The sequence below is a fragment of the Nelumbo nucifera genome, chromosome 5 (assembly GCF_055504915.1).
Source record: "Nelumbo nucifera cultivar China Antique chromosome 5, China Antique-T2T, whole genome shotgun sequence".
Lineage (NCBI taxonomy): Eukaryota > Viridiplantae > Streptophyta > Magnoliopsida > Proteales > Nelumbonaceae > Nelumbo > Nelumbo nucifera.
Window position 1 is genome coordinate 56,928,606 of NC_142653.1, and position 114,042 is coordinate 57,042,647.

A 114,042-nucleotide genomic window follows, 5' to 3' on the forward strand; every position below is an offset into this window, starting at 1 on the left:
TTTTTTACTTTTCGGAATTTATTCATTTACTCTGAAATTTGATATATGAAAATGCAATAATTATATTAAGAGATATATTGATATTGGTGAACTTACTTTCATTTGAAATCTGAATGTAAAGAATGTCGTTCCGATTTTTGAAAATTATGAAATATTCATTTTGACTCGTTTTTGTTTATTTTTTGAGAATATCATTGAAAAACAAAAAGTTATATACTTACACCCTTACAAAGAGATAAGAAGAAACTAAAAACCATTTTTCCAAATTAAAAGATTTATCTTAAAAAAATAATAATCAAGAACAAACGATCAGACCCACGTTTATCAAACACTACCTAATTTAATGCTTTTTTCAGTTGTAAAAAAATGATATTATATTTGTTGCAATTTTAGGTTTTAGTAGATATTTTTTTTTTTAAATTTTAATTCTAATTTTCATTTTATAGAAGTTACTAAATGGATATTTTGGTAAGTTAAAACGAAGAGAGGGCCTTTATGGGAATCTGAACGTTCACTGATTTTTTTGTCGCAAATGAAAATTCGGTGAAGGGTCCAAAATATGTCCGTGGCATTCACGGCCCGTGGTGATGGCATATACTTGCGAGAGGAAGAGGATAGGCACGACCGAGTGTAAACGCGTAGTTGGCAAATGAGATAGTTGTTCACAGTATCTGTTCCTCTTGGTTTTTTCCACTCCACTCGAGCCCACACGCGCAGCTCTCCACCTCCACTATTAGAGCCCAATACTCCTCGTCCTGTTCGACTTCTGTTTAGAATAAAATTCGAAGAAGAAGCATGGAAGCTGATGTTTTGATTGATAGAGGAATCTGGCAGAGAAACTCCTTTTTATTGTTAATAATCTTGATATCCTTTATCTTTCGTGGTTTCGATTAGTTGATTTCATCAGGTATGTTTCCCACTTTGTTCTTCTTTTTGTATTTGTTTCTGGGTTTTTCGTATATTTTTATTTGGTGGTGTTTGGTGTGTGTTTTGATTCAACTTTCTACAATTTCCTGCAGGGATTGGAGGGTTTTGAGAATTGAGTGAGCTGATTTTTGGGTTTGGATTTTGGGGTTTTTTTATTGGTTTTGAATTTTTGGTTCTTTATTTGCGTCATGGTATCGATCGAGATGGGTTTTGGAGGTTTTAGGAAGGAAGAGTATGTAGGGGAACTGCTGTCTTTTCTTGTGGTATTGTACATTATTCCTTGGTTACTGGCTTCCACGGCGACGGCGAATGTGGTGTTGGTTGCAAACAATTTAACTATGTCCTTTGAAGACATTGAAGCTAACTTCGGTAAGTTGAATTGCCTTGCTTTTGTTTTATTGCGATTTGATGTTGTCTCTTGATTGAGATTTCTTCATTTGCTTCAATTGGATGTGGAGTATGTATATTTGTTGATGCAAGATAGGTAGAAGTTATGAAATCCTTTGTTTGTTCCAGGAGGAGAACTTTGATGCTTGTAGAATATAGTAGATTAATTGTTTTCAATGTAGTTGGGATTTAAAAGTTTTTTGTAGTGTGTGTTTATCTTTTTTAAACAATTTCAGCTCCGGCGATTAAAGGATCAGGCGAGTGTGGAAAATTATATGTGGCAGATCCTATTGATGCATGCTTGCCCTTGACAAATGAAATGGATACAGAAGAAGGTGCAAGGCCGCCATTCGTGTTGATCATCAGGGGTGGATGTACCTTCGAGGACAAAGTTAGAAGGGCACAAAATGCAGGGTTCAAAGCAGCTATTGTATATGACAATGAAGATAATGGTGCCTTGATTGCAAGTAATGTTTTCATCCTTGAGATCATTTTTCTTTTTTTTTTTTGTTTCAGATATTCATGTAAATATTCCTTGATGTAGGCTTTTTTCTCTGTTAAAAAGCAATAGTGCAATAAATATTGTAGAATTTGGTTGGGAATATTAGATTGCACTAATGTTGTCTGATTTATTTTTATTGCTGTTATCTCTATGCTAATTGGTTAGCGTAGTGGACAAAATGCTATTCAAGTTATTTTTTTTAATTGATATATAGATGCAATTATTTGGTAATATAGTATTTATTTTTATTGGTTTCTTTTAGCATCACTTGTTTTGCTAGAAGTTCTAGAACTCCATTTCTTTATTGGTGCATCTGAAATATGAGAATCCTTTGTTTATAACTCTGATCTTTATTACCAAATGAAAGGTACTGCCTCTTGTACAGAGTGAAAATTTTGTGCACATATTGCTAAGTTAGGCTTGGAGTCTCCCCACTGTAACATAGCTCATTCATGGTCCTCACAGTCACAGGCCTTTTAAAGCACAAAATGACAAGGCAACACCCCATAATCTCCTGTATGTACATGCCATTAGAGAGGTGGGTGCTCTAACCATCACAATGGACATATTGTTCAGAAGGATTAGAAGATCAGTTAATTATGTAGCTAATTGACCAGCTAGGTGTGAGATACACATGAATTCTTTCTATTGGGAGTCCACAAGGGTAGACTCTAGAGCTTATTTGTAGGTGTTTTATACTTTGGTTCCCTCCTTCAAAGAGGCTATGTATGACTGCTATTCCTTCTTTGGATTTCATTAACAAAGCTTGATCTGTTACCAAGAAAAAGTTGGTAGATGATGGAGTTTGTCAGCTTTATGGTTGGTGTTGGTAGATGATGGAGTCTGTAATTTCCTTTTCATACTTTTTTTGAGAGAAGCTAGCTGATTTCATTAAAGAGTAAGGGGGGGGGGGTACAAAGGCCTTGATTACAAAAAAAATACAGAACCAAAGTCCATAAATACTTGGCATTGTTTTTGGAACTATACAAACATTCCCTTCCCAACCCAGATTTTGCTAAATAATCTGTCGCTTGATTTAACTCTCTGGGTAGCCATCTGAAGCTACATTGCAAACAGGAGGATACCTCACAAATTTCTAACAAGTGGGAGAGCTTCCAGGGTCTAGAGGCATGTCCAGATGTCCATTTTATTGAATTTCTTGAGTTGCCTTCCATTGCTAGGGGCCCAAACTGCTGCTTTTCGGTGATTCTGGGACCTTCAAGGAGAGCTCGAATCTCTGATTCAGCTGCATCTTCTGCCTTGGAAGGGCCACTATACACCCAAACCAAGACACCATTAGATCTGTGCAAAAAGACCCCAATTGCAGCTTTGAGAGAACATCATGAGCCTTTCCGAGATTTCCATTGAAGTTTAGATATACTTACTATCCTGTCTCGGGGTGATAGTAATTGGGGAAGATGGCATATTCTGGAGGTGAATTGGGGAAGTCAGCATTAATTCTGACCAATTTCTCTGCAAGTCATCCAGGTTGAAGCAGGCAAAGATTTAACTGGTCACCATCCAGCTATTAAGTTGAGCTTGTACTCGACCTCTTAGAGTCTCCAAGGAAGAGTAGCTCTCTTCCCCTCCAGAATATTGGGTGGTTTTTAGGAATTCAAATGGACATATTATTGCTTTATACTCAGGGGTCCTGCGGGACTAGGGGCAACCAAGAAATTTAAGTGGCTGACCGCTGACCTCAAATATAGTTGTAAGTATTCAATGGGAAAGGAGATTGGTAAATGGGACTGGCAAATTCTTTGGCTAAGTAAGGAATAACTAGAGATCATTTGTATTAGGCTCAATCATAATTTGTTTCATGTAGTTCAAGTGGGAGATAAAAAGAGAATATCATGTGTGTGTGTGTGATGAGAAACAATTATTCTCATCAGCAGACTCTACTGCCCATCCAACTACATTTCAAATGGGAGAGAATGGAAAAAGGGAGGACAGTTTCAGATGGTGATTAGATGGAAAAAGGGAGGACAGTTAAATGTAAGAGGTATAAACCTCCTGAGAACAAGGAGGCACAAGCCTCTTAAAGAGGAGGAGGAGGAAGAAGAAGAACAAGAGGAAGGGGATCTCATTTTGTTTTTTGGTTTCATTGTTATGAATTATCTTTTCCATTAAGAAGATTGAAGATGCATAACACTTTTGTTCTCTCATTGCTTCTATCCTTACTATTCTCTTTTTGATAGTTCCTCCTCCAAGGACTGAAGGTACTTTAAGAATACTGCTCAACCTGAAGGGTTGATCCTGTTGTAATACCCTCTGCAATAGGGTCTGGGTCCTTGCTCAAATCAGATCTTAATCTTAAGGTCTCTGAATTCTAGGTTTGCTTCCCTTTTGATAACTTTAAGAATACTGCTCAACCTGAAGGGTTGATCCTGTTGTAATACCCTCTGCAATAGGGTCTGGGTCCTTGCTCAAATCAGATCTTAATCTTAAGGTCTCTGAATTCTAGGTTTGCTTCCCTTTTGATAACTTTCAACTTCTCATGTGCTCCTAATATTGAATCCCCTTCTTTTACTTCAACTTCATTGAGACAATGGACACGATTTCTTGTCTAAATTTTGTTTTTCTTAGAAATGCTTGGCAAGTCGGATATAAGAATAACAAACATCTTCTGCAAATATTGTTTTCTTCAAAAAGATGATTGGAAAGTTGGATATAAGAATAACAAACATCACTTGTAGAGTGAGGTGAATCTCTTTGCATGAAACGTTACCTTATTGAGGAAGATTTTATGGAGGTTTCTGCCCTTCACAATTTGTTGGATTGTTTAGAGTGAATTCCACTCAAACATCCTTGAAGAGTCTTCAAGAGAATAGTTTGTTCTCGTTAGAGGTTTCACCCCACTCAACTTCAGGGCAACCAAAGTACCTTAATGCTGTAGTTGGCCGCGACAAAGAATGCAGCTACGCATGGTCAAATCTTGGTATCTCACTACAGCTGTCTGAGGATGAATCCTCTTCATTGGAACCCGAACCAGGAGGGCAAAATCATGCCACCTATCCGGGATTCCTTTGACTGTGTTTCAAGACACCCATCCTGAATTCGAGCTTGAGGACAAGCTCGTAGTCTAGGAGGGGAGTAATGATGTGGGCATCGGCAGCAGCAACAATAATTTAGTGTTCTCAGCAGCAGCAATTTAGTGTTCTCATCCTATCTTATCTATTCAGTTTTCTTACCTTATCAGTTCAGTAGTATGGATTAGTAGGGAGTCTTATCTTATCTTATCAGTTCAGTAGGATAGATTAAGGGAGTCTTATCTTATCTTATCTTAATAGTTCAGTAGGATAGATTAGTAGGGAGTCTTCCTAATTAGCAAGGAGTCTTCCTAAAAGTAGGACTCTTATCTCTTGTAATCTCCTATTTAAGGAGCTAAGAATATTGAATAAGGGCATCGAAAATTTCAGTCAAGAAAGAGAGCAATGAGAGTTAGGTGATCTCTTGGACAAATCACCATTAGGGTGCCAAGATAGGTTCATCAAGCAGGGAGGAACAAGGGAAAACAGGAGGTTTTCCCCGTGACCGACCCATGACGAGATCCTATTCTCGGGCCCATAACAAAGTGTTCCCAAACAGGGGCTAAATATTTACAGAAAAGTAATTTTACCCTATTTTTAATCAATATCTACCATATATGTACCTAAAACAATAGAATTTACCACTTGTACACTGGAAGTCCATGATGATAATAATCAAGTTTAATTATAAAAAAATCAAGTTTGATTTGAAAATCAAATAATCCACATATAATGGCTATTTATCCTATATATAATGAAAAATAAACTCAATATATTGTCTTAAGTAGTGTAAATAAATCAATTTCTAGTAAAGTCTTCAAAACCAAGTCACCCCTGACAAAACTAAATATAAACCAAAAAAAACAAAGTGAACTAATTCTTAATTGAATTGATTAAAAAAGATTCAAACAAAAGATTCGAATAAAAGCCCTTGGGTTTCATGATTTAAATCATGAATTGTATCATAAATCGTAAGATTTTGTAAACAGTGGAGAACTAATTCTTAAATTGTATGTCTTTCATGTAACTATTGTCATCCTCCTTGTTATAACATTTGAATAAATATCTAATTGGAAGAAGGAAAATTGAAATCAGTTTGACTTTCATGCATACTGGAAAAAAAAACATATCGGATTAGAAACCCAGTTAGTAATATGGATATACATAATGCAAACATAAATTGATGTACAATGAAAGGGGGAAAAGAAAATTAGGATAACTACAAACAGAAGTTAGAGGATTAAACTAATTATGGTAAATATACTGTTTGTTGAAGGAACTAAGTGTCTTTATCTTGTTATAAATATGGTTGGGTTGTTGAGTCCTAGTGTTGCATGTAAGGTTCAAAATATCGAGGGGTGTATCAATACTTTGAACCTTGTATATTTTTAATTTTTTACTTTTTTTTTTGAAAATTTCAGAGGAGCCCTATTTTTCAGTCTTTTAATTATTAAAAAAAAGTTTCTGAAAATACCTTAAAATAGGTGTACCATCTAGTAAAAGATATAATATGATTAGGGCTGCAACTTGGGTTGGCTTGAGTTAGCATTGTACACTGTTTTGTGCTCGGGTCTATGGGCTGGGCCCATTCAAATTTGAAAAAATCCCAACTTGAGCCCATCCAAGTTGCACTCCTAGATACGAAACACCTGATATGGGTCATATCCATTGTTCATAGAATTGGACTGGTCATAGAACTGGAGAAGGGAGAGGTTCACGGGTCAGAGGTTCAACCGGGGGCGAACTGTGATGATGTGGCATTTATGTATATATATTATGGGCCATATATTCATCAAAAAAATTATGGGTCATATAAATGCTATATATAATATATTTTACAACTTTTAATATACTTAAATATGGTAAATGGATGGAAAATTCCTTAATTTTTAAAGCAAATGACCAAGGTTCAAGTCTCTTAATTTACATTTTCTTTAAAATATGTGTAATAAAGTAATATATACAATAAAGTCATTAAATAGCACAAATAAAGAGGTGGTTTAGTGGTAATTAAGCAATATATAAAAATAAGAGGTCATGGGTTCAAATCTTGTCACACTCAATTTAGAATTTTAATTACTTAGTGACCTAGGCAGTTTCATGAAACCAGGACCCATTCAACGGTTTTCTGGTTAAATCAGATGGTTAGCCAATTTTCACCAGGTTTTTAGACATTATGGTTCTTGGGGTGTGATCGAACCGGCCAGCCCCCGGGTCACGGTCAACCAATCCAACCGGCCGGTCTGGTCCGGTTTTCTAAACACTGGTCATATCATATTGAAAATTTGAACCTTGGCTTGTATAAGTTCTCTTTAATGAGCAATGTGTCATGCCAGACATGCATCCAAGTCCGATGCTCAATGGATTCTTGAGGGTACTTGCACATTTCCTTTTTATCTCCTTGCTTATTTGACAATGAATAACTAATATATACAAGATGAATCCATTTTTTGTAGGTGTATAATGTTAGAATTCGTTTATCAAATATATATATATATATATGTGTGTGTGTGTGTGTGTGTGTGTGTATAGGTGTGTCTGGGAATCCATGTGTTCTCATCTTGCCAAGTCAGACTCTTGGGCACACATCAGATTCTGACTACTGTGTCTGTCTATGCACACTGTTGTTAACATCTTGTTACTCTAATATTATGTCTACAATAAAAAGACTGTTCTTTAAGAGGATTGTTTGAAACTTAGCATATTCCTATTACAAAATTTGTTTGATCTTTTAGGAAATATCTTGGCAAATCTACAATCTGGTATTATGTTCTAATCTGACTTCCTACTATTTTAGGTCCAATTCTACTTTTACATTTGTTAGAAACCTGTACAGTGATGGTCATGTTTTTGAAGGCAATTATTAGAGCATATTATGTATGCTGTTAGGTCTGGAAATTTACACATCCACTAGGTTAGATGATGTAAGCTGCAAATTCTGTTATTTATACTTGGTATATATTTAAAATAATAACTTAAGCCATTGGAACCCCCTTTCCCCACAAAAAAGATGGCATTCCTTGCAAATTTAGAAGCACCTTGACATTAATCTTTTTCACTATACCATATTTTGGTACCTTTCTTAGAGCAGTTTAAGTTCTATTAAAGGATGGCTATATCATACATTCTTATGTTGTGGAATCTTTACTATTTCTAATCCATGATTCTGTTGAAATTGCAGTGGCAGGAAGTGCAGTAGGTATTAAAATACATTCTATATTTATCTCCAAAGCTGCGGGTGATATACTAAAGCAGTATGTTGGCTGTCCTAATATGTTGTGGAATCTTTACTTATTTCTAATCCATGATTCTGATGAAATTGCAGTGGCAGGAAGTTCAGTAGGTATTAAAATACATTCTATATTCATCTCCAAAGCTGCGGGTGATATACTAAAGCAGTATGTTGGCTGTCCTAACATGGAGCTGTGGATTCTTCCAACATTTGAAAATTCTGCCTGGTCTATCATGGTCATCTCATTTGTTTCTCTACTGGCCCTGTCTATTGTGCTGGGTACTTGTTTCTACATTCGCAGACACCATCTGAGACGAGAACATCCTCAAACTCCTCATGTTAGGGAGTTCCATGGCATGAGCAGTCGTTTAGTGAAAGCAATGCCAAGCCTCATATTCACAACAGTTTTAGAAGATAACTGTACTTCAAGTACTTGTGCCATATGCCTTGAAGACTACACAGTGGGCGAGAAACTCAGAGTGCTACCATGCCGTCATAGTACGTACCTCTGACTGTACCAAACATGGTACTTTTTTATAAATATTAAGTTTCATCAGGAAAAATATGGTAGGGGAGAATACAAGAAATGCTGTCAATAGGTTGGGTTTGGTCCAGATTAAGGTAGACCTGGTCTTGAATTGACTAATATATATGTTAAGAAACCTAGAACTGACCCAATCATTAATCAAGATCAAAAGAGCTGTCTTAGTAAGACCCGATTATAATTGACAGTTCTTTTTTTAACCTGTAATTTGACAATAAACTTGCTCATTTATTAAGTTGACACATTTGAGTATGATAATATGAAACTATTATAAGTGTACCATGAGGGGTATCTTTGTACTATAAAGTTGGTTTGGGTATTAATCAGTTCAGGACATAATATTTGCATAGTATGTCCTGAACAGGACATAATATTAAAACCCATAACTGATCCGATTATAATTGAAGAAATAGTTGGTTAGTCACGAGTGTGGGGTTCTATACCCACACTCAGGCTCTAGTGTGTGTGGTTTCATACCCACACCTAGTTGTTTCTAATTTCTTTTATTAGTGGTTTCTAATTTCTTTAGTTTCTAATTTCTGTTATTAGAGGTTTCTAATTTCTGTTAAGTTGGGCTGGATGGCCTTATTGTTTCTATTTTTTGTTTATTTCCTATTCTTGTAAGGATCCTAAAAGCTATAAATAAAGGAGTGTATGGGGCAGCAGATTATTCACCACTGAACCCCTTCTTTCTTTTCTCCTCTCTTAACTCTCTCTCTCTCTCTTTCTCTCTTTTCTTCTCTTCAAACCTGTAATACAGTAAACAATTCTTCTTCTTCTTTCAAGTTGGTATCAAAGCCTTAGATCTAGGGTTTCTCATGTGGATTTAATTTAGCCAACCACATGAGAATTGTTTAGGGATGAAAGTTCAGAAAGATCCTTATTTCGGCTGATTCTTGGAGGTTGCAAGAAGGCTTTAGCAGCTGTCCTAAGATTGGAGAGAGTTTCTTGTAATCAGGAAGAATTAGGCAGGAATTGAGTGATCAAGATCGATTCTTGATCAAGATTGGAGGTGCCAATCAGTTTTTTTTTTTTTTTCTCGTTTCTTTGATCAAGATTCAAGGTGCTGACAGTAATCAATTGATCAACTCTTAACTCTCTCTCTCTCTCTCTTTTTCTCTTTTCTTCTCTTCAAACCTGTAATACCGTAAACAATTCTTCTTCTTCTTTCAAGTTGGTATCAAAGCCTTAGATCTAGGGTTTCTCATGTGGATTTAATTTAGCCAACCACATGAGAATTGTTTAGGGATGAAAGTTCAGAAAGATCCTTATTTTGGCTGATTCTTGGAGGTTGCAAGAAGGCTTTAGCAGCTGTCCTAAGATTGGAGAGAGTTTCTTGTAATCAGGAAGAATTAGGCAGGAATTGAGTGATCAAGATCGATTCTTGATCAAGATTGGAGGTGCCAATCAGTTTTTTTTTCTTGGTTCTTTGATCAAGATTCAAGGTGCTGACAGTAATCAATTGATCAAGTTTGAAGACTGAAGGTAGCAATCAGTTTTCTGGGCTTTTGTCTTCATAAAATAAGTACATTTTCTTGAGATTGATATTCAAAAGGACTTTGTTATTCATTAAGAGAGGTACGGATAGAAAATCTCAGGACTGATATCAATCCCAGGATAATAGTTGACTGTTATCTAATGCAAAATCATTGTCCTAGGTTGGCTGTTATCAACCTTAAAATATAGTTTTTTCTTTTCACAGTAGTTTAAAGCCTCTTCTTAACTTAGAATGGAGTACAAGAACCAAGGGGAAGGTGCTTTTGGGACTGGTTGTTCAGGTAACATGACTGAAAACACCTTTCAGATTACAATTGTTAAGTTTGATGGATCAAACTTCTTGCTAGGGGATGTGAAGGAACCCTCCAAGGAGGACCCTACTTATGCTAGTTGGGTCCAAGAAAAGTTTTTGGTGATGACATGGCTATGCAACTCTATGTAGCCACACATTAGCCGAAACTACTTGTGGGCCAAAACAACTAAGGAAATATGGGATGTTATGAAGGAAATTTACTCTCAGCCTCTTAATGTTGTTAGGGCTTATGAGCTAAAATGTAAGGTTAAAAATCTGAGGCAAGGAGAGAAGCAGGTCTTTGTTTACTTTTTAACCTTAAAATCCTTGTGACATGAAATTGACCATCTTGAAACAACTGAGTGGGAGAGTCAAAAAGATGCACAAACATATAGGAAGCAGGTTGAAACTAATAGAGTTTTTGAGTTCCTAACTGGTTTGAACTCTGAATATGACATTGTGAGACAACAGTTGTTGACAAGAGATAGTGTGACTTTATCACAAGTCTATTCCCTAGTGCATAGTGAAGAAACTAGGAGAAAGGTTATGTTGTAGCAACAGCCCTCCGAATCAGCCTTGATAGCAGTAAGGCCTAAATCTTGGGGGGGGGGATAAGGAGAAGAAGGAAGCTAAGAAGCACTTAGTATATAAACACTGCAAGAAACCTAAGCATACTAAGGACACCTGTTGGAAGTTGCACCCTCATCTAGTTCCAGCAAAGCTCAGAAATAAGAAAGGGAATGCTAATATGGCTGTCAACACTGATAGTACAACTTCATCAGGCACAAGAGGCACTCCTCTAGATACCCTAGCTGCAGTCCGAGCTGCTCTGACTCAGCTAGAAAATGAATTTAGTAATTCAGCTCAGCCTACATCAGCTCAACAACTTACTTCAGCCCTTGCTCATACAATGTATTTTTCAGGATCTAGAAACGAAGAAGGTGATTGGGATTGGCCATGAGATGAATGGAGTCTACCTGTTGGAACATTCACAGGGAGAGTAGAGTGAAGCAAGGAAATTGTTTGTTTCTGAGTCTTGTAGTAAGATTATGCTTTGGCACAATCACTTGGGTCATTTATCTTTTAGGTCTTTAAAGAGTCTTTTTCCAAACTTGTTCGAGTCAGTAGAAGTGTCTGGGTTAAAATGTGAAAGTTGTGAACTTGCAAAACATAGTAGATCATCTTATCCTTTAAGTAATAAAAGAAGCAGCCTTCCTTTTGAGATTGTGCATACCGATATTTGGGGGCCCTACCATACTCCCACCATGGGGGGGTACAAATATTTCTTATTATTTGTTGATGACTACTCTAACAATACAGTCTCTTTGGTTTGATTGTAATGGTCTATCTGACCATCCACAGTCCTAAATACAAGGGAAGCCTACTGCTCTAAATGTTATCCTATTGGAAAAAAGAGTTACCAAAGCTGGAGTAGATGAGCATCTGTACCTCCAACACAGATCATTGCACTGTCTTAAGTCTTTGTGCAGTGAATGCACCAACACGTTTGTTGACCTTTTTTTGGTTGAACATGCTTGCTGACCTGGGGTATGAGATAATGTGTAGTGATTCAATACAAGGGGTACGATTCCTTTTAAGGAATCTTGTTCGCTTCCAATTACCATCCTACTAATGTTGAGGAGATTTCAAACTTGGGACTATGCGCCAAGAACGTCATCAATACCAGAGAGACCACAGTTCCCCAATTACATATAGAGATTAATGGGCAAATATTACATATGTATCAATGGGCCATCAGTACATCATGTTTGGGGATTCTGATGGATGAAATTTGTATAAAAGTATCTTGGTATTCCAGTTCTCCCAAGTTCCTGCAATATAGCTAAGGAGCATCTATAGTCAATTAATAATCATTTTGTTTGTTTCTAGACTTTTTTTGTTTTTCTCTTCTGTAGTCCAGACTATATTTTTATGTTAGATAAAGAAGAATGTTATCTCCTGTTAGCATTTTTAAATAAACTGTTCTATTCTGTGCACGTTTCCACTGATCCATTATGTTTGGATTGTTTCTATCGGGGCACCTGTTGATAATGGGGGGCCTTGGGTGAAATGTTACATTGATTTAATGTTACTTATGTATCAATATGTATGACTATTCCCCTTTATTCACCAAATCCTTGATGTTTTAAACTTCGAATTTCACAGTAGAAGATAAAGGAACAAGTGTTGAGTGTTGACTATTCACCACTAGTTGAATGTTGTGTGGTGTTTAATATCTCGGTTAATATGATCCTGCTTGGCATCCTTGTCTGTATTACCTCTGGCAGTCTAGGTACCCAAACTGATTTATCATGGTTTTGTTTTTGCCTCGTATTTGAAGATACAAGACTTCAGGAGGTTAAAATACAAGGAATTATTTTGGATAGGGTAGGAGATATTCTAGAAGTTGCTGTTATTTGTCTAGGTTTGGAGTTATAATAAGATAACACAGTGACTATCCAAGTGACATTTCTATTTGTGAATTGCTACGCTACCCCATGCTTCATGCCAAACTGACAACATTTGGGATTTCAGTTCAGGGTTCACTTATATCCACTACAGTTTCTGGAAAAAACCAAGTTTTTTTGCTTTATATTTAATATTACTCGTATGTCTAATAAACTATACATTCTTGGTATTTCAACAGAGTTCCATGCCTTCTGTGTTGATGCTTGGCTTACCACATGGAGAACGTTTTGCCCAGTTTGCAAGAGAGATGCTAGGACAAGCTCTGGTGATCCTCCAGCTTCTGAGTGCACTCCATTGCTTCCATCAAGGTCAGGTTCTGTTGCATCCTCTTCTGGATTGTCATCTGCCAGATCGTCATTCGCAGCATCATCAGCCATAAGAATAGCTCCATCATCATCACGACCGCCATCTTCCAGATCGTCGTTCACAACATCTTCAGCCATACGAATAGCTCCACCATCATCACGATCACCATCTGTCTCTCGTACTCATACCCTCTCCACCACTCCCTATGTACAACAGTCTTTTAGATCTTATAGCAACTCTCCCTCTCCTGCCCTCTATTTAAGCAGCTCAAGAGACCTCAGGAATGCGTCTTCTCAAAGATCTCATGCCTCCCACCTAGTTTCACCACACTCCTTGGGCTACCCTTCTTTATCACCTCTTAACTCGAGATACATATCACCCTATATTCCAAGTTCAAGCAATGCCTCACCAAGTTATATTGGGTCATCCAGCCACCAACAGTATCTGCGGCGTTGTAGTGAGTCAGCAGCAAGCTTTTCTCCTTTTGCATCTGCTCAATCTCTTCCGGGTTGTTGAATCCATGGCATCATGAAGAGTAGTGGGTGGATATGGCAAATACTTTATGAAGAGTCATTGCTAATGTTTTAAGCAGATTGACGAGTTGCGGATGCTACCCAGATCCCTTCAACTTCTACCAGAAACCTTTGGGGCGAAACGTCATGTGTGTGCTCTGATTTGACTGGTTGATGACTTTGCGGTAAACTTTCTTGTTCATTGGGTGATTGCTGATTGGTGGCTTTCTGATGCAGCAATAGGGCTACACCATATGTACACTGTAACATAAGATCAGGTTTTCTGGTATTCTGCGGGTATTCTAGTCCCAAGTGACTGCTCTCGAATTCTTACTGATCTTAAGCTATTTTGTTCATGCCTATTGTTCTTACATTGATTCTTCTTTTTTCCCGACTTCCTGTGAAATGATGGTGCGATTTCATACCAACCTTCAGTTGTGCTATGTTAGTCTTTTGTATATGTTGGTACAATATCAGACTCATGATACAGATTTCGACATCTACAGGATAAAAGTGTTCTGTAGTCTTTTTTGGTTTAATTGTGTGAATATGAATCATTGAAGTTAGTGAACAGCGTAACCTGGCATTGGCCTAGATGCTAAGCAAAAATCCGGTTGGTTGTGCAATTTAACTTGGGCAAGGGGTGGTGAAGTTTTAGATTGGGACTTGTGGAGCATAATATCTTGTAGCATTGGCTTCAACATTTTCAACTGTGATTACAAGGTTAGACTTTCTGCTCTAATTGCAGTCCCCAAACAAACGCAAATGGTGTTCCTATTAGCATCTTTAAATACTCCAATCCATGAATTTTACAGATTTCTGAAAGAGCAAATTTCTTTTGAATGAGGTTGACTTTGCATTTAAATATCAATTCTCCTATATACATTATCCACTGAAATATCAGCAAATTCTCCTATATACATTATCCACTATCAGCAAATTCTTATCTTTAAACCTTGATCGGGTCATGAATTACACTGGCAGTTGGATCGTTCAGCCCGTGAAAAGTATTAAATAACTGGGACCCAAAAAGCTTGCCATAATATCATCAGCTCTCAAGTCTACACTGATCAAGTCCTCAAGCTTTAAATATACTGATTCACATAGTTAATTGCACATTTAAATTGAATAAATGATTATTTTGTCATGACAATTTAGTTTAAATCAATGTTTTAAAAATTGACCTGGAACTGAACCATTCTGGCCATCAATTTCTGGGTTGATGGTTCAACCATCTGGTTTAAACAGATGGCCCCGTTCTGAGGAAAAAATAAAAAAAATAAAATAAAAGGCCAAAAACCATTGAATGGGCTTAACAGGTTTACAGTTCAACCACCCAGGTCAATGGGTTGACTAATTCAACAGTTTTTGCCCAGGGACTGGGGTTGTGGCAAAACAGAACCGGTTGCTTGGACAATTCCCAGGCCGAATAGACTACCATCTCGGTCAACAGTTCAACTGCCCAGGTTTGAAGTAAAATGGAACCAGTTGCATAGACAGTTCCTGGGTCAAATGGTTTAACCATCAAGGTCAATGGCGGTTCAAAAACATTGGTTTAAATATACTAGTTTTCTTGTGAAGGAGTAGGACAACCATTTGGGGACAACCGGGCAACACTTTTTGGTCAGCCGATTAAATTTAGCTTACAGGAGTTTGGGGCATTAACGGGAGTTCCAGCATTTGCAGATATGCCACAAATAATTTACTTTTCCAGTCATGTGCAACACGCAACATAAACAATCAAGAGTGATCAGATCCATACACATGGGATTTATCCAGTAATTCATACATAACAATTATTGGCATGTTTACTTTTGATTGGTTATCTAGCCCATTGTACACACCTTGTTTGTAGCATATCCTAGCCCTATACAACACAACAATCCTCATTTGCAGAGTCCAAGAGTCCAATATCTATAAAACTCATTTCTTTTCTTCATGGTTTGCCTTGTCTCTTGAACTACTGTTTCAAAACATTTACGGTAAATATAATGATATAGGGGCCTACGAGTTTGGATCCACTGACCACAAAACACTGGCCACATGCTGATTACAAGACCCTACAGCCACACATCAGGAGTATCTCCTTAAGAATAGCAGCATAGAGTATGAGAGATTTCCCATGTGGGGCTATAGGGCTAGTGGACAACGTTTTGTGATCAGCAGATCCAGACTCTGGCCCTGCTCTAGTCACATCTGTTAATGGACATATATATAGGGATGCAAACAGATCAGATCGGATTCAAATCAGAGTATATCTGAATCCGATCCGACATTGTTCATGATGGATCCAATCTGATCCAAAGATCTGATTGGATCTGATAGGCAATGATCTGAATTCAAATCTTCGGATCTGATCTGATCCTATCCAATTTATTTCTTTAAAAATTAATAAATTATTAAAAAAATAAAATATACCAATTTAAATAAAGAAAAACAAAAAATATAAATATTTTTTAATTATTTTCATCATATATATATATACATATTTTTATAAAAAAATAAATACTATAACAAATTTAAAAAATTACAATATAAATAATATATTAGATCGGATAGGGGTGATAGGAATTTGACCAAATAGGATCGAATCTCGATCCATTTGCTCCCCTACGTTTATATCATATGGAATCCTTTACACTCTTACCCGCTTTGTGGGTTAACCATGTATGATTTCTTGATACATAGGATGTAGAAATTATTATGAGTAAATATTATCTTGAAAAGACTTTAGATATTCAGATTTTACTTTAAATAGGATAGTCGATGTAGAATGACAAGGAAACAGCACCATTTCTTTGCATTGCTAGGTGAACATGTAATGCAGGGAAAGCCATGTTAATTGATTAGTATTAAAAGTTATAATAGAGATATAGATGGTATTTGTGTAACCTATGAGCAGCCTTAGGCTGTGTTTGGTTTGAAAGAAAAGGAAAGGAAACCTCTTCCTTAATTGACTTAATTTCTCTTCCTTTTCTTTCAAACCAAATTACAGCCTTAATGGCCAAATGGCATACTGGGTTGATTACCATGTCCACAAAATTTACTATAACACTATTTTACCATGCGTTGGTCATAATTCCATTGTCCCACAAGATGTAATCCTGGATTAAGGTGGACAGGGATAGTGCAAGTTGCTGCCTGGAAGAGTTTCTCACCTTTTCTCAAATCACCTGAAGCTGTCCTTCGCAAGTTAACATTGTAGTTTTTCTGGTTGGACTTGGAACTTGCTGATGAGGGAGAATACATGAGGAAAAACATCTTGGACTCTAGGCTTTCTACAGACACCTTTACATTGGAATCTTCTATTCCTGTTTATGGGGTTAAAGTTTTGACTACAAAGTGTCCATACATCATCCTATCAAACCAGAGATTAAAATCGAAAAGCCCCAGTCCAACGGTTTTAGTTCAAGGGGGATTTCTCTCCTCTCTTTGTCCACCCATATAGGATTCCATTGCAGGTGCCAACAGAAGCCAGTTATTCGATGTGGAGAATGGAATCATTTCTCTAATCTGGGTTCAGCCTCTTCTACAATAGACTAAGTTATACGTTAAGATTTTACTAACACATTCGATAAATTGTAAATAAATTAACTGACCTATACACTTCCCGACGTTGCCTCATCCCCCCATTTTCTAAAGAAAAAGGAAAAAAGAATCAAACACTTGCTCCTGCTGGGACGTAAAAGCTTGAAATATGCACCATATCTACCTTACTGAACCAGCTGGTTCAAACAGTATGCTAATGAACAATCGCATTTATTGCTCCAGCTTGGCACGTTTTGAATGTGTTTGCCTCATCCAATCAAGACATTCCTCTGCAGTGCCATATGGATGGGCAAGCTGCCATTCAAGCAATCTTTGTTGCTGCAAAAGAAAAATCGGTCATTTATTATGTAATTAGCTCCAAAGTGCAGGCATAAAGGGTTACCTACCCATTCCTTGACTTGAGGCCCTCCAGTCTTGAGCTGCAAAACGTTCATGATGTCCTTTCCATTGACCAATGGTTTCAGTTCCCATACATTTTCAAGACCTGCATTAGATTAAAAAAAAAAATCTAAAGATTACATCTTTTTAGGATACCGAAAGAATTGGTATACATTAACAGTTATTGACTGTTGGAGAACCAATTGATCAACTTCAGTCTATTATCTAGCCTTAGAAAACTTCCCATCACTCAATGGCTAAAACTTCAATGATGGTACAAATATCCAGGTTCTTCAGAGGGGAGGAATGAATACGGGTCTTTCATAATTTTCTTGAACAAACTGCCCACTGCTAGTCACCCATGTCCTTGAACTCATCAGCTTGAGAATTTACCACTACATCAAGCAAGACCCCCTAGCCTCTTCTCTCAATGGGTGCCAACAAAATTAACAATTTTGTAACTACAATTCTATATACTGCAGCTGAACTAAGAATGAGTTTATGAATACTGAACGAGTATCACAGTGAGATGGTCAGAAACAGAAATAGCAATGATAGGACCCATCAAAAGGGGTAAACACTGATGAAGTTGCTGCTTTACAGGATTGGCTGGCAGTGGACTCATCTAGTATCATGAAGGAAGCTTCATTGCAAGCTCTTCCAAGCATCTCAGGAGAGTTCTCATTGACACTTACGGAGTTTGGATCAATTAAGATGCAAAATGTAATCCAACACACCTCAGTCATGGATCCAGAACATCAAAGTCAAATATGACAGAATCATTCAACTATGTCAAGCTTAAACTAGAGTCCACGACATGGTTCCAAGCTACTCCTTCAAAGATACACTTCCTATGTTAATACATACTTCAAGTTCTTTCAGTTATATATGCACATGCATCTGTGTATGTGTTATCAAGGTGACACTTAGATGAGGACATTTTTTGGGGTTACCTTATGCCTCACTTTAGTATGCTAGTATTTGAGGTGTATTAGGGCTGCAAACGTACTAAATCGAATTTGGATAGGGGTATATCCAAATTCAATCTGATAAGAAAAATATATGATTTGAATTCTATTCGAATCCGACAGATATTCAGTGACCCCTATTCAAATTCGACTCACTTGTATTATCAGATATCCGAATTCGTATTTGATTCGATTCAGCCTGCAACATTGCAAGAAGATCAAGGATAAAGACTGATGACTGATAGCAGAAGAGGATAAAGAAGAATGCAGATATTGATATCATGATCTACATATTCTGGTCTCCCAATCCTATTCCCATTATTCCCATCCATGCTGATAATGTAAAGACAATCAAGATAGCCTCTATTCTTGTGTTCCATGAACACACAAAGCTTTGTGAGGTTGATTGCAAATTCACTAGAAATTAGATTCTTAACATTTTTATTGAAATTTTTTTATTTAGATTATAAACATCTTACCTCCATAGATGAAATAGAGACCAAGGGTCATGCATTGGTGCGATCATCCCACTTATGACCACCTAAGCATCGCCACAATCTTAAGCTTATTCAGTCCCAAGGTATATCATACTCTCAGCATCTGTGACAATGCCATTATATCTGTTGCACTCATCTAATTGCCTTAAAATGGGCCCTAAATAAGCATCTATCCCTCATCCAACATCTGAAATCTCCTCCGACTCCTAATGGGCCCAGATTGATCAAATAGTAATCATCACAAGTCCCAAAACTAATAGTGCAACTGATATGTAGCAAGAGCCCATAAAGAACGGGAGCAATAATAATAAAATATATCAAACAGAAGGGAAAGACTGATGTCATGCCATATTTATTGATAAATGTGCAGATAACAGAAAAAAATTAAATATAGGAAATTTTTTAACTAAAGCCATCAATTTAAGTCAACTAGAAGAAAAGGTGTCAGTGATCATACCTAGATCAACAATCTTATTCTCAACTCTCTTGAACAATTCTCGACTCTTTTCCAATTCAAAATGTCTGTCCAGGAGTTCTTCATTTTGTTTAGGATTTATGGGATATAACAATGTTGACATCAGTAAGGCCACTCGCCAAAAACCTTTAATCTCTCTTAGAAGCAATCCTGGGCAAGGAAATGAAAGAAGTTATCTGGTATGAAAGGTTTATACCTTGTAAAATATCATAATCCTTTTATAAATAAATACAGCTTTTGGACTAGTTGATTACAATGCCTGAGAAGGCAATAGTCCCCATGCGTGGAAATTTTGACAGTAAATGATTGAAGAACCCCAACTTCTGTAAACAACATAGGCATCTATACACAAGATCACTAAACAGGGAAGCAATCTATTAACTGTCAAAGACCTAGGTTTTGACAGTTTAATGTGTATCTAGTGTTTCTATGCCTGGAGACTTAGGCAGTAAATGATTGATTTACCTCAAGTTCCTTGTGATAAAGAATTCAACAAGGAAGCAACTCATTTTTTACTAGTCATTTATTAGAAAAAGGAACTCAAAATCAACATACAAATGTCAATAAATGATGGTACATGTGCAGTATTGAATTCTCATAAAAAACAAATGGGCAATAGAGCTGGATTGGGTAGCCCTGATGGGCAATAAATGATGGTACTTGTACACCCTTAATGGGTAGTAGAATTGCAATTAGTGCCAGTTTGGGAGGGCTTTCATTTCACATAGTGGCTTCTGTCTTTGTAATGTTTGTCCCACATGGAAAGTCTAGAAGCTATATTTGGTGAAAAATCCAGAGAGCCCCAATATGCTTTCATTAAGCCAAGAAATCAACTTTCTATGAAGCTAGCATAGTTGTCAAGGCGACTAGGCAATTTTTAGAAGTCGCCTCGCCCAACGCCAAAGGTTTTTCGTATTAGGCCACACATGTACACATTATATCATTTTTTGAATGCCTCTATATATACTGTATCATTTTATTGGTTGGTTCTATTTTATTAGAATACAACCTGTTGCATGTTACAACTTTTTTTATAAAGATCAAAAGGTATTGATATCTCCAAACCTGCCAATATCCGTCTTCTTGAATCAACTGGTACATCAATCTCTTCTCTTCCCAGATCAACTTCAATTTTTCCTTCCTCATTTAATGCTATTAAAGGAATCAAGGATATAAATCTTTCTGATGCATTATGTAAGCTTATAACCTAGCAATGAGAAATTATATTCAATATCATGGATAAATTTATAAATGATTAAGTAAAAACAGAGTTCTAACAAACATGAAAACATGGGGACAATGCAAGAAAATGAATGTCTGAACTGACCATCTCTGCATCACTGGCTTTAAGCTTGAGAGAATTCCGAAAGACATGGTTGACCAGGGGAATCTGTAAAGAAAGCAACTTAGACTTGAATTTGAACACATGTAAACAAAGTAATGAAAAGCGACAGCAGCATATAGCATGATGGCTGAAGATTATACATAACCATCAAACATGACAATTAAAATCAACAAATTACCCAGTAAAAGCCAGGACATATAAGGAGGTAAGAAAGGAAGCTCAGGTCGTATATGAGTTAATTGGACAGAAACAAAACTGAATTGGCAAAGAAAAATGTAACTAAAATCAGCCCATTAAGTTCTGGGAAAGTGAAAAAAATGTACTCCAAAAAAGAATGTAGAAATTAAAAATGCATTTATAAAACTCAATGAACAACCAAAACAATAGCAAGATGAACAATAATTTTGTGTGTGCATGGAATAATATGCACATCAATATGCTGCAAATTTGTAATCAATTGTTAATGCACCCAATCAGGTTGGCTAACTCGTTAGCCAGTTATCTTCATAGATTAGGTGTAGCAAGGAGATATTTTGCATTGTGTTTTTTATTTATTAATTTATTTTTGAACAGCTAAAGTATATGTATTGTATTAATATCTGATAGAAATAATTCTTCAATTGCACATGTACACTAAGGATCTGTACGCTGGGACAAACATTGTTCAACTACACACGAGGTCTTTCAATTACAAGACTAGTGTAGTATAATCAAAAGGAGCAAAGAAGATTCCATGAAATTCTAATTGATATGTAGCCATGTTTTTAGTGTGTCCCAAACCTTCCTAACAATCTCCTCAGTGCTACCAGCATATGCAACAAGGAATCATAGACCATAGAGTCTTCCTCTTTTAAGTCCATTTGTTTGCCAACCTTGAATAAGCTCTTTAAGGGTGTTGGGCATGCACTATTGTATTCTGAACAAATGGAGAAATTCATCCCAGCGTAGTCCTGCCAGAGGACACTGAAGAAAAATATGGTTTTCTGATTTCAAGAAGAATTCATCCCAGCGTAGTCCTGCCAGGGGACAGTGAAGAAAAATCGTCCTTGGGGAGCTTCATTTTATAATAACTGAGAAAGAAGGTGTTCATATAACAACTTAGATTTCCTCCATTCAAAACCAAAGTTCAATCTCCAAAAAACATAGTCAATAAAAATCCAATTAGCTTGGTCCTATGTCTCTTCTAAGGCCATACAACCATGACATTCTTATACCCATCTAGCATGGTTTGAATCAGTGGTGTTTGGTTCCTTCAATGCACCAGCCAAATAACCCAATTTACCACAACCTCTAAATTGCATCGGCACATATTGAGACCATAATAAATAAACGGTCCCATCTAGCTTTACTGTAGATATTAACCAAGGTTCTCTACACCCCCAGTACCACAACTTTAAAAGGCACCCACACATATTGAGGCCATCATAATTAATTAGTCCCATCCCAACCTTAATCTCTCCAATTGGGTCTATTCTCTACAAAAGAACCCTTTAAGGGCTCTTTTGTAATTCTTTATTTTTTCTTCCTTAGCCCTTCAAGGACTCCTTTGTAATTATACATAATTAATATACATTTTGACTCGTTTGGGCTGGGGGTTGATTCGTTCTGTTAGACACCCCTGAAACCTTTGGTGCTCCCACAAACTGGAAGATTGACATGGTATCAAAGTGGGTCGTGTCCACCAGCTGCTGATTCGATTAACTTGGATGATTAGAGGATTGTTTGAGGAGTATTTTTAATACTATCGAACTCTGGTTGAAGGTTATTGGAGCACTGTTTTAATCAGCCGAAGTTGATAGTTTTTTTTCTTTTTTTTTCTTGAAAAGACGCCCAGCAGGTCAGTTTTTTCTTGTTTTCTCTGAATTGGCTGATTCAATCAGCCTATAGTTGGTGTCACCCAGGTCTCCTTTAACTGGTTATTAATCCACTTTGAAGATTGGTTCGGTTTTGATAGGGTTTTGATCCCATCTTGTAGTCGACAGTCCTGAAACCTTCCATTTTGGGATTGACATCAATATAACCCTATTGTTCTGAGATTTCTACAGCATAATCTCAGTTTATTTGGTGAAGTATTACTTCAGTATTGCTCTTGAACTGTTACCAATTTATGTTGGGTAGTTAATCTCCGGTTCTTCCTTCTGTTAGCTTTCTTTTGAGCTCTGTTAACCTGTTTTGGACTGTGGTTGTGATTCAGAATATCTGAGAAGGATGATATCATTCCCGTAAAATTTGATGGAACTAACTACAACATGTGGAAGTTCCATTTTGATTTCTATGTTGAAGGAAAAGGCCTGGAGGGATATTTGAATGGGAAGGTTACTAAGCTAGATGAAAGTTGGATAATGGGAAAATAATTTCTTGGATAGTCAACTCAATTGTTTCTCATATTACAGTACCCATGAAAAGAATGTATACTTCGATGTATGCATACTTGAAGGTGTACCATCAACCCAACATGTCTAGACAGTATAAGATTTAATCTGAGATTTTTGCTAATTGCTAGGGAGATAAGAAGATTCACGAATATTATGCTGGTTTCATTGACTTGTGGGCAAAATATGAGCTTGCCCATATAGACCCTTCAGACCCTGTAGAATGTGTCGAGTATCTCCAGCAACACTTTGAGAAGAGAAAGGTGAATCAATTCCTTATGAGACTTAGACCTGAATATGAGATAATTAGGTCTAACATTGGAGTAGAGGAACTCTTCCATATTTGGATTCTGTTAAAATAATTTAGTTGTTGGTGTTAGGGTCTGTTTGACTAGTTAAAGTGTTTTTTTTATTTCGTTTTTTCACTTCTGTTATGTTTGTTATTGTAGTCAGGGGCACAAGGGTCTTTTCCCTTGTTATTTCTGCCGCCCTATATATATTATAATAAAGGCTGGCGCCGCCAGCACTGTTACATTGCAAATCCCTTCTCTTCTACTCTCTCTTCTCTCTTCTTCTTCTCTTCTCTTCTCTTCCTCTTATTTCTGGCCGGCCATACTATCAAGATGGTATCAGAGCAGGAATACTGACCTAAGAGAGCAGATCGAACAACCTTTACTGAGAGAACAGATCGAATAGACCTGCTGAACCTGGGCGGAACAGAGATCTGAATCTGGACTGAGGAAAACAGCTCTACAACTGGTACAGTTCTTCCGTTTTCTCTTCTTTACCCTTCTTGGTCGTGTACCAAGTGAAAACCAAATGAATCTGGTTTACCCTTCTTGGTCGTGTACCCTTCTTTACCCTTTTTTGGATCGTTGATCCTGTTCATGTGTTAAGACGACTGTAGGTCAAGGATGACCTGTCATCTCAATAATTTGACTTGATTACAAGTGATAAGGATCTCTCCTGCTGATTAATGGCTTTAGACATTCTGGAAGGCTGGTAGGTTGGGACTGTTAAAACCGTACAGGTCTGAAATCTGCCGAATATTACCTCTGTTTTGTCCTGAATTTGGTACTATTTGTGCTCAGCCTGTTTTTAAACCCAAGTGTGTGGGTGTGGACTGAGTGGAGCATTGTTTTGTGGAGTAAGGAGGGGTCCTAAGTCCAGTGTTTGGGACTGATTATCTGTTTTGACCATGTCGTCTGAGAATTCTGCTACTTCAGAGATTTCAGGGAGCCACAATGGAGTGAGTGGGGGAATGGATATGAGTTTTCCCATGGCTGTTATTCCCTTTGATGGTCTGAACTACCTTGAGTGGTCTAGGGGAATAAAACTCTACATCACTGCTAGGAGGAAAATAGGATACATCAATGGGAGAGTGAAGGAACCGAAGTATGGAAGTGCTGAATATGATAGGTGGAACCAAGAGAATAGTAATGGTGATGTCTTGGCTCTTGGTTTCCATGCTGCCACAAGTAAGGAAGACTTTTATGTGGGCTGAAACTGCTTGTGAGATATGGGAACAAGCAAAGTCCACCTATTTAGAGCAGAGACACTATGCCAAGATATATCAAATGCAAGCTGAATCCTCTACTTGCAAGCAGGGGGAGAGGAGTCTCTCGATGTACTATTCTGATTTGACATCGATATGGAAAGAACTTGATCACTATCAGAATATGAATTGGAAGTGTGATGAAGATGCAAAGGCATATAAGTCACTTGTACCTCAGCAACGAGTTTTTGCCTTCCTCTAGGGCTGAATCCTTCGTATCAGTCCATCAGGTTGCAGATCGTGGGTAGTAAAGACTTGCCATCAGTTCAGGAGGTGTATGCCTTGGTGCAGTCAGAAGAGAGTAGAAGAAGTGTGATGAATGGTGTAGAAGGGGGGTCGGTTGCCCTAGCTGTCCGGGGAAACTCAGACACAAATGTTGGAGGTGGTTTTAAAAAAGGTGACTCTCAGAAAAAAACAAATGATAAGAACAAATTTTGGTGCACTCACTGCCAGAAGACACGACACATGAGAGATACATGTTGGGATCTCCATGGAAAACCTAAATGGGCACAGGGTTTGGGTAAGAAGTCAACACCTGATCAGGGAAAGAAACCAGGCCAACAAAATCAAAAAAGGTATAACTCAGCTAATATGACGTCGACAAAGATTAGTCCTTTGGTAACTTAGGAGAGGCATCCCAGTTCTGATCCTAAGGAAGACATTATCAACTCCTTTTGTGAACATTTGGAATTGTATGGTAGGACTCTCCGCCAGATGGATTCTAGTCCTACTCCCTCTACCTCGTTTGCGTCTACATCAGGTAATGCTGCCACAGCCTTCCATGTGTCATCTCATACCAATGATTCTCCTTGGATTATTGACTCTGGAGCCTCAAACCACATGACCGGTAAGTCAAATTTGTTTTAGACATATAACCTTCTCTCTGGGAGAGATAAGGTAAGACTAACTGATGGTTCTTTTTCTACCATAGCTGGCCGAGGTACCATACCTCTCCCACTTGGTCTTACCCTTCCTAATGTACTGCATGTTCCGAAATTAACTATTAATTTGTTGTCCATTAGTAGTCTAACTCACTCCTTGAATTGCTCAGTCACTTTTTTTCAGTCTTCATGTGTGTTTCAGGATTTGGCCTCGGGGAAGACGATTGGTAGAGGAAGCATGGTAGATGGTCTCTACGTGTTGGAGAATAATGCTGGTCTTGTAGCTATAGAGTCCATGAGTTCGTCAAGTGAGAGTCAAGCCTATTTATGGCATAGTCGTCTGGGTCATCTTTCTTTTGAGTCATTAAAAGTTATGTTTCCAAAGTTGTTTGAGTCCTTGTCAGTGAGTCAGTTACAGTGTCAGACTTGTCAAATGAGTAAGCATTGTAGAAGTTCTTTACCTTTGCGAAATAAAAGATCTGAATTTCCATTTCATATTGTTTATTCTGATGTTTGGGACCCTGTTACTCTACCTACTGAGGCTGGCTATAAGTACTTCATTACCTTGATTGATGATTATTCTAGATACACTTGGGTTTATCCTATGCGTTAAGAAGTGCCAAAAATTGTGAAAGATTTTCAACGCATGGTGCTCACTCGGTTCCAAACGGAAATCCATATCTTCCAGTCGGACAATGCGAAGGAATATTTCCATAGTGATCTCACGGAGTTTTTTGCTTCGAGTGGCTCACTTCAGCGAAGCTCTTATGCCAGGACACCCCAACAAAATGGTGTCTGAATGGAAGAACCGCCACCTTCTCAAAGTAGCTCGTGGCTTATTAATTCATATGAATGTGCTAAAACGGTTTTGGATGGATGCAGTCATGTGTGCTACATATATCATCAATCGCATGCCCTCTCGGCTACTAGAGTATAAGGCCCCACATCAGCTTTTGTTCCCTACAGCCCCATTGTCCACCATCCCGATGCGTGTTTTTGGGTGTCGTTGCATTGTCCATAACCTGTCCCCTACTCGCGGTAAGCTTGATCCTCGGGCTATTCCTTGTGTTTTTCTTGGTTACCCTCTATATCAAAAGGGGTATCGCTGCTATGATCCCACCTCTTGCAAGTACTATGTCTCCATTGATGTATCCTTCTTTGAGAATCAACCTTTTTTCTCGGTTTCTCCTCAAGGGGAGAGTAGGGTTGAGGAGAAACAGGCGACTCAAACTCAACTACCTCCTTTACTCGATCCTCCTCCATTCCGAGTTTTTCATCGTCGCCATAAAAGCCAGCAGAGTTCAAGAGCCGTGGAACCTGACACTATGCAACCAACATCATCAGATTCACCCGAGGCAGATCCGTCTCATCAGTCAGGTACACTTGCTCCTGTTGATATGTCTGTTCCTCTATATGTTGATTCACCTGTCATCAATGATCTTAATATTCCTATTGCTAAGAGAAAAGGGTGTTAGGTCTTGTACCACTAATCATCCTATCTCTAATTTTGAGTCCTATGATCATGTTTCACCTTCATACCATGCCTTTCTCTCTTCTGTGGGCAGTGTCCCCGTTCCTAAGAATGTGGCAGAAGCTTTGTCTAAACCTGAACGGACAGATGCAATGCAGGAAGAAATTGATGCTTTACACAAAAATGGCACTTGGGAGTTGGTAGAGCTTCCTGAAGGGAAGGAACCAATGGGTGTTCACAATAAAACACAAGGCTGATGGAACTGTTGAAAGGTACAAGACTAGATTGGTAGCAAGAGGCTTTACACAAGTATATGGAGTGGACTATGCAGAGACTTTTGCTCTAGCAGCCAAGATGAACTCTATCAGGATTCTTCTTTCATTGGCAGCAAATCTTGACTGGGAACTTCACCAATTGGACATCAAAAATGCTTTCTTTAATGGTGACTTGGAAGAGGAAGTGTACATGACCCAACCACTAGGGTTCTGTGCCAAAGGCAGTAAACAAAAGGTGTGCAGGTTAAAAAAATCTTTATATGGGTTGAAACAATCACCTCGGGCTTGGTTTAGTAAGTTCCATTTAGTAGTTCAACAGATGGGGTTCAAACAATGCCAGTCAGATCATACTCTGTTTGTGAAAAGAGGTGAAAGTAAAATTGCAGCTCTTATTGTGTATGTGGATGACATAGTGATCACAGGAGATTGGGAGGCTGAAATACGGAGACTAAAAAAATTCTTAGCCACTCAATTTGAGGTGAAAGATCTAGGCCCCTTACGTTACTTCCTTGGAATTGAAGTTGCCCACTCTCACAAGGGCATCTTTATTTCCCAACGGAAATATGTACTAGCTCTTATTGTGTATGTGGATGACATAGTGATCACAGGAGATTGGGAGGCTGAAATACGGAGACTAAAAAAATTCTTAGCCACTCAATTTGAGGTGAAAGATCTAGGCCCCTTACGTTACTTCCTTGGAATTGAAGTTGCCCACTCTCACAAGGGCATCTTTATTTCCCAACGGAAATATGTACTAGATCTACTAGAAGATATAGGCAAGTTGGGGGCAAAACCAATTGATTCACCAATTGAATCTAATCATCATCTGGGAGACAGTCAGGGAGAGTTTTTGAAAGAGGTGAAGAAGTTCTAGAGACTCGTGGGGAGACTTTTGTATTTGTCTATGACTAGGCCTGATATTGCCTATGCAGTGGGTGTCCTTAGTCAATTCATGCACAACCCTAGGACAACTCACTTTGAAGCTGCAGAGAGGATCTTGAGATACCTCAAGAAGTTTCCCGGAGCTGGTTTGTTGTTCCAGAAACATGGTCACTTAAAGGTGGAAGTATATACTTATGCATATTGGGCAGGAGCAGTCAATGACCGAAAGTCTACCAGTGGGTATTGTGCCTTTGTAGGAGGAAACCTGGTCACATGGAGAAGTAAAAAAACAAAGTGTGGTGGCTAGATCTAGTGCTGAAGCAGAGTATAGAGCGATGGCTCATGGGGTTGCTGAAATCATGTGGATAAGAAATCTATTAGGTGAACTAGGTTTCGCAGTGAGCAATCCTATGTCGCTCTACTGTGACAATAAAGCTGCCATCAATATTGCTGCTAATCCAGTCCTGCATGATAGGACGAAACACATTGAAGTGGACAAGCATTTTATCAGAGAGAAACTTGAAAATGGAGAAGTGTGTACACCATATGTTAGCTTAGAAGAACAACTTGCAGATATCATCACCAAAGGTCTTCATCATGTGCGGCACAAAGATTTGTGTGACAAGTTGGGCATGATTGACATCTACACTCCAACTTGAGGGGGAGTGTTAAAATAATTTAGTTGTTGGTGCTAGGGTCTGTTTGACTAGTTAAAGTGTTTTTTTTTATTTCGTTTTTTCACTTTTGTTATGTCTGTTATTGTACTCAGGGGCACAAGGGTCTTTTCCCTTGTTATTTCTGCCGCCCTATATATATTATAATAAAGGCTGGTGCTACCGGCACTTTTACATTGCAAATCCCTTCTCTTCTGCTCTCTCTTCTCTCTTCTTCTTCTCTTCTCTTCTCTTCCTCTTATTTCTGGCCAGCCATACTGTCAAGAGATTCAATTATGGGCAAACTATTGAGGGAGGAGACTAGACTTTTAACTGTTGCAAGTATTGATGGGAAATTAATTGACTCGAGGCTAAATAGATTTTGTTGTTCAAAGAAACAAGAAATCTAGTGCTAAGGATGACTCCAAAATTCAATGTTATGAATGCAAAGGGTTTGGTCACATTACTTCCCATTGTAAGAAGAAGAATGCCTGCACTTATTGTAAGCATCATTGTCACATCATTTCAAACTTCCGGTTAGGCCATCTAATGGTGTCTAGAAGAACCAGCCACATGCACATCAAGTGAATGAGGGACAAACCACAAATATCTCCTTTTCTTCATCTATGGATAAAGAGAAAATTTGGAAACTGTTAAAATTTGCTATTTCCTTTGCATTTTGTTATTGGCCTGTCTGGTGAGTTTTCTAGTTATTGTTCTTCTCAATCTCATATTTGGGTCATTGATTCCGAAGCAACTAATCATATGAACAGGGGCTTACCTTGAACCCCCAGATAGTATTTCTAAAACCCATCATAGACATATCATTACTACCAATGGTGAAAAAGCTGAATATTGTTCTTCTCAATCTCATATTTGTATCATTGATTCTGGAGCAACTAATCATATGACATGGGCTTTACCCTGAACCCCCAGATAGTTTTTCTAAAACCCATCATAGACATATCATTACTACCAATGGTGAAAAGCTGAATATCATTGCTAGTAATAACCTGTCCCTTAAGCGGTCATCTATTGCCTCCTTTCCTCTTACCAAAAACTTTTTCGTTCCTAACCTTACTACTTAGTCTGATTTCTGTTGGCCAACTTGTTGATGAAGGATATACACTTACATTTTCTCATGATGCTTGTTTGGTTCAGGACCGATGGGAAGATGAAAGGGAAGGGGCGTAGGTTGAGCCGTTTATTTGCATAGGAGTTCGAGAATTCTCAAGCACCAACATCATCAACATACTTTAGTTCATCCACTTCTAGATCTTTTGTTGGGCAAAGAAATAAGGTTTGGGATTTATGGCATAAATGTTTAGGACATCCACATTTTGAAAAATTGAAATTTTTGTTTGACTCTGGTTCTATTAAAAATAAAATTCCATCTTTAAATACTTTTGATGCCTCATGTGTTTCTTGTTGTTTGAGTAAAAGCCTGCACTCTACCCTTTCCTCACACATTTGAGCATGCCAACTCACCATTTGGAATCATAAGATGTTTGGACCTAATCTGTTATTTCTCGATTTGGATATACTTTGTCTTGTTCATTGATGATGGCACCAAGTACACATGGATTTACTTTTTGAGACAAACCAGAAGTATATCTTACATTTCAGCATTTTCATGCTATGATATTGTTAGTATTCAGCCGAACTAAGAAGAGAGAAAGAAGAGAGAGAAGAAGAAGGAAGAAGAAGAATAGTGTTGAACTGAGAAGACAAAAAGTCTAACCCAGTCGACCATATATTTAAAATTGACAAACAAGTATACAAAGACAGAAATGCCCTTGTCTATGTAGGAGGCATATAACTAACACATTCCTTAGATGAAAAAGACTAAAATACTCCTATTTAATCAACTCTAACACTCCCCAACAAGCTGGAGAGTATATACAATATAATCCCAACTTGTTACATATATAGCCGACTCTTCCCGAACTCAACCCTTTTGTGAACAGATCTGCCCATTGATCACCTCTTCTCACATGCTTTGTCCTTATCACACCATTGATGACCTTTTCCCTTACAAAGTGGCAACCTACCTCTATATGTTTAGTTCTCTCGTGAAAAACTGGGTTGGATGAGATGTGAATTGCAGCCTGGTTGTCATAGTATAGTTTCATGGGTTTGCTTATTGAGAACCCAATTTCCTGCAATAGATTCTTCAACCACACTAGTTCACATGTAGTGTGTGCCATGGCCCTGTATTCTGCTTTTGCACTGCTCCTTGCTACCACAATCTGTTTCTTGCTCTTCCATGTCACAAGGTTTCCTCCAAGAAAGGTGCAATAACCTGTAGTGGATCTTCTGTTTGATACAGAGCCAGCCCAGTCTGTGTCGGTGTATTCAACTATTTCAAGATCACCTCCTGGCTTGTACAGTACCCACGACCTGGAGCCCCCTTCAAATACCGCACAATCCTAAGAACTGCATCCCAACGAGGTAGCTGAGGACTCTACATAAACTGACTTACCACACTGACAGCAAATGAGATATCAGGCCTAGTGACAGTTAGATAATTTAGTTTTCCCACTAGCCTTCTTATTCCTTCCAGGATTATCAAACAATTCACCTGTGTCACTTCCCAACTTCACAATCAGTTCCATGAGAATTTCAACTGGTTTAGCACCTAGTAACCTTGTTTCTTCCAACAGGTCAAGGACATATTTCCGTTGACAGGGTTTATGCCTTGCTTTGATCTAGCAACTTCTATACCCAGGAAATACTTCAACTTCCCAAGATCTTATGTCTAAAAGTGATCTTGTAGGAAAGTCTTCAATCTATCAATCCCAACTCTATCACTGTCAGTTATGACTATGCCATCCACATAAACTGCTAGCAAGATCTTCCTAGCCACAGAGTCATAGCTAAATACTGAGTGGTCAACCTGACATTGTCTCATTCCAAACTCCTTTAGCACTTCACTAAATTTGTTAAGCCAAGCACGGGGGGACTGTTTGAGCCCATAGATCGCCTTCTTGAGCTTACACACCTTACCATCCTCCCCATGAGCAACAAACCCTGGTGGTTGCTCCATGTACACTTCCTCTAGAAGATCACCATGGAGGAAGGCATTTTTAATATCAAGTTGAAATAGAGGCCAATCATGCACGACAACTAAGGAAATCAACACACGGACTGAGCCAATCTTTGCAACTGGAGAAAAGGTTTTGACATAGTCTACACCATAAAGTTGAGAGTACCCTTTTGATGAGTTCCCATGTATGATTTTGATGAAGAGCAGAGAGTTCCTCTTCCATAGCTTTTCGCCACCCTGGCGAGGTAAGAGCCTCCTGAACATCCTTAGGTATGGATACAGAGGACAACAAGGTAATAAACTTACGATGGGAAGCAGAAAGGTGAGATATAGAAACATAATTGGATATGGGGTGTAGAGTGCAACTATGTTTACCTTTCACAATGCAATAGGAAGGTCAAGATCAGAAGGAAATTCGGTTGTGGAAGGAGCTGGATCTGCTGCCAGAGTAGAAGGTGGTGGGGGTGCTAGTCTCTATCGATGAGTATACACTTGACGGATTGGTGGTCTTTCAGTACGCTCCTGCATTGGGAAAAGTGGAGACTCAGGCATAATGGGAACCACCAAAATGGAATCATCAACCGGAAGAGGAAGAGGAACCTCTATAGGTGAAGGAGAGATATCACAACCAAAGAAGTATGGCACCGATTAAAGCAATGTAACATCAGGACAAACAAATGATTTCCGAGTAATAGAATTGTAGCATTTATACCCTTTCTAGGTCCTAGAGTAGCCAAGGAAGATACACTTAATGGAGCAAGCATCCAACTTGTCTAAACCAAGCCAAGATTCTGAACAAAGCACACACATCCGAAGATCTTGAGAGTTAGGGGATATGGAGACAAAGTGGGAAATAAGATAGAGAATGGAGAACAACCATCAAGAACGAACGTGGGCATGCGATTAATGAGAAAATAAGTAGTAAGTACTGCATCACTCCGGAAACATTTAGGAGTATTCATATGACGAAGAAGAGACCAAGTTGTTTCAAGTAGATGTCGGTTCTTCCTCTCAGCCACCCCATTTTGCTGAGTGTGGGCACAAGATGTCTGATGAATAATACCATGCTGTTCCAAGTATTGCTGAAACGGAGAAAGAAAACACTCTCTGCATTGTCAGAACGAAGAATTTTAAGTGAAACACCAAATTGTGTACGTACTTCAACATGAAATTTTTGGAAAATGAAAAATAATTCACTTCTTTCTTTCATTAAATAAAGTCATGTCATTCTTGAATAGTCATCAACAAAGATAACAAAATATTTGTAACCATTGTACAACTTAATTCTAATTGGACCCCAAACATATGATTGAACTAAGTCATAAGTAGGGGTGTCAATTGGACCGGATTTGGTCCAATCCGATCCAATCCAATGTGAGTCCATTATAAATGTACGAGGTCCAATCCAATCCAATGAATGCTTTGGACCAATTTGGACCGGTCCAATTCAATGTATGGATCATCCAATCTATTCAAATTCATTTTGATTTAGATTGGTTTCAACCCAAACCCGGTTCGTTGACACATATTCTTATCTTATATCAATGGACCAAATATTGGCTTAATCCAACCTAATCCAATATAACTTTGTTACGAACGGACCAAGTCCAATCCAATCTAATAAATATTTTGGACCAGATTGGTCCAATCGAATGTCATATTAGTTCGTCCAATCTGTCCAAATTGATTTTGGACTGAACGGAGTCCAATCCAAAACCGGTCCATTGACACCCTTAGTCACAAGGACTTAACATATGACTATCAACTCTAGGACTGAAGGAAATCCAATGGTGTTTCCCATACTAATATGACTCACTGCAAAGAGGACAGACGACTCAATGACGGAACAAGAAGTTTGAAAGCTTTAAGAGATGGATGGCCGAGTCTATAATGTCACTGAAGAGGAGTCAAGGAGGTTTGAAGTGCAACTGTAGAGCCACCATTGTCAGGATAATACAATCCACTAGTTTCATGCCCTCCACCAATCTTCTTCCCCGTCGTTAGATCCTGAAAAACACAAGAGGAAGGGTAAAATGTGATAGAGCAATTGAGGGATTTGGTTAGTTTACTAACAAACATAAGACTAAAAGAAAACTTAGGAACATATAAAACAAAAGACAAAGAAAGAGATGTTGTGGTAACATTACCAACACCGTAAATGGGGGAAGTAGATCCATTGGCAAGGGTAAAATTATTTGATGTAGAGGTTGGAGAAAGGGAGGAAAACACACCTGGAGTGACCAAAGGCTCTAGAATCAATTATCCAGGGTGAAGGTTTGGATCCTAGGCAAGCTATACCTAAATGAGCAAGGGTGGCGGTGTTCTGATGTGAAGTGGCCTGAAGAAATCTCTCATACTCCTCTCTTGGAATACTCATCATCTCCTTCCCAGTAGTAGTGACTGTAGAAGATGCTGGATCTGGTTGAGTATCACTAACTTCACTACCACCAACAGCTGTATGATTAGCCCATGTGGATTGTGGGCCATGCAAATCATAGCAGAAGTTAACTGTGTCCTCACCCACAATGTGTGCGCTTCCTCTGCCACAGCCTCCCCGTGTCACAACCTCCTCCACTTCTACGACTACCAACAGGGTTACCACGGCCTCCCTTAACTGTATGACCACCTCCTCTGTGCCCATAAGAAACACCTCGAGTGTCAACAAGTGCTGATCTGTCGGAAATCATGTTACTCTCTGTGGGGCTAAGAGATATCCTGCAGAGACAAGCAAACACTTCTTCTAGAGTAGGGAGAGCAGATCCTCCCAATATCTATACTCTGATAGGTTCATACTCTACTCCCAGTCCCACCAAGAACCATGTAACATCTAGTTATTCCCTTTGTTGCTGCTGAATTTTGACGTTCGGAGTTAAGGGATGATAGACATTAAGTTCATTCTGAAGATTTTTCATACTGGCATAATATTCTTCAAGAGTCTGATTTCCCTACTACAAATTGAAGTATTCCTGATAAAGTTGATAGCCCTTGTAGTGTTTGTTGTCTTGTCCAGAATAGTTTCTTGGCATGTTCCCATATATCCCTTGCTGTATCTAAAAACATGAAATTAACACTGATTTTAGGCTCCATACTGTTCCACAACCACGTCATGATCTAAGCATCCTCTTGCTCTCAATCACTAAAACCCAGGGATTCAGCACTCGGTTTCTCCTCCTGTACATGTTTCACTTTCTTCTTAGCCTTCAGAAACACTTCCAACAACTTGGCCCACGGAACATAGTTTTCACCATTGAGTTTGATGGACGTCATCTGGACACTTAAAAACTCAAAGGAAATCATCACACTCGATTTCTAGTCACTACTCGCATCACCCATCGACACCATTTCAATCTATGAAGCTAGTTCTGCCCGTCACACACAAAAAGGAGAGGTTCCAACCACTACACTACTGTTCTTCAACTACCACACCAGCACACTAATAATCACCACGAGTTTGCCCTAGCATGCATTCGACCACTTTGAACACCATTGTACTGCGAACAAGCAGATTTAAACACAGGGAATCCCTCTTGAAACTGCTCATTAGAGGGTTCAGACCACTGCTACTACACCTACTCAACCACCACAGCTGTTACACATGGTGACAACAGTCCACATGAAAAAAGTTTTTCTTTCTCTGTTCACTCGAACTGTTGCACTCATCCACTGTCACCAGAAGTCAATCCACCGAAACCCTGGAGGTTGCCACAGAAAAAGAAGAACGGAGAAAGAAGGCTGCAATCGACTTTTACTAGTGGCACTCTCGTACCATGTTAGTATTCAGCCGAACTGAGAAGAGAGAAAGAAGAAGAATAGTGTCGAACTGAGAAGACAAAAAGTTTAACCTAGTTGAACATATATTTAAAATTGACAAACAAGTATACAAAGATAGTAATGCCCCTGTCTATGTAGGAGGTATATAACTAACACATTACTTAGATGATAAAGACTAAAATACCCCTGTTTAATCGACTAACAAATACAAATTCGGTTTCATTCTCATACGTATTTTCTGTTCAGATTCAGGGGGAGAATATACTGATGGAGACTTCTTATCCTATCTAACAAGTCATAGGATACAAGTTTAACGAAGCTGTCCAGACAAACCTCAACAGAATGGAGTGGCTAAGCATAAGAATGGTCATGTGCTCAGTGTTGTGAGAACCCTGATGCAAGAATCTCATGCTCCTTTGTTTTGGGTAGAGGCTGCTAGTATTGTTGTGATAATATGTCTCCTTTCTTGATTAATTGTGTTTCCTCTTTTGTTCTTGCTAATATGTCTCCTTTCCAGAAACTGTTCGGTCATCCTCCAGATTTATCTAGTCTCCATGTTTTTGGGCGCCTTTGCTTTATTCATTTTCTGTCTTGTGAATGTTCCAAGTTATCTGCTTAGTCTGTTATGTGTGTCCTTGTGGGATATAGTCTAGATAACAAAGGATTTCTTTGTTATGATCCCTCTGCTTGTCGCATTTGTGTTTCTCAAAAGTTGTTTTCCTTAAGCCTATCTCCTTTTTTATTATTGTTGCTAGGCTATCTATTCCATCTGTTACTGTTTTGCAGAATTTTGCTCATAGGATGTTTCTCCTCCTACTAGTGTGAAAGACCTTCTCGCCTTCTCTCGCAAAGGTAATGTGCTCCAGATCCTATGCCTACAACCTCACTTACTCCTAGTTCGGATCATCTCTCCACTAATGCTCCTGTAAGTGATGTTACTTCATATTCTATTTCTATTCCTACCACATCTCTTCGTCATTCCTCTCATATTTCTAGACCTCCTGACCGCTATGGTTTCCCTTCAAACCATAGTTCTTTGTTTGTTGTGTTATCTGTCATATATATCCCCTGCTCATATCAACAAGCCATTACTGGTCCTCATTGGAGAAAAGCCATTGGTGCAGAAATTTATGCCTTATAAGAGAATGGCACTTGAATTTGGTGGTTCCTCCCTTTAGATGCTTTAGTCATTGGAAGTTGTTGGGTTTACACTGTGAAATTGAAGTCTGATGGTTCATTGGAACTATACAAAGCTTGTCTTGTTGCTCAGGGATACACCTAAGAGTATGGCATCGACTATAAGGAGACATTTGCTCCTGTTGCCAAGATTACTACAATTCGTATCCTCCTAGCTCTCTATGTTGTGCATTCGTATCCTCCTAGTACACATGAAGCCTCCTAGATACAGTGGTGATCTCGCCCTTGTTTAGCGGCTAAAGAAATCCTTATATGGCCTCAAACAAGCTCCTCAGGCCTGGTTTGAGAAGTTTCGAGATGTTGTTGTTGCTATTGGATATCATCAGAGATGTTGTATGTAGAAAATGTGGTGTTGACTAGGGATGACCAGGATGGAATACAGAAACTCAAGTCTCTTCTCCACAGTTCCATTCATATGAAAGACTTGGGCTCTCTTATTTATATCTTGGGGCTGGAAGTACACCGTAGTGACCGAGGTTACTTTGTTTGTCGACACAAATATGCATTTGATCTTGTAAAGCTTGTTGGTCTTACGGGCACCAAACAGGTTGGTACACCTCTAGGACTCAATGTTAAATTGTCTAAATCTATGGGACCTTGCTTCTTGATGCTACAGTACACTATATTGACAACTGGTTGGGTCCCTCATCTATCTCACCATGACTCATCTGGACATCTCTCGTGTGGTTTAGGTAGTTAGTCAGTTTGTTCAACCCCACATGACCACTATCCACAAGATTATTCATTATGTTCGTGGCATTTTATCTCGGGGACTATTCTTTTCCTCCTTTCCTATTCAGTTGAGGGCTTATGCTGATGTAGATTGGACAGGCTGCCTTGACACTAGATGGTCTACTACAGGGTAGTGTGTCTTTTTGGGTGACTCCCTCGTCTCCTGGAAATGTAGGAAACAACAGTTTCTAGGTCATATACATAAGCCGAATATAGAGCTATGTCATCTGTGTGTAGTGAGATTGTTTGGCTTCAATCTCTCCTTGTTGATATTAGTGTTTACCTCCTTCCACCTATTCCTCTCTATGTTGATAACACTAGCACAATCAAGATTGCATCTAATCCAGTGTTCCATGAGAGAACCAAGCACATTGAGGTGGACTGACTTTATCAAGGATCTTTTTCTTGCTAGATCCATCTCTCTTCCACATATAGCTTCTAATTTGTAAATTGTTGACATACTTATGAAGCCTATGACGAGATCTATACATCTATATCTTGTGTGCAAACTGATACTTATGTCTCAACATTAGTTTGAAGGGGAGTATGGAGACACTTGATGTACTATAGTTCTATGGTCCCTGTTGTACTATAGTCTTAGTCTCTTATTTTCTTCCTTTTTATCTTTTAGCTCTCTTAAGGGCTCTTTTGTAATTCTTTATTTTTTCTTCTTTAGCCCTTCAAGGGTTCCTTTGTAATTATACATAATTAATATATATTTTGACTCATTTGGGGTGGGGATCCATTCATTCTGTTAGACACCCCTGAAAGCTTTGGTGTTCTCCCAAACTGGAAGATTGACAGAAAACGCTCGTGGCACACTGGGAGATATGGAAGAACACCTAGCCACTCACTGTATCTCCAATAATCCATAAGCACAACTGCCCCATGTATTTGGTAGAAATAAACCCCCAAAAAATGGAGCATTACCTCAATAAATCAATACAAGAACTTCTACAGAAACCAGGTATTATTACATAACTACCCCCAGTTAGGCGGCAGCAATAGAAAAGAAAAATAAAATAGCCATGAAGGCCCATTAATACTAAAAGCTCAATATAGACAAAGCAACCCAAATAAATGAAAAGAAGATGAGATGCATAAACAACTAGATGATCCATATTTCAACACATCATTGAGGATTTCATCTTTCCTGTCAGATATCCTACCTTCCCATTCCCTTCTATATACATCTTAATAGATAGAGACCTTCCTAGTAAGTTTGTGCTATCAAACCTGATAACAATTTTTTATCAGCATCAAATATGATAACCTGATAACATTTTGTTATCAGTTGATGATGCCAATGTAGACCCAGTTCCAGAGATCCCTGCAATGTCTTTTTAATCACCAAATATCTTCTCAGTCAACATGGTTCATGAACTGATCTTCACAGGATGGATGAATTTAAAAGACCACTCCCACAGGCCCACAAGGCTCACAGACCCATACAAAACTTCTTTCTTGTACTCAGCTAGGATAGAAGAGTACACAATCACCTTCAATCATTCAAATAAGTCACAGACATCATCAACAGTCCAATACATACACACTTAGAGAGGTATTTCTGCTTTTATTTAAGCAGAAAAAAGCAAGTTTCAGTTACTTTCAGTTACAAGCAGTAGATATGGAAGTGAAAAAAATTTTACAAAATTCAGAAAATCCACCAAAATTACAAAATCTCCTCTATCACATTAACCCTATTGAAGATAACTTTCTCATGAATTAACAGAAATATTGAAACTCAGATCTGAAATTTTACGATTTTCTCAATGTACATAAAAGTCTTAAATGCATTCAAGTGACATCAGAAACATCATTAAAATTGCCTTAAATCCACCTCTATCAAATTTTACGCTTTTTTCCTCCAGTAACTTCACAAACTATAACAGGACTTTGTCCTTGGATACCAACTTGAACAATGAGAATTGAGAAACAGTAGAAGAAATAAGGTGGAAAGAAGAATTTGTCAGAGAAAACGCTACTGAACTCTAATTCCCACTGTTCTATAAATGGAATGACAAAAACACTACTTAAAACCATAGAAAGACAAAACTATCCTTTCAATGGATTCCTAAAAGGAAAGATTATTGTAGTCTGGACTAGGATACTGGACCAGCTTCTGCCAGCTCTCTCAAAAGATGGTAACCATAATCTTCTAATTAACAAAATAAACTTAAGCTGATGGATTACTCACATTTAATATTGTGGAATAAACTAACTGCACATACAAACTTTCAAAAAAAATCTAAAATATGCAGGATTTCTGATGTACAAGAGAGTAGTTACCTTTTTGCCTTTGTTGTCTCTATACACAGATTTTCTAAGTGGAAGAAATAATGCTCCAAATAGGTAAAGCCTGATTTGTTCATCCTAAAATTCGCATATAACAAATAAATAAAGTTCAAATATTAATACAAGAACAAGTCAAGCATAGAACCAAATGCAACTGACCAAATATAAAAAATAATTTGAACCTACACAAAGAAAGATAGGATAAGTTTAGTAAGAAGAAATGATAAATTTGTGAAATTAATATTTGCTTAACTATGTTCATAAAGGAGATCAACCGGGAATCCATGACACCTTGCATTCCCTTATTTTCCTGAATATCTACTTGACACAGACAGATTAATCCAATCACTGAGTTTATGGCAGTTATGATTTTTAGAAACCAAAGAAGAATGAAGATTGAGAATGTGAGAAGGATATAAGAAAAAAGAAGAGAAGAGATCATATGCTTTCGAAAGAATCACATTGAGTGTGTCTCATCCAGTGATCTAATTGCATTATATACTGAAGTAAAGACTACAAAAACGCCAAAGTAGTAGCATGAAAAAAAAAACTATATTTCTATCACTCTCTTTCAGCCACTTGACCTAGATTTTTGTAGAGTTGTTGATTAAAGACTCAGCTTCCCACTTGAAAACCTTCAGCACTTCTCACCTTTTGATGGTCCCCAAAAAAGATCATGGTTCCACTTTTTTCAATACAGCCATCAACCTTTGAAGTTTTAAGAGTACTCTTTGAATGCATCACCATCCACAGGTAAAACCCAATTCCTTTTAACAACATTTTTGAAATACTCATACAAAGTCCACCTCTGTAGACTTCAAAACACAATTAATAAATGCTTCCTATATATGTGTTTCAAAGCCTTAATAAGCAAATAGACATTCCAAGCATAGTACACTTCTCTTCTTGCACCAAGTACATTTAATGACTTCAAAACCATCATCAACTAAATTTAGAGTATGCACCCACTCGTGAAAATCAATCATCATCACCATCATCCAAGCCTTATCCCAACCATATGGGACTACATGAATCTGGTTTTACCATTCCACTCTATTTAACGTCATATCCATTGTTAAGTTATTGGCATTTAAATCATTTCTTACTACTTCTACCAACGTTCCCTTTGGTCTATCCCTATCCCTTCCATACTTTTTAAGGCACCAAGGTGAGGCTAGGCGACAGGGGGGCGCCTTGTTGCCTAGGCAGGCACCTAGGCGACACCTAGGCGACGGATTCTTTTTTTAAGTAAAACCATATATCCTAGGGTAGTTCCCTAGGTTCTATAACCATCTTTCCTTAATAATTATCCATAATTTTCAAAAAATGAAGGGGCTGAGGCACTACTTTTGTTGTAGGAAAAGAAGAAAAGAAAAGGTGGAAGAAGATCTGTAAAAAGAAAATGTGTTGATTAGACAAAATTTTAATTTCTTCCCTTGCTTATTGGTTCAGGTTCTGAAATCTTTGAGGATTCAATCAAGGATCAAAACATCGATACGATACGCCCCGTATCGGGTGTATTGTATTGTATCTTTGGCGCCCCAATACACATGTTTACAGGTGGTTTTGAGAACCCATTTTTTAAAACAATATATATATATATATATAAATGAAATTGAAAACCAAAGAAATAAAAAAATAGGGGGAGAATCGTTATAAGTACTGATACACCGCTGCCGATACATAGAGGTGTATCGATACTTTGAACCATGGGTTCAATACAGCAGTTAGCAATGTTTGTGTTGATTAAACCCTAACAAATAAGAAAATAATAAAAATAAATTAGTACATAAACACATAAAATGAGTATTCTAGATTAATAATGCCTATTTTATAATTATAATGTCAAAAAATTAAAAATATAAAAGTATTTTATAACATAGTGCACAAAACTACGAGCCTCCAAGGGCACCTTGTCGCCTAGGTGCCCGCCTAGGTGTCGCCTTGACAACTATGATCCCTTCTAGCCCCTTCAACTTGCAATAGATCACTTCTTCTTTCAAGTATAGTTGATGGTCTACTTTCTCTCATTTTATCATCCATTTGAGTTATTCCTAGATTCCTTCAAATGACTTCATTTATGATCCCATCCTTTGTAGTTTTCCACTCATCCATCTCAACATATGCATTTCTACCACGCTGATTTTTTGGGCATGTTGTTTCTTGACTGCCCAACATCCTGCTCCATACAGTTTAGCTCTTTTTAGTCTAAACAGTATTCACCTATCACATAAAACCCTGGACGCACGCCTCCATTTTGTCCATCCTGCTCTAATTCCATAGGTGACATCCTCAGTCTCTCTCTTATTATATTATCAAACCATGATACTAGAAAAGGTCACATTGTATTATTTCTCAATCTCCAATCGTAAGTGTACACTAACTTGCACTACTACTACAATTATTATTAAATTACATACCATATTATTCTGTTTTAGTCCTACTTATTTTAAAACCTCTTGTTTCTAAGGCAATTGTCCATAAGCTTAGTTTTGTATTAATCCTTCATTAGTTTCATCAATTAAAACAACATCATCAATAAACAACATGCATCATGAACTTTGGTGAAGACCCATGGAACCTAAATCCAGCTTCCTACCTCTAATCTTTATAAAATTGCATTGAAATCCATAACAATCATCCAAGATTCCACCAAATTCTCCCATAAAAGAAATGCCTGATACCAGCATCAACATTAAGAAGCAAATGTTGTTCGCCATCCCCTATCACCTCAAAGCAAATGCTGTTCTCCAAAAAAGCCAAATTTTATTAGAAAACACCTGGTTGTGAAACCCATTCATTCCTATTCTTGAAACAATAAGACATGTTCAACAATAGCATAAGTACAAACATCTTGAAATTTAATGTTCCAAAAAAGACCAACCATCAAAGAAATAGGGAAGAAGCATTACCATGGATCTGTGATCTAGGCTTTATTTGGATAAGCTTTTGCACTTTGAGTTGTGGAAAACAAAATTAGGCTAAAAGTGATTTGAACGTTTGGTTAGAATTGCTTTCAAAGTGTTATAATATGAGTCTAAAATACTTTTACACCCCAAAACAAAATGCCTAAAATTGGTTCTTTTGGGATTTGAAAGCAAAAATCCTAAAGCTTATCCAAAAGCAACCCCAGTTATACATTGAGTGTTCTCATTATTATTCATGAGCACATCACTATTCTCTTCTTGCACCATGTCTGCTTTTCCTGATCGATCTCTAGAGCACTTCACTGTAGTAAGCCCTCCATCAAACCCATTATCCACATTAGCATGCATGTTTACACCACCATTCTCATCATCTAACAAAAGGTCCAACGAAATTTCGAAACACAAGGACTAAACTTCTCTTACAACTATAAAAATTTGGATACTTTTCAATCAAGGGAAGACTTCACACTACTAATAAGCTCAGTTTAGTCGGTATTCTAAACTCTTTCTTGCTATCATTCATCATAGTCTTCAAAGCAATACTCTTTGGGGGATGCACTGTATCCTTTTCCAATCAAACATTACCGTTCTTCATATTATCCCTTTTTATCTTCTTCTAGCATTCACTTCAACATGTCCCTATGTATTAGTAGACATGTCAATCCACAACCACTTGTTATGATCTTTTAGTCGTCCAAGTATAGGAAACATGTTTGAAATGTTAGAAATATCGTATGGAAATATTGTAAAAATTATAGACATGGTGGAAACATTGAAAAAATATGCAAAAATATAGAATGATATTTTATAAAATGATAAAAGAAGCACAGGCACACCTTTTTAAATTATTGTGTTGTTCAAAATCATTAAACAAAGCTAAGAAATCAAGGTCATAGACAAAAGAATACATTCTAAAGTTGTCCTATAAACCTCAAGATTTAGAGCTTCATGATAGAATGAGTTTAAAGCATGTTTAACTCATTCTAAAGAATGAGTTAAAATTGTTCCAATAGATCAACCAAATAATCTATTACACAAAAAATAATAATAATTTAACTTCATGTTTGAAATGAATATTGAGCTAGCTCAAAGTGGTATCATGTAAATTAGGCGGGCAATCCGTACGATATTGTCACCAACTAATGTTATAATGCCATCTCTTGTACTCCTTATAGTGCTGGTAGTGTTCACTAAGATATATATATTTGTTCGAGTAAGATTTCATACCCATGAAAGTGGAAATGGAAATATGTTGTGGCAATTGGAAACTATCTCTTGTACTCCACATAGTGCTGGTAGCGTTCATTGGGGAATATGTTTGATTCTAGTAAAATTTCATGTCGCTACACATGGAAATGGAAATATGTTGTGCAAACATTAGCGAATTTAGGGACATTTGAAACCATGTTTTAAATACTGCTCTTTCTCAAATCAAATCATGATATGCTTGGGAGTAATAGTGGTAATCGCAATATTCCTTTCAATGGAAACATACCTATGAGGAAATTTTTGATATCTTGAATAGCAGGTCCCCCATAGGCACATTTGCTAGCTAGGGAAAATGATAAAGGTTGTAAAGAACACACAATCTCTTCTTTTGAAAAACAATATGGCCAGATCTCCCCATACAACAAGAGAGTTTGCATCTGATCTCAATCATTGTGGGTGAAAGAGGGGGAAAAACCAATTTAAATTTGACTATCAATGCAAAAGAGGGTGGGGATTGGGGAGGATCTGCAGAGGAACTCACATAATAAAAGCACATATTGACCAGTTTAAAAGCACATACGGGCCTATTTATAACCCATTTAGATCCTTTACTTAAATAGGGAAGGGACCACTCCCACTTAAGTAACTAACATGCCACCACTCTATGAAAATAAGCATGTTGTCATGTAAGGGAGTGGGAAATGTATATAAACACCCTTCCCTTCATCTATGAAAAGAAAATTCCTATTAGGCAATTTTGGAGAATAAACAACTGAAAGTAGAAAGAGCGGAAGAAAGGAAGGAGAAAAAATAAAGAAGAGAGGAAAATAGCCCCATAATTGGGACTAAGGTATACAAGGATGAAAAATTCCTCTCTCTTTGCATCTACCTACCTTACAACTCCTATTATGATTGCTACTCCGTTATTCTCTACTTTATTCTAGCAAGACAGATTTTTTTTTCTTTTTTCTCCTCCACTTCATTCTTACAAGGCAAAAATTCTTTCAACATGTTGTCAACTTCTCTATAAGACAGCAGAAAGTTTTCTGCTCCTCTACTTCATCCTACAGGGCAGAAACTTCTTTCTGCATGCAGTCTTCTTCTCTACAAAAGGACAAAACTTTTGTCTTCATATATACTTCTCTATTAAATATGGAACACAAAAAATGAAGGAAAATCTGGAAGGAAAAACTGCAAACAGCCTTGTAAAATGACTTCGCTGATTGTATCTTTCTAGATATAAAAGAGAGAAAAAAGAAATAAATATATGATATAGGAAAATTAAACTGCCTGCAGCCTTATAAAATGACTTGGCTGATTGTAGTCCCCTGCTAAGTGATAAACGGAAAAATATGTAGGCGGAACAACCCACCTAGGATGAAGGTGGGTGGGGAGATCAGCAAATACTTTGTCAGATGTGTTAGCTAAGCAAGGGGTAAATAGGGAAGAATTGTTTTGGGCTCAGTTGTGATTCTTGCTTTTCTTTCCTAGTTTACTTGTAAGATTCAGGGAGGGGCTGCAGCTCACGCCTCTCCCTGGGATGTTGTATGAACTCACTCTAAATCTGCTTCTGAAATAATAAATTTATTATCATTCATCAAAAAACAACCCACCTAGAAACTTGTCAAATGACTTATTGTGCTCACCTAGAAAAAGTAAATGAAATTTATGTAGGAGGATTAAACTGCCTACAGCCTTGTCAAATGAATCAGGTGAAATGGAATGAAGTAAATGGAGTTTATGTTAAAGGAACAAACTGCATACAGCCTTGTCAAATTACTTCGTTGATTGCTATCCCCTAAAAAGTGGTGAATTGAAGAAACAAAGTAAATGTAGGACAAATAATAAGAACAAAGAGCAAAGTGTGCATAAGTTCAACCTTTTGCAACTAACAGGTCAATAAGAATGATACATGAAGAATGAAAGAGTGAAACACTTCAAATGATAGAACATCACCACCATTTATGGTCTAAGGTTTGAAAAGCTTACAGTAATTGTCGGGCATTCAATTTGTTGCAAAAGGTTGAAAGCAGCATCCATGTGAGCAATACAAGTCCTGGTTGGCAGAGGATGTATAGGTAAGGATTAAGTTCTAAAGCACAATAAGAAGTAACCATAAAATGTGATCTGAAGTGGAATGAATGATTTAAAGATTCATAATTTGGAAGTAACATTGCACTTGATAGAGCACAATGGCAGGATAGGATTCATGTAGTCAACCCCAAATAATTGAGTTGAGTAGTGTATGGAACAAGCATTAAAATATAAGTTGATCAAATATACTTTTAGGGTAGAACAAATGTCTCTTACCCCAGCAATGCCAATGTAGTCAAAGTATCATATAGGTAAACCACCTAGATATTTGAAGAAGCTACTGCCCAGGAGGCAGATTACTCAACTCAAACGAGCTTTATCCCAACCATAAAGAGTCAGTTGCATGGATCATTTTTAATTATTCCATTCTATTAAGGGCCACATCCATTGTTAAACTGTGAACCCTAAAGTCATTTACACTAGAACAATGTCCTTTTTGATCCAACCCAAACATTCTTCCCCTTCTCTTTCCTTCTCTTTCCTTCTCTTTCCTTTTTTTCTTAGTTTTAGAAAAATAAAAATATTTTGTATCATATATAATAGAAGTTCACAAGCATGGATTCGACAAGAAGAGCAAGTTCACACTAAGTTTACTGAGGTTTCTGAGTCAAACTTCAGAGGTATTTCTCATGCACCCTCTTCAAATAAATCTAAAATACACCTGGCCATCCTTGGTAAAAAATTACAGCAATATCTACATTTCTCGTAAGAAAATTATATGAAAAAAAATCCTGGTTTGATTTTTCTATACCATTAGCTATATGATTCACGTAGCCCTAAAATCTAAATTTCCCCCAAACCAGGGAGACAGTCATTAAAATCTAAATTTGATCCCTCATTGTTCTTTTTCTAGATATTGCTTTATCTTACCACATCAAAAGGACTAAGCTACAACAGGCTAACTTAACTACACTAGGTCAAACTACAGTGTGGAAATTAAAATCCATTAGAAGATATTGAATACTGCTAACCAATCCTAATCATGGTCTACCAGAACTGGAGTATGGTAAATCATGTAAAGACATCTTTGGACCATAGTTCTAAAATCAACCAGACAAACTTCAGATTAAAATCTCATATCGGGATAATGTTAAAATTGTTTATTCTAGTCTCCTTAGGCATGTCCATCTTGGACTCAGAAAAGATGATTCTACTCAATCGGTATCACAGATGGCTTCAACCCAAACATTCTAGTCTCCGTAAGTAGACCTAAGATATAATTCTTAGGGAAATGAAGATCCCTCTATGGCTCTCGTCACTTCAATCCTAATTAAGTATCTTAGGTTCCCTGAGTCTTTGATTTTAAACTCCTTATAAAGGACTTCACCTGCTGAATTTCACTACCATTGTCAAAATGTCATCAACATAGACAATAACTGCCATTGTACCTCTAGAACCTCTACTTGATAAAGAGTGACTCTGATTATAGCCTATCTTCTTCATAGCAGCAGTGAACCTCTCAAAACATGCTCAAGAAGACAGTTTCAATCCATGCAGTGCTTTCTTCAATCTACATCCATCCCTTTAGCATTAGGGTAATCAAATCCTGGTGGAATCTTCATTTTTATTTGCTCTCCCTAATGAATTTATCACATCAAATTAGTAGGACGTCCAAGATTTATTTACTGCAATAAAGAGAAGACACCAATAGAATTAATCTTAGAAACTAGAGCAAACATTTCTTGATAATCATTGATGTAAGTGTACATGAATGAACCCATTGGAAACCAGTCTCATTTTATACCTCTTTATTGAGCCATCTAATTTATAATTTTATACTTTATTGTATAAACCCATTTACACCCTATCAAGCAATTTTGAAGGGCCAAGTCAACCAACTCCAGATACTATAGTTTTAGAACTCCCGTCTATTCATATATGTCATTTCCCGATTTAGATTCCGATAGTGCATCTTAAACATTAAAAGGCAAAGTAATGGAAGAAGTAGAGACAAGAAAACTACGACAAGGAAAAAAATATGATAAGAGCATAATCAAAGATGAAAAATGTTGAGTACAAGTTTGCTTTCCTTTCTGAAGATCAATGAGTAAGCCAATATCTGAAGGATAAGCAACAATAAAATAGATACTGAAACAACAAGACTAGAAGTTAAACTAGGAGAACTAGCAGAAATAGAAACTGAATCTAAATAAGGATCTTGGGGAAGTTACTCATCTAGTTGGCCCTTTATCCTTCTAGGTACAACTGTAATTCTTTGTTGATTGCCTTGACATCTCCCTTAAAGCAAGTACATGCTAGAGTCAATGATTGGTGGATAAACAAAAACAAGTAAAGGGAGGATATCAGCCCCTATTCCATGTAATAGTAGTCTTCTACCCTTGAAAAGATTGCACCCGAGAAGTAAACAAAAGGGATGGATTCAAAGAAGGAGACATCCATGAAAATGATCTTCCAATAAGACATATGGTAACATTTATATCTCTTCTGTATGGTATAGAACCCCCAGAAAATACACTTGAGAGTACAAGGGTTCAAGTTTGGACCAGAAGTAGAATGGAAAATGAACATAACAAACACATGAAAATACTTCTTGAGGAATATTAAATAAAGAGCATATTATCAAAGAAAATATTAAAAAATGAGCAATTTGGAAGGAGAAGCTCAACCTGACATTTAAAATTAAGAACACATAAGGGTAAACAATTAATGAGGAAAAAAAACAGTAAGAATAGCTTCAAACCAAAAATCGTATGGACATTCAGACCAAACATGAAAGCACAATGTCATGAAGTGAAAATGTTAAGAGAAAGCATATCCCGAAACAGACAAGGGCTTATGGGACGATTTTAATCAAACACTCTAGATAAATCTAGAGGCCCCAAGACAATTCCAAGATACACTTGAATATTGTGGATATTTGTACAGTATTCTAGAATATTCTTGTAAATATTTGTAGAATAACATGGAAGAATTCCAGAATGTTCTTAACCTTTGGATGTATGACAAATGAATTGATCTCGACTGTTGATTGTACACCCCATGTGATATAAGGAATAGGCCTTCATTTGCTGGGGCATCCAGAGTTGTTATTCATTTCTTGAGTGATCAAAGTGATTTTTTGTTTCTTTTTAACCACTTCTGTGCTTATACAATTCCTACTTGCCTGTGTGTTTCCAAGTGTGTGATGTAAATCAACTTGGTGTTAACTTGTTCCTAAGAGCTAGGAGTGTGATCTAAGTTGGAAGGTTGACTTATGGGGTGACAAACTACTAGCACAAATGCCACACAGACATGCTAGGGAGATTCGAGGTCTATGACAATGAGCTACGTCCAGAAGATTGTCATTTTTCCTTTTAGTCACTCCATTTTGTTGAGGTGTACCTGCACGAATAGTTGCCTTCCCAATTGAGTACAAAACATCTTATGACAATTCTTATGACAAACTCAGGTATACTCATACTGAATAGGACATGACAATAAGGATACAACTTCTTTTAAGTAAGAAAATGACACATGATATGAGGTTAAAGAGATAAGGTAGGTCATCTAGATTCTACGACAAAACCAAGGAGTTTGAGTTAGACCTTTTGTGCTGATAAAGGGAGCAATGAAAGTTCAGCACATGTGGAGGGTTCAACCATTAGAGAGGATAGATGAGGTATTGCAATATCAGTGATGGTAACTTAACCAAAGCCACCAGTGTGTTATGTCCCCATAACTTAAATGGGTTAGGGGAAGTTAATGATGTCTCTAGAGGTGAGACAATGGGAGATGGAGATGTCGAAGGGGGGAAAGGAGAGAGCGTATAGCTCAAGCTTGGAATCACCAAGGGGTAGTGATCCGAAAGAGAAGGAAAAGGGGTTTGGGATTGGGAAGGAGAAGGAGAAGGAATTGTTTGGTATTCATGGTGATTGAATGTTGAACAACGAGTCAAGAATGATTTTGATAAAATTGAAGAACAAGAAGAAGAGGTATCTGAGCATTGGCGACATGTAGATAAAGAGGATGAAGGGGGGTTTAGTTGAGAGAAATGAAAGAGTTTATAGTAGGAATGCAATTTGGGTGGACCTAACCCGAGTCAAGACCGACCGAGCCCGAAAATTTACACCAGTCGTGCTTGGATTTTCAGTCTTCAGGCTAGGCTCGGGCCCAAGAATTCGGTCTTTTTATTTTTTGGGCTGGGCCTTGGCCAGCCCTTAGGTAGCCCGAACCCAACCCATGCCCAGCCTAACCATGTCCCAACTTGAGCCCAACCCGATATACACATTCATATAGATATGTATTCACATATATACATACATATTTGCATACATATTTACATTATATACATACATATACGTATACATATTTGCGTAAATGCATACATACATGTATGATTTTAGAGTAGGTTCACTGACCAACCTAAGCCCAGCTTGGGCCCGAGCCCAACTCGAGTGCATCAAATTATAATGTGGGCTGGGATCAAGTTGGGAAGATCAGGCTTGACCTCAGGCCCTGGCCTTAGGCCCAAATGTTAGGATTGGGTCTTGGTTGACCATAAACCAGGCCCAACCCGCCCAACTTGTACCCCTAGTTTACAGGAGAAAGAAGAATTGTAGAACTAGACCTCTACAAGAAAGTACATTCCTGAAGTGGATAACAAAGAAAATGTTGAAATCAGATTTAAGTGATGAAGAGGTTCAATCAGATGAGACTCATTGAAATATCAACTGATTTGAAAAAGTAGTGAATACAGAAATGGAAGTGAGCAAGTCATTGGGGTTGTTTCTCTTAGGAGGGGAGGAGTTTGCTAGGAGAACCAAGAATTGGAAGAGAAATATAGGATGCCAACAAATAAGTGTGGTTTAGGTTATGATGATAAAAGTGAAAAATAAATAGGAAAGTGATCAAGGTAGTTTGAGACCTTAGAGGAACAAGGGCTGCTGATAAAGAAGTTGGGATATGGGTTTTTTTTTTTTATAAATGAATGGTATTTTATTCAAAGAAACAAAGTGATGTTACAGTACAGACTGCCCGAGGAGAGGCACGAGTTGGTACCTCTCCTCAACAACAACAAAGTACTACATCAGGCTCGGAAATGAAAGTTTACAGAGATGCCCAGAATAAATGTTCCCTTGATACCCCTTGCTTAGCTAACCCATCTGCTATGGCATTAGCTGTTCTACCCACCCACTGAGAATTAACAGTCATGTTCCTTGAAAACCAATTAACTTTCCTCATAATGTCCCTGTAGCACCAAATAACTGAATCTGGATTTTTTAACCAACTCACAACAACTTGGGAATCTCCTTCAATAAGAAAATTCTGAACTCCTAACTGATCTGCAATCTGAATACCTTGTCCTGCCACTAAAAGTTCAGCTCTAATGGAGTTTCCTATACCCACGGAGACTGAGAATAAAGCTAAGATATTGCTGTCTTTATCTCTCAGCACCCCTCCTATCCCTTAAGGGCCTGGATTTCCTTGGCTGCTACTATCAAAATGTCCAACCTTCAGAAGGAGACACCCACACAGCTGGTACCCTGCTCTTCCTAGTACTGCTACTATCCAATTCCTCCATATGTCATCAAAGGAGTATATTTTAAAGGATTCCAATGATTTGAGCCAATGGATTGCCCTAATCAAAATGCAATCCTTTACGTTCTGAATATTTCTCTCATTCTCTTGGAAAATCCTCGCATTTCTTTCTTCCCAAATTGTCCACAGAGCAGCAGCTCTAATGCATCTCCACATTGTTTTACTAATTTTTGTGAGCCACACAAAGAAGGAAGGATCAAAGAGCTGATCTACAGTTGTAGTCAAATTCCACCTGCACCCAAGCAAGGCAAAGATCCATCTCCAAATAGCATCAGAAAAGGAACAGGTTAAAAGTAAGTGAGAGCAATCCTCACCATTAACCCTGCAAAGTACACACCAGTTACGAGACAAACACATGGAAGGCCTTCTCTTCTGCAATAGGTCTGAAGTGTTGATTTTCCTATAGAACACCTCCCAGCAGAAAATAATAATTTTAGGAGGTACAGGTCTAGACCAGATCTCCTTAGCTAGAAAACCCAACTGTCCCAAGGAAGAGCAAAGGGACTTAAAGAAAGAGGCACACGTGAAATACACTTCCAAGTAGGGGACCAAAGTCTTACATCAGATCTGAGAGGGTCCAGAAAGACACTTCCAAGTAGTGACAAAAGGTCTGAAACACAAAAGAGCTCATGATCCCTCAAGCCCCGACGAAACCCAGAGTCCCAATTCAGAGAGGAAGGAGAAACAGATGTTGGAAGAAAGTGTGAGATTGCTTTATTCTTGTAACAAGAAAGGGAATAAAGAGAAGGGAAACTGTCATTAAGGGCAAAATTGCCCCCCGAATGTCTTCCCAAAATAAAACAGAAGTACCAGAATTGATGTCATACCTGATAAAGTTGAGGAAAAAAGGGAGGTTACTCTGAATTGCTTTCCAAGGAGTTGCCAACATGGCTCGCCACGATATACCAGCATCCCATCCATTTCCCGAACTACCATGTATACTCTCTATCACCTCATGCCACAGCCTCTCCTGTTCTAAGGGCCACCTCCACAACCATTTACCTAAGAGAGCTTTATTCCTCAAAACTAAGTTCCCTAATCCTAGACCACCCTCCTCTTTCCTCCTACATACTATTCCTTAGTTTATTAAATGATCATTTTTTTCCTCCCCTAGCTCCCAAAGAAAATTTCTTATTAATCTCTCCAACTTCTTCGCCTCCCTAACGGGAATCCTGAACGCAGAGAAGTAATATATCGGCAGATTTGCTAAGGAAGCTTTCAGTAAAGTTACTCTACCTCCTAACGAAATATAGTTCCTTTTCCACAATGCTAACCTTTTCTCAAACTTTTCCAAAATTGGGGCCCAAAAGGTGCTCTCCTTAGGGTTGGCTCCTAGAGGTAGACCTAAATATTGTAAGGGCCAGGAGGAAATGGGACAACCTAGACACTCAGCCACAGACTCGATAGCCCTCTCATCCAAATTCACACCCACCATGCAACTCTTATCCATGTTTATTTTCAGATTTGATACTCTCTCAAAGTGTTTTATCAGAGACTTAAGGTTCCTTACTGTTCTCCTATCACCCCCTTCACAAAAGATTATTAGGTCATCATCAAACTGTAAGTGGGTCACCTTGATTCCATTCCTTCCTATCTTCCGAGGTTGGGATATGGTTTCCAATCAAGTTTTCAAGAAGAATGGTCTTAGAGTTGGAAAAGATCAATGACAAGTTTTAAGGATCAGCAGATGCTTGAGAGGATTCCTAATGCAGTTAGACATTTTAGAAATAAAAAGGCTCATAGACCTGTTCATGTTTAGAAAGTCTTCACTAGATTAAAAGGGGGTTTAGTCGATGTTGGGCCTAACAAGAAGGTGAAGCAGCAGATATGCAAAAGTTGAATGGAATTCCATTGGAGTCTGGTGTTTTGCTATTTTGTTGGTTTTTTCTAGTTGTTGGGGGAGTGAAATCTTATGTTATAGGTTCGTCAGTGTAGGCTAGTTTTGGTTTGTTGAGCTCTTAGGTGTGGTTCTTTTTTGACTTTCTGTTTTGGTTTGGGTCTAATTTTAACTTTCTGTTTTGGTTTGACAGTGGTTGTTTTCTTTTTGTCGGTGATATCTTATCACCTTTTTGTGTCCTCTTTTTCTTAATAAAATTATTCTTTTCATTTATTTACCAAAAAAAAGAAAATGAGACATGACCAAGAAACCAATGCCAACAAATTAATTGATCATTTGATCCTTATTCCTATGTCCTACTAATACTACTAATGAATCCTTGGATTAGTGAGATATCAATGATGTTGATGCAAATTCAAGGAGATTGGAACACCATATTTATGACCACTCCCAATCACTCTCCTGCAATAAGACATAAAATACAAAAATGAAGGTCTTTGTAATTTTACTAATGGATAGCAAATTTATGGTCAGGTTAGGAACATGTAAGATAGATGAAGGAGAGAAATACTGATGGACAAAATTATTTTTTTTCCAGCAATGGAAGAAAGAGATCCATCAGCAACTCTTTTATCTTTACTAGGACAAATAGAAAAACTGAAAAGAAATTGATGATATTCCCATCATGTGATTTGGAGCACCATAATAAAAAACCCATAACAACGTATAAATGGAACCAAGGTTCAAAATTTCATCACATATCAGCCCATATTGGTGGGTCACCAATATGACAAATAATAGAGGTTTGAGGTTTTGACATATTTCAGGGGTAGACAGGCCTAAGAGTGTATCGATACACCCCTTCCACCATATCAGAGTGTATCGATATTTTGAAGCTTGAGTGGACAAGTAGAAGAATGAAATGCAAGTGCATATATATCTGTATGAGCAAATGCCACGGAGCTAGAGAGAAATACCTTTTGTCATAACATCTCCAACTCATCCTCAGGAATAATAACTAACCTCTTAGAACTACCAAACAGAAGTGTACAAGGAGGTACACTTTGTAATGTAACAACAACTGTTGAAGTAGATGACTGAATAAACCCATTAGTAGTTGAATTCTTCTCTTTCTTACAAACCTAGTAGGTTGACCATAAAACATCGACCACCGCTATTTATCATGTCATTACTTACCACAGTAGGAAAACTCTAGCTTCTCTTTATCCACCTTCTCAGACTTCCCTTCAGTATAGCAGCAAGGGGAGATCTCTATAAAGTGGTTCTCCATACTGTTTCATTACGACCCTTTGCTTTATTCACTTTAGACTTATACTTGGTTCAATGTAGGGAGTTCATCTCTTCTAAGATTTTTACTCTAAGATCAAATTCAGCATTTAATCTTGCCAAGATCTCAAACATAAGAGTCCTCTTCATCCAACTCTTATATGCCATTACATCTACCCTGCACATCAAAGTGTAAGAACCATGATAGTCCAGCTCTTCCCACATGCACCTCAACAATGCATAATAATTTGGAAGAGGTTTCTCCTCTTGCCGATGATGGAAGATCTCTTGACTCAACCAATAAGTTCAAGCAAAATTCTTAACTTGTATGCTTCTGTTATAGCATCCCAAATTTCCTTGCTTGTTTTCAAGAAGAAGAAGCCACTATTAATGTCTACCTGCATTGGATTAGATGTAAAGACATAACCATCAAGTTTCCAGCCTCCCTATTATCATATATTGGATCATCTTCATCAGGCTTGCAATCTTCCTTGTGAGATATCCAAGTTTAGCTTTTCAACCAATAAACATTTTAACCAACCGTTACCACTACACATAATTTGTTCCATCAAGCTTCACACTAATAAACTGAATCCCAATATTCACCAATTTTGATGATAAAATGTTAACACTTGTAAAAACATTTTCGGAACTCTTACTTTGAACCATGGTAAAAAAACATAAATCAACTGAGTACAGCCACAGAAACTAATTAAAAAACAGACAATCATAAATCCTACCAAAACAATTCTAAGCAATCAACCAATTAGCTGATCAATAGAACCAACATCAACAAACCATGAACATATAAGATATCTTAAAAAAACTGACATAGTAAAGGCAAATGTGGAACATCCTTCTGTTAATTACCTAAAATATGTCATCACTATGTAAACAGCAATTGTCGTGACTTGTTAATTACCTAAAATATGTTATCACTATGGCGTGAAAAGAGACACAAACCTTTCACATCCTTCTGCAATTATAGGCTCATATTTATCAGGAAGACTGAAGATAACCCAAAATAACTGCAAGTCACATATGTGTGTCATTGCTTTAACTGGTTGGTTGCCAGAGATCATGAGATCAATCTGCACAGAGGAAAAACAAAAAATTGGTTGGTTTCAGCATGCATACTGAACAGGGAAACTTAGATCCCCTAAAGGTGATAGATATACATTATCTCAAACAAGTTCAATTATGTGTCACCATTCAATAGCAAAAATATACTAGATAGGAAACATACTTCATGACCAATGCGCTCTCTGCTAACTTTATCTGCAATAGCAGCTTTTACTTTATCACAAGAAGCAGCTTCCTTTAACTCTTCATCAATTACAAATCCAAACCTTGCACCTAAGATTTTATTCAGGTCTCATTGAGTAAAGCCATACAGGATAGCAAAAAAAAAAGGTTGAACTAACAAAAAAAAAAAAAGAGCAAACATTCTGGAGAACCCTTCTTTGTATTATTTTATTTTTCCCTTTTTATGTTGATGGACTATTGGGAACTGAAAGACCCCATTTCCCTTATATCAGGTCATGGGTCCTAATACTCTTTCCATTTCTCCTTTAATAAATCTTTCTTTATTAATAAAGAAACCAAAAGAAAAATAAAGTTAATGAGAAGAAATGCATACAAGTTTTTCATGTAATATAAGCAACAACACGAAAACTTTGGCATCTTAACATATTGAAAGACAAATACGCACTTATGTGTGTTTGGAGAAAAAGCCAAATAAGTGCTTATTCCTGAAAATAAGCAATCATTTACTTTCTGGCCCGTCTTGCCCTGCCACATCATTTTGAAAATACCTATACTACCCCTATTTTATATGAGTGTTTTTTCACCAAACAAGCATGAGTGCTCATTTTCAATCCGAAGTAAATAGGCATGTATTTTTTCCACAGCCCCCTGCCAACCTATGCTCTTCTTTCCTTCTGGGATACAGATCATTTCTTTCTTGCCTTCCCCAAAGAACTTTGTAACTGTAATATACCACCCTTTTCTATTCCACTTCAACTCAACTTCATATCTCTTCCTCTCTACCACCAGATAAGTTTGCCACCCATTCCATTTCACTGAGTGGATTGCTCCATCAATAAACCCCTGCATCCATAGTGTTGCATCTCCAATTAGGAATACTGTAGCCTTTTTATCTTCCCTTACCTTCAGAGGCCATCGACCTTTGTTTCTACATTCCTCGAATAAGAACTTCTTCAGTTACTGTCTCCAAACCCTGACTGACTTGAAACCTTCGTCTCTTCCCATCTTCGTCTGGATGTTTCGTTTTTTCTTTTAACAATCATCAAGGATTTGTGAAAAAAAGAATGAACACTTAATAACATTTAAAAGTGGATCAAACATAAGTCAAATAGGTGTTTCCCTTACTAGGAAAACAAAACAAATGATGTCTAAAGATTGCAAAGTTATTTTGGGAGAAAGCTCAACAACACAACATAAATTAGTGGTGGTAGATATATGCATTAGGAAATAGAAAATAAATGGGGAAGAAAATAGGTGTTCAAGTATTAGGTGGGAAAACCTAGAAGCAGAAAAGCTAGTTTAATTTAGAAACAAGTTTACAATATAAGGGCCCGTTTGGCGCGTCTTTTTGAGAAGATCTTCTTGTAGCTCTGGCGGTCAAAAGATGCATTGAGCTTTTGACATAAGATCTGGGCAGCCCGAAGACAATTTAGCAAATGTGCGTCTACCAGCGTCTTTCCGCACGAGATTAAAGCGCAAAAGACGCAGGAAGCTTCATTTGAAGCTTATCAGCCCGAAATGGGCTTCTCGCATCTTTTCGGTGCACCGTCTTTTGGCGGCTAGATCTTCCACGAGTCAAACGAAAATAGACCGAAAATCGGTCTTCCCAGCTTGTAAACAACCAAAAGACTGCGCGGAAAGACGTGCCAAACGGGCCCTAAGTTAATTGGAATTTAGATGGAAAGATTAATGATATTTGGCATAAAATGGCAAACAACATAAAGAAAGTAGTAAAGGTCTAAGGAGAATTTAAAGGGAAAGGGATAAGTACTAAAGAAACTTGGTGGTGGAATGGAGAGGTTCAAAATATAATCATATTAAAATGAGCATGTTGCAAAAAAATGGCAAAAAGCTAAAAATGCAAAAAAAAGGAAAATTTATAAAACCATAATAAAGGAAGTTAAAAAGAAAGTGAATGGAGATAAATGTAGGGCTTATAATGAGCTTTACCATAAATTAGGCATTAATGGTCTATATGATTGTCGAGAATGGATGGGATGAGAAAGGTTGGAGTGAGAGGAAAATTTATTTTCTAATTCCTAGTGCCTTGTGTTTGGTTGTTGAGACCAAAAAATAACAGGGGTTTAGATCTACAGTGATAATAACAGGGGTGTTTGTGTTGTTCAGCCGAACTGAGAAAAGAGAAAGAAAGAAGAGGACAAGAAGAAGAGAGGAGGGAGAAGAGGAAGAATGGTTTCAACTGAGAAGACTATTTGTCTAACTCAGTCGACCATACGCTTAAACATTACAAAAAATAATATTACAAAGACTGAAATGCCCCTACATACGAGGAGACATACAACTAACACTTTACTTAGGGGAAAGGACCAAAATAACCCTCTTTAGTCGACTCTAACACTCCCCCTTAAGCTGGAGAGTATATATCATATAATCCCATCTTGTTACATATATAGCTCACTCTACCCAAACTCAACCCTTTTTTTAACAGATCTGCCCATTGATCACCTGTTCTCACATGCTCAATACTTATCTCACCATTGATGACCTTTTCCCTTACAAAGTGGCAATCTACCTCTACGTGTTTAGTTCTCTCATGAAAAATTAGGTTGGATGAGATGTGAATGCAGCCTAGTTGTCATAGTATAGCTTTATTGAAAACCCGATTTCCTGCAATTGATTCTTCAACCATACTAGTTCACATGTAGTATGTGCCATGGCCCAGAAAGGTGCAATAACCTATAGTGGATCTCCTATCAGATACAGAGCCAGCCCAATTTGCGTCGGTGTATCCAACTACTTCAAAATCACCTCCTGGCTTGTATAGTAACCCACGACTTGAGGCCCCCTTCAAATACCGCACAATTCTAAGGATTGCATCCCAGTGAGGCACCCTAGGATTCTTCATAAACTGGTTTACCACACTAACAGCAAAAGAGATGTCAGGCCTAGTGATAGTTAGATAATTCAGTTTTCCCACTAGCCTTCTATACCTTCCAGGATTATCAAACAATTCACGTGTCACTTCCTAACTTCACATTCAGTTCCATGGGAGTTTCAGCTGGTTTAGCACCTAGAAACCCTATTTCTTCCAACAAGTCGAACATATTTCTGCCGATAGAGGTTGATGCCTTCCTTTAGCAACTTCTACACCCAGAAAATACTTCAACTTCCCAAGATCTTTTGTCTGAAAGTGATTTTGTAGGAACGTCTTCAATCTATCAATCCCAACTCTATCACTGCCAGTTATGACTATGTCATCCACATACACTACTAGGAAGATCTTCCCGGCCATAGAGTCATAGCTAAATACTGAATGGTCAACTTGACATTGTCTCATTCCAAACTCCTTCACCACTTCACTGAATTTTCCAAACCAAGCACGGGGAGACTGTTTGAGCTCATAGATCGCCTTCTTGAGCTTACACACCTTACCATCCTCCCCCTGAGCAACGAACCCTGGTGGTTGCTCCAAGTACACTTCCTCTAGAAGATCACCATGGAGAAAAGCATTTTTAATATCAAGCTGAAAGAGAGGCCAACCATGCAATGCAGTTAGGGAAATCAGCACACGTATTGAGCCAATCTTTGCAACTGGAGAAAAGGTTTCAACATAGTCTGCACCATAAATTTGAGAGTACCCTTTTGCAACTAAACGGGCTTTCAGCCGTTCCACTCTCCCATTTGGTAGATACTTAATAGTATACACCCACTTACAACCAACAACATGTTTACCTGGGGGAAGATTGGTGAGTTCCAATTTATTATTGTGATGAAGAGCAGAGAGTTCTTTTTCCATAGCTTTTCGCCACCCTAGTGAGGTAAGAGCCTCCTGAACATCCTTAGGTGTGGATACAAAGGACAACAGGGTAATAAACTCATGAAGGGATGCAGAAAGGTAATAATACAAAAACACAATTGGATATAGGATGTAGCGTGCAACTATGTTTACCTTTCCGCACAGCAATAGGAAGGTCAAGATCAGAAGGTAATTCAGTTGTGGAAAGAGTTGGATCAGCTGCCGAAGTAGAAGGTGGTGGCCACATTATTTCCTTTTCGTGTTCAAAATTACCCATTTATTTCCTTTCCGTGTTCAAAATTCTAGTGAAGAATTCTAGTAGGTTGGAGAGGTTGACGAGAGATTTCCTTTGGGAGCCGGGAGAGGAGAAGAGGGACCATAGAGTTAGCTGGAAGGTGGTGAACAGGAGTAAAACTTATGGTGATTTGGGGCTTGGGAACATCAAGAAAAGGAATTTGGCCCTTTTGGGGAAGTGGTTGTGGAGGTTTTCTCTGGAGCAAGAGAAGCTATGGGCTAGAATAATGGCAAGCATACATGGGATGGAGCAAAATGGATGGGATGTTGGAATAAGAATAAGGACCACAAGCACTTCACCTTGGAAATCCATTCATGATCTGCTTCCAGTTTTCTCCCCTCTTGTCAGGTATGATTTGAATTCAGGTAATTCCATAAAACTCTGGGAACAAACTTGGGTGGGGAATGTTCCTCTTAAGGACCAGTTTCCTTCTTTGTATGCTCTCTCTGATTTTAAAAATGAGCCAATTTCTTCTTTCATCACCCCTTCCTCTTCCAGTTCTAGGTTTGGGTGGAACCTAGGTCTGAGGAGGGCTATGAGGAACTCAGACCTCGACAGTATTTTGAGCCTCCTTGATCTTTTTGATAATGTTTTCTTAGACCCCTATAAGGTGGACTCTAGAATTTGGACCCCTACCCCCATGGGCTCTTTTTCTTATGCTTCCTTCTTCAAAGTCCTATGCCAGTCCACAATCCTGCAACCTCCCCTTTCCAGGTTAGTGAGGTTTTGTCCAGACCAATTCCTCCTAGGGTTGGTAGTTTTTGTTGGGAAGCCTATCTAGAAAGATTCAACACTAGTGAATTGCTCCAAAAGAAGAGACCCAATACTTGCTTGTCACCTCATTGGTGTGTTCTTTGCAAAGCAAATGGGGAGACTGGTTTTCACTTACTGGTGTCTCGCCAATTTGCAAAGTCAATTTGGGAGTGGACTTTTTCTCTCTTTGCGTGTAGGTGGCACCCTCCATCAGACTTGCAGAGTCTCTTTTCCCCTTCTTTTTTCAAGTGGCGCAATAAAAGGGGAATGACTATGTGGAGAGGACTGAGGGCTGCAGTGTACTGGTCATTATGGGAAGAAAGAAATTTTAGGATCTTCTTAGAAGATGAGAGAGGGACTGAAGAGTTGAAGGTTGTGATCCATATGTACGGTGGCTGAAATCTTTAGAGCTATTCACAGACTACACAGTGGATGACATGTTGAGGAAGTGGGGTGAGATTGCAAACTGCACACAGACCAAACCAGTAATAAGGGTGTCTTGGACGCCCCCACCTACTGGTTTCTTAAAATTAAACTTTGATGGGAGTTATAGGGGAAATCTTGGACAATTAGGGATTAGGAGTATTTTTAGGGATGAGAACGGGATCATTTCTGCCCTGTTCTCAGGCCCAATTGGAGTGGGGGACTCCCTTCGAGCTGAGATCTTGGCAGTTATGGAAGGAGTCCAGAAAGCTAAGGAGAGGAATGTCAGAAAACTCATAATTGAAGGGGACTCGGAGGTGGTGATAGGGTGGTTGATTAAAGACAATTGTGGCTTATGGAACTATAGCAATGAGAGGAGGAAATTCAAGTGGCTGGTGCAGGAGATGGAACTCAGGATGAGTTGGGTTAAAAGATCAGCTAATTCTATAGCTGATGGATTAGCTAAACAAGGGATAGAAAGGGAAGCAATGTTTTGGGCCAAGTTGTAACTTAATTGTTTCTTCTTTTCCTTTTCTTTTCTTTTTTTGAGGATTTAAGTTGTATTTGGAAGATAAGAATATTTGTCTGTCTTGCTGTAATTATTCTTATGTTGTTTCAATGAATTTAATGAACTTGTTATTGATCAAAATAAAAATGTAATAGAACAATTAAGGGATTTGGTTAGTTTACTAATAAACATAAAATTGAAAGGAAACTTGGGAATGTATAAAATAGAAGTCAAAGAAAGAGATGTTGTGTTAACATTACCAACACCATAGATGGGGGAAGTAGATCCATTGGCAAGGGTAACATTATTTGACGTAGAGGTTGGAGAAAGGGAGGAAAACACACCTGGAGTGCCGGTCATGTGATCAGAGGCTCCAGAGTCAATTATCTAGGGTGAAGGTTTGGATGCTAGGCAAGCTATACCTGAATGAGCAAGGGTGGCAGTATTCTAATGTGAGGTGGCCGGGAGAAATCTCTCATACTCCTCTCTTTGAATACTCATCATCTCCTTCCCAGAAGTAGTTGTGACAATAGAGGATCATGGATCAACTAGTTGAATACCATTGACTTCACTACCACCAACAACTGCATAATTAGCCCATGTTGATGGTGGGCCATGCAAATCATAGCAGAAGTTAACTGTGTGTCCTTCTCTCCCACAATGTGTGCATTTTCTAGTAGTGCCCCCCCTTCCTCTGCCACGACCTCCCCCTGAATCACAACCTCATCCACTGCCACGACCACCCATAGGGTTACAACGGCCTCCCTTAACTATACGACCACCTCCTCTGTGTCCATAAGAACCACCTCGAGTGCCAACAAGTGCTGATCTGTCAGAAGGTATTTTACACTATGGGGGTGAGAGATATCCTACAGAGATGGGCAAACACTTCTTCTAGGGTAGGGAGAGCAGACCCTCCCAATATCTATGCTCTGACAGGTTCATATTCTGCCTTCAGTCCCACCAAGAACCGAGTAACATCTAGTTATTCCCCTTGTTGCTCCTGAACTTTGACGTCCGGAGTCAAGGGATGATAGACATTAAGTTCATTTCGAAGATTCTTCATACTTGCGTAATATTCTTCAAGAATCTGATTTCCGTGCTGCAAACTGAAGTATTCCTGATAAAGCTGATAAACCCTTGTGATGTTGTCTTGTCCGGAATAGAGTTCCTTGGCATGTTCCCATATATCCCTTGCTGTATCTAAAAACATGAAATTAACATTGATTCTAGGCTCCATATTGTTCCACAACCACGTCTTAATTTGAGCATCCTCTTGCTCCCAATCACTAAAACCTGGGAATTCAGCACTAGGTTTCTCCTCCCGTACATGATTCACTTTCTTCTTAGCCTTCAAAAACACCTCCACCGACTTGGCCCACGGAACATAGTTTTCACCATTAAGTTTGATGGAGGTCATCTGGACGTTTAAAAAATCAAAGGAGATAATGACACTTGATTTCTAGTCACCACTCACATCACCCATCGAAGCCATTTCAGTCTACAAAGTCGGTTCTGCCCGTCACACACAAAAAAAACAGTTGCAACCACTGCACTACACTTCGTCAGCTACCACACAAGTACACTTGCAATCATCACGTACTTTCCCTAGCATACATTCGGCCACTTCAAACACCACTGTACTGCTAACATGCAGATTTAAAACCACAAAGAATCCCTCTTGAAACTGCTCATTTGAGGGTTCAGACCACCATGACTGCACCTACTCGATCACCACAGCTGTCACACACATGGTGACAGCAGTCCACACGAAAAAAAAAAAAACCTTTTTTTTCTGTTCACTCGACTGTTGTACTCTTTCCTTGTCACCAAAGGTCAAGCCTCTAATCGACTGCTGTCAATGGTGCTCTGATACCATGTTTGTGCTGTTCAGCTGAACTGAGAGAAGAGAAAGAAAGAAGAGAAGAAGAAGAGAGGAGGGAGAAGAGGAAGAATGGTTTCGAACTGAGAAGACTATTCATCTAACCCAGTCAACCATATGCTTAAACATTACAAAAAATAATATTACAAAGACTGAAATGCCCCTGCATATGAAGAGACATACAGCTAACACCTTACTTAGTGGAAAGGACCAAAATACCCCTCTTTAGTCTACTCTAACTAGGGGAAAGCACCAAAGGTTTAGAGGAAAAAAATACAAAAAAAAAAACATTTGAACAAAGGAAACGGATCTAACCTTTGTTAGAGATGAAGAAGATGATTATCAGATTCCTTGGCCATTGGGGCTCTGAAACGCATGGGAAGAAAAATGAGGTTTTGAGAAAAAAATACAAAAAAAAAAGTTCAAAGAGGAAAATGAAGAACATTTACAGATACCTTCACCGGAGATGAAGACAATGATCCGACTCCTTATCGTTTAGGATTTGAAGCTCAACTAGAGAGAGAAAGAGAATGAAGTTTCAAGCAAAGAAAATACAGAAAAGGTTTAAATGTTGTGAAACGGAGACGAAGATGATGATCGAAGGTCCTACCTTCGCTGGAGATGAAGATGACAATGGTCAGAGTTCTGATTGTTTCAGGGGTGTGATGCTTGGTGGAGATACCAGCTCCATGCCCTCAATATTTTTTTCTCACTCGCATCTCAGATTTTTCGTTTCTCGGTGGGGTCGCACCTATTTGGTGAGGCCCCACGTTCCTAACTTTGACAAGTGAGTTCTCATCGCACCTCATTCCTTTGGCCAAAACAAATGAGAGAAAATAAGAATCTTGGGAAAAGATAAAGATTCCTATTTTCTCATCCAAGTTGCGGAAACCAAAAAGACAGTAAAGAGGGAGAAAAATGAATGCAAAAACTAGCAAAGCTAAGAGAAAGGAAAGGCAAAGATTTAAACCATGTTCAGTGCATTAAAGATAAAGATCAAAGAATCTTGGTAAAAGATAAGGAAATCAAACAAAAATGGGAAAAAAAACTATTTTGAAAAATTATTAAATAAACAACAGTGAGAGAGTGCTAACGGAGGATAAGCTAGCAAAGTGTTAAAAAGAATACCTTCTTAGAGTTAGACCTACTGAAATAAAAGAGGCACTAAATAAGATGAAGGGAAAGGTGTTAGGACTTGATGAGACTGCAATAGAAGCTTGAAAAGGTATGGGAGAGGCAAGTTTGTTATAACTAACTATGCTATTTAATAAGATAGTAAAAGAAAAGAGCATGCCTAATGATAGGAGAAACTTTGAGAGGGATTAATAAGAACAAAGGTGATATACAAAGTTGAAATAACTATTGAGGGATTAAAATCATGAACACACTATGAAACTTTGAGAGAGAGAAATTAAACAAAGATTACAAATTGTAACAAGTGTACCAGAGAACCCATTTGGTTTTATGCTAAGGAAATCAACAATAGAAGCTATATTTCTTTCGAGATGATTAAAAGAAAAGTTGAAAGAGAAGAAGAAAGATTTCATATGGTATTCATTGATCTAAAATATGCTTATGATATAGTCCTAGAGAGAGAAAATGGTGGGTCTTGGAAAATAAAGGGGTTCAAAATAGGGGCATAGACCTAATTAAGGATATGTACGAGGGGTGGCAACCAATGTTAAAACACCAGTGGAAGAGGCCTGAAATTTTTTAGTTACAATGACCTAATTAAGAACATGTTCAAGAAAAAGTTCCATAGTGCATGTTAAAAGCAAAATTAAGCTTATGGACAAATGCCCTAGAAACTAGAGGTTTTAAAATAAGGGCTAAAACAAGGTATATGATATGTAAATTTAGTAATAATAGGAGTGTAAATCAGGATACTCTTAGGATTGAAGACAAGATAACTCAATGTGACCATTTCCAGTACCTTGGTTCAATAATTCATAACAGGGGATAGATTGAGGAGAATGACACCCAAAGTGTTGGGTGATAGGAGAATACAATTTAGATTGAAAGGAAAATTCTATAAAATAGTTGTAAGGACAGTTATGCTGAATGGAGCAAAGTGTTGGGCTGTCAAGAAACATGTACAGAAAATGAGTGTGGTAGAAATGCAAATGCTAAGATGGATGAGTGGAAAAACTAGAAAGGATAGAATTAGAAATGAAGCCATCTGTAGAAACCTAGGAGTAGCTCCAACAAGTGATTAAATAAGAGAGTAGACTAAGATGGTTTGGTCACGTGCATAGAAGACCACCAACAACTCCAGTTAGAAGAAGTGATTGTTACAAGTGGAAGGGGCTAGAAGAGCTAAGGGTAGACCAAAAAGGACATGTGTAGAGAGACATAGAGTAGTAAGAAATGATTTAAGCACTAATAATTTAACAGTGATACGGGTTTAAATAGAACAGATTGGTGAAACAGGGTTTGTGTAGCCAACCCCATATAGTTGGGATAAGGCATGGATTATGATGATGATGGGTTAGGGTCTTAATCGGTTTGAGAACAACCAAACCAATTTCAAAACAATTATAATTAAGACAAATAATGTAGACCCAGACCCTATATAATTTGGTTGGTTTGGTTCAAGTCTATTAGGTCTGCCCAACCCATTGACAGCCCTACAAGAAGAGAGGAGAAGAAAAGACAATTTAATAAAATTAGAGGGAAATTATAGATTCCACCCCAAGTTATATGTTGATATTACTACAATTTCTAATTCATGATGACAATTCTGGTACTACCAAGTTTTTATGTAATTCTCAACAAAGAAATTTTACAATTCAAAATGTGAATAGATGAATAAAGGAAAAGATAATCTGACATACCAAAACGAATAGCTCGAAGAACTCGTAGAGGATCATCCAAAAATGTCTCCTTTGGAGGTAAAGGAGTAACTATCTTTCCAGATTTAAGATCTGCAACACCTGAATGAAAGAACAATCATAAAAAAAATGTTAAGTGACTATTTATCCCACAATATACACAAATGTCATGAATGTTCAACAAATCTAACCTCTCTTAGTGAAATCCTCCACCGAACTAGTATTGATATTATAGAACAAGCTGTCAAACAAAGCAAAAGATCAATAACAAATTAATCTAGATGTAGTCAATGTCGCTCACTGCCAAATACTTTGGAATTTTGACCTCCAAGGCAAGGCATGACCTAGTGATGCTTAGGCAATAAATAAAATTCATGTTACGAATAAGGTGAGGAGAAGAAGAAGAAGAAGAAGAAGAAAAAGAAAAAGTTAGGACAAATGCTACAAGTCTACAACACATCTCTACCTCTCTCTCTAGTGAGAAGGATGCTTAATGTTAACAGTTTAACACTTAAATTGCACATATTAAAAAGCAGACTCCAATTGGTCTAAGTATAAATCTTCTTCCTAAAGTAGCCCCATTCCTCATTCACAATACACCCGGAACACTCCTCAAGCCAGCACCAGCTAGCTTTCCTGGAGAGGAATCAAATTATTGGAGCTAAGAAATAAACAAATTTACAGATAATGGACAAACTAACTACACACAATGTGAATGGGGGTGGTAGAACTAATTTCATTCTGAAGCTGAGATTGCGTTTGGGCCTTTGGGGTAGCTTTTGATCAACTCAGGAGCCTCATCATTAAGAGTCTGTATTGTTATCCACAAGGCCACAAGACACTACAGCTGCACATCAGGAACATCTGAGTTATCATTGATGGGAATATGTTCCCAATGTGCAGTTGTAGTGACTTGTGGGTAGAAGATTGGAGTTCTATCATTAAACCACTTTAGGAACAATGAAGATGGATTGAGATAACTCAATGTGGCCTTTTCTGGTACCTTGGTTTGATAATTCATAACAAGGGAGAGATTGAGGAGGATACTGTCCACAGAATTAGGGCAGGACAGGAGTTTTATGCGATAGGCGACTACCACTTAGATTAAAAGGAAAATCCTATAAAATAGTTGTAATACGAGCTATGTTGTATGGAGAAGGGTGTTGGGAAGTCAAGAAACAATATGTCCAGAAAATGAGTGGCATAATTGTGTATGCTAAGATGGATGAGTGGAAAACTAAAAAGAATAAAATCAGAAAGGAACTCATATGTAGGGACTTAGGAGTATCTCCTGTAGGTGGTAAAATGAGAGAAAGTAGACTAAGATGGTTTGCATAGAAGTCCATCAACAGCACCCATAAGACAAAGTAATTTGTTACATGTTGAAGGGGCTAGAAGAGCAAAGGGTAGACCATAAAGGACATGGTTAAGTAGTAAGAAATGATTTAAGCACCAATAATTTAACAATGGATATGGCATTAAATAAAAGGAACTGGTGAAATAGGATTCATGTAACCAACCCATATAGTTGGGACAAGGATTGGAATATGAGGGTGAGGAGGAACAATGAAGATGGACGGTAACAAAAGGAGGGCTCTTATGGGATTTGGGATTCATTTTGTGAATGGACACTAAAAGGCCATTACCAAACATTGAACCCAGGTATCTGGGGTCTAGAGATGGGTAAGCTGGATATGGACCTAACCTTTGGAAAATATTAAACTCCAACCCGATTAGAGGACATGTGTCCAACCAAAGCCATTTTATACACTAACTTTAGGGTTTAGGGATTAGGGCTTAAGGGTTTAGAGTTTAGAGTTTAGAGTTTAGGGTTTAAGATTTAAGCTTTAGGGTTAGGACTTAGGGTTTATAGTTAAGGTTTAGGGGTTTAGGGCTTAACGCTTAGGCCTTTAGGATTATGGTTCAGGAATTTAGGATTTAGGTTTTAAGCTTTAGGCCTGAAAATCAAGAGATGGTCAGACACTTGAATCTGACTGTGGTGGGAGACAAGTATTGCCCCTAACTTTTGGCCATTTTTTGCTTTTAGCACAAAGTGGCTGCTCTCAGACTTGAACCCACATTCTCATGCTTGTCAGTCTGAGATTCTATCATTACACCAAGCAATGGCCCCCATTTTGTGAATGGAAGCTGCTTTCCAAACAAGCTTCGGAGGGTGGCTTTTATGTGAAGCAGCTTTCAGGAGCTTCTCTAGAAAGTAGACAAGCAGCTTTCCAAACAGCTTTCAGTAGCTTCTCTAGTATTCATATTTGACAATTAGTAGTATAGGTAACAGCAGAAGAAGATAAACGCAGCACATTTAATGCAGATTCAACTACCTATTGATGGTTAAATCCCTTCTAAATGCATCCTCTTCCGCACTGCCAAATTTCTACAGAAATTGCATTGAAACATAAGCACAACTTGACATTGTTAATAAAAGATAAATAACTATTACACCCAACAGAATTAGTATAAATTAACTAAAAGTTATATGGAAATAAGAAAAGATAGAAAAACAAAAGTGCCTGTCAGAATTATAAGAAATTAAAAAAAACAAAAATGGTGTTCAAATAGGTAAAATGGAAAAATGTTCAAGTTTTGAGCATCCACTGGTTAGAATAGCTAAGAGTCATTCCCTACCAAGTGATTTTCATGAAAGCAAGGAAGAAATCCTAAATTCATTGCAAGAACTTTGAACCAGAAGCAGAATAGAAGTAAGAAGGTACAATCAGGAGCCTCAAAAACAGGGGTGTAGAAGCAAGTTTTAAATATTGACACAATACACCCCATATCATATTGGTATCAAGTTGCAAGGATAAGAATACGCTACAACTTAGTGTTTCATTAAGTTGTTCATATCAGACCGATACAAGTGTGTATCGGCTTGTATCGCATTGTATTGGCCAATACACACCGATACACAGAAATAATGAATTGTATCTCTAGTAAAAAAAAAACACAATTGGCATGATCATAACCCAGGTCACACAACTCCCCAGACTTAAATGCATCTTTAAACCAGTAAGCCACCTTTCATCTTATAACAATAAATAAAAGAAAACTTTCACTATCTTTAATGTTCAAAGGTGGTCCAAACAAATAAAATATGTTTCAACAACTCCAACTATAGATTAAAAAGAATAATATTAATAATAGAAAAATTATTTAGTACTCAAAATTTATAAATTAATTGAATAAATAATCTATCAAATCCATATTTATATCCAAAAATGATTTTTAATCTCACGAAATTTATACAAATAAAAATATTAATAATAGAATAATTATTTAGTACTTAAAATGTATAAAATAATTGAATAAATAATCTATCAAATCCATATTTATATCCAAAACTGATTTTTAATACCACGAAATTTATACAATAAAAATATTAATAATAGAATTATTATTTTAGTACTTAAAATTTATAAATTTGCACATGATATGTATCTTGAAATTTTTATAAATTATTAATTAATACTTTTGGCATTAAATAACAATATATTTATTATTTACAAAAATAATAATATTCTTTATAAAATATTCAAGGATATAATGTAAATTGAATCTATTACATCTACTAATCTACATTTATAACAAAAAAAAAAACTGGTTTTGTATTTTAGAAAGTTTACACAAATAAAAATATTAATAATGGAATAATTAGTTAAGTAATTAAAAATTATGAATTTTCATATGATGTATATCTTAGAAATTTTAATAGATATGATATATTTTAAGTTAAGATTGTATTTTTATAAATTATTAATTGATATTTTTATTTACATTTTATAATAACATATTTATTGTTTACAAAAATAAAAATATTGTTTACCAAAACATTTGAGAATTTTTTTAGTTAACTTTTTTGTTATTGGACTCTTCTAAAAAAAATGATGCATCCATAAATTTTATGACATATATGAATCCCGCTATATTAATTGTAACGTATTTAATCATATATACCATTAAAATATGTATTACTTATGTATTTTAACATTATTTGTGGCTTTTTTTTGATAAATACATTATTTGTGGCTATTTTGACATTAAAAGAAGTGTTATTAATGTATTTATGTGATTTGTATACATTTTCCTAGCGTATCCAAGTGTTTCCATATCTTTAGGTTGCATTACCTCTCCATGGCCTTTGACCTATTTAGGGCTACCCTTAGGAGCTAACACTAAAGGAAGTAGTTTATGGGCCCCTATTGTGGAAAATTTTGATAAAAGATAGGCATCTTGGGAAAAGAATTACATCTCAATAGGGGGTAGGGTGACCTTGATTAGGGCTACACTTGCCAACCTTCCAACCTACTACCTATCAGTGTTCAGGATTCCCCCAAGGGAGGCTAAGAAACTGGAGAAGGTAACGAGGGACTTTCTATGGAGGGGAGGTGAAAAAGGATCATCTGGTTAGATGGGAGATAGTTAATAAACCTAAGGAAGAAGGGGGTCTAGGGATAAGGAATATAGTGCTGAAGAATGTAGCCCTCCTTGGGAAGCAGTTATGGAGATGGCCCCGAGAGAGAGAGAGATTATGGCATGAGGTGGTGTTTAGCATTCATGGCTGCTCAGGAAATGGATGGGATGCCGGGATATCTCATCAAGCTACCCTTACAAAACCTTGGAAAGCTATACATGGTATTCTCCCTCGCTTCCTCAGTTTTATCAGGTATGATGTCTGTTTCATGATGTTATCAGGTTCTGGGAGGATGTTTGGGTGGGTACTCAACCCCTCAAAGATCGATTCCCCTCGCTTTCTATCCCTTCACAAAAATGAGCTGATTGCAAATTTTCTTCCGAACCCGTTAAGTCCCTCGTCTTTAAACTGGGATTTCGGTTTTCGTAGGGGATTGAGGGATGGTGAGTCGATTTGTATCACTGAGCTTCTACATTTACTACAGTTTATTTGTTTGGACCCCACTTCGTCTAATCATAGAGTTTGGACTCCTCTTCCTAAAAGTACTTTCACTTGCTCTTCTTTTCAAAAATCCCTCAGTTCCAACCCCAATTCCCAAGGGTTCCCTTTCAAAGAAGCTTGGGCCCAACCTATCCCTCCAAAAATTGTTGTATTCTGTTGGGAAGTCTACTATGGGAAAATCAATACTTTGGAAAACTTGCAGAAAAAGCGGCCCTCTCTTTGTCTCTCCCCGAATTGGTGTTTCTTGTGCAAGGCCCATAATGAGGATTGTTTCCATTTACTGATTTCCTGCTCTTTTGCTATAGACTTATGGAGTTGGAGCCTTAGTTTATTTGGAGGTAAGTAGTCTCCACCAACTGATTTGAGTATGTTATTTAACCCATCTTTTTCTGTTTGGCACACTAGAAGAGGCAAGTTCATGTGGAAATGTGTCAAGGCAGCAACCTTATGGACCCTATGGGAGGAAAGGAATGCAAGAGTTTTCTTAGAGAAGGAAAGAAGATTAGATGAAGTGAAGGACTGCATCCTAACAAGAGCAATACATTGGCTGAAAACCGTGGAGATATTGGATGATTTTTCTTTTGATGACTTGTGGAGGAATTGGTTAGTAATAGCTAATACTTCTACAAAGAAGAATAAACGCTTATCAGAATGGGATCCACCGTCAGAAGGTGTCATCATGTTAAATTTTGATGGAAGCAGCCAAGGTAACCCTGGGCCGTCAGGTATAGGGGGTGTCCCGAGGAATAAGGACAACAATATCATCTCCTTATTCTCAGGACCGGTGGGAGTGTGGGACTCTACCAGGGCAGAAATACTAGCTGCAGTACAAGGAATTCAGATCGCTAACCAGCTTGGGGTGAATCATCTCCTAGTTGAAGGGGACTCTCAAGTGGTAACAAGGTGGCTTCTAAACCCATATGCTACCATTTGGGGCTACAAAGACCTCATCAAAAAAGTAAAGTGGTTAACTAGGAATATGAGATTTGAGGTAAAATGGGTAAGTAGGTCAGCTAATACTATGGCTGATTCTCTGGCTAAACAGGGGGTATCCAGGGAGGTCCTTTTTTGTGCTACTTTCTAAGTTGTTATAATATTTTAGAAGCTATACTTAACTAACCTGGAGAGGTTGCATCGCGTGCCTCTCCTTGGGACATTGTACTATTCTCCTCTGCTGATTAATAAACTTCATTCATTTATCAAAAAAAAGAAAAGTGTTTCCATCTTTTTCGTTCATACCCATGTGTTTCCAAAGTGTATCTGTATCCATATCCATATATGAGTTGTCCAGTACGATACCCGATACCAAAACTTTGATCCTTGTGTGGAAGTAGCAAGACAAACTTAAGTATTTCATGTACAACCAAAGGTTGCTTAATTCATGATAATACTATGGTATATGTTGATTTAGTGAGGCCCCTGGATGTCAGTTAGTGGATAGTCTATTTTCCCGTTGATGATTCTGATTTGGTGGGTGGTTGCTTAATTCTTTTCTTATTGGTAATTGTGAAACATTATTAAGGATTATAAAACAATGCTATTATAGTACGCTATGCATCCCAAGGTATAGGCTGGATCAAGGTTCAAAGTATCGATACAGTCCAATATGCCAAATGCGGCATATCAGACTTTGTAACACCACCACATTTTTTATAGTTTTTTTTAAACCTATTCAGGGGGTTGGTATAAGGACCATCTACCCCCCCCCCCCAAAATAGGGTAAACCCTGAAACAGCAAGGATTTCGTGTATTGGTGACCCATAGATATGACACATATCAGCCAATACGGGCTCATACATTGCGAAATTTTCATCCTTGGACTGGATGGACCCATCCCTTTAGTGATTGCTCAATTCGTGAGATTGTTATTTGGTCTCTTTTCAAGTTTGGGAGCAGTTAGCAATGCTGTTTGTTGTTTTACTGTGGATGACACCTTCAAATTTGAGTCCAAATGTATATGGTTGACTTTTATAAGGCCTCATGTATGAGGCCCACGGTTAGTAGAGGGGTTTCTTTATGCTGCCACTTAATCTTTGATTTTTTTTCTTGGCTTTATGACCTGTTTACATCTTGTAGATTCTCTCTTTTCTGATATGATTTTCATTTACGACCAAAAAGATTAAGACAAATAACATTAACAAGAGAAGTGTTTTTCAATTGGAAAACAACCTTAAGTTCAAAAGCATGTTATGAAGAAAACTCTAATCCCAATCCACTTTCTGGGAAAACATGTTTCCTGCTGTAAATGTTTTTCATAACCATGATAGAGGCACATAAGGCCAAGTATTATGCCCCACCACCCCCATGTAGCACTGGGTTCTCCTGCTTTTGTCATGTAGGTAAAATCTAGGTGTCCTTTAAATTTTGGGGGTAAAGCAACTTACATAACCTCAAAGAAGTTGACCAATCAAACAATAACATGTACGAAGTTGAAAACTCCAAAAGCTGGATGTTAAAAAAGTAGATATCTTGAGTTCATAAAGGAAAGCCTGCTATTATGATTTATGAGGGTGATCTTCATCAAAATCTGGAAAAGAAAAACAATAATATATATTGCTGAATTCAAGTCCATAAACTACATAAGTTAGGAAACTAATTGAAAATAAAAATCTAAAGTAGTTTGGCTCAAGAACAAGGGTAAAAAATCTAGATTATCCTGGATGCTGGCAACACCAAAACCATAAGAATATAATTTCAATTTAAACAATCCATGCATCTAATTTTAATTTTGTTAGTGTGTTCAACATGGACGAAACTCACGAAAGAGGGAATTTTAGGTAGAAAAGTAATAATCAGAAATCTTAATGAAAATGTGTACTATTAGAGTCTATTTTGTAATGTAGATATTTATAGTGCTAACATAACGCACCTCTCTTATTTGAGAGAGGTAGTTTTGTCGTGGTTAGCATCCCTAATTCTTCTTTCTCTCTTCTATTGATCTCCTTCTTTCTTCTCTTTTATCATACCATGGGAAAGTGGGGTTGGTGGTTTGGGGTGGAGAGAAAGACTTTATGGAAAAGGGTGGTTGCCTGCAAATATGGGTTGGTCAACTTTGGGTGTGATTCAAGGAGGTTTCAACATCTGGGGGTGGAGATGTGAAAGGAGATAATAAAATTCCATTCCTTGATGGGAGAGTTGCACTTCCTGGAGGGTTGGCGAGGGAACTAGTATAAAATTTTGGAAGGAAAATTGGACAAGGATGGAGAGGCTTTGTGAGGTGTGCCCATGGTTGTATAATATGAGCGAGAAGAAAATAGCAATTTCTCCATGCTTTTGATGTTGACAGGGAGTGGTGATATACTGTCCCAAATTTAAAAGACCCTTATTGAATTGGGAGTTCAAGGAATGCTGGATTTTGCTGTCTAAGCTTCAAGAGGTGGAGATTAGTATGGAAAGGCCAAATGTAAGATGGTGGACGGAGTGTAAGAATGAGAGATTTTCAGTGAGGTCACTCAATAAAACTTTGGCTAGGAATCATTTTGAATGAACTATTGTGAAGGGTGTTTGCAGAAATCCTATTCCTCCAAGGGTGGAAGTTTTTGCTTGGTTAACAGCTATGAGTAGTATTCTTACATAAGACTATTTAAGAAGAATAGGTTTTGAAATGACTAGTAAGTGCGTGTTTTGTGAATAAACAGAGGAAGATGTGCTTCATTTATGCTACGAATGTTGTTTCTATATAAGTACACAGGGCTATTTCTTCTGGCTCTTTGACTTGGTGTCTTGAGTTGAGACCCACATTCCCCTAGTGATATTTTTGCTAGCTGGCCTATCTTCCATGGGAGAAAGAAAGCAAAAAACAATATTGGAGTTGTATACCTTTTGCAGTTTGTTGGGAGCTGCAGAAGGAAAGAAATAGAAGGATCTTTTAAGGTAAAGAAGGATGTAAAGAGAAGAACTATTTGAGGACATGTTTCAAACTGCTGGAATGGCTCTTGATTTTACCAGATTTTAAAGAAGTGCCTAAAGGTTCTCTTGGGGCAGGTTTTTGGTCTGTTTTAGAGCTAGATAATGGCAGGGCTGGAAACATTTGTAGTTTTCAGCTTTTTATACTGTCTTTTATGGGTAATTACTCGTCGCCCTTCCTGACTCTAGTTTTTTTACTTTATTTGAACGAAATTTTCTTTTATATCTATTACCAAAAAAATCAAACCACTCATGACAAGATGGCATAAGAGAAGGTAGATTCTGATGAGGATGATAAAGATGACAACGAAGATGACTTCAGATTTGTCAGTTATGTTCAGATATGTTTGTTAAGTCATTTTCTGTGTTTTAACCATCTTTTTTTTTTATTTTCTGTTATTGTTCATGTTCTATTTGTTTTAATATTGTTTTCGAGATTGTTCTGCTATAGTTCAGATCTGCTTGTTTTCATTATCTTGGTTCCTCCTACCTGTCATTGGTTTGTGTTGAGATAAACTGATTTGTCTCATATAGTAAACAATATTATACAACTTTTTCTACAAGGTTGAGGACATAGAAAGGCTATCCCACCCCACAAAAGGTCTACAACTTCAGCCCAAATAAACGATTTCTATTCACCCCTTGCTCAGCTAAACTATCAGTCCGGTTGTTAGCCAACCTTGGAACCCATTCAGTTTCCACATGTATATTCCTTGTTAGCCATTTAAACTTCATCTAATTCCTCATTCCCAAATGTTCATTATGCTTTTCCTCTTTCTTAATCCAGCTAATTATCACCTTAGAATTACCTTCTATGACAAGTTTCTGGATGTTTATCTCACTTGCTAGTTGCACCCCTTCCAACACTGCCAATAGTTCAACCCTTACAGAATCTCCTTCTCCAATTGGCCCCAACTAAATTGCTTTTACAACCCCTTCATATCTTATTACCTTTCCCACCCCAGATGGACCCAGGTTTCCCATGCTACTTCCATCAAAGTTAAGCTTGAGATATCCCTTCTCTGGAGGTTCCCACCTCCTAATCACCCTGTCCGGCTGTCCCTTTTTGAATAAGAATCAGTCACCTCCCTCCACTTCATTAGGATGTAATCAAATGTGAAGGGATTGAAGATCTCCAAAGTATCCAAGAAACTGTTCAGATCTTGATACATTCAATCACTGCTTCCTTGGATCTTTTTTGCTCTTTGAAAATTCTTGCACTTCTTTCTTCCCACAACAATAGCCCTTATGCACCTCCACATTAATATTCCCCTTCTTCTATGTCTCAAAGTGACCAAAGAGAATAAGTATGTCTCACAAGCCTGATGAATCAACTTGCACCCAAAACCAAGAGAAGAATGAAACAACTCCCAATTCCCAAATACCAGAAACAAATGTACAGGAGATTAGTAAATGATAACTAGAATCATCACAAGCATTACAAAGAACACACCTATTAGAAGATAAGCACCAGTAGGGCTTTCTTCTTTGTATAACATCCATTATACTAATATTCTCATGAACCACTTCCTAGCAAAAAGCTTGAATTCTTGGTGAGATGGGCTTCCACCAAACCTCTTTAACTGGAAAAGGCTGAGAAGGGACAGACTAGCAAGACAAAGCTCTAAAAAAAAAGGCACAAGAGAAAAAACCACAAGGACTAGGGGTCCCCTTCCCTTTTCTTTGATCATCCTCTCTTGTCTTTAAAAAGTTGAGTGGCTGAGAGTTGTTCTAGTTCTTCCAGTTGGTGTTTTAAATGGTTGTTTGGAGGATGTGTTTCCTTTGGGGTGTTTATTTGTTCTTTTTTTTTTTTTTACTTTGAGGATTTTAGCTAAACCAAGAGGGTGAAATTTCAGATTTGAAGGACCATGGACAGAGGAGGCAATTTTTTTGCTATGAGCATTAAGTGTTTGTCCAAGAATTGTTGACTCCAACATGTATTTATTAGGTATACGGCAATTGTTTGAGAGCTTGTAAGTTTGAAAGGTTGTCAGAGAATGGTAAAAGTGTACAACTGATAGAGTGGGTCTTTCAACTCCCTGCTTTGCTAATACATCCGCCATACCATTTTCCATTCTACTCACCCATATAATAGAAGTAAGACTCCTTGCAAAAAAGTCTATTTCCCTGAAAACATGTCTGTAGAGCCAAGGTGCGGAGTTGGCCTGCCTGGTCCATGAGATGACTAATTATAAGTCCCCCTCAACTTCCAAGTCTCCGACACCCATCTGCTCCTCAAGCCTTGTAGTAGGGCCCAAATCTCAGCCTTCACTGAATTCCCAATACTAATTGGACCTGAATAAAAAGCCACCACTACACCTTGGTGGTTTCTAAAGACTCTTATAACTGCCCTTCCCAGATTTCCCATTGAACTGCCATCAAAGTTAAGCTTTAGCCTATTTACAGACGGAGGTTTCCAGTCTATTCTCAATCTCTCCTTGAATGTACCCATTTGTGCCACTTCAGCCCAAGCTCTTAGAATATCATTAGTTGAACACTCCCAGAAGAATTCTAGAGTTCTTACCCAATGCACAGTTATAACTGTTATAGCCTCAATCAGCTCTTCTTTGGTTCTACTTTTTTTTGTGGAAGATCCTTTAGGTTCTTACTTCTTTCTTCCCAAATAGTGCAAACTAAATCTGCTTTTACTGCCATCCGCATAATCCTTTGGTTTTGTTCTTTGTCACTGTATTGTTAGCAGCCCATATTGCAGTGGAGGTATTTGGTGAAATACTCAAGTGTCTTCAACAGCGAAGTCCCTTGCACCATGTACATGTCTGATAAATTGCCTGAAGGGACTACAGATTTTGGTTATGGGGGAGTTTAGTTGTTGGTTTTCGAGTTATCTTTGTGCTGTCATCAGGGCATTTGGAATGTTAAATCTCTGATTACGTGGTGCCCTCTTCCTTGAATAGTAGTGGTTGGGGTTTGAACTTTGTGGTATTGATAGTGTACTGTTATTGCTAGGAGATGTGCCTAAAGTTGAACTCAGAAGTCGGTTGTGTATTGGATAAGAGCTGTGGCCAACTATGAGTATCATGTTGGACATATCTTGGTGCAAGAACTGTGAGCCACCATGAGCACCATCTAATCAATTGATGACATATCCTTCCATGGACCAGAGCTGTGTGTGCCCATGAGTGCTTTCAAGCTGATTGGATCCTTGGTGCAGCATAAAAGCTGGTTGTCACCATACCTGGAGTCTTCGAGTTGCCTTGTTCGAGAGTTGCCTCAAAAGACTAGTTTATGTCTTTTCGTTCTAGGCAAATCAAGGTTCAAAGTTTTGACATGATACACCCCATATCGGTCATATATTTTTTGTCATCAATATGTTAAACACAAGACTTTTATAGAGTTAGTTTTCAAGTTATAATAGATGGTGTGACAGGTCCCCCTATCAGTTTGTCAAACAAAAAAATAAAAAATATATAGAATTTTGGCTCACCTGAACCAGTGTGTATCGATATTTTGAAGTTTGAACCTTGAGACAAACTAGCTGGTGCTAGCTTGAGGAGGAGTGTTGGAGTATTCAAACTGTATCGGGCATGAGTAGGAATAGCAACGGGGCGGGGCGGGGCGGGGCGGGGCGGGGCCCGTCCCCATCTCCGTTAACAGGGACAAGGTTATCCCCATCCCTGTCCCCACGGGGATCCCCATTCCCCATAATTTTTTATAATGTTAATCATTTTGTTTTTGTTTTTTATTTTATTTAAAAAAATAAAAATGAAATAATTAAAATTTACAATCCTATTAGAAAATATTCAACCATATTTTTAAAAATATTAATATATAGACGTATGTGTACATATATACATATATACATATATGACGTATGCATACATATATACATATATATTAGTGGGGATCCCATGGGGCGGGGAGTGCTTTCCCCATCCCTGTCCCGTCCTTGCTAATGGGGATGAAAATTTCCCCATCCCCGTCCCCACGGGGGAAAATCATCCCCATCCCCGCCTCATTCGGAGCGGATCCCCACGGGGATCGGGGAAATGGGGAAAATTACCATCCCTAGGCATGAGGAAAGGGGGTATTTTTGACAGAAAAGTTATAATCAGGAGCCTTAATGTAATATCTGCCTCATTAGAGTTTATTTTGTAATTCAGTAATTTGGATATTTATGGTGTTAATATAAAGTATATCTCTTTTTAGGTTTCAAAGAAGATTGAGAAATGCCATTGATTAACTATGAAGATTACATGATATTTATAGACCGAGAGTTCTATTTCAATTGAAACTCTACCTCTACCTAATGTCTACTCTCTCTTATTCATATCTTAATTAACAATAACCCAAACTTGTCTCAATTTCCTAACACGCCCCCCTCAAACACATGGGGATCAAAGATCTACATGTGTTTGACCAAATGATGATGACTTTAATCTTCCAACCTGCTGTGATGACGATGATGATGATGCATCCAAATCTCCCTGCCTGTTGTAATGAGAATGTGGAAAATAGATGACATGTTAATGTGGTAGTCGTGTTGTGTCTTCAAGAGAGAGCCTCTAGGGGCTGATAATCAAAATAGAAAATAGGCCAACACGAGACAAACTGAAAATGCGCCAAAACAGGCCACAAACAGACCGTGTTGGGTCAACCAAATTGCCTCCATGGGCAGGCTTGAGATCATTCGGTAATGGGCCGCATTGGGCCAATACGAAAATGGGGCAACAATGACTAATAAAGACCATGATGGATCAACAAAAGTGCCTTAATAGGTTAAACCGAAAATGGGCTCCTATGGGCAAAAACAATAATTGCCACAATGGGTTTGAAACTTAAATGGAGAAGAGCAGCAGACTTAGAAAATTTGTTCAAACCAACTGGTTTGACTTGATTGCACCATCTAAACTGGATTGACTGGTCTCAATCGGTCCAACCAATTTAACCATTTTCTTTTGTAAAGTTTGCTATGGTTAGTATCCCTAATTCTTCTTTGTCTATTCTATTGTTCTTCTTTCTTCTCTTTTCTCATTAGAATCCCAGCATCACCCCACATGACACTCAGTAACCTGTTAGAGACAACCAATCTCTCTATTAGTTAAGTTGGAAGACCTCCAGGTTGGCTTTTTTTTTTATCAGCAGGTTGGCCAATAATTTTAAACAAAAGAGCAGCATGATTTTCCTTTTTGTGTTCCAGAAAGAACTTAGGGATATAAAACAACAAAACTTGAAATATATGCAAGCAAATTTCCTTCACAAATAAAATAACAGAAAATTTAAAATGTGTGACGTTTTCTTTAGTCCTTAAATATCAATCAATAGTTGAAACAACTCAAGGAAGTTAGAAAATAGCTTCACTGATGTCATAAAGCTTCCTAGCATAGAATATTCCAACAATTACCAAAGATTAATCAAGTATGACAATGTTATATGACTGAACCAGTGTATACCATTGTAGGAATGCGGCTGTTCTCACTATAATGTTCAGACCTCAGGTTTACAAAATCAATCCATATATCAAATAAGCGCATCCTTGCTGTTTCCAAGTGTTTTGATTGATCAGGATTGCTGCAAAGTTAGAAAAAATGAACATAATGACACCAAATATACCGGTGATAAGCTCCACTTCCATTTGAAATCATCATCTAATCATTATAAAGAACCAACGTTGCAGTGCTTAAGGTGATCTGAGTTCAAAATTTGCTATCAGTGACAGAATAAACAACTTATGACACCAAAATACAATAGAAAGAAACTATGTTGTTTAAAAGGCCCAGTGCTATGTTTAGCTAAAATAATTCATATGAATGGTATCCATAGTCCGATATTGACTATATGTATAGAAAACAACAGTTCATCTACTCATCGTGCAAGCAATAAGAAGATACATCACTTGGATACCAAATATAAACAAAAAGTACCCCACTGAGGTTGTTGTTTCTTACTGTCATCATATCAATTTTCCTCAAAAATAAAAATGTTTTCAGTTTGTTTTGAAAAAACATACATCCAAAAATGCTTTCCTGTTTTTCTGCTGACATGGCATTTCTTAGAAACAAGAAAAATAAAAACATTCATGTTGAAGAATACCTCTTTATAGTTATAGCATCAGCGGCCTTCTTTTTTCTTTCCAAGTCATCTTACAATGAGCATCCAGACAACCTTTTCCATATTTTAGATACCATTTGTCACGACCTAACTTTCCATTAGCCTTAATGTGGCAGTGCACCCATCTCACATAAAATAAGTTGTAAACCCCCAAATGTGGTAGCTAAGAGAACCTAAGTGCTAGAAGAGAACACAAGACAACTCTGAAAAGAGACTTGTATTGATCATTTGTTTGTTGCTTGAATACCAACAGGGAGGGAGGCAATCCCCAAGTTTCCAACCATAAAAAATGGGGAGGAGGCAACCCCTATATGTATAAAGACTCCACCTCCTCAATGGATGGCAATAAATAGAAACCTTGTCATCAATCAACAGCTATGAACGTTCTAGAATGTTATTTCTTTTTTATTGGAAACTGTTCAGAAGAAGTTGAGATGGAACTTCTGTTAAGAGAAGTTAAGATGGAAGGGCAGTTTGTGGGTTCTTCTCGTTGGAGAAAAAGCTTGAAGGTGGAGGCAAGGGATTTCTTGTTCGAAGAGCTGAAGATCAAAGGTAAACCAGTTCTGAAGGTAAGGGAGATGAAACTGGTGACAGTTTCTCTGGAAGGTTTGGACACAGTAAAATGGTCAAAAATTTTATATCTGAAGCAGCTTCGAAAGGCAAGCAGCTTAACTGGAGAGAGAAACTTACAGAGACTGGTAGAAGGTACTCGATAGAATGTAGGAAGAATGCCAAAGGTTCCTTCATAGCCCTCTAAGAATTTTTTGCAAAGAACGGAAAACAACTAGTGTGCTTTCCAGAAGGCAGAGACAGCGAAGGGTGGAAAGATGTGACTGCAGCCTTTCAGGTTTTTTTGGATTGCAAAGAAGCGAATGCTAAGGAAAGTCTTGGATGGACATAACACTAATTAGGTCCACCCTTGCAAATTTGCCGATTTATTTTTTGTCTGTTTTCAGGGTTCCAAGAGGGATAAGCAAGCAACGAGAAAAAATGAGAAGAGATTTATTATGGGAGACAAGGGAGGAGGAAAAGACCATAGAATCAGTTGGGAGGTGGTTAAAAGAAGTAAGAAATTTGGAGGGCTAGGGTAAGGGAATATTCAGGAGAGGAATGTAGCTCTGCTTGCAAAATGGCTTTGGAGGTTGCCAATTGAGGGATAACCCGTGGGTAGAAGTGATTATCAGTATTCATGGTCTTGCAGCTGATTGTTGGGATGCTAGTGTGTTGTCCAGGGCTACAAGAGCTTCCCCTTGGAATTCTATTCATGGCACCCTTTCTTCATTCTTACCATTTGCCAGGTATAACCCTTGCTTTGGTAATACTGTTAAATTTTGGGAGCACTTGTCGTTGGGTAATAAAACTGCCTAAGAGCAATTTCCCTCAATTTATGTAATTTCTAACTGGAAGAATGAACCTATCGCCTCATTTATTAGCCATTCCAACTCAACGTCTGGATTTGTTTGGGACTTGGGCCTTAGGAGGGGTCTTAGGGATTGTGAGGCCATCAAGTACTTTTTCTTGCGCTTCTTTTTGTCTATCCCTAACCCAGACTGATGATAGTCAGAGCCAACTTTTGCCAGTTAATGAGGTTTGGAGTAAGACTATTCCACCTAGGATTGGTGACTTTTGTTGGTAAGTGATTCTTGGTAGGCTCAATACTTATGACTTGCTCCAAAGGAAAAGACCTAAGTGGTGCTTATCTCCTCATTGGTGCCTTCTCTATAAGGCTAATGGTGAGTATTACCATCATTTATTAACATCTTGTCCTTTTGTTCTTCCAATTTGGGATTGGTTTCTCTCCTTATTCGGGTGCAAGTGGAATCCCCTGTCAAATGTACAGCTTATTCTACCCCACCCCACCTTTGTTAGCTGGAAGAAGAAGAGGCAAGATATTGTGGAGATGTCTGAGAGCTGTTGTGTGCTGGATGGTTTGGGAAGAAAGAAATCAAAGATTATTTGCAGAAAAGGAATGAAATAGGGAAGCCCTCATTGAAGAAATTACAACTAGAGTGATTTATTGGGTGAAGACTCTGAAATTATTTAAGGAGTTTCTGCTGCTGATCTGATGAGAAAGTGGGGGGAAGTGGCTGACTCTGCTCCATTAAAAACTGTAATTAAACCATCCTGAACCCCTCCATCAAATGGATTTATCAAATTGAATTTTGATGGTAGTGAGGGTAACCCTGGACCTTCTGGCATAGTAGGGGATTTCAGAGATGAGGAAGGCACTATTAGGACTATACTTTCTTGTCCTATTGGTCTAGGTGACTCATTGAGAGCTGAAATCCTTGCTGTGATGGAAGGAATTCAGAAAGCCAAGGAGTTGAATGTTTCCAAACTGATAATTGAAGGGGACTCAAAGCTCGTTATTGGTTGGCTCCAAAAGGAGGAGAAGATGGACTGGTGGGAGTATATAAATGAAAAAAGGAAGTTCAGAAGACTTCACTCAAGGAATGGAAATTCAATTTAACTGGATTAAGAGAGATACCAATAGCTTGGCTGATACTTTGGCTAAGCTATGCTGTAATGTTTTCTTTTTTGGGAGTGGGAACTAAGAGAGTTTATCTCCCCTCTCCTTGTATCCGCTTATTTATTTTTTAATGAAATCCATTCAGCTGTAATGTTTTCCTTTTTGGGAGTGGGAGCTAAGAGAGTTTATCTTCCCCCGACTCCTTGTATTCACTTATTTATTTTTTAATGAAATCCATTCAGTTATTGATAAAAAAAAAAAAAAAAACAGAAAGTCTTGGAAGGACCAAGAAGGGTGAGGAGTCTTTCAAGATAGAGCTTAGTAATGCCACTGTGGAGCAGGAGATGGTGTCTATGGCACAGAATATCAGCAATCCAACACTGATGGTAAATGCCAAAAACAAAAATTGGGCCAGCAAATGGGTGTTGGTTGCAGAGAAACCAGTTACAGATTGGAAGAAGGTAACAGGTCTACTGATACATAAGTTCAAACCATCTGCTAGGCTGTTTGCAGATCTGTAAAACCATCCCACTCTTGAGCCCATTTCCTCCATGAGAGCTCAAATCTCCTGTAGTATATGTCTATACTTCCTTGCCACACTGCACCCAACCCTGCCCTTGTTAAATCCCCAACTCCTATGGAGCCTAAAAATAAAGCCAAAATATTGCCCTCGCTGTTCCTGATGACTCCTCCCACACCTGAATCTCCTGGATTGCCTATGCTGTGTGCATCTGTCAAAGTTGAGTTTAAGGTCTTCTTTGGAGAAACATGTGTTGATTTTATTATGATACACCTCCCAAATGAAGGCCCTAATCTTTGGTGGTACTGGCCTTCACCATATGGCATTAATAGAAAAAGAAGGGGAGAATTAGAGTCCAAAGTAAGGCCCTCAAAGAAGGAAGCACAAGAGAATAAACCAGAAGGGTTGAGGGTCCACATCTAAGAAAATCCCTTCAAAAGACTCAATTTGATGTGGGCACTGGCAGCAGCAGCAGTAATTTAGTGCAGCAGCAGTAGTAATTTAGTATTCTCAGCAGCAACAATTTAGTGTTCTCATCCTATCTTATCTATTCAGTATTCTTACCTTATCTGCTTTCAGTAGCAGGGATTAGTAGGAGTCTTATCTATTCAGTTATCTTATCTTATCAGTTCAGTAGGATAGATTAAGGGAGTCTTATCTTATCTAATTACAGTTCTTATCTTATCTTATCAGTTCAATAGGATAGATTAAGGAAGTCTTATCTTATCTTATCAGTTCAGTCTTATCTTATCAGTTTAATAGGATAGAGTAGTAGATTAGCAAGGAGTCTTCCTAAAAGTAGGATTCTACCTCTTGTAATCTCCTATTTAAGGAGTTGATATTATTCAATAAACATATCAAAAATTTCAGTCAAGAAAGAGAGCAAGGAGAGTTAGGTGATCTCTTAGACAAATCACCATTAGGGCGCCAAGATAGGTTCATCAAGAGCAGGGAGGAACAAGGGAAAACAGGAGGTTTTCCCCGTGGACCGACCTGTGACGAGATCCTATTCCCGGGCCCAAAACAACTTGGTATCAGAGCAAGGCGTCATGGGTGACCTTGAGCGATTGACGTCTAGGGTTCATGATCTGGAGCACAGACTCGTGGAAAACAACAAGGAGGTGCGCGAGATCAAGGACGACGTCCGAGAATTAAGGCGCTTGATGGAGTTGTACTTTTCCAGCAAGGAAAGGAACCCGGAAGGGGCTGCAACCACAACCGGCCGCCGACCAGACATGGCAGAATCGTCCGGCGAGCAGCAGGTCGTTGCCCTAGCGCAGGTTAGCAACACCTAGAATGTTCCGATTAAGCAAGAATCTGGTGTCATCGAGGATTCCATCGACGAGAGTTCAAAGAAGAATAAGAGCAACTACTCCATCGTCATCGCTAGTGAAGGAGCTTGTATGCCTCATGTTGCGGCTGCAAATGTTGCAAAAGAGTGTTTGTTAGCTGCAATCAGATCAGATTCTAGGGCTGCACATATCTGGGTGAATCTTGCTAATGCATACTATTTGGCTGGTGATCATAGAAGTGCTGGAAAGTGCTTGGAGAAGGCAGCAAAACTGGAGCCTAATTGCATGTCAACTCGATATGCTGTTGCGCTTCATCGTATCAAGGATGCAGAAAGGTCACAGGATCCCACTGAACAACTTTCATGGGCTGCGAATGAAATGGCTTCAATACTCAGAGAAGGGAACTCTGCAACAATTGAGCTTTGGATAGCATGGGCAGGACTTGCCATGGTTCACAAGGCTCAGCGAGCTCTATGCGCACTAAAGCAGGCAATAGAAGAGGATCCAGATGATGTTGTTCAGTGGCACCAGCTTGGCCTTCACAATCTTTGTACTCTACAGTTCAAAACATCTCAGAAGTACCTTAAGGCTACAGTTGCCCGCGGCAAAGAATGCAGCTATGCATGGTCAAATCTTGGTATCTCACTGGAGCTGTCTGAGGATGAACCCTCTTCATTGGAACCCGATCCAGGAGGGCAAAATCATTCCACCTATCCGGGATTCCTTTGACTGTGTTTTAAGACACCCATCCTGAATTTGAGCTTGAGGACAAGCTCGCAGTCTAGGAGGGGAGTAATGATGTGGGCACCGGCAGCAGCAGCAGTAATTTAGTGCAGCAGCAGTAGTAATTTAGTGTTCTCAGCAGCAACAATTTAGTGTTCTCATCCTATCTTATCTATTCAGTATTCTTACCTTATCTGCTTTCAGTAGCAGGGATTAGTAGGAGTCTTATCTATTCAGTTATCTTATCTTATCAGTTCAGTAGGATAGATTAAGGGAGTCTTATCTTATCTAACTACAGTTCTTATCTTATCCTATCAGTTCAATAGGATAGATTAAGGAAGTCTTATCTTATCTTATCAGTTCAGTCTTATCTTATCAGTTTAATAGGATAGAGTAGTAGATTAGCAAGGAGTCTTCCTAAAAGTAGGATTCTACCTCTTGTAATCTCCTATTTAAGGAGCTGATATTATTCAATAAACATATCGAAAATTTCAGTCAAGAAAGAGAGCAAGGAGAGTTAGGTGATCTCTTGGACAAATCACCATTAGGGCGCCAAGATAGGTTCATCAAGAGCAGGGAGGAACAAAGAAAAACAGGAGGTTTTCCCCGTGGACCGACCTGTGACGAGATCCTATTCCCGGGCCCATAACACAATTACAGCCATAACCTAAGCTGATCCAGCCCCTTAGTCCCCTCCTCAAACCCAAGTTCCAAGAAATTCCATGTTCAGAGGGTGACACATTCAGAAATAAGCAATCTTTTTAGCTTGAAAGTGAATAAGTAGAAGGAAATTATCTGAGGATAGAATCCCCCGCACTACAGATCTTTCCGAAATTTAGTTTTATTTCTTGAGAGGACATCAACCCATAAGAATCTGAGGAACATAGACAATCATAGTAGTCAAGGCGATGCCTAGGCAACAAGGTGCCCTCGGAGGCTTGCCTCGCCCAGTCGCCAGGCAGTTTTGTATACTGTCTTATAAAATACCTTTATATTGTTATTTTTTGATGTTATAATAATAAAATAGGCATTAATAAACAAAAATATTCATTTTTTATATTTATAAACTGATTTCTTTTTATTATTTTCTTATTTTTTAGGGTTTAATACACAAACATCGCTAACTGCTGTATTGAACCCTCAAAGACTTCAAAATCTGAACCAATAAGGGAAGAACTTAAAATTTTGTCTAATCAACACATTTCTTCTTCCACCTTTTCTTTTCCTATAACAAAAATAGGGGGTTCAGCCCCTATATTTTTTAAATTTTCTTTTCTTTCTTCTTTTTCTTCTCATAAATATGTTGATTTTCTTGACTTAAAAATGAAGTTTATAATTTTCTTATGCAAATTATGGATAGTTATTAAGGAAAGATGGTTATGGAACCTAGGGAACTACCCTAGGATATGTGGTTTTTACTTAAAAAATCCATCGCCTAAGCGACGCCTAGGCAACTAGGCGACAAGGCACCCCTTTATCGCCTAGCCTCGCCTTAGCACCTTGAAAACTATGTAGGCAATAATGATACAATAGCTTTCCAAGGAGAGGTCAAGGCTGCTCTTGAGTTTAGATTGGTGTCCCAGCCATTTGAGTTAACTCCATGAATGCTTTTAATAGCCATGTACCAGAGTTTGTTCAAATCAAAGGGTAATCTCAAAAGCCATTTGCCCAAGAGGGAAGAGTTTCCATCTAGCCCTTAATCTTCCTGACCCTAAACCCCACTCCTTTACCCTTGTACAAACCAAGTCATAGTTAAACAAATGCTCTTTTTTAACAAGATTCCAAAAGATGGTGGATTAGGGATTCCCTCCTAGTGGTAATCCTAGGCACTTGATTGGCCACTCAATTATGAAGCATCCAAAGCTTTCCACTTGCCTTCTCACCACATCCCCTTCCATATTATTTCCGGACAGGCAGCTCTTCCTTAGGTTCATCTTTAGATTCTATGTTCTTTTCAAGCAATTCAACAACAATTTCAAATTCCTTAAGCTCCTACCCCCATCCTTTTGACCAAAAAAAAATTATTAGATAATCTACAAATTGTATATAGGAAACCAATAAATTATCTCCCCACTCCCAACTCTTTATTAGGCCCATCCTATCATCCCTAGTGACCAATCTTCTTAACACTTCCACTACCACAGTAAAAAGAAAAGGTGATAAAGGGCGCCCTTGCCTAAGACCTCTTTTATCAGGAAAGAAATCCTTTATGGAACCACTGACCAAGATTGAGCAATGGCATGAGCTCAAGCAACCTCTTATCTGCTTTCTCCATATATTCCCAAACCATTATTTCCTTAGGACTTCATCCAGGAAGGACCAATCCACAAAGTCATATGCTCTTCCTAAGTTGATTTTACAAATCCACCCTCTTCCCCCCTTTCCTTCTCAAATCCTCCACACACTCAATTGCGGTCAAGATTTGATCTATGATCTACATTTCTTTAACCCTGATTTTGTGAAACAATGTGGAAGGAAGAGCATGACCTCCTTTAGCCTTAAAGATAGGACTTCAACTATTATTTTGTAGAGCCTATCAACCAAGCTAATGGGATTGAAGTCTTTAGGACTTACTGCTACTGATTTAGGAATTAGCGAGACAAGAGTCGCATTTCCTCGTAAATGATGCTCCTTCCATGGAATTCCCTATACACTCCCATCAAATCCTCTTTTAATAATATCCCAATACTTCTGGAAGAAACCTATGGAGAAGCCAATCTGGGCCCAAAGTTTTGAGTTTTTTTTTTTTGATGATCAATAACATCAACTTCATTAAATTAAGAGAAGAGAGGGAAAAGAATACAAGGGGAGATAAAATAACTTAGCTCCCCAAAAACAAAAAACACAGGGAATGCAAAGAAAATTAAAAACTAGCCCAAAAAACAGCTTCCCTATTCACTCCTTGCTTGGCCAACCCATCCGCAAATGAGTTGGCACTCCTCTTCACCCAGTTGTACTGAATCTCAATGTCCCTACCCAGCCATAAGAACTGTTTTTTCTCATTGTTAAAGTTCCACAAACCACTGTCCTCTGTCTTCAACCAATTAACCACCACCTTCAAGTCACCTTCCAGAATCAAACGGCTAATATTTAGATCTTTTGCTCTTCGAATTCCTTCAAGCGCTGCAAGGATCTCAGCCCTAAGAGAGTCACCTTCTCCAATGGGGCCAGAGAATAAAGCAGTAACAATCCCTTCCTCATTCCTGAAGACTCCTCCAATCCCAGAGGGCCCTGGATTCCTTACACTGCTGCCATCAAAATTCAGCTTTATAAAGCCCAAGGGGGGGGGGGGGGGGGGGGGGGACCAGAACGGACAAAGAGTCCTCTTGCATCTAGCAGTGAAAGCAATCACTTTCCAGTTTCTTAGCAAGTCATCCATAGGACAATCTGAAAACAACTCCAAAGATTTTAGCCAGTGGACCGCTCTTATGAGGATTCGATCTAACAAATCTTTCGGAGTTTTTTCTTTGTCAGAAAATATGCGTGAGTTTCTTTCTTCCCACAAAGACCAGCAAACCGCTGCCCTAATACACCTCCACATAGTCTTCCCTCGCTTCTTAGGCCAACTGAAAAAATGAGAAAACAAACCTTGGACAGTCTTCGGAGGAAACCAAGAACGCCCAAAACGGGAGAAAACCCACTCCCAAACAGATTTAGCAACCTTACAAGAGACCATGAGGTGGTAGCCAGATTCCTCATCAGCTTTACAAAGAGCACATCTATTAGGAAGTAGACAATAGTTGGGTCTCTTTCTTTGGAGTAAGTCTAAAGTGTTTATTCTTTCCAGAAAAATTTCCCAACAAAAAAACCCCACCCAAGGAAGAATAGGTCTGCTCCAAATTTCCTTAACTAGAAAGGACAACCCCAGGGGGGTAGGAGGCTGAGTTAAGGTTTCAAAGAAAGAAGCACAAGAAAATGTACCAGAGCTAGAAAGGGTCCAAAATCTAGTGTCTTCCTTAGCAGGGTTTAGGAAAACACCCTCAAGAGAGGCTAGCAGAGCTACCAGGCTATCCAGGTCTGTATCCCTAATTGCCCTACATAGGCCAAGGTTCCAACCAAAGCCCGAAGTGGAAGCAGAAGGGACTAAGAAAGAAGAAATGGGTTCATTTTTCAAGTCTGAAAGAGCATACAAGGAAGGAAACTTGTCTTTCAGAGGAGAATCCCCGACCCAAAGATGTTCCCAGAAATTTATTCGGATACCAGAGTTTAGACTATACCTGATCCAAGGGAAGAAAACTGGAAGCAGATTGTGGATGGATTTCCAAGGAGAAGCAGCTGAAGCCCTTGCCAAGATTCCAGGATCCCAGCCATTGTCTTCCAGCCCATGAATGCTAGCCACAATCTTAGTCCACAATTTATCCCTTTCCAAAGAGAACCTCCACAACCACTTCCCCAGAAGAGCCATGTTCCTTTTCTTGAAATTACCAATCCCAAGACCTCCTAGTGTTTTACACCTAGAGACCACCTCCCAACTCACCCTATGATCTCTCTTCTCCTCTCCAGGCTCCCAGAGAAAGTTCCTTAATAATTTTTCCAATCGATTTGAAACCTTTGAGAGGATCTTAAACACTGACAGAAAGTAAATAGGAAGGTTAGCTAGGGTAGATCTAATGAGAGAGACTCTTCCACCTAAAGAAAGATAACTCCTCTTCCAGGCCGCTAGCCTCTTCTCGAACCTCTCCACTACCGGAGCCCAAAAGCTAACACTCTTAGGATTATCTCCTAAAGGGAGGCCCAAATAAGTCAGGGGCCAATCCATAATAGCACAACCTAGCTCATCTACAGATTCCCTTAGGTCTCTTTCGTTCACATTCACTCCCGCCACACAACTCTTGTCAAAGTTTACCTTGAGGTTAGATATCTGCTCAAAAAGTTGTATTGTCAACTTTAGATTCCGGATCCAACTGAGGTTCCCTCCTTCACAGAAAAGGATAGTATCATCTGCAAACTGTAGAAGAGTTAAGGGAACCTCCTCCCTTCCTACTCTCCATCCTCTTGTTAGATTCCTTAAGTCTGCTCTATGGATCAATCAACCAAACACATCAACAATAAGGGTGAAAAGAAAAGAGGAAAGAGGGTCTCCTTGTCTTAGACCTCTCAACGCCGGAAAGAAGTCAACCCCAGTCCCGTTCACCAGGATAGAATAACGGCAAGTCCTAACATAGCCCTAGATCCACTTGCACCACCTGTCACCAAAACCAAAACTCCTCAACACCTCCATCAAGAAAGACCAATCAACCAAGTCGAAAGCCTTCTCCAAATCCAATTTGCAAACCACTCCCTTCTTCTTTGACTTTCTAAAGCTCTCCAAGCTCTCATTTGCAATGAGGATCTGATCGGTGATCTGTCTTCCTTCCACAAAAGCACTTTGGTTGGGTGCAATAATAGAAGGGAGCACCTTCTTTATCCTGAGATACAGCACATTTGCAATGATTTTGTACAAGCTAGTCACCAGACTAATAGGTCTAAAATCTTTTGGTTGAGAAGCATCTTTCTTCTTTGGGACTAAGGCAATGAAAGTTGAGTTCAAGCCCGGGTTTATTACACCCCTCCTGTGGAACTCCTCAAAAACCGATGTAAGATCATTCTCCAAAATATCCCAGCAATCCTGGTAAAAGGCCATTGTGAACCCATCTGGACCCGGAGCTTTCGTCCTATCCATAGAGAATACTGCTTCCTTTACCTCCTCCATATCGAACATTTTTTCTAGCTACTCTCTCTTCTCTGCACTTAGAGTCGGCGAATCCAAACCCTCCAACCACACTCTCTCATTTAAAGGCCTTCTAAAAATAGATTTGAAGTGGTTTACTAGGGCCTCTGCAATTTCAGTCGGGTGAGACAAAATTGTTCCATCAACTTCCAAGTTAGAGATGTAATTCTTCTTTTTCCTTCCATTTGCCACTGAATGGAAAAACCTTGTGTTTCTGTCTCCCTCCTTTAGCCACTTACACCTAGATTTTTGCCTCCAATTGATTTCCTCCTTAATCAGGATGTCCTCCATCTGCCTCCTTAAAACCCATCTCAACTTCCTTTCTTCCTCTCCAAAGGGGCCTCTCTCTTCCTTTAGGTCCAAATCCTCGATTTGCTCCACCAGAACTTGCTTTCTTTCTTCTAATCTTCCAAACTCCATCCTATTCCACTCCTTTAATTGAGATTTTAGGTATTGGAGTTTCTTGAGGAGCCTCATTCCCTCCCAATCAACTACCGGATTAGCTTGCTCCCACCACTCTCTGATTTTCTCAGTGAAACCCGGATGAGTCAACCACATATTTTCAAACTTGAAAGGGGTAGGCCCTACTCCTCTTAATTCCTCCTTGACCAAAACTATTGGCCAGTGGTCTGAAGTAAGTCTAGGGAGAGCCCTAGAAGTAATATTGCCCCAATGTTCCTCCCAATCTGTTGAGAACAAAAATATGTCCAACTTAGAGCAAATTGGCCGCGATTGAAGGTTGGACCAAGTGAAGTTATTATTTAGGAAAAGTTCTTTGAGATTAAAAGAGTCCACAAATTGGTTGAACTTCCTCATACTTGTTGTCACTCTCTGTCTGGGGTTGTTGGTTTCCTCCATAAATCTCACTACATTAAAGTCCCCTCCCACACACCAGGGTCCATCCCAGAGGCCTCTAATGTCACTCAATTCTTCGCATAATTCCTCCCTTTGCCTATAGTCATTGGGGCCATACACATTTGTTAGTACCCATTCATATCCATCGGCCACCTGTTTGAACTTCAGGGAGACAGAATGATCTCCAATTAGCTCCTCCATACCTAAGAGTATCTCTTCTTTCCACAGGGTCACAATCCCTCCCGAGGAACCCCACGAAGGAGCAGCCACCCACTTAATACCTCTAGAACTCCACACACTCCTTGCCCATCTGCAATCAAAATCCATTCTTTTGGACTCCTGAAGCATAACCATATCCGGATTAAACTTCTTAATTACCTCTTTGATTGTTGCTCTCTTCCTAATGTTGCCCAACCCCCTCACATTCCAACTTAGGATTCTCATTGTAAACTATAAGCCTTAACCCTAAGTCCTCCAAGAACTATTTAGACCCTTTTCTTCTAATCCCTTTCACTTCAAACTTCTTGTCCCCCTCAATATCTTTTTTTAATCTCTCCACTTCACTTAGCCTTCTAAACTTCATCTTGTTGTCCTCTTTATTTTGCATGTAGGCTTTTAGATCATTCGGGTTCTTCGGCTTGCACCCCAACTTTTTCACAAACTCTGCAACTGACTCTTACCCATTAGTTTCCTCTTTTTCTAAAGAAGCACTCTCCTCACTCCTAAGAAGCTTCTTGTTCCTTCTCACATTACCTCCAACCACAGCCCTGTCTATCCCCTCCAGGCTCCCTCTCTGCAAATCCTTCCTTTCCACTTCACCCAAGAGGCTTTCTAAGATTTCCCAAATTATTATCTCTCTGCAAGTTTCCTCACCCACTTCCCCCCCTTGCAGACTCCCTGTGACTTTCAGACCAATGGCTTCCGACTCTTGGTTGGGAAGAGAATCCGGAACAAGAGATACAGAGCACTCATCAGTATCCAAAACTGAATTGACAGAGTTGAGGGATTTACCTGAGGTAGAGAAGTGAGGAGAGAGCAAAGGCGAAGGAGAGGTAGTCACTTTCTTTTTTGAGAAATTAGAGCACTCTGTCTCCCAGAGATGGAGGAGGAAAATCCCTGTCGCTATATCAACACAAAGACCCCTTTTATGTACCTCTCTGTGAAGTACCCTTGTTCCGCTCTGAGAGGACCCGAGCTACCTCCTTTTCGGCCTCTTGCAAAGCACTAGAACTAGGGGGGGGGGGCTCAGCCAGTATTGGGTGAAAATCAAACACCCTCTCCTCCCCTTCCTCCTTTCCTTCCCCCACCGAATCCCCTAAGAACAAACAGTCCAGGCTAAAAGAATCCCTATTCTGACCTTTAGATAGAGCTTCAACTGCTGCACTGCCTAAACTCCCACAGGCTTCTGAAGTTTCATCATGATCAGAATCTGAACCGCAGCTCAACCACCCTTGATCAGCCTCTTCTTTCTCTTCTGGTCTGCCTCTCGAATAGCACGGGTTCGGGCGATCAGAAGTGCTAAGATTTTGCACGTCGCCGGCTACCCGTCAGACCCAGCACAGAGGCCGGCGTCCTTCAACCCTGTTCGCTGACTTCGCCCCTACACAGTCGAGAGGGCGAGACTTAGACGATGATAGATGAAAGTTGTCATCTATCATCGCCCCATGCCTGCCCCGCCCCACGTGATGACTTAAGTTGTCACGTGGGCTTTTAAAACCGAAAGTAGGCTCAACCATTAACCCGACCAACTCGACCTTCCTTAAAGCCAGTTCGGAGAGAGACTTAGAGCACAAACGGCTCTTTCCCAACTTAGCCACGTCAGCATAGGACGGGCCACCCTCTTTAAACAACCCCTCTTCAAAAAAAAATGAAAAAGAGGCCTTAATAGGAAGGCTTCGAGACTTGGGGCGCCCCTGCGACTGTTCCCCTTCCTCTGTAAATCGCCCACACACAACAAGCTTTCCCGCCAGCCCCTGTAGGCCACGTGTACACCCCCCTGCGAGCTCGTCAGAACCTTCAACCTCTGGTCGTCTTCCCCAAAGCATGGCTTCAACTTCTGAAACTAACCAGACCTTGTACCAAGCACCTTCTGAAAGAACTTCGAAGATCCGCGGCAAGTTCTCCGGTTTGATCCCAGCAATCTTAAGTTCCACCGCTCTCAAATTTCTTAAGTTAGCCTCCAACAGAACTCCACCCAATGCTCTAGTAATTTTCCCCAGAATGAGATCATTCCAAAGGTTGAAGGGAAGACCGAGAAGTATAATCAAAAAACTGCCGGCTCTAGGTTCAACTTCATTGCAATCTGGAGCCCAATTCTGGACCTGAATCAAACTTCCTTCTACAAGGAAAGAGCTGAAGAACAGATTCTTATCTCCAATATCTAGTAAGGCTTTCTTTTCAGCAAAAGGCAGCAACAAAACATCTTCATCTAAACCCAACTTCTCTGCTAAAACTTCTAAGACTTTCGTCCAATCTTCTATCACCCTTTCTGCCACTAAGACCACCCTCTTCTCCCAGCTCCCACTCCCTTCTTCCAATGCTACTCGTCGAAGGACAGTCGAGCTGGACACCAAGACTTAAGGGTAAAGCTTTGAGCTGGGCACAAAACAAACCTTCGAGCCAGGGGCTTCTTCTACTCTACCTTCGACCTCCAAGAGAAAAGCCTGAAGATTTGAAGCGAAAGAAGCCCACCCTCTCTGCTTCAGGCCTTCTGGAATACACATCACTTGCTTTTTGTTATTACCAAAGAGTTCAGTGACCATTATGAACCACCCTTTTCCATTCCTTTTTAGCACAGATTCGAACCTCTTGTTCTCACAGGTCAATGAGTTTCTCCAACCTTCTTCCCGAAAGGAATTTACAGTTCCATCTACAAAACCTTTCAACCACACACAGGCCTCCTCTAGTAGGAGAATAGACGCCCTGCTCCCTTCTCTGATTTTCAAGAGAGCCTTCCCCTTTGTCCTTCCCTGCTCAAACAGGAAGGATTTGGCTTCAATGAACAACTCCAGTCTCCATTTCCCCGCCAGCTTGAACTTCCTCTCCTCTCCCATACCTCCAACTCCCCTTTTGCCCAAAGTTTTGAGTTGTCCATCTCGAATATGGCTCTTTTGACTTCCTACTCAAAATCCATCTCCAAGGCACTTACCAATGCCCCCATCAAGGTTTAGCTACTCAAAACCAAGAAACATAGCTCTTGGAGGAGGGGAAACTCCGTAGGTTCCTTTGAAGTGATCAACAAGTATGTTTGCAATTTCATCCTACTTTATAACCACCTCATCCTCAACCACTATTTTAATAATGAGCTCATTCTTGTTTTTAGCTTCAATTAGCCTATGGAAGTACCTGGTATTGCCATCCCCTTCTTTTATCCATCTACATCTTGTTGCCTTCACGAGATCTCCTCTCTCCTCAAAAGGTCATTCAACTTCCACTTGAGGATCATCCACTATCTCTCCCCATTAATCAAATCTCATTCACCCTCTTTTTGGTTAAGATCTTCAATTTGCACTAGGGTTCTAATGTTCTATTCTTCTTTTCACCAATTACCCCAAAAACCTCCTTATAGATATTTCCACATCCTTTTTGTGGAATTTCTGGAATGTACTTAGGACATTCTAAACAACCCCAATACTATGAAGAGGGAGGATTGGTAGTTGGACATCTAAAAGAGAAAAATACCTCTCTTTTGAGCAAATGGCTTTGGAGATTCTCTTTAAAGTCCAATGCTCTTTGAGCAGCTTCCATCTCAAGCAAATATGGAACAAGTGCAAACGGGTGGGTTAGCAATCTTCATTTGAACCGGGTAAAGACTTCAAATCCTTGGAAAGGTATAGCCTCTTCACACTCTTTTTTCCTTCCTTTCATTAGATATAAAGTGGGAAATGGTAATAAAATAAAATTCTGGAAAGACCTCTGATGGGGGGAACTCCACCTTAGGAGAATCTTTCCCTAGACTCTTCAATCTTTCTTTAGATCCAAACTCACCTGTCTCCTCTTGTCTTCCTAACCTTCCTACTGATATAATTTGAACCTAAACCTTAGAAGACCCCCAAGGGACATAGAGATATCAGACCTCATGGACCTCTTTCACACCATTAAAGAAGTCTACACCTCCCCTCTCTCCATTGACACCCGAGTGTGGACCCTCCACCCAAATAGTGATTTTACTTCCAAATCTATGTTCAAGGCTCTAACTATAGGTGAACAAAGTTCCTTTTTCCCTTTCAACAAGATTTGGTGCAGTCACATCCATCAAGAGTCTGTTTCTTTGTTTGGGAAGTGTGCCTACATAGAATAAATACCTGTGACCTTCAGAAAAAAAGTTTGGGAAGATCCTATATTTCTTCTCATGCTTGTCTTTTATGCCTTAAAGAAGGTGAATCAGCTGATCATCTACTCATTCATTGCAATTTCACTCAAAAGATTTGGTGTCATTTCTTAAACCTGGCTGGTTACAATTGGGTTTTTCCAAAGCATATTCAGGAATTTCTTCATCAATGGAAAGGTTTAGGCCTGAGCAAAAGAGGTAAAGTTTACTGGCAAACGGTGCTACATATAGTTCTGTGGGGAGTTTGGGAGGAAAAAAAAAACAGGCATTTATTCAACAACAAAATCAGATATCTTGAAGAGTTAATCTCAGATATCTCCTTTCATTGTAATCTCTGGACTGCTAATTCTGAGCTGTTCCAAGGACTCTCTCTCAATGATCTCAACAGAAATATCCAAACAATTTTGTTTCTTCCAATCTACCTTCGATCAATCCAGAGACTGCATGTACCTTTTAACGAAGGAGGGATGACTTTAAAACTCAACGGAAGTGCCACACGCAATCCTGGTGTAGCTGGGATTAGGGGTATTTTGAGGGATGAACTGGGTAACATCTGTTAGGTTTTCAGTGGCCCAATCAGTTATGCTGGCTCAACTAAGGCTGAAGTGATGGCTGCTCTCACTGGAATTAGAATAACAAAAAGCTTAGGCATTCAGGGTTTATCTATTGTAGGAGATTCAGCTAATACCATTAAGCGGCTCAGGACAAGGAGGGGGTCCTTGGAGGTTGAGTCATTATCTGGCTGAGGCAAGAGACTCCTTGGAAGGCCTAAACGCAAACTTGTTGTGGATACCGAGGGAGCTGAATCATATTCATAGTTGTCAAGGAGACGCCTAGGCAACAACGCTCCCTTGGAGGCTCGCCTCACCCAGTCGCCAAGTAATTTTGTGCACTATGTTATAAAATACTTTTATATTTTTAATTTTTTGACATTATAATTATAAAATAGGCATTATTAAACTAGAATACTCATTTTATGTGTTTATGTACTAATTTCTTTTTATTATTTTCTTATTTGTTAGGATTTAATCAACACAAACATTGATAACTGCTGTATTGAACCCATGGTTCAAAGTATCGATACACCTCTATGTATCTGAAGTGGTGTATCAGTACTTATAACGATACTCCCCTTATTTTTTTATTTCTTCGGTTTTCAATTTCATTTTTAAATAAATATATATATATATTATAATTTTAAAAAATGGGTTCTTGAAAATGCTTGTAAATATGTGTATTGAGGTGCCAAAGATACGATACAATACACCCAAAAACACCTGTAAACATGTGTATTCGTATTGAAGTTTTGATCCTTGATTGAATCCTCAAAGATTTCAGAACCTGAATCAATAAGAAAGGGAAGAACTTAAAATTTTGTCTAATCAACACATTTTCTTCTTACATATCTTCTTCTTCCACCTTTTCTTTTCTTCTTTCCTTTGTTCCTTTTCTTCTCATAAAATGTTGATTTTCCAAACTTAAAACATGAAATCTATACTTCTCTCATGAAAATTATGGATAATTATTAAGGAAAGATGATTATGGAACCTAGGGAACTGCCCTAGGATATATGGTTTTGCTTAAAAAATATCCATCACCTAGACTCGCCTTGGCGCCTTAAAAACTATGATTGCAGATGGATTAGCTAAAATTGGAGCAAGACTAGAGAATCTGTACAGCAATAGGCTTCCCCCATTGTAATCTTTTTTTTAGCTGTTTGGGTTTTCTTTTCACTGTGCTACATCTGCTCATGTACTCTCTGTTTTTTTCAATGAAATCTGGTTAACCTTTTTCTCAAAAAAAATGTTTGCAAAATGTCTAGTTAACCTCTAGCTAGTTACTTGAGTTTGTAGTGCAATTTCAGGAGGTTGGTGAACAGTCAAATTAGAGAAGATCATAGGCTAGGTCAACACTTTAGAAGTAGTGATCCCATTGACCAAATCAGGAAGCCATATAATGCATCATCCTTTACCATGTATGGGTGACCATAACTATTGCACCTGCCAATCAAATATTTATTTTCGATTGAGAATACAAGAGATAACATGAAGATGCATGAGGAAGGCATAGATATAGTCATAATCTTTAGTTATCAGTAACCAATTAGGAAACTCTACTGATGTATAAAAGAGAAGATACAAGAGGAAGAAAAAGCTCTCCTCCCTACTAGAACCCTTCAACGAGGAAGTAGGTAGCTTCAATCACCAAGTCCTGTGGTAGTATGGTATGAGAACAGTGGCAGGATCAAATTTGGTTGCAAAGCATTCCAAGGGAATTCTAGGGATGTTGGCAGAGTCATCTCAAGGTGGTGGGGGCTGATCAACAAGGTTGATGTCAATAGTTAAGAGGATGAAGAGAGAAGGGACAAATCCTCATTTGGAGAAAGCAAGGAATCACCAAGGGGTGGGTGAGCTCAGTAGGTTTGTTGCCACCAGATTTCACTCCAAACAGTCCTGTCAGATGCATCCTTCGTCAAAAGAAGACTCAAAGGAGGAAGGTAATGAGGAGATGGACTTGGATTAATGGATGGGGCAAAGAAGATTCTAGTTCACCACTAGGTGATGGCTAAGGAGTTAATATTCTATTTATGTTTCACATTTAAGGCATGTAAATGAGATTATGAGGGTATTTTAACAGTCTAGAAAAGGTCGTTTCTTAAGGGTATGGCAGTCTTTTCATTCTTTAAAATTGTAAACCATCATGTAACTGCCACCACACAAATATGAGCTAAGGCCAATGGGACTAGTATATCTGAATCCCATTTCCTCCGTGGGTGCAAAGATCCGCAGATGGAATTGTTGATGCTTTGGCTACACGAGGGGTAGACAATTAACAGCATTTTTGGGTTCAGAGAAGATTAACATGGCCCCTGTGCAAGGATGGCACGCACAAATCAAGAAATGGTCCAATCTTTTTTATCTGTCAAAAGATTGGGTTTAGATGTACTATAAATAATATACACAGGATAGGCAGTTGTTCTAGCCTATATAATGGAGCCATTGATTCACTTACATACATTATTCTTTCAAGAAACTGCAATAAAAAATTATCATTACCCATCAAAAAACTTGTGTGACTGAGTAGCAACAATATTACTTACCATTGGATAACACCTATTCCTTGTGTTTCTTCCCCACAGTATGATAAGTATTCATTGACTTTTTCACAGAACTCCCGACCTAACATGTTATCCAGTGCAATGTCAATGTCGTAGCAATCCTTGCCCAAAAGCTGGATGAGAAAAACTAATCAGATTGTAAAACAAAGAAATAATTTCACACCACTAAATGGAATTAGCAGATCCATAAGCAAGAAAGACAGGTTTATGCTATTATTGCACTCGCTTGATGCAATAATCAGCTTTTGCTTCCCATCATGCATCCACAAGAACATTCAAGCTTCTTTAACACATTATTGTTAACAAACAGCGCATTGAAAGGCTTGAAAAACAAAAATCTGAATGGTCAATTGAGATATTTATACAAATATTTTGTTTAGATGGCACTAGTTGTAAGTAAAGATAAAATTTTACAGAAAATGATGCCAGACCAACCCAAGAAAAGGTCATCCTAGACCTCATAGAAGTATTTTTGATAAATGTAGAGCCCCTAGAATTTTTCAAAAATAGTTATTTTTGTTTTAAAAATAATTCTAGGTAACTAAAAAGTTTATGTTTGAAATATAGAAATTCTCATAAGCATTGCTTTTCTCATGATTATGGACAAAGTAAATGACCAATCATCAACAAATCATAAAACTCAAAGAATTCCCCAGTTGAAAGAACAAAGAATAAAATAATGGTAAAATCTTGGGCTGTCAAGCGTGAGAGGGTTCCAGTCTGAGAGCAACCACTTTGTGCCAAAAAATGCCAAAGTTTAGGACCTCATCCAGTCCACCCCTCCCAAGACCCCAAATAGCTGGGACCAACATTTTTGTTTTTGGGGTAATGGCCTTTTCATCATTTGACATCAAACATGGCTCTTGATAGAGCATAATGGCAGTATAGGATTCATGTAGCCAACCCCAAATAGTTGGGGTTAAGGTTGAGTTAAATATAACCAGTCCATCTAAAGTTAAGATACCAAGACATGCATATCAAAATAAAAACTAATACAGTAAAAGGAGAACAGAAATCTTCATTCCCAAATTTCAGAATACCTATAATGGCTACAATTATGCTATTATATTCTACTATACAATTCAAACCTTAACAAATTCAGTGAAAATTATAATATCTTCAAAATTTTCTACTGTAAGATCTCCTCCATTCTACCATTAATAATGCATCTCCATCAAAACAAAGAAAAACTGAATTCTCAGGGTACTACAAACTTTATACTAGAAATACAAAAAAGTAGGCTTTCCTGCAAATCTCCAATAACTTGCATCGTATTATGTCAATACACGTTCCTTAAGAATGTACAATTAGTCGGGTAAGTAAATAATTGAGGTGAGTTCATTGCCCATTCAAACCAAAGCCCAAGAAATTCAATTCTGTATTCTCAGAGAAAGGAAACATATAAACTAAAATCGTCCACCTTATCCCGAACCCAACCGCCAGCGACTCGGAGCTGAGTCTGGAGATTAAAATGTTGAAGAACTTCGAGTAATCTGTGGAAAATCTGCTTCTCCTTCTCGACGAGTTCAATCTTGTCCTTCACATGAATGGGAGGCGAAGAAGACGCCATGGCTCTGTAGCAGAAGAGTCTGAGAACGGGAAGGCGCCTACTAGGGGGACGGAGGCTGAAGCGTCTGAGTTCGCAGAGAGAGGGAAGTGAGAGGAGTGGAAGTCGAAAGTAGTCTTTGCATGCGAAGAAACGATGAGCGTCCGAAGCAAGTTCTCTCATATTTAAAACGCAGGGAATTGTGCTTGTTGCCTCGCCTCTTTTAACAGGCAATAGGGATATCAACGGGTCGGGTCGGGCATGTACTCGATTCAACCCGGATAGGGGTGGAAACGAACCGAGCTATTCGAGTTCGGCTTGGCTCGGACCAAGTCAAGTTTCGAGCTGAATTCGAGCTCTATATATGGCTCAAACTCGAATAAGATATAGCTCAGCTCGTTAAGCTCGCGAGCCTAGTTGAGCCTATATATATATAGGCTCGCGAGCTTAGTCGGGTCGGGCATGTACTCGATTCAACCCGGATAGGGGTCAAAATGAACCGAGCTTTTCAGGAGCTATTCCAGCTCGATCAGCTCGGACCAAGTCGAGTTTCTAGCCAAATTCAAGCTCTATATATGGCTCAAACTCGAATAAGATACAACTCAGCTCGTTAAGCTCGCGAGTCTAGTCGGGTCGGGCATGTACTCGATTCAACCCGGATAGGGGTCGAAATGAACCAAGCTTTTCATGAGCTATTCGAGCTCGATCGGCTTGGACCAAGTCAAGTTTCGAGCCAAATTCAAGCTCTATATATGGCTTGTATCTTATTCGAGCCGGCTCAACTCGTTAAGCTCACGAGCCCATGTGTGTGTGTGTGCATATAATACTTATTATACACATTGCGTGCTTCTAGAATATATATCTTTGTTTGGTAATTACTCACGAGCCTAGTCAAGCTCTATATACCTTTGTTTGGTAATTGCATGTTTCTGAAATATATATATATATATATATATATATATATATGCTTATTATTTTTATTACGTGCTTCTCGAAAAAATCTTATTGGTGGGGATACAGATATATGGTGACCCCATTCACATTCTAAAGAAAGCAATTACCAAACAGAAAAAAGAGGGAAAAATCAATCAAACCAGCCAAAAACCCTTTCAATTTCAAGCTTCAACCCTCCCACTCCCTACGACTGCAACTCCGCGATTGCGATTGGCAACTGCGAAGCTGCAACCCTACCTCACCCAGTCACCCTCAAGCTCTCTCACTCTCAAACTCAGTCGAATCAACGCCTGGCGCCAGCGGACTGGCCATACTCACAGCTCTCAGCCAAAAACTCTTTCAGTTTCAAGCTTCAACCCTCCCTCTCCCTACAACTGCAACTCTATGACTGCAAAACTGCGGCCCTGCCTCACCCAGTCACCCTCAAACTCTCTCACTCTCAAACTCAATCGAATCGATGCCCGGTGCCGGCGGACCGGCCATACTCAAAACTCTCAGTCAAGTCTCAGCTCTTAGCCACTCAGTCTTCTTATAGCTGACGCCTGACGACTGACGACTGATGCGGTAACGCCCGACGGCATTGTTACCTCTCACCTCTCATAGTCTCAATCTCTCAGATTCTTCTTCCCGACGGTCCACTTGTGAGAGCCCTTCAAATGAAATATCGGCTTCAGTGCTTACACACAAAAAAGCTCGAGCTCGAATAGGCTCAGTTCATTATTGAACTCGAATATATGGTTTTTTCATTTGAGTCGAACTCGAGCTTGTACTTTTAGTTCGAATCGAGCTCGAGCCTTGTAATGTTATACTGAGCTGAGCTCGAATACCCAAATATTCAGCTCGGCTCAATGCTACAATGTTGTCAGGTCAAGCTTAGTAGGGGTTCACCTTAACATGAACCCAATCAAGATTGATCCAATCCTAACCCAACCCATTGGCATGACCAAACATGAAACTTCGAGTTATGCATTCAAGTTGGAAGGGTGTTGGAACTTGGAACTGTTTTATTGGTAGGAGATACCAACTCAAATAGAAGTTGGGGTAAAGGGCAATGGGCCTATTAATGATATATGAAAATCCAAGGCTCAGTGCGATTATCTCAAATTTGGATGATGTATTTATGTATTTGGATTGGATTTGGATGTTATAAACTATATCCAATTAATTAAAATCCAAATCCTGTTATATTTTAATATTTATTGATTTTAATATAAAATTTATATAATTATATTTAAAATTATAGAAAATATATTCTATATATTATAATATATATAAATTTATAGGTATAATAAATTCAATATATTGTATTTACATTAAGTTATTATTGTTGATGGTTAAAATTGGTCGCAGGGGTGAAGATGGGAAGTTGTTGGAGTAGGGTGTTACCTTGTCTCGGAGTGTCACCTCAGCTTGGCACCTCATCACATCGGCTACTAAGGGAGATCTACAATCAGAAGAGACGTTAGAGGCCCGGGTGATAGATATCCTAGAGGTATGGATTCCTATGGTTTAAGTCACTAAGGCCAAAAGAAAAGATAGTAAGCTAGAGAGCTTAGTGAGATGAGGTGAGAGCTCATGTGGAGAGCTAGAGAGCTAGAGAGCTCATGAGGAGAGCTAGTAAGTTCGGTGGGAGAACTAGAGAGCTCCATTTGATGAGCTGGAGAGCTCCGTGTGTTGAGTTGGAGAGCTCGTAAGGAGAGCTAGAGAGCTTCATGTGCCGAGAGTTGTGTCCAAATGAATGAGGGGCTCACCTATTTATAGGAGAGGGGCTTTATCCAAGAACTGATACATTTCTCACACATGATCAAAGCTCGGTCCACTTGTCGCACCCTCGGCTGACACGTTATGTGAACGTTGTATGCATGTGGTATGCGTTGGCATTGATGTTCTAATAAGCTTGACCACGCGTTTCTTATGCATTTTATGAACTGGTGTCAGATAAGCTCGTATAGACCAGGTCAGCTCGTTAGGACTGCGTCTTCTTATCAAGACCAGGCCAGCTCGTCTGAACCAATTCAGCTCATCAGGACCAGTTCGTCAAGACAAGTCAGCTCATAAGTTGACAACTTTGCCCCTAGTATGTTTCCACTTGGCAGTTTCTGACTGGTGATCGATTTCGGCCATATCAATTATATATAAAAGTTGAAAAAGTAATTAATTTTTTCTCTAGTATTTAAAAAAAAATTAAAGCGGAGTCAGATTAAATCCGAATCCAATCCAGAAGTCCATTAGGATTTGATTCAAATCCAAGGTCTTCAAATTTGATCAGATTTTGGATCAAATTCATATGTAGGTTTTCAATAGTTGGATTGGATGTGGCTTTTGCTGAATCTAATCCAAGTCTAATCTGACTACAACCCTAAAGGTTAATGATATAAGTTGACACGTATAATCAAATTTAAATTTTATGACTTGCACCAAGATGAAAGTAAGTATCCATTCTATATAGATATATATAGTGGGGACCCATGTGATGCAAGAACTTTGTTAAAAGAGTTTGAGACAAAAGGAGCTAGGGTCCAACTTGGTTGGGCCCAACTCAAGCCAAACTTGGCTCAACCCAAGCTTTTGCACAGGTGAAGATTAAGTTTTCAAACTTTAAGAAGGGCTTGGGCCAGAAAACTCAAGCCTAACCTAAACTTAAGTTGGGCTTGGGTTAAGGCCTCAGTTAGTTCAAGCCTAACTTGACCCAATTTGAAATCGCCCAACATTATATGATATACATATCTACACATTATCAATCTATTCTAAAAATTGGGCTACAAAGATCAACATGTCCAAACCCAAACCCAACACAAGATGTTGGATTAAGCTTGGGTTGGTAAACTTGGGCTTAACCTTGAGTTGGGCCAAGCTTGAGCTTGGGGCTTAAAACCTAGGGTTGGACCCTAAACCCAACCCAATCCACCCAAGTTGCACCCCAAGAAGGAGAATTGTTTTAACTTTTACTAAATTTTTTATTTAGTATTATTTTTTGTGATTTTTAAATGGATTAGGGGATTTTAAATTAATAATAATTAAGTTTAAAACTAATAATTTTGTTAATTTTAAAATTTTATCAACAAATTTGTAGTATCGTTTTATTTTTTAATGAAATTTAAATGGATATCAAATTATAAATTTAATTTTGAAACTAAAATTTCTACCTTAGACTGCCACCAAGGATTTTCACTAGGCGACAAGACTTCCTAGGTGCCAACCAAGCCTTTACAATTAGTAAGACTTCACAGGTGCTTGTAATACCTTTCCAATTGGATTTACATTGAATGCCAACAAGACCTTAATGGTGCTCAACAAAGTGAACACCTACTTGCTTAAGGATCTTGCACTAATAGCAAAGGAGCAAGTTTACAAAGCAAGAACAACCTCTTAATAGACAGATATACACAATTATATCTCAAATTAATCAGTTGCTAGAGTATTCACAAATGCTTAGCTCATGGAAGAGGATTGGAACATGAGTGAGAACGAGCTCAAAAGCTTCAAAAAATCTCACCTTTAAGCTAGATAAAGCCCAAGGATCTCCTCTAAAAATTTCTAGTACTTAGCTTTCTCTTTGTAGGAAACAACTATATACAATATATACAAGTTAAAACATAAGTTGCTTTTTACAAGCTTAATTTAAAACATGGCTCTTGCTTATTTTTAAATCAATGTCGAAACCTCTATTTATAGAGGATTGACAACAAGTAACCATTTTCTAGCCATTAGAGTGGTTTTATTAAGAAATTATTCAAATTTCCACCAACTTATTGGAAGGCTTTCCAAATTTAATAGTAACCATTGGAGCCTTCAAATGGTTAAATTTCTTTGTGGTAGACCACTACAATGTTTTGGTAGTCAACTACAACACAAATTGAGAATTCTTTTTATCCTTTTAATTGCTTGGTTCCGCCTTATTAATTAATTAGTAAGCTTGTGAACTCAGTTAGTTTGAGTAGTTGACACATCTTCTTAGGCTAGGCACTTGCACACTTTGGTTGCACAATTAGTTGACACATCATTCTGGATAGTTGACACATCCTCAAAGTTCTGGAAATGCAGGTCAGATTTCATAGTTAGTCGACACATTCTTATAGTCTTGGCAATGCAAGCCTTAGATGTCATAGTTGCTTGGCACATCTTCATAGGTAATCAATACATTTTCATAGTCAAGGCCAATTTGCATAATAGACAACCCTAATCACTTAGAAACCTTGGCAAATTTTGCCCAAAGGTTGAAAAACTTTTTCTTTGGCTTTCAAAGACATTTTCTTAAATTTTATAGCATGATCAACCTTAAGAAATCCAAGGAATCAAACCCAAAAGATTGCAGTTTTTTAAGGATGGCTAAGTTTAGTCTTGTTGAGCATCTATGAAGTGTATCATATAACTGATTTACATCAAGATTCTAGAAAAGATAAAAACAATTTAAATTACGACTTGATGTATATATGTGGACTCCTTGATGAGTTGTTGTAGCATATCAATCTTTAGCAGTTCCAAAGCCTTATGAATAGCCTTGATGCTTGATTTCTTTGAGAGAGATTACTGATAGTATAATCTATGTTAGTTGCAAAAGGTGAAAGTTAAAAGTTTGATCTCTAGAGTTATTGATTTTCCGCTCAATATTTTGGGCAATTAGTTGCAAAGTGCAAAAAAGTAACCATTGGAATAAGAACACTAGTTGTGCCACTTATAGTCACTTGTCGGGATCAAGAACACTAGTTCTTGATTTGGAATAAGAACACTAGTTCTTTGCAATATTTAAACTCTAAATTCAAATATAACTTACATATTTATAAAGAACTTTTATGCCATTTATGACTTTATAAAATACATCATTCATTTTTAGTGTTATTGTGAAGTTTGTAAGGGGCATGTATGTTTTTCCTAAATGGCACAATACGTGGATGAAGTGAACCTTTAACCTTCATTTTACAAAGATTTAGGTATGAATTCAAGTGGTATTTTGTTTTTCATCATCTATGTTAAATAATGTCCCAAGGATTTTATTTAACACATTATTCTCAATGCGCATAACATTAAGGTTGTAATGCACTAATATTATTTGCATAATGTGGTAAATTAAAGAACATAATATTATTTTTTCAATTATTGCATGCTCTCTTTTCATGTGCTTTCCCTTTGTGCCCTAATTCCCCTTCTTCATGTTAACCCCAACTAGCAATTGATCCCCAATTCTCCATATAGTTGCTTTGGTGTCTTTATTTTTTATCACTACTAAATCGTCTTCTACCATGCCTAATATGTGATCATTACTTAGGAGTTAATAATGTCCCATGTAGCAATATTTATTAGTTCTTGCTACTATTCAACCATGAAGAGTTTGGAGTCTTATAACAACAAGGGCAAGCAAATTCATCTTTCATATTTTATTTTGCATGATTTTATATGTAAAAATGTCATTTATTATAAAAGGTGGTTGTGTGCATCTTAAATTTGATATTAATGAAGTACTATGTGATGTATGCCTATAACATGGGATGAATTAGACCAAACCCATCCCAAACTAAACCCAAAACAATAAAATTTAGTTCAATTGGCTTGAATTGAAGTTTAGGTTAGGGTTGAAAAGTATGAATCTAACATTGCCCAAATAGCTTAATCCAATTAAGAGGGGGTGAATTGGGTATTGAATTGGTTTTCCCCAACTAAAGCCTTCTAAGATGATGAATAGTTGGCTTGTGGGTACCAACCAAACCTACAATGGTGTTCTCTCTTGAACACAAAAATTATAACAAGATATAGCAATAATGTAAGCAGAAACATAATAAATGCCTCTTACTAGGTTGATAAATAACAAATATAGAGCAAATTATATCAATGCAAGAGTATGCACAATAGCTACTGAAACACTTGAAGAGATTCAACAATATAAATGAGAAACAAATAAGCCAAGAGGCTACTTAGTTTTCTCACTATAGAATTGATTTAGCTCAAAAATCTCTTCTTCTAGAAAAAAATCTTCCTCACAAATGTTAGATGCCTACATGTTTATTTATAGTATGAACTAAAATGATTGATAGGGATCGTTTCTAGTAGAGATATAGAAGGATCATCCGCTAGCAATAGAAAGGATGCCCATAAGGGTAAAGATTTGTTATATATCTTTCATTTTATGTCAAACAAGAGTGACTAATGTTAACGAGTAAGGTGGAACAACACTATGGACAAAGTGTTGATTGATTTTCTTGTTGATAAAGTTGCATTGGGCAACAAAATTGATAAGAGGTTTCAAACATATATATACACATTAGTATGCAAAGAAATGACTGCCAAATTCAATATGAAGATGAGAACACCCTACATTAAAAGTAGAACACAAACCTTAAAACCCATTTACATGGAAGCTAAAAATTATATTAAAAGTAGAACACAAACCTAGGCCCAACTATTTGGTATGAATACATCAAGGTAAAACATAGTAAAATTGGTTAAAAATTATATTAAAATAATAATTATAAAAGTAGATGGTTATGATAATGTCTATAATACAAGCCTATCCACTTATGTGTAAAAGGCAAGGTCATGGAGATGTTTGAGGAGACACGAATAGTTTTGGAAAATGATCAGACTATAGGTGGCAAGGCTAGAGCGAGGTTAGAGTTCATAAATGATTGTGAGAATGATGTTGGTGGTATTGATGAGTTTGACATGGAGATTAATGATGACATAGCAAAACCCATGCCAGTTAATAAATTCATCATTAAGGATGGCATTCAATTATGATGCAATAATAATCTGTTGGAATAGTTAGAGTCCATCTTATGGATCGTTGAACCATGCTAGATGGTTGGGAAAATTTTCAAAATTTCTAAACCCTTATGGTAATCGATTTCTCGGTGCTTTGAAAAATTGCATTTTTTTTATCGATCTTGCATTGAACCGAACTAAATTGAAAACCAAATCCAAAAGGGATATTGTACCTGATATCGATACCATAAGTGCATATCCAAAGGTAGAAGTTCATTCCCAAATCAGTCAAAAAACCACCCTCCATTGAAGATGGTATAGTGTATGGGTGAAGTCGGTTCAATAACACATTTTTTAGCAAAACCGCTATCTAACTTGCTTGGATCAAATGGGGTGAGTGAGCAAGATGTTCTTCAACGTTTTTCTTGCAAAAACTAGAAAAAAATGATAAAAAATAAGTTCTTGAAAGCCTAGGTCAAATTAAGGTTTATTAGGAGACAAAAAAGAACAAGAGAAAACAAGAGAGAGAGAGGGGGAGAGGTGCTATAGTCTTGTTCGCCCTCTTCAACTTCTGTCTCTTAAAGTAGCACACTCCTAATCTAATTAGGAGATTATCCAAATTTATTGGATCTAGACTCTTTTACCATACCCAAAACCAAACCCAAATCCGATCCAAAGGTGACTGCTTAATTAATCTTATTAATTATGGGCCTTTGGCTCATTTTCTTCAAAAGTTCATGTCCCTAGGTGTTGCATGGTCACTTCGGGCATGATATTGTATAATGTGGGACCCCACAATGATCACATACAAGCACAAATGAGTTTGGCCCTACCCTTGAAAGAGGGTAGGCCGAATTCACTATTCAGGGCAATGAACCCCTGACCCAATCAGCATTGGTTCAGTTTGGATCCAACATTTACACTTAAATGATCATTGGATTCAACCACCCTTTGAAGACCCAAGGGTAATGGACTTATGTAAGACAAATTCAATCAGGTAATCAACCATGTAATGGTTTCTTACACTTAACCTCTCGGCCCATAATGATCAAAACACTACCCGACTAGGAAGGACCTCTCCCCTGGCTACAAGGTGCAATGCCACACTTTTTGCTCAGATGGATCCTAGGATTAAAATCTTTTGAAATTTTTTTTTCATAAAATAATAGTATAACATATAAATACGTTTTGTAAAACCAGATTTCAAACACAAGTGAAATCCACTGCTAGAAATTTAGGTTTCCATTAGAAAGTATAAACCCTAATATTCACTTTATCCGACAAAAGGGCCGATCCTATCATTATGACCACCCACTCAGGTGAACTCTTGGACTGCCCTAGCATACCTAAGTATTTGATTCTTGATGGATCTCACTAGTTGGCATATCAAAGACAACCCAATCTAACACCTAATGCAGTACCATAATCAAGTTGGGGTCATGTGTAACTTTTCAATTTTTCCCATCTATCTCCAAGGTCTAAGGCATAATTAGAAATTGGTCCGGGATTAGTGCTTCTAATAAACACCCATTGGTTGTACTTGGGGTCTAACCTAAGCAGCTAGGGCAAGCTACTCCAACTCCTTGGCAATACACCAATGCTAGCTTATGAGGATAAACTCTCCAAATCTATCCAATCGCTAAGAACATTCTAAACTAATACGAGTCTCTTTAAGTGTCCAATTTAAGGAGTTTTACACAGAAATATACCAATATCAACATGAGACAACAATGTACTTTATTCATTTACAAATAAATATTTATATACATCATTTTGATTGGAGCTAAGGGCATACATGGTCTAACATAATCATAGGGCAACTTTCTTAATCTCTAAGAAAAAGGGTGCATGGAGAAAAAGTAAATCTAAACTAGGATTTTATTGATTCAATTGGTAGAATGAATGATACAACGTCAAGGAGTGCACCTGCCCTCATAGTTGAGACTGAGATGGACTTCCTTAAATGTTTATGGCATGAAGTTATGGACCTAGAAGGCTTTGACATCTAAGTACTAAATACCTTATTTGGGTACCTAAGTGAACATGAGAAGGAAGCAAAAATTTTCCTTGTTGAAGAGAAGCCATTTAGGGCTTAAATCATTATAATCATCATCTCTAAGATGAATGGCTTTGGTGGAATGTAGTAGGAAATCTGACCTTGGTGAAAGCTTAAACAATGGAATTTAATACTCTTGTTTGCTTTTGCTCATCGTCTTCCTTTTTTGTTAAAACCAATTGAGGGTGAAGCAATTATTAATTGGCTTCCATTTATTTGGAGTTGCTCATCCTCTTCCTTTTTTGTTGAAACTAATTGAGAATTAGTTGGTGGAAACTCTAACAACATATAATCCTTTTAGACCATGCTTCTTTGTTAACATTTATGAGAACTACTAAACTTTATGACTTGAATATTAAAGATAGTGTCATTTTAGATAGGATTGTAGTATTTTTTTTCTTTTTATTTTTTTTTATTTTGTTGTGTGCTCTTTGAAGTAATGTTTTCAACATGCCATTGACCCGGTTGGTTGAACCGTTTGAACCATCACTCGCTAGGATTTTGGGTCTAGTTCAATCAAGACCCGTCAAAAGGTAAAAAAATGTTAACTTGGTCAAGAACTGTTCGACCTGGCTGGTTCGACCGTTGACCCATTTGACCCAGTGACCAGGTCGCGGGTGACACACTCAATGCATGCAAAACTTTTGAAGGCCATAACTTTGCACTCCGATGTCCAATTCGGGTGATTTTTTTTATTTTAGGCAACTTTTCGAGATCTATGCGCTCGCCTTGGCCCTGCTATTTTCGTAATAACCCCTTTTGGGCCTCAAATTACAAGTTTTAATATTTTTTATAAATAAAAACAATTAAAAATTAAATTTAACAACATAAATTAAATATAAAATAAAACATATAACATATCTAAAATATATTTATACATTATTTATTGCAAATATATGCGTTGGCGTGGCACAGTCCGAACCCTTCAACCTAGCCAATCGAATTGTTGACCCATGGCCTAGATGCAAAAAATGGTTTAGCCTCCAAGTTGGTTATTAAAACATTGCTTTGAAGTACTATACAAGTTTGATCACATTACATACATCTTAACTTGTGTATCATCTGTCATGATTTATAGGATGAAAACAAATTCTATGTTGTGTTTAAGGGGAGGAAGTCAAGTGTGTATGATTCATAGCCTGAATACCAAAAACAAGTATCAGGGTTCACAGGCAATTCTTATTGCTCATATTCTACCTAAGAGGAGGCAAAACATGTGTATCATAACTTTTGCAGTATAGACATGGTTGACGACACCTCATGAAGAGTGGGGATGGCAGTACCATCATATACAAAATTCAACCTTATCTAATAGGAGGCATAATAGGGTTCTTGCTTGGGATAGAGGTAAAGAGAAAATTTGGGTTGCACTAAAATAGAGCGACTTTAATACACTTATATAAAGTTTGCTTTAATATCCCTTTTTTTTCAATTAATTAATAGTCATAGCTAATATGTTCTTTGGCTAGTTTAGTTTAAATGATCCCACGTATAGTAATTTCTATTAGTTTTATTATTATGAGTTGGTACAACATGAAAGAGAGATTGAAATTGAATATTACATGGCATGCATATCATAGATATGTGCTTTCTCGTTTTCATGACATGAATGTTAATTTGTTAGGTGAGTGTTGTTTTGATTACATGAATGTTGGGTGAAGATTTCATGAATTTAAACATGGGAAACTCTATTATGTCATTTGGGATTTGATTACTTAGTTACTTTCAATTTGTGTTTTTTTGGTACAGTTCACTTAATAAGCTGTGTTGTTTAAGTAAGATGGATTTTGAGTTGTTTTTATTAGCATGATTCTAGGCTATGGAAGGCAAGGATAGCTTGTTAACTATTGTTGGGTTATCTTAGGGTGCTATTTTGATTATCCAAATTTTAGATGTGTTTTTTGGTACTTCATTTTATGTGGTGGTATCTTGTAAATTTCTTTCTTTAAAGTTATTTTAAGGATGGAGATTTTATGTGAAGCTTTTCCTTTTTCTCAAAAGTGGCAGTCCACTTCACTCAAACATGCATCTTGCCTTATGCCTCACACTTGAGAATCTACAAATAGTTGGCACTTTAGTTGTGATTCTTGCTTAAAAAGTTCTGCATATTGTGCTTTAACTATGAAGACTTGGCCCTTGGCTCATATTGAAGCCTAGGGTTAGCCTTGGCTGAGTTAGGTTTGCATGAAAAAAGAAACTTAGGACAATGGATTAAAAGTTTTATGGG

At 38.2% G+C, this 114,042-nt stretch overlaps 2 protein-coding genes and 1 non-coding gene across 6 annotated transcripts; 2 read left to right on the top strand and 1 right to left on the bottom strand.

Annotated features, from left to right (window-relative positions):
• Positions 1-622: 622 nt before the first annotated feature.
• LOC104596817 (Protease-associated (PA) RING/U-box zinc finger family protein) lies at positions 623-14,236 on the top strand. Of its 3 annotated transcripts, none has more exons than XM_010258116.3 (6): positions 627-907; positions 1,020-1,296; positions 1,551-1,781; positions 8,027-8,083; positions 8,171-8,575; positions 13,058-14,236. In XM_010258116.3, exons 2-6 carry the CDS (start codon positions 1,116-1,118, stop codon positions 13,699-13,701), a joined length of 1,518 nt encoding a protein of 505 aa, XP_010256418.1. In that variant the 5' UTR covers positions 627-907; positions 1,020-1,115; the 3' UTR covers positions 13,702-14,236. The 3 variants fall into 3 exon arrangements, with proteins under 3 accessions (XP_010256420.1, XP_010256418.1, XP_010256419.1); XM_010258117.3 differs by having other exon boundaries at positions 8,027-8,044; XM_010258118.3 differs by lacking the exon at positions 8,027-8,083 and having other exon boundaries at positions 623-907.
• Positions 14,237-16,972: 2,736 nt separating this feature from the next.
• LOC104596819 (Polynucleotide adenylyltransferase family protein) lies at positions 16,973-102,299 on the bottom strand. 2 transcript variants are annotated; one of them, XM_010258119.2, is made up of 16 exons: positions 101,984-102,299; positions 100,546-100,676; positions 80,888-81,005; positions 68,983-69,035; positions 66,838-66,887; positions 66,650-66,748; positions 56,178-56,287; positions 55,895-56,022; positions 46,165-46,231; positions 40,034-40,117; positions 20,892-20,954; positions 20,630-20,771; positions 19,547-19,714; positions 17,633-17,730; positions 17,410-17,564; positions 16,973-17,333 (listed from the first exon to the last, which is right to left on the bottom strand). In XM_010258119.2, the coding sequence occupies exons 1-15, from the start codon at positions 102,290-102,292 to the stop codon at positions 17,457-17,459; spliced, it is 1,728 nt and encodes a 575-aa protein (XP_010256421.2). In that variant the 5' UTR covers positions 102,293-102,299; the 3' UTR covers positions 16,973-17,333; positions 17,410-17,456. The 2 variants fall into 2 exon arrangements, with proteins under 2 accessions (XP_010256421.2, XP_088744759.1); XM_088888633.1 differs by having other exon boundaries at positions 16,973-17,564.
• On the top strand, positions 100,254-100,360 carry LOC148791639 (U6 spliceosomal RNA). Its single transcript, XR_016077021.1, has one exon. It is a non-coding gene; the product is annotated as a U6 spliceosomal RNA (small nuclear RNA).
• Positions 102,300-114,042: the final 11,743 nt, after the last annotated feature.

What these genes read in the sequence shown, in the direction of transcription:
- LOC104596817 (XM_010258116.3), top strand. Translation starts at nt 1,116, where the DNA reads ATGGTATCGATCGAGATGGGTTTTGGAGGTTTTAGGAAGGAAGAGTAT. An exon ending in AGACATTGAAGCTAACTTCG is followed by an intron (nt 1,297 to 1,550) that starts GTAAGTTGAATT and finishes AAACAATTTCAG; the next exon opens with CTCCGGCGATTAAAGGATCA. An exon ending in ATTTATCTCCAAAGCTGCGG is followed by an intron (nt 8,084 to 8,170) that starts GTGATATACTAA and finishes ATGAAATTGCAG; the next exon opens with TGGCAGGAAGTTCAGTAGGT.
- LOC104596819 (XM_010258119.2), bottom strand. Translation starts at nt 102,292, where the DNA reads ATGAGAGAACTTGCTTCGGACGCTCATCGTTTCTTCGCATGCAAAGAC. An exon ending in GGAATAGGTGTTATCCAATG is followed by an intron (nt 81,006 to 100,545) that starts GTAAGTAATATT and finishes CTAACTTTGCAG; the next exon opens with CAATCCTGATCAATCAAAAC. An exon ending in GAGACAACAAAGGCAAAAAG is followed by an intron (nt 20,955 to 40,033) that starts GTAACTACTCTC and finishes CTTTCTTTACAG; the next exon opens with ATTCCCCTGGTCAACCATGT.